This window comes from Rhineura floridana, chromosome 10 (assembly GCF_030035675.1).
Source record: "Rhineura floridana isolate rRhiFlo1 chromosome 10, rRhiFlo1.hap2, whole genome shotgun sequence".
Lineage (NCBI taxonomy): Eukaryota > Metazoa > Chordata > Lepidosauria > Squamata > Rhineuridae > Rhineura > Rhineura floridana.
Genome location: NC_084489.1, coordinates 70,537,768 through 70,681,946, shown reverse-complemented (window position 1 = coordinate 70,681,946; position 144,179 = coordinate 70,537,768). Strand labels below are relative to the sequence as shown.

Sequence of the window (144,179 nt, the reverse complement as noted above, 5' to 3'; positions counted from 1 at the left end):
ATTAGAAGTGATCACCAAGTCAAGATTTTTTTAAAAAAACCCTTCCCTTTTGTCTGCTCCATCTTCCTGAAATCCTCTAATCTTCCAGGTGCAATGCAAAATGTTGGTTCTAACTATGGATGCTCCCAAAAGTCTCTGCATTGGACAGCACAAGCCTGTGTGTCTTCACAGGTGTAAGTCCAGCTGCATTCAATGAGACTTTTTTTCCATATAAGCATGCCTTAGATTACAGCTTGAATTCCCAATTTTGAAATGCTTAATCACTGGATCTTCTTTCCCTAGTGAAACTGATGCATTAGGAATCTCCCATTGTCTCATTTTGTGCTTCCAGATTCTGCTCAGAGTTCATATTAGGTCCCTTCATGAATCAACTGCATGAAGCAGCTCCACGGAAGTGGGGCTACGTCTTCTGATCTTTCTCCCTATGTTGTACTCTGGGGCTGCCGAAACATCCTTACATAACATTGCTCATGATCACAATCTTGTATGTGGAGCTGACATGTAGCTGGCCTTTTGTTCAGCACTGGTGGCTGGGTCAGCCCAGCATAAAATGTCAAGGGCAGAGCCAGGAGGTGTGGCCCCAGTTCCCTTTATTCACTTGTAGCTCCTTTGCATGATTAATTCATGAAGAGGGCTAGTATGATAAAAAATCTGAACAAAGGGAATGGAGGAGATGATCAGGGCAGAGATCAAGAAGGAGGTTACTGGTCAGAGACATGCAGTTTCCAGTTATCTGTGAACTCAGCTGGGCATCAGCCAAATGGCTAGTATTCTTTGGTTGGTTCTTGATCATTGCTATGGAATTAACTGTTGCCATTGTTTTCCCAAAAGTTCATACTCTACAGTAGCTTCATGGGATAGCTTGCAATCCATCTAAAAGAGAACAGCTTCACACTGTATCCAACCTGGATTTGGGGAAGGGTTAATCTTGAAAAGGCCCACAAATTACACTAGTATATAGAGAAGACATGGTCTAACACAGCCTTTCCCAACCAGTGTGCCTCCAGATGTTGCTGGACTACAATTCCCATCTTTCCTGACCATTGGCAATGATGGCTGAGGCTGATGGGAGTTGTGGTCCAACAACATCTGGAGGCACACTGGTTGGGAAAGGCTGGTCTAACCAGTAAGGGTTGCAGGTGGCTTCAGTGGGGAACCTATTTCACACCTACCTCTCCTTGCAAAGAAGATGGGTTAACCCATCATGTCTAGCCCCACGGTGAGCTGAACTGCACTAGAGTGACATCTTGGCTGACTCGCCATGCCATCGTCTTGAACATTGCAAGTGGAAGGGCTGTAACCACTCCTCCACACTGCCTTCTGAACTATCACTATACCTGATTTCCTTTAATAAAATCATGATATGTTAATACCTTCTAATGGTATCTTTCTCTTAATGTTCTTTCCCCTGCAACTTGCAATCTGCTGATTTACTCTAAACGATGAATTGTGTGCATTTAAAATAAATGACCCTTGACAAAAGAGGGCTGGATCAGCATGCTGCTCTGTCAGACGTGGTGTGAGTTACAGTGTTCTAGAGATAATGGTTAAATCTAGAGTGGGAAGAAAAAAATATTAATCCAGAGGCACAAATGTTGTAAACTCAGAAACCTTTCAAACTTGCCCTTAACAGCACATTTTAGTTCACAATTTGGGAATAGCAACATGCTCTGTCTGCTTCATTTCCATTGTAAATTTGATTGACGGATGGTTAGTATTTAAAAATTCTGAAAAGGTGTTTGGAGCATCTGTGCTTTCTTGAACAGCAGCCAAAGCATTATCATATAGCCTTGCATCCACAGTCTCTGCCTTGGCTCAGATTCCAGTACAGATTTGTACTGTGAGTCCCCCCACCTCCCAGAAGATATGTTTAGTTAAAAAAGAAAAAGAAAGAAAAGGCAGCCTTAAATTCCATTTTACAGTTGTAATATCATGGGATAATAATGAGGGCAACTAAAATCCCACACTGCCTCATTAGGAATTAACACACATGTTTTTGAACAATTTAGGCGAGTACAGGAGCAGATTCCAGTTTTAGAAGGACCACACCATCACTAGACTATGTTCAGTTGCAACACCTTTTAATGGCTCAACTCAGTTGCTTTATTTATTTATTTGATACTCTGATATCGTTATAATCCACCTTTCAAGGCGGATAACAAGAATAAATGAATGAAACAGGACAAGAAAAACTGCAAAATAAAATCAAAGAAAATAACACAGCAAGACAAGTGGCAAATTAAGACAGCATTACAACAACATCAAAACATTACCAATGGCAATCAAAGCAGCAGGCAGATAAAAGGCAACATAATTCTGAATAAAAGGGCTTAGTAAATTCTTTCTCAGGCAGAAACTTTTGGCAGAATTTCTGTTGAATTTCACCTCCTAAAGTGATACTTTAATATTAATTTGGAGATGCCTGATCAAGCAAAGCACCAAAAGAATTTTAGAGGGAAAAAACAATTTTAAAAATGTTTGGCTAATGTTTTAAGGTGTATGGTGGCATTTAGCTCATCCCTGTGTTGCCAGCATGTTTTGCCTTGCCATTATGATGATGATGATGATGATGATTACTTACCTGCCTTTCACCATAAGGTCCCAGGGTGGATTTCAGCAATTTAAAATTCAATATTAAAACAGTTTAAAACAAGTGATGTGTGAATGTGGAAGCTACCATTCAGGAGAAACATCCATATAACCAGAGCTTGGAAAAGTTACTTTTTAAAACTACAACTCCCATCAGCCCCAGCCAGCATGGCCACTGGATTGGGCTGATGGGAGTTGTAGTTCAAAAAAGTAACTTTTCCAAGCTCTGCATATAACTTTGCCAAGTAAAATAGGGGTGTAGCCAACTAAATTCTACTCAGAGTAGACCCACTGTAATCTATAGTCCTAAATTATTCATATCCATTCCTTTAAAAGGGTCTGTTCAGAGTATGATTGACATTGGACACCACCCATGATTTTTGATAAGGTTAGCAGAGGATGGAGGATTCCATACGTTCATAATGTATAGAGAGAAAACACAATAAGATGTATCAGCTTTCTTACATTTTCAGGCTTTCTTACCTTTTTAGTCTGCCAGCTGATTGCTCCAGAAACAAAAGGTGGATATGCATAGAAATTGTAGTGCTGTTTACATGATCAGTTATCCTATGGATAACAACCTTTGCTTGCGACTCCTCAACTCATATGTAATGGCTCCTTATGCATCATGTATGTATTTTCAGCAATAGCAAAACTGTTATCTCTGGAATGCAGAAATAATTGTAGTATAGAGTTAAGCCCTTGGTGGATTCATTTCAACATTTCCCACACACGTACACGCACACCATACATTGAATTTTGCAGTTGACACAAACTTTAAATAAGACTGAAGGGATCCAATCCACAGTGAACATCTGTCTTATCCAATTAGCATCATCCAACACTTTGACCATAGTACATTGAACTTCTGAAGACAAAGTATTGCAGCTTGATTCCCAGTGCATGGTTACTACTAAAATCAACCTTAGGTGTGGACAGATCAGCCAAAGTCTGGTTTGTGACCCTTTCAATTATTTATTTATTTATTTATTTGGAAATTTAGGAAAGGCATGAAGTGTACCTCAGGCCCAACACCAAGATAAAAAACTCAAATCCAAATTACAGAGTAAATCAACTCCCTGGTGACGATGATGAAACTCCTATGAATGACTTTGTCATACACACACTGGCGCCCCCATTTCAGCTGGTGCAGGACTATGTATCCTGAGGAGCAAAGCTAGACCACCCTGTTCATCCATATAAGAACACAAGAAGACTCCTGCTGGATCAGGCCAATGGCCCATCTAATCCAGCATCATCTTCTCACAGTGGCCAACCAGATGCCCAAGGGAAGCGTGCAAGCAAAATCTGAGAACAACAGCACTCTCCCCACTTGTGATTTCCAGCATCTGGTATTCAGAGACATACTGCCTAACCTAGCCATTATGGTGTAACCTAGTCAATCATGGTTAGCATCTTTATAGCCATCTCAGTAATAAATCAAGCGTTCACAATTAAGTCCACTTTGTCCCATTTTCACATTTAACGTGCAGATTGTCCACACCCCTGAAAAAAATCTGCACAAAATTATTTTTGAAAAAGTTTGTAGAAATTATGAGATAGTTCAAGGGCTGATTTTTAGCCATTTTCTTCTTTCTTTCTTTTTTACTGTGTAGTAATTGCCTAGAGTGGCTGGAAAGTGCAACTCTTGCTATGTGTGGTGGAAATGGGGCTAGCAAAAAGGATGTGATGATGTGACATCCCACCCAGGGGATAGGTGCAAAAACCATGGCTGCCTTGATACACCCATGGAGATAGAAATTTTTTTCCCATTAAAATCCAATCCAACTTCAAAACCACAGTGAACTGGCATCTTCCATCTTTGCTTTTGCTGATTGTAAGAGAGCCTCTTACCTGGTTTTGTCTAGGGATCATAAGACTTTTCAGGTCACTATTCCAAAGGCGAGCCCTACCGTTAGGTAAAGAGGCAGAGGGAGAGAAGCTAGGCATGGTTGTATGTGACATGTGACCTGCCCTGTGCACCCTAAGCTGTTGACCTATTGCCAGTTTGGTTCAACCGTCAGCCTGGTTCATTTCTGTAGATGGAATGGGTTGGGCGGTGGAAATTATTATGAACTAAAAGAACATTTGGATGAACTATTTTGTTCCTTTTTAAAATGAATTTTCCAAGCAATGCTGATTACTAACACAATCCAACTCATCTTATGCAGAAATAAATCCTACTGTATTTTGTGGAACTAGTGCCTACTAAATGTGAGTTTCCAGCAACTCACTCACTTCGTCTGTGCAATGAGCACAGATGTAGTTTTCTGTTCACTTAGGAGGTAAGACAACTGTGTGTACATTCATGAGAGCAAGCATAGGACTACAGGTCTATTAGGTGCTAAGTATTACTAAAACTGCAATATTCACATGTCCACTATTTCTTTGCAAAGGAGGAGTATAGGGAAAGATCCAGAACAGGTGGAGGACACACAACTTTTCTACCATCAGAGAAGCAACTGTGCAAGCAACCGGAATCCCTTCTGTTCCAAAGTAAAACACTTTACAGTTTAGTTAGGTGTAGGGTTGCCAGGTCCATGGCCTGATCCTGATCTTGTAGGTTTAGGAGAAGAGAAGGTCAGCCAAGTGCAGGTGTTCTTGCAACACTGTAATGGGAAAAACCACAAGGTGGAATTCTCCCTCCCCCTTCCACAACTTCTAAAGTTACAGAAGACCTCTTGGGGGCCGGGCCTGGCAACCAAGAGGTCTTCTGTATCTTTAAAAGTTGTGCAGGATGAAGGGAGAATTCCACCTTGTGGTTTTTCTCATTACAGAGTTGCAAGAACACCTGCACTTGGCTGACCTTCTCTTCTCCTAAAGATACAGGATCAGGATCAGGCCATGGACCTGGCAACCTTAGTTAAGTGCTATGTGCAAAACTGGAATATTTAAGTATTCACAGTATGTTTGCAAGGGGGGAGGATGGGAGAAAGCCAAATCTTGGCCACTCCTCTGTGACCTCATTGGCCACACCCTCATAGCAGCCCTACCAAGTATAGTGGGCACCAGCTGCCACTGGAGAAAGTTGGGTAATAAATTGAATAAATAGTAGTATTTATTTATTTATTTATTATTTGATTTATATCCCGCCCTTCCAGCAGGAGCCCAGGGTGGCTAGTAGCAGCAGTGGTAGTAACTTGCCCTTACCATGCAAACACTGAAACAGTCACTGTGTAGTGACTTCTACACTTCAGAAATAGTTGACTAATGCAGATTTTCATAAAATATAAGTTCTCATAATATATAAAATATAAGTTTTCATAAAATATAAGTTTGGCTTGAATACCAGCCATATTGGAACAATGGCAACATGACTCTAACCCTTGTGAGCTGGAACAACAATATCACTCTAAATGTATTCTGAAATATATTTTTTCTATATAGAGCCTTCCTTTAAAAAAAAAAAATGGAGTTCACAATCTATCAAGAGCAATTTACACCCAAGCTTCATTACATGAGAACAAACCTGTTGGAGTGTGTCTTAAATTGCCCATTGACAATCATCCTTCTTTTCAAAAGAGTTCAATTGTTTGGGTATTGTTGCTGCTGTTTGCTTCTGCATGTCCTGTAAGTCTCTTTTATATATATATATATATATATATATATTTGCTGATGTTATGATAGCTTAGTTTTATGGCAGAATAGATCCTTGTTAAAATAAAATCCCCATTAACATTTAATTGGCAACATGCTCACCAGGAAGAAAGTTCTTGCTAGTCTCATCCTTCCATGAACACAGCCGACTGCCATAATAGGATTAGTTATGAGAGACCAATAGTCCTGAATAAAGCACTGGCTAAAATTTAATATGGGGCCTCAATTCCAATTGAATTCCACATTAAGGGACATTAACCCTTATTATTTTCTCATTTGATACAAACGCCTTCAAGATGTGTGTTTGAATGTGACTGGTCTCTAGCTAGAGCAGAAGAAAATCCCAACAGCTTTCATGCCTATGAGTTATTTTCTCTGAGCCTGAATAAAAAGGCATTGCCTAACGTTCCTTTCATTTTGCCAGGTTAATTAAAGACACATGTTTTCACCCATTCTGTCTTTATTGCTGCTCAATATGTTTTGATAGAATTCCTCTTGTCAGCACATTGCAATATTTTTTTTCTCACTCTTTGGGGACTAGTCTGTAAATTACGTCTGAACACTTGATGAGGGATGCCTAGTGGAGGCCTTTTTATTTGCACATAATCCTTGGTTTCATGCGACGAACCTGAACACTAAAATAACACACCAGGCAACTGAGCATCAGGAAAAAAGGGGGGGATGTGAGGGCAGAGGGAGGTAGGGGAACTGGGAGGGGTGGGTGGAGAGGGAAGAAGGGATTGTACACTTTTATTGTAATAATGTGAAAACCCCAATAAATTATTAAAAATGCTTGCCATTGTGAGGGGTGCTGTGTATGTGCATTCATGGAAAGAGGTGGGGAGAGCTTGTATTGTACATCAGAGAATGAAGGATCTCTGAGAGATCTGTGCTGATATGTGGCCATTAAAAATAAAACTATTTTTTGTTTCATATTATTTGTAATACATTAAGAATAATTAATAAAGATATATATTTTTTTAAAGAAAAAGAAAGACTTTACTGCCTCTTGAAGAAGCTCAGAGATTCTTCAAAGAGATTATTTCATGATATTTGACAATTTCTTACTTATAATTTACACAGGAAAATTGTTCTGAACTGACATCAGACCAAGCACTGTAAGCGTGTCTCTCCTGATTCTGAAGCTGAACTTCAGTTGACTCTTAGAATGGGGGGGGGGAGTTGGTCCACACAGCTGGATTATGTGCACAAACTTCTGGTAAGATCACCATTAATTCCTTCTGTATTTTTTCAAGTCAAGTAAACTGGTGGGGGGGAAGGATTTTGGATCCTGCTCCCCCAGCCTGAAGAGATTATTGGTGTTATTATTGGTGATCATGGAGCTCTACTGTGGGGCTGCCTTAGGGATGATTGGATTAGATCTTTGCTCTGTTGAAAATGACCTGATCTGAATCTCTCAGAGTGATATGTGGATCGAAATGTAACTCTCCGCTAGATTTCCCCCCCACTTCCCTGAATGTTGGCAATGCAATTCCCAACAGATCATTATACAGCCACGAGAGGGATGAGCGCATAGCACGCATGCACGCCATCAGCCAAGATGGTGGCAGAGGCTTCAGCTCCTTAGGGAAAATCAGCTGCCATCTTGGTTAAGGGCAGTGCTGCTCGCACAACCGCACAACAGCTGAGAAAGGTAGGTTGAAGCAAGGGAATGGTAGGGGCTCTGGAGCTCACATTGTGCGATCCACGGCAGCGATCCTGCAGCAAATCACAGAAGGGGAGCAGAGGGGCACCTCAGGGGCCCCTGTAGCCCCAGGGGCCCTCAGCCAGGGCCCCACCTGGCTGCCCTTTGGAGCCAGCCCTGGTACCAATAAGGCAGCACCCAATGGCAGGACTACCAACAGGCCCTCCTCTGCCAGTTACAGGGCCCAAGATGGTTGATACTGTATTGTCCAAGGAGCTGCACACAAGTTCCCACCTGTGTCTCCACTGTTCCTCATCCAACTACAGATACAGAATTGTAGCCAACTAAGTTCTACTCAGAGTAGACCCATTGGCATTAATGGACCTACATTACTAATGCCCATTCATTTCAGTGGGTTTACTGTGAGTGTAGTTCATGTTGGAGACAACCCACAGAGCCCCATGAACCCAGCTAGATCAGGACAAATGTATTCAAGATCAAGTTATTAATGGCTCCTCTTAATTTGTTAAAATCTATGTCTTTTCTGATTTATTCATTGCTCCTAGCATAAGCAAAGATGAACTGCAAGTGACACTGCTGATTATGGATGTGATAAAAAGCAAGTTGCAGGGAAGGTGCATTTCTGTCACATTGTGAGCAGAAAATGCTAGTAGTTTCAATAATATATCTGTGTCGACATATCAAAGAATAGAAATGAAGACATGTCACCTGAATATACACTTTGTTCTTTGGCTGTGTGTGTATGGATTCTGAAAAAGCATGCCTGTCTACTGTCAACGTTAAATCAATGGTGTCTATTGGCAATTTTATTTCACTGAAGTAGTCTCTATAGTCAGGGCCGGATTATCCATTAGGCTTAGTAGGCTGAAGCCTAGGGGCCCATGATCTGTGGAAGCAGGACAGGAGCCGTGAATCGCAGGACAAGAGCTTCCGAACCCCCACCATCCCCCGCTTCACTTACCTTTTTCTCCACTGTTTTTTGCGGTTTGCCATCAATCCAGATGGTGACCGAGGTTTCCCTAAGAGGCTGAAGCCTCTGCCGCCATCTTGGTTGATGGCACGCATGTGTGCTATACGCGCGCATTGCTGCCACAACCAAGATGGCAGCAGAGGCTTCAGCCCCTTAGGGAAACCTCGGCCGCCATCTTGATTGATGGCAAACCTGCACACACAGTGCACACAGCTGCAAAAAAAGCAGAAAGGTAGGTGAAGCTGGGAGGATGGGATGGGACAGCAGGTGGCTCAGAATCAGCCTAGGGGCCCTCCTCAGCTTAATCCGGCCCTGTCTATAGTGCTTTATCATTTCAAATGGAATCCTGGAAAAAAAACCAGAAACAAGGGACATATGGAGGTTTTATGGGGTAGTCCTGACTTACTTTTTTTTCTGTCAAGGGCCTTATTCCCTCAGGGATAATCTGTGGGACTTCACTGCACATGAATGGGTAGGTGAGGTCAGAACCTCAACTGGTCAGGACCATCCCCTTTTCTCTTTCTACCATTCTTCCTAAGAAATATTACTTGAACAGTCATGTTCCTTCACTTCAGGACCATTCAGCAAAGTATATGTGGCTTCACCTGACCCCTCAGACTCAGACAACATCCCCCATGCCAAAGGAGCCCGCGCTTACAGAATTGGGCAATAAGCCTTTAAAACATAGTCAGTTTTTGAGGGGACAGGGTTAACAGCAGGACCTGACCAGGCAGCCTTCAGAAGGCCTCAGTGTGCTGCTGAGACAACAGCTGACATTAGCTGATTTCCAGTTAGCACCTGCCACAATGACCTATCCAGGGTCCTGACAGACTGTGTTTGATGTAATATGGAAGAGCCTACATTAACTTCACTATTGGACATGGCTCTGCTCTTCTGGATGTTGCCCTGTGCTTCCAGGAACTGCCACTGCTTCAGTCTGACCTCCCCGGGATCTTTGAGCCAAACTTGGACAAGACACTCTGTCCTTTTCCCCTGATGCACACCCGATATGAGATCTTTCCCCACTTTCTGACCTGAACAGATGTACTCTCTGGAACTATCTGGTGAAACAGATGCAGGATACAATCCACAACTCACGTGTTTCCCTGCTGAGATCTGGCTGGTGGTAACCAGGGAATGGTCCTTCTCTGTGGTGGCACCCCATTTGTGGAACACCTTCTCTAGTTCTGGACACCTGGTGTCTACACTTATGACCTTCCAGCATGAGAGGGGGGAAATCCCAGACCTTTAATACAGAAAGTTGGCATGTTCCTGTTTTACTGCTGCAATTCTTTTGCTTGAGATTTTATGTACTTTTATATCCAGTTTTCTGTTTCTATTGCTTGACTGCACTAGGCTTGCATGTGTTTTTATTTTATTTTATATTTTAATTCCTTTTGCATGCCTCTCAAGATACTCTTTTTGGAGAGGCGGGATAGGAATAGATTCTGTTAAATAAATAATATTCATGGTAAAGTGAACCTGTGGAAGGGTTGGTTCACATTCACTTTACTTATTTCATCTCTATCATCGCTCAAGGCTTAAGAATGCACAGCTGAGCTGCCCACATTGAAAAAAAATAGTCTGTGGGTGATGAAAAACAATGCAGACTTTTTTTTCCAGTGGGTAGAAGTAGGCTGTGGATCATTTTGAACTTGCTAGGACATTTTGGTGGGGGTTTTGTTGTTGTTGTAAACATGTAAACAAAACACATATAAAACAAGCTCCTAATAGAGGAAAACGCATATGAATGAACATGAAATGAAATATGGTGGAACATTAATATGATTTATAGCAGAACTGCAATGACCCCCTTGTGATGTCCCTGTATTTTAATATCTGTAAATATGGTAAGTGCGGGTTTATTAAGTGATATATGGTAAGTGACTGAGTAAGTGGGAGGAGTACATGGGCTAGAATGTTGGAGAATGTTGGATGATGATTGGCTAAGTGTTTGAATGGCTGACGGTATAAATGAGAGGATGACAGTTGAGTCAGGGAGAGTTGTTGTTGGGGGAGTGGTTGGGGAGTTGTTGGGGGAGTTGTTGAGAGGAGTGATTGGCAGAGTTCTGAGGGAGGTTTGAATTATATTTGGCTGGTATTTAGGCAGAATATATAAGACTGGAAACATAAAGAGTGACACTAAATGAAACCATACGCTTGTTGAACATTCCTAAAGTAATCTTGTTGTTACCTGGTGTTATCAAATAAATACTTTTATTGGTTTACCTAAAGCCTGATCCTTGGCTGGGGGTACGCAGACCAGAAGGGAGGGCAGGGTAATTACCAAGGCTGGAGGGAAACAGTATCAAAGAAATGGTGGCAGTGGTGAAGGGAGATACTGTAACATCGTCAAGCATCCAGAGCAACTCAGGATTGTATGCTTTATAGACAAAGACAGCAAGGGCACCCAGACACAAAGTAACAAGCCATAGGGAGACGAAGGCGAAGTCTCAGGCAGTATTGTTTACAGGGAGTGACTGGTGGTGCTGCCTAGCAGTGGGATCTTGTGAGATCTGTGCTAGAGTGTGTGAGAGAACAAATAAAAACTGAGATCCTGACAGGTGGTGGCCCTGGTGGGAGTATCACAGGTAGAACCAGTTGGTGGGATCGTCACACCCCTCCCCCCTTGATGAAATTAGCACACTTCCATCATAACAGTGGACACAGTAACTGTTTTTGTTCACAAGGCACTTTAAAAACTGGCATGTATCCTATAACACAATTTCATCTCAGAGCTACCTTTTCTCTCTCTCTTTTGTATTTGAGCCAAGAACAATAAACATGCTAATGAATTAGTCTGCAAATGGCCCATTTCAAATGGCTGCTTCTCCTCAAAACAAGGCCAGTTGAAGCAGGCGTTTAATGCCTCACAAAATACCCAACAGCATTCAGCAGGGTGGGGATTTTCTTCACTGCCGTGAACAGGGGTTGGACTACTTTTAGGGACTACTTTTTAAAGTCCACATTAGCTGACAGACTTTAAGCTACCAGTAGAGTCCTCTTCAGTTGTTCTGCCCTACACATGTTGATGGGAAGATCGTGGATGTGTCTGCCAGCTCTCCCTCCCCCCAGCTGCACTCTCATCACCTCCATGCCCACTTTCTCGACTCATGTAGACACTCCCTGATTATGCAGAGCTCTAAATAATTGAGGGGGGGAGACTATGCAAGTACAGCAGATTCCCAAGTGCAGACATTAGGAGGGTGATGGAGATACAGTAGGGCCCCGTTTACCGGCGCTCTGCTTCCCAGCATTCCGCTAATGTGGCAGCTTTCCTCCCCTCTTTTAAAGCCGCTTTTGTGGCATTTTGCAGCATTTTCACAGCATTTTCGTACGACGTGCCCCATTAAAGTCAATGGGGTTCCGCTTTATGGCGATTTCTGCTTTACGGCAATTTCTGCTTTATGGCGGGGGTCCGGAATGGAATCCGCCCCATAGGCGGGGCCCTACTGTAGATGACAAGGGATTGACAAGGAGGTGAGGCCAATGGGTTTGTCCTGGGTCTCCCCCTAGCTCAATTCTAATTGGTGCAGAAGGTGGGTGACAAATAGATTGTCAGTCCTTTAGTGTGCTCTCATTTGGCACTATGGGCACACCACTGGAACATTTTTATTATGTTTGTTGTTCTTGTTAAGTGCCTTCAAGTCGATTTTGACTTATGGCGACCCTATGAATCAGTGATCTCCAAGAGCATCTGTCATGAACCACCCTGTTCAGATCTTGTAAGTTCAGGTCTGTGGCTTCCTTCATGGAATCAATCCATCTCTTGTTTGTGGAATGATGTGTTTGGTTTTCACCAGACATAACAGCTAGACATGTCACCCAAAAAGTTCCATCTTTGACTCATCTGTCCATAGAACATTGTTCCAGAACTCTTGAGGATCATCCAGGTGCTTTTTGGCAAACTCTAAATGAGCATTCATGTTCTTCTTAGTGAGCAGTGGTTTCCGCCTTGCTACACTGCCATGAATCCCATGTTTGCATAGTGTCTTTCTGATGGTGGAGTCATGAACGCTGACCTTGGCTGAGACGAGAGAGGCCTGCAGATCCCTGGATGTTGTTCTGGGGTCCTTTGTTACTTCCTGGATGATTTTACGCCTTGCTCTTGAGGGATTTTGGCAGGACAGCCACTCCTACTATCCCCAGTCTTTTCCATTAGGTCAATATGGCTCTGACTGTGGTTCAGTGGAATCCCAGAGCCTTAGAAATGGCTTTGTAACCCTTTCCAGACTGATATGCATTGATAACTATTTTCTGGAGGTGTTCAGGAATTTCTTTTGATTGTGGCTTGATGTGGCTTTGGAACCTGTGTGCTGGCAACTTCAATCTGATGGCAAGGGCCAAAGTTAGTCAGATTTATATTGGGCAGGGCTGGCCCAAATCAGGCCTGATTGTTTACCAAGATATTCAAACACCTGGCCCTAATAATCCCTTTCATTGGGTTGAGTTCATAGGGGGGCAATTACTTTTTCACACAGGGGCATTGGGTGTTGCCTAACTTCCTTTAATAAATAAATAAGTATCAAAATGTTGTATTTGTTCACTCATCTTCCCTTTTCTCTACTATTATATTTTGGATCAAGATCTAGTAACATTCAGTGCCAAAAATATGCAACAATGCAGAAAATCAGACAGGGGGCAAATACTTTTTCACTGCACTGTGTGTGCGTGCATGTATGTGTATAAACTCAGTAAAAATGTAAAATACAATTAGCCTAACAACAACAACAATGAATTTATCCCAACCTTCCTTAGGGTAGCACACATGTGACCCTCCTCCATTTTTCTTTACAACAATCCCAAAAGGTATGGCAACTTCCACATCTTGCCTAGTTTGGCCCTTACAGGCCTCAGGCTGTAATGTTAACTATATGTTGGGTGTCTGGACATTTCACTTTTTCTACTGGAGCAGAAAAGAGTGCAAAACAGCTTACAACTGATCCCGACTGCCTCACCGCAAAGATAATACGAGTGAGAAGTAGTTTTCGTTGACAGTCGGTAGAAGGAAACTACATTCTATATTCATAGATACAGTTAAGTGAAAATAAAGCTTAGATCATTTGGGTGTGAACTTGCTGCTTTTAGCAGTGGCTTTTCCAGCTGTTTTTGTTTCTTCTTCTTCTTCCTCATTACCAACTTCCCCCCCACACACACAAAATTGTTTGAAAAACTTCCAGCTTTTGTTCGATACTGAAAAGGGAGAGACAGGAATTTTCAGTACTCTTTCAGTTCAAGTTATTCAATTCATACGTCACTTCACATTGCTGAAAGGGAGTCCCAAAGTGATTTACAGAAACAACAACATACAAAAAGCCAAGATACAAACAATGTCCATTAATACAAAACAAAGATACTTAAAGGTTTCGTCCACAAAAATCACCCAACGATATACAATAATCACTCACCTCAAAATGATAATCAAAAACAAACAACCACAAAAGCCATACCATTCATGCTAACCAAATGCCTGGGAGAATAAACACATATTTACCTAGGCCCAGGAGGATGGCAAAGTTAGGCCCAGGTGAACTTCCTTGGGGAGAACATTCCATAATTGGGAGGCTGACACCTCATTGTTCTCTCATTGCCACCCTCCCATCTTCTATTGGTGGTGGTGGTGGGCACACAGAGATATGCCTCATGTTGATCTCAGGAATCAGGCCACCCATTGTTTAATTCATCTTCCTGGTGCCAGGATGTGAAAAAAGGGATAAGGAGTTTTAATTCACTTGATCCTCTGTTTGGCCAGAACTGTCAATGATGACACACAGCAAATGGTAGAAGAGTAATTTAATTAACCTACAGCAATGATATGTTTTTACTGACTAAATGTCCACTTTGTGCCCATTCTTTTTCCAATACAAAACTCTTCTCAAAGTTTGAGAACAGGTTCCCCCAGGAAAGTGTTTCCCCATAATCTTATATGTTCATATATATACAGCGCAATGCTTGGAATGAACTAGTTCAGTTGAACAAAGTTCAGTGAACTACTTCAAACATCTCTGAACTATACCTGAAAGTAGTTCACACAATTACCAGATGAACTTAAGTTCATTTTGGGGTAGAACCTTTCTATTTTGGCTTCATGTTCATTCCCTCCCCCAGCAGGAGGCCTGAGCTGAGATTTCATTTAAAAAAGAAAAAGAAAGTTAATCTGACATCTGTAAAGCTAGAGTGCAAAACACGGAGGCAACATTCTAAAGCTTATTAGGCACATCTGCCTAAGGCACTCGAGGCACTGCTGAATTCCCGACAGCTGAATCACTGCTGCTTACCAGGAAAAGTGAGGCAGTGGAGAGGTGAGTGTGGTGCAAATGCACCAATAGGAATACTGGATTAGTTATGGCATCCAGAGGGCCACAGGTTCCCCATCCTTGATTTACAGAGCAATCCAAGTCATGGGAAGCTGGTAGGAGGGGTGGCTGGCAGAGGAGGAGCCGGCAGGAAGCTTCGTGGCATCCACTTGGTTTTTGGGAGCTGTCAGGCTGGCTGAATACCAGCTCAGTCAGGAGCTGCACACAGGGACTGGGAAGTAAAGCTGGCTCTGATGAATACTCCTGTTGGGGAGTAAGCACTCTCCATTGACCGCCATTGTAATAATTTGCCTATGCCAACCTTTTTGCTGGCAGAAATTTTGGGCAGATCGGGACCCACGGAAGCACTCCAACGAGGAGTTGGATATAGCAGAAATCTTCTCCCCTTGGCTGTACCTCTGCCACATCTCTGAAATGCCCCATGTTGGGGCCGTCCATCAGCTTCCACTGGCTCCATGTCTGCCAGGTTGGGCTTCCCTGGCGGACCCCCAGCTGAGCCGGCAGGATCCAAGAGGTGCCGCAGTTCTGCTGGGATGAGGGGTTTCTACCTGATGGTGTTGGGCACCTGCTGGCTCAGGTGGAGGTCCACCACATCCAACTCCACCCAGCCCGGTGCAAATACAAGTTGGACTGTGACCTTAGTGTGTTTTACAGGAAATTAATGATACTTGAGGAAGCTGATCCTTGTTGACTCCAATGCAAATTGACCCAATTGGAACTTTCCAAACAAATGTTTTCCAAACACCAGCTTTCACACTTTCTGAGCATGCCATTGTAGTTCTTAGTTTATTATACGTATATATATAAATGAACAGCCACTCTAGGCGGCGTACATAATTAAAATTTAAAATACACATATAAATACAATTATAACATATTCAATTTACCCACATCTGTACACTGTAGAATTAAAATTAACCAGGAATTCTGTATGCCCGCTGAAACAGCCATGTTTTTAGTCCTTGGTGGAAACCTACCAAGGAGGAGACATGGCGTAGGTCATATGGCAGACAGTTCCAGAGGGTGGGGGCCACAACCGAAAATGCCCTCTCTCTGGTCCGCACCAGTCTAGCTGTTTTAACTGGTGGGACCGAGAGAAGGTTTTGAGAGGCTGATCTCGTCAGGCGGCATACTTGGTGATGCTGGAGGTGCTCCTTTAGATACACTGGACCGAAACCGTGTAGGGCTTTAAAGGTTAACACCAACACCTTGAATTGGGCTCGGTAAACAACTGGTAACCAGTGCAGATCTTCAAGCACTGGGGTGATGTGATCCCGCCGGCGGCTATTCTTAATCAACCGTGCTGCCGCATTCTGTACCAGCTGTAATTTCCGGACCATCTTCAAGGGTAGTCCAACATAGAGCGCATTACAGTAGTCTAAGCGAGAGGAGACCATGTTTTAAAATGTTTTAAATGCATATTTTGAAAGAAAACATGTTTTGAAATGTGTATTTTGAGAGAAGATACATTTTAAAACACATTTAAATGTTAATTTCTCTATTTGTGTGGGGTGTTGTTTTTTTGAAAGCCTGAAAATGGAGCTTTCCAGGGATGTGGCGGAGATGGAGCCAAGGGGAGAGGACTTCTGCTATATCCAACTCCCCTTTGGGGTGCTGCCATGGGTCCTGATGTGGAAACAGGATGGAATGGTTTTGAGGATGAATGCATGTGAAAGTAACACCATCCAAAATAAAACTGAACTGCTACAGTTCATTGCTACAGGCAATCATGGTGAAAGGAATTTCAGTAATTAATCCAATTTCGTACTACACCACCACCACCACCATACTCCCAGAAAAAAAGAATTTAGATCAAGTATTTGATACAGGCAAGTACTATGTTGTTCCTGCAACTGATGTGATAACTCTGAAATGGCAAAATCATTTATGTTTACCAGCCTTCCCCATTCACAGTTCAGTTCACAAGAAGTAGAGAGCCAGCGTAGTGTGGTGGTTAGTGTCAGGCCACATTTGCACCATAAATTTGAAGCATGATTTTATCACTTTGAACAGTCATGGCTTGCCCCAAAGAATCCTGAGAACTGTAGTTTGTAAAGGGTGCTAAAAGTTGTTAGGAGGCCCCTATTCCCCTCACTGAGCTATAATTCACAGAGTTCCCTGGGAGAGAGATTGCTTGTTATACCACTCTGAGAACTGTAGCTCTGTGAGAGGAATAGGGATCACCTAACAACTCCCAGAACCCTTCACAAACTACAGTTTCTAGGATTCTTTGAGAGAAGCTATGACTGATATGATACTGCTTTAAATGCATGGTGCAGATGTGGCCTCAGATTAGGGCTTGGGTGAGCAGGGTTCGAAACTCCACTCAGCCATGAAGTGCACTGAATGACCTTGGGCCACTGTCTTTCAGCCTAACCTACCTCCCAGGGTTGTTGTGAGGACAAAATGGGGAGGATCATGTACATAATCTTGAGCTCCTTGGAGGAAAGGTGGGATCTAAATGTATCACTAAAGAAATAAATAAAATGGGTAAAAATACAAAAATGGGTTAAAATAACAAAATTGCTGTAAAACAATAAAAATAGCAGTGAACTCACATACTAGCAAAAACACCAAATAAATAACAACTTAAACCTAACAACAAGCCCTCTATAAAAATAGAAATGGTTCTGTCTCCCCTCCCCCCAAATAAAATCGATATGGGAAGAAATGTTGACACCTGGCCTACAGTAATCACCTCATGACTTTACAGAACATTACTGACTGAACAAAGGGAGGGAGAGGAAATAAGCCAATAAGCTAACTCTTCACATCCATGCTGCTACTTTGGAGAGAATGTGAGGAAAACATTTTTGGCGGGATTATTTTGTTCAATAACACCAACATGTGATATTCCAGAGAGTCACTGCCATCAAAAGCATTAAAGAAAACAGTGCTTAAGATGAAAGATCTTCAGAAGGACCCATTGTCTGTGAATAATTTCCATGCAAGAGTGGAGAGGTTTGCATTTATCAAGTGTCACAAGACAAGGGAAGTGGGAAGTTATGGTATACAGTAAAACATCTGTCCACAAAGTAGATGCATTCCTGGACATTACTTCTTTAACAGAAACTTTGGTACCGAGGTAGGAATAACATGGAAAGAATAGGGATAGGTCCCTACACCTGCTCATAGATGGTGGGGGCAGCTTCAACAGAAGCTTTAAGAGGTGCCTACCTGCCACCCACCTACTCCCCCTTCTTCCCTGTCCCCTCCTCCTCCTCCCCTGAATGTATTGGATCCTTCCCTCCCTAGCTCTGGGAGAAAGCAAGAGATCTCTTTAATCCAAAGCAAAGACATGGTCTAGTCAGTTTCCCCTTAAAGCAAAGGCAAAGGCTTGCAAGTTTATCCTTGGCAAAGCAAAGACACAGACTGGTCAGTTTCATCTTAAAGCAAAGACACAGGCTTGTCAGTTTCACCTTAAAGCAAATGCTCAGGCTTGAAAGTTTATCCATAGCAAAACAATGCTTGTCAGTTTCACCTTAAAAAAGCCTTTGCTAAAAGGAACTTTGTTCCTGGAGGATTCCTTAACTGAGATATTACTGTATATTTTCCTGCTTTTTTTGAGAGGTGATGTTGGAGATTTGCAATTCCATCATAAAGTTTAGATAGACCCAGTTGTTGTTTCTTCCAATTATACACATTCTTGTTGGGTAATGTACCTGAGGGGAGGCAAGAGATGCAATAAAGGTTTAAAGTATGCAGGGAACTTAATATCTACTCATAATTCGAAAGAGTCTATGAAATTTTATAGAGTGATTCTGAATGGCTACACTAGAAGTGGGCAGGCAAGGCACTGTTGATTTTAACTTCTGTACAGCACCTGGGTCAGTGTGATAGGAGATAGACAGAGAGATATGGTCTGTTTTTATTACACAGAACACTTGGATAGTTAGAGCAGATGACTAGCATGTAACTGAATCAATCATATATTGGTCCCAGGGTATGGTTCCAAGGTGCATACTGATTCTAAGCAGGTCTAGGTCTCATCAATACCTGGATGGGCGACTGTCTGGGAACAACATGCACATGCACATGACCTTGGGGTCCACAACAGAAAAAAGATGTCATATAAATGTAAGAAAATAAATAAAATATTTCCCTATTTAGCCTGCTTTCACTTCACTTTATCTCCCTGTGTCAAATTTTGGATTATAAACTCCTTGGTGCACCTATCCTCTTAGGCTCTGTAAACTGTCATGCAAAATGATGTCACTAGGTATAATAATAATAACAGGAACAAAAGGGAACAAGCACCAAACTGGAGACAAAAGAGAGAGGCAAGCTCTGGTGCCGAGTAAAATTTATTGTATTGCTCTATGCGTTTCGGAAATACTTGCTTTCCTCAGGAACTAAAAACATTCAAACAAACTCAAATTAATGTCGTGGAGACAACACCATGGTCTTAAACATCAGAGAAGTACTTTCAGAGACCACATTCTGTATAAATCACTTAAAAACATTTAAAACATTTTTCATTATGATATATCCCTGATCATTAACATCAGACTAGCATCTTGTAAAACCATGCTGTATGGCTCAAATTAAACAGAATCTTGTAATAGCCATTACAAAGCAGCTTAGACATAAAACTCTCTCATCCCCCCAGAAAAACACAAAGTCATTGCCCTGTACTGACCTGTGGAACTATATTTCCTTATTATTATTATGTAACAACAACAACAACAACAACAACAATAATAATAATACCTCTCAATGTCAAGTTCTGTGAAAATGCACTAGGTTGAAGAAAATGATATTGTTGATACTTTTAAATTGTTGTTTTTAATTTTTACATGTTTTGCTCCATATATTCAGCCCAAGATAGCTCAAAAGCAGCTTGCCATAAATCACAATAAAACAGAAATAGCTAAGCTGGCACCCTCTAAATCTTGTTGGACTCCAACTCCCATCAGCCCCAGCCAGCATAGCCAGTGGCCCTTGATGATGGGAGTTAGAGCCCAACAATATCTGCATGGCACCATGTTGGCTACCTCTGCAACAAAAGCACAATATGATGAAATAAAAAACTGATCCACAGCATAGGATAGAAGGATCCATCACTTTCACTTCTCTAAATTTCACATTTTTCCAATCTTAAATTCAGTTGTCCACATTTCTGCAGCAATTTGCAATTTTTTAAAAAACAAATTGTTTTGAAAATTCTTCAGCATTTTAGAGTGAATTTCCTCTAACACACACATTTTTGTATGCAGTTTTTACTAATGCACACATTTTTTGCCAACAATTTCTTCTAATATCATGCATTTTAATATTATTTTCACTAATACATTCATTTTTATGCACACTTTCTCCTAATATATGCATGTTTGTAAACATTCTTTGGTTGGAGTACTGAATCTACAATAAGCAAATACATGCAAGTTTTGAATGGTGGCTGTGTTTCGGTTCTCATATTGTTTCAGAAAGTGCAAATTTGATAGATTTGGCTTTAAATGGGAACTGAAACAAATTTCTCATCCCCCACCTATCCACATCATTCATTTAAAGCACAGTTAGCACACATTTAAATTGCATGGCTTCCAGGAAAGAATCCTGGGAATTGTAGTTTGTTAAAGGTGCAGGGAATTGTAGCTTGGTGAATGATAAACTGCAGTTTCCAGGATTCTTTAGGAGAAGTCATATTCTTTAAATATGCATTAAATGTCAGCAAACCCCACTAGACCAATTAACAATAATCTCGTCCACAAAAACATCAAAGTCAAGGCGCACTCACCAGTGACATGAATGTCTTTCTATATGAAAAAGTCTTGATTAATCTCATAGACATCTGAAGACATCCATGAAATGTCAAAATCTCTTTATATATATAGCCAGGTGGGTTTTTCTGGGAAGAGAATTCCACAGAACAGGTATTGTTGTGCCAGTGCGGAAAAGCTCTTAAGATCTAGCAGCCCTCACCTATATATCCATGGATGAAGAGATACAAAGAACCATGTTGTGTTCCCAATTATATCCTATGCCTAGAAGCAGGGCTCCCCACAATAGAATCCCGTATTTGGCTTTGTAGAATTAATCTTTGGTTAAAAATGATATTTGCTCCAGTCGGTTTGGCTCCCTATACATTAACTGACATCTTCCACTCCAAATGGCAGGAATCATTAAATGCCAAAATATTAAGTCTGGGGTTTTCTATTCCCATTATCCTCAATTTGGGCTATGCTAAGGCAAAAGAGAGTATTTCTAAATGAATCCTCAACAATGATTTTCAGAACCAGCAGTCGATGGCAACAAAATATAGATTAAATACAAGGTCATTCCTACCTGCCCATTATTTAACAAACTTGACTGTTCCAAAACTTAGAATAGCTTTTACGCTGGCCAGGTTTAATATCTTACCTTCGGCCCTCCTGGAGGGAAGATTTAGTAATATTCCTTATAAGGAGAGGGTCTGTCCTTATGGCGAGGGCGCAGTGGAAACAGTGGAAACAGTGGGCCATGTGTTATTATCCTGCCCTTTTTACCGTGACCTTCGAACCGAGCTACTAATCCCAATTATACGAAACATTCCTGGTAGGGATGAGGCCTCTTATGTTGAATTTCTTTTATCGGACCAATTCCCACAGATTTCCCTCAAGGTAGCTAATTATTGTGCAGCTGCTATTCGCTGTGGAAGAACACTGTTAAGTTGATTGTTAATCTGAATGAATTTTAATGAGATTTTAACTGTCCATTGTGGTTTTGTATTGCTCATTCTATCTTTTTAATGATATTTATCTTATTTTATTTTGGTCTGTGACTGTAATAAACTTATTGATTGATTGTACCAGTTTTTTGGGGAAAATAAGAAGGGATAGACCTTTCCATCATACCCTGCTTGTGCTCTTCCTGAGAGCATCTGCCTCCACTCAGCTAATTAAGTGCTGAACTAAATGGGTCTTTGGGATGAATTAATCCATCAATTCTTTTTTTGGGGGGGGGATCCCCAAAACAGCATTGAGTAGGAAGTAGGAAACCCTTTAAGCAGGAGAGAAGCATGAAAGACTGTGAATTATGAAGTCTTTGGGTAAAAAGATATTTCTATTTTTTTTCTAATCACGTAACTGTAGAAGCGTATGCAACATTCCGTCAGACTTTGGGATGGATCAGTTATACATTGTAATACAGAAATGAAGGTTCTGAGCATTGTTTTCTTAAAAAATGAAATAAGGCATTGGCTCCAAAAATACAATCTGCAAGAAAGTGTTCTTTGGCAAATAACATTCTGGGGACTTTCAAATTAATTGAAAAAGAAACAAGCATGCATTTACAAAGGTATTTCATTTACAGAGACCACTAGCCTGTACATTCAAGCTGGCTTCCAAAAATAGAACTTACTTGATTCTGCTTGCTATAATTACCAAGAGCGAAACTATGATGTCAGGCCCACAGGTATGCCTGTCCTAAGCTTTGCCGGGAAATACTGTTTGCACTCAAATTTCAGCTCCTTTCTCCCTTCAGGACTGTCTGTTCTCGGCTATTGAAGTACAACATAACTCATTCTTCTGTCTCTCCACCCTTCTTCCCTTGTTTTTTATTATGCATACAAGAGACAGTGTTCGCTTTAGCAGAATGATTAGACAAGATTAAAAGTTCCCAGAGCAACAAGAGGACAACTGTAGAACAGTCATAAACCCTGTTACAGGCAGAAACTCTTATGCATTCATTCATTTATTCTGAGCCCAGCGCAAAAGTCTTCATTCAAGTAAAGGTCAAAGTGAGATTATTCTGTGGGAATTTGGGGCTATATAAATGTTACAAAAATGCCTTATAAAAAAAGTAAAAGATAAAAATAAAGTTCTTATCTGACATCTAGCTTTACTTTCATCATTCACAACAGGCCTGTTTCAGATGGTCAAGATGACCAAGCACATAGAGTAAGCATGTACAGGGCAGGAAGTGGAATCCCAATGGCAGTCTTCCCTGCTGACGACCTATAAGCTTTTACTAGACTTGCAATCCTATTGTGCAGGAGTGGGGAACATTTTTCAGCCTGAGGGCCACAATCCCTCATGGCCAATCTTCTGGGGGCCATATGCCAGGGGCAGGGTTGGCAAAAGTGGGTTTGGCCAGACACACCACTCTACATCCTCCCCCCAGGCAAGCAAGAGGCATTATCACAGTTAAAGGACACATTCCAGCCAGATAAAATCATAAAAGGATGGTGCAGAGCAGGTACAATGAGGGTTATGGCTATGAGAGTGTGGTTTGGACAAAGTCCTGACGGTTAGATAGAGAGGATCCCTACTCAGTCATGAAGCTCATTGGGTTACCTTGGGCCAGTCACCAACTCTTTGAGCCTGAAGTTCCCCACTCCTGTGATAGCGCATACAAAACGTAGATACAGTTGGGAAACATGAGAAGAAACAGGTAACCAATTGTGTGTATGGACTATACACATGGTCCACTGAACATCTATAAGTCAGGGTTGGGGCCTACCACACTGATCCTGTACTCCACCCTACACCCTACATGCCTAGACCATTTGAAAAGGATTGTAAATGATCTAGGCCCTGGAGGTAATGTAGTTGCACCGCCTGTACTCCAAGTGGGATACACCTATCACAATGCAGCTATGGTAGGGTTCCCATATTGCAGTTGCAGAGAACTGTGAAGGCTAATTTGCATATTATGCAAATAATTTGCTAATTATGCAAATAAATCATATAAAACATTGCAGTTGTTTTGTTTTTGTGCCTAGTAATTACCACCAAAAACTGGGGGAGGATGTGAGGATTTTGTTTTTTTAAAAATGACATTTTCAGCCTTAAATGCCTAAACTCTAGTTTCCAATACTATGGAATATTTATTTATTAAGAGGATTTATATCCTGTCCTCCCACTGCCAAAAACAGAGTTCAGGGCAGCTTACAAACATAATAAAAACAATAAAAACATAATCAATGTAAAACCATTATAAAAACACAAAATAGAAACAAGCATAAAAAAAGTCAATGCAGCAGCATAAAACAAAAAGCCAGCAAAGCAATTAAAAGCAATATTGTGACTGAGAGGTTGACAGTACCAACTAGGAAGTGTGTAATGAACACACCACTACAAATTGTAACACAGATAGAAATCAAGATTTCAATATTATCAGTTCAGTCAGTCATCTGTTCTAAACAGAGTACTATCTGAGCATATGAGAAGTGTCTTCAGTACACTGATTCTCACATATCAGATCAGGGAGAGGGGAAACATGATAAAGGCTGAAACTTGATGGAGACTTGAGTGCTGGCACCTCTTTATTATTTTCTTTAATGCAGTGAACTCTAGAGACCTAGCAAGCTGTGCTAGCATTAGACAGGGCAGCTGTTCCATTCCTATTGATCTTGAGGAGGAAAAAGGTTATACCCCCACTGCATTGACTATATATCTACATACATACATGCATACATGCATACATGTATGTATGTATGTATGTATGTATATGGTGAGCGCAATTTTACAAATTTCCAATGTAATTTTACTTGGAAGTAAGCACCAATTAAAAGGTGGGGACAAAAATTGCAAATACTCATACCTTTTCTAGAGAGAGGTTTACTTTTATATCTTGTATTTGTTCAGGGTAGGGAGTGGATTCAACCCCCTTTATGCCATCCTCCATGACAGCAGGCATGAATGACCCTCCCATTGCATTCACCACTTAAGACGCATACCCTAAGATGCAGAGGCAATTGAGATGAAAGCTGCTTCTCCTTGCTGACTCAACCAGAAAGTCTGTGGATAAGTGATGGAGCTGCACATGTTGATCAAGTGAGCATGTGCAGTTTTCTAAACTGCCTAGATTTTGCATATGCAGCAGGCAGGCAGACTAAAATTCTTGATTTTCCCAGAACACCTGTGATGTCCCTCATTGTCTAAGGGCAATGAAAGGCTGGAGTAGGCCAATTTCTCACAAAATGGGCAGAAAACTGTCTCCACATTTTGCCTTGTATCTCTGGATCCACAAGAGCTCGAGACATGCTTAAGAAAGAAAGAAAGAAAGAAAGAAAGAAAGAAAGAAAGAAAGAAAGAAAGAAAGAAAGAAAGAAAGAAAGCTGGGAATCCAGGCCACCTAATGGGCTAAGTAGACACCAGGTAACACAGCTAGAATCTGAGTAAAACCTGGCTAACCGGGCAATACGCCAACCCTAGGCTATGGATTCACATGCACATCTGCATCAGGTGCACACACAAGGTTCAGAATCTAACAAGGGCATGTGTGTGTGTATAATCTGATTCTGTGCACAAATCTCATTTGTTGAATTGGGGCACAAACCAACATCTAGCAAAATTAACAGTTGATGTCATGGGTGAAGACAAAATGTCTATAAAATGTCTATATTCAGTTGAGGTGAGCTTTGTGGTTATTACATGGTCACTTCCCATCAATGAAATATTGTGGACCATAGTCACAGGCATTGTCTTCACAGGAATACCTAGACACTAGTTTTCCATTCTGAGAGTTCTGCATATTTGGCATATGCATAATCAGTGTTTTTTATGGTAAAAAAATGAAGTGTCAGTGCCCAGATCTTTATAAAAATGCCATGGGTGCCAAACACAAAATGGCTAGTATTGTCACACATACACAAAATCCCTGTACATAACTATTCTTTATAGTAACTGTAAAGCGATTGGGTTTCATTTTAGTTTGTCACATGAATTTAAAAAAAACTCCCTTCAGCATCAGCATGGACAAGGCATGGACTTCTAATGGCATTTAATCTTTATTGATATTTTAAAAATTGGCTTCCTCTGTTCCCTGTCAAGAAGAACCCAACCATTGGCTGAGCCGCTATAATATCATACAATGTTCATAAAACATGGAACTGCTTTAGGGGAATGGATCAGTCATATAAGAGGAGCATACCAACCAGTTGCTGCAAAGAAAATAAAAGGTCAGCTTGAGTGTTGGAAACATTCCACAGTGCCTGGGGGTGGTGGGGGAACTTGCTCTAGCTGAAGGAGAGAGAAAAACAAGAGTGCGGGGTAGGCAAAGAAAGCAGTTGGGAAGCTGAGTGAAATAAAAATACCCAGGAGGCAGAACTGTGTGTCAGAGGACCAAAAAGGCAGGGAGCTGAAATAAGAGGATGGATGGATGGGATGAAATGGATGGATGGGATGGGATGGGATGGATGGATGGGGACATAACCTGCCCATTAGTCAGCATTCATAGTTAGTAGCAATGTCACAACTGAGTAATAAGGTAGTGCCTGCAAGGGAAGAGGACCATCACTGCCCAGGGAGGGAGAGCCATCTGCCTGCTTTGCTGCTGCTGCTTGGCTGGCGTTTCTGCTCTCTCCTTCTTGGGCTCCTGCTCAGCATGTGGGCACCTTGCAGGACCAGGCTCCAGGTACTCAGCCAGCTGTGCCTGATACTGTTCCACCTGTCCCTTCTCTGGAGGGGATATATAAGCCGGCTGGCTGAGGGGGCTTGGGAGATCCAGTGCCTGCAAGGGAAGAGGACCATCACCGCCCAGGGAGGGAGAGCCATCTGCCTGCTTTGCTGCTGCTGCTTGGCTGGCGTCTCTGCTCTCTCCTTCTTGGGCTCCTGCTCTGCACGTGGGCACTTTGCAGGACCAGGCCCCAGGTGACTTTTTACGTGGGAAGAAGAACGGTCTTAGAGCTGGCGTTTGGGCGCACAGAATACGGGACTGTGTCTTCTGTGTGGGTTTGAAGTGGATGAATGGGTGTTATATGAGTGTATGTTGTGAGTGAATGTGTATTTTTATGTATATGAGTTTTTTGTATTTATAGTTTAGCATGTGCCTCGGGAAGAGATTTTATCATCAAGAGGGGAGACCTGAGGGGGCCCAATTGCCGTAGTGACAGGTAGAGGGAGGTATGGTGATATGAGAGGGACGTGCCAGGTAAGGAGAACGCGGCCCAGATGTAGTGGCTGTGCCGCGTTCTGGTCCTTCTCATACCTGCAGGGTTGTTGGTTGTCCTATCAGCCAACTCTCAGATCTCCAGTTGCTGCTCTTTAATGCCAGATCGGTACATAATAAAACCTCCCTCGTCCATGATTTGATTGTGGACGAGGTGGCCGATCTGGCATGTATAACCGAGACCTGGGTGGGCGAACAGGGAGGAGTTAGTCTGTCCCAGCTCTGCCCACTGGGGTATCTGGTTCAGCATCATGGTAGATCTGAGGGTCGGGGAGGGGGGGTCGCTGTGGTCTATAAGAGTTCCATCTCACTCACCAAGCACCATGTCCATGCAATCACTGGTCTGGAGTGTTTGCACCTTGTGCTGGGCCAGAGGGACAGACTGGGAATCCTTTTGGTGTACCGCCCACCTTGCTGCCCAATGGCTTCCCTAACTGAGCTGACGGAAGTGGTCTCGGAGGTACTGTTGAGATCCCCCAGACTATTAGTACTGGGAGATCTCAACATTCATGCTGAGGCTACTTTGTCTGGGGCAGCTCAGGACTTCATGGCCGCCATGACAACCATGGGGCTGTCTCAATATGTTAGTGGCCCAACACATACATCGGGGCATACTCTTGACCTGGTCTTTGCTACCGGACATGGGGATAGTGATCTGGATGTGGGGAGTTTTACATCTCTCCCGTTGTCATGGACAGATCATTGCTTGCTGAAGTTTAGACTTTCAGTAGCCTTTTCCCTCTGCAAGGGTGGGGGACCTATTAAATTGGTCCGCCCCCGGAGACTAATGAATTCTGAAGGTTTTCAAAAGGCTCTGGGGGTTTTTCCGGCTGATAAGACTGGCGCTCCTGTCGAAGCCCTGGTTGATCTGTGGAATACAGAGATGACCCGGGCTGTTGACACGATCGCTCCTGCGCGCCCTCTCCTATGTAGAGCTCATACAGCTCCTTGGTATACTCCGGAGCTGAGAGCGATGAAACAAGACAGGAGGCGGCTTGAGCGGAGATGGAGACGAACTCCCGACGAATGCAATTATGAGCTGGTTCGTGCTTCTACTAAGCTCTATGTAGGAGCGGTGAGGGCGGCAAAAAAACAACATTTCGCCGCCACTATTCGGTCATCTCTCTCACGCCCACGGGAGCTTTTTAAAGTGGTTCATGGCCTACTCCATCCAGGCCTACAAGATACGGCAGATACATAGGTAGCTCGATGTAATAAATTTGCTGAACACTTCCAGCATAAGATCTCATGCATTCACCGGGACTTAGACTCCTATTTAATAGCAGTTAACTCTACTGAGGTGTCCGGAGCACAGTCTTGTCATGTTTTGTTGGATGAGTTTCAGTTGGTTCAGTTCGAGGACGTGGACAAGGTGCTTGGACAGGTTCGTGCGACCACTTCGGTACTGGATCCTTGCCCCTCTTGGCTAATTAAAACTAGCAAGGAAGGAACAGTTGGCTGGGCCAAGGAAGTGATTAATGCCTCTTTACGAGAGGGAGTGGTCCCTGGCTGTCTGAAAGAGGCGGCAGTGAGACCACTCCTGAAAAAACCTTCCTTGGACCCAGAGGATTTCAGCAGCTACAGTCCAGTAGCCAATGTTCCGTTCCTGGGCAAGATCCTGGAACGTGTGGTTGCTGACCAGCTCCAGGCGCTATTGGATGAAACCAATTATCTAGATCCATTTCAATCGGGGTTCAGGCCTGGTTTTGGCACTGAGACTGCCTTGGTCACCCTGTTTGATGACCTATGTCGGGAGAGAGACAGAGGGAGTGTAACTCTGTTGATTCTCCTTGACCTCTCAGCGGCTTTTGATACCATCGACCATGGTATCCTTCTGGAGAGGCTTGCGGAGTTGGGAGTTGGAGGCACTGCTTGGCAGTGATTCCACTCCTGCTTAGCGGGTCGTCTCCAGAAGATAGTGCTTGGGGAACATTACTCGACACCGTGGGTTCTCCAATGTGGGGCCCTGCAGGGTTCGGTTCTGTCTCCCATGCTTTTTAACATTTATATGAAGCCGCTGGGGGCGGTCATCAGGAGTTTTGGAGCGCATTGTCATCAGTATGCTGATGACACGCAGCTCTACTTCTCCTTTACATCTTCTTCAGGTGAGGCAGTCGACGTGCTGAACCGTTGCCTGGCTGCGACAATGGACTGGATGAGAACTAACAAACTGAGACTCAATCCTGACAAGACTGAGATGCTGTTGGTGGATGGTTTCTCTGATCGGATGGTGGATATATACCCTGTCCTGGATGGGGTTACACTCCCCCTAAAGGAACAGGTGCGTAGTCTGGGAGTCATCTTAGACTCTTCCCTCACACTTGAGGCTCATGTAGCCTCGGTGGCCTGGAATGCGTTCTACCAACTTCGGTTGGTAGCCCAGCTACGTTCCTATCTGAGTAACGAGGACCTCACATCAGTGGTACATGCTATGGTAACCTCGCGTCTGGACTACTGCAATGCGCTTTACGTAGGGCTACCTTTGAAGACGATTCGGAAGCTACAGCTAGTGCAAAATGCGGCGGCCAGACTGCTAACAAGAACTAAGCGGTCTGAGCATATAACACCTGTGCTAGCCCGTTTGCACTGGCTTCCAATATGCTTCCGGGCCAGATTCAAAGTGTTGGTACTTACCTATAAAGCCTTATAAGGCGCGGGACCATGATATCTGTTGGAACGCCTCTCCCGATATGAACCGGCCCGTACACTACGGTCTACTACGAAGGCCCTCCTCCGGGTTCCGACTCATAGGGAAGCCCGGAGAGTGGTGACAAGATCTAGGGCCTTCTCAGTGGTGGCCCCCGAACTATGGAATGGTCTCCCCGAGGAGGTGCGCCTGGCGCCGACACTATCATCTTTTCGGCGCCAGGTTAAAACCTTTCTCTTCTCTGAGGCATTTTAATTCCTGTTAATTCTAAATTATTATATTTTGATTTTAGACTGTACAGTTTTTTGTACAGTTTTGTATTGTGATATATTGTATTGTTATTTTTATTGTATTTTTAATGTTCACCGCCCAGAGAGCTGTTGCTAGTCGGGCGGTATATAAGCTTAATAAAATAAATAAATAAAATAAATAAATAACAATGGAACTTGTAACTGTAAGTCAATATAATGTAATATTATGAAAATGACTAAAAACCAAAGCAATTCTCATCATCTCTAAATCTGGATCCAAAACACTGAACAGTGTCAGCTCTTCACTGAGACAGCAGTGTCGGTGGGGGTGCAGGCAGGGCTGGAGATTCCTTGGTAATTGCCAGGCCGTAAATCCTCAGCCGGCAGCTTGGCTATAAATCTGCCAGGCTAGCAAGGAGGAAGCAAGATAAGGGCAGAGACCGTTCAAAGCTTACGTGCCAAGCCAGAAATCCAGAAGAGATGTCAGTGAAGGTCCGGGTCTAGTTTGCCGAGAGATCAGTCCAAGTCAAGGTTCAGGGGATAGGAAGACACACAGTGGTCATGCCTGACGTTGTAGTCAGCAACAAGCTGAAGCCAAGGTTTGACTTTTAAGGAGCAGGTTTGTCAGCAGGTGTGAGCCCTCAGCGTTTTGGCCTTAAGTGGACAGACCTGCCCCTCTTCTGCCTGACCTTCTGTTGTCTACATTCTGCAGGTGAGGGGGGGTATCCTGTTCACTGTCTGCGTCTGGCTGAAGGGCTTCAGCTGTGTCTGGGGTGCTCTGCAGCTGATGGGGAGAAGGAGCTGGGTTCTCAGGAGTTTCCTCCATTTCTCCTTCTGGGTCTGCTGCTTCTGGGTCTGCTGCTGTTACTCCCGAGTCATCCTCGTCTGATGAGTCCTCTGACGGGGCCATGACAAACAGGGTTGGGCATAAGAAAGTCAGTGTAGTGTAGGGGTTAGGGTGTCAGACTAAGACTGGGGAGAATCAGGTTCAAATCTCTACTAAGCTGTCAAGCTTATTAGGCGACCTTGTGTCAGTCACCAACTCTTAGCCAAACCTACATTACAAGGTTATTTTGAGGATAAGGTTGATGAGGAAGGGACCACATAAACTTCCTTGAGCTCTTTGAAAGAAGACTTGACTAAGAATATAGTAAATAAATGTGAAATTGGGATTCATCTTGATCTGAGCTGAGATTTCTTAGAAATTATGAGACCTTTTGTAAGAGTTTTCTTTTTCTCACTCCCCTACAAAAAGGCCAATTTGCAGATTTTCTCCAAATATTCCCCCCCCCCATTTTTTTCATAATGGCTGCCATTTTCCCCTCACAATGCCCCAAAGTGATCATGTGGAGCATTGTAGAAGAGGCAAAATGGTGGCCAAACTACAATCCCCAGAGTGGATTAACAGTTAATCCCTCTTCCCAGGGAACTCTGGGAATTGTAGCTCTGTGAAGGAGAATTGGGGTCTCCTAACAACTCTCAGCATCCTTAAGAAATTACAGTTCCCAGGATTCTTTGGAGAAGCTATGACTGAAGTGGTACAATTCTGTTTTAAATGTATAGTGCAGATGGGACCACAGTATTTATCTACTTATTAAATTTCTATCCCACCCCTCTTTCAGGAAGGACCCCTCAGTGGCATTTGCTGCTGTTGCCACTTGCAGCAGCAGAAAAAAAAGTAAAAGCCACTTCAGAAAAAGAAAGAGGCTGTGCTATTGCCATTGCCCCATCCTGCGAAATGGTTGAAGAACCTCTCCTTCCCCTGGTGAAAGTTGTTGAAACGGTTTCCTGGATTTCTATGACCCCAAAGAGAATGGAGAATTTCAAGAGGCCATTTGTGCAAAACATAGCCACAAACTGCTATTCCTTTTTGGTAACTCAAACAGGGTCACAGGTCCATCACAGGTATCATTGTGGGCTGCAGAATTTTCCAGCCCGTTATCTGCATTTCCCGTGACATTTTCCAATAGGCAGTTCTTGTTACTGAACATAAGTGACATTAATATACCAGCTGTCATGTAATGCATTTAAACTTGCCTCCCACTGTACAACACAAATGCATTTTCCCTCTAAATACAGGAACTCAGAGTGCAGCTTAATGGGAAGGCAGGAAATGAGATAATTGGTTAAAGAGATTCACAGTGCATTATTATTGTTTCTTAGTTCTACTGTAATTTTATGGAGCTCTTTGATTTATGAAGCAAACAAAAGAGTGAAAAGATAACTTGTTCCTTCCAAGTTATGCTCTGCTGCTTGGCCTCCAGAAATTAAAGTGCTGAAGTGGAAGGGGGGGCTATGATGGGAGACCTCAGATATTATCTTTATTTGCCAGCATTTGGGGTTGGCAAAGAAAAGAACGACTTTCAGGTATGCTTGAGATCTCACCAGAAGAACTGAAACCGGAAAAGGTACAAAACAGCAAGTAATCGCATAGCCAGCTCACAGCTCAGTGCATCTGCAATTGATGGACATTTTTCAGTCTTGTCTCACTCAGGAGAAAGGATCAACCTAAACTCTGCATTTGACATCCTTCTGCATGCAGAAAGTATTTGATTGGTAGGCCCATTGTACTATAATTATATAATATAATTAATCCCGGTTCCACTCAAGGGTATTATAAGTAGTATATTCCAGTATTAATTGTATTAATTGTATTAATTATCCTCAGATTAATTTTCTGTGCATCTCAAATGTGGCATCAAAGGTCGGCACAGCCAGGCCGTTGCAGATGGCCAAACTGTCTCATCTCTCTTCTTTTTATTTTCCCCACAATTTTCTTTTCCTTTTAATTTCCCCACATCTCTCTAGAATGGAACATAAGGTTATATTCAACTAAGTCGTATTCAGAGTAGGCCCACTGAAAGTAATAAACCTAAGTTAATCATGTATCTTAATTTTAATGGGTTGTATTCAGCAAAGTCTTGTGCAGTGTAGACTAGGGATGGAAATACCTGTCAATTTTGGTTCTCTCAGTTTCTAATTTTTCCAAACTTAAATTCAGATCTCCATATTTCTGCAGCAATTTGCATTGGGTTTTTTTTTTAAAAAAATATTCCATGGAAATTCTCCAGCATTTTAGCACTAATTTCTCCTAATAAACACATTTTGTAGGCGGTTTTGACTAATTTCACATTTTTGCAAGCAGTTTCTCATCATATAATGCATTTGTATGTTATTTTCACTCATATAGTCATTTTTTGCACATTTTCCCGTAACATATGCATTTTTGTAAACACTGGTTGGTTGGCGAACTGCATCACAAAATTTGATTAAGTGTGAATTTCAAAGGATGACTGTATTTCAGTTCTCATATTGTTTCAGAAAGCGTGAATTTTATAGATTCATCTTGAAATGCAAACTGAATCAAATTTCTTGACCGTCCCTACTGTAGACCTATTCAAATTAATGAACCTAAGATAGTCATGCCTATTAACTTCTAGGGGTCTGCTCTGAGTAGGGCTACTGTTGCATACCACCCAAAGGAAACTGATGTATATTGAGTCAAATGATTAGAACATAAGAACATAAGAAGAGCCTGCTGGATCAGGCCAGTGGCCCATCTAGTCCAGCATCCTGTTCTCACAGTGGCCTACCAGGTGCCTGGGGGAAGCCCGCAAGCAGGACCCGAGTGCAAGAACACTCTCCCCTCCTGAGGCTTCCGGCAACTGGTTTTCAGAAGCATGCTGCCTCTGACTAGGGTGGCACAGCACAGCCATCATGGCTAGTAGCCATTGATAGCCCTGTCCTCCATGAATTTGTCTAATCTTCTTTTAAAGCCATCCAAGCTGGTGGCCATTACTGCATCTTGTGGGAGCAAATTCCATAGTTTAACTATGCGCTGAGTAAAGAAGTACTTCCTTTTGTCTGTCCTGAATCTTCCAACATTCAGCTTCTTTGAATGTCCACGAGTTCTAGTATTATGAGAGAGGGAGAAGAACTTTTCTCTATCCACTTTCTCAATGCCATGCATAATTTTATACACTTCTATCATGTCTCCTCTGACCCGCCTTTTCTCTAAACTAAAAAGCCCCAAATGCTGCAACCTTTCCTCATAAGGGAGTCGCTCCATCCCCTTGATCATTCTGGTTGCCCTCTTCTGAACCTTTTCCAACTCTAGAATATCCTTTTTGAGATGAGGCGACCAGAACTGTACACAGTATTCCAAATGCGGCCGCACCACAGATTTATACAACGGCATTATGATATCGGCTGTTTTATTTTCAATACCTTTCCTAATTATTGCTAGCATGGAATTTGCCTTTTTCACAGCTGCCGCACACTGGGTCGACATTTTCATCGTGCTGTCCACTACAACCCCGAGGTCTCTCTCCTGGTCGGTCACCACCAGTTCAGACCCCATGAGCGTATATGTGAAATTCAGATTTTTTGCTCCAATATGCATAATTTTACACTTGTTTATATTGAATTGCATTTGCCATTTTTCCGCCCATTCACTCAGTTTGGAGAGGTCTTTTTGGAGCTCTTCGCAATCCCTTTTTGTTTTAACAACCCTGAACAATTTAGTGTCGTCAGCAAACTTGGCCACTTCACTGCTCACTCCTAATTCTAGGTCATTAATGAACAAGTTGAAAAGTACAGGTCCCAATACCGATCCTTGAGGGACTCCACTTTCTACAGCCCTCCATTGGGAGAACTGTCCGTTTATTCCTACTCTCTGCTTTCTGCTTCTTAACCAATTCCTTATCCACAAGAGGACCTCTCCTCTTATTCCATGACTGCTAAGCTTCCTCAGAAGCCTTTGGTGAGGTACCTTGTCAAACGCTTTTTGAAAGTCTAAGTACACTGTGTCCACTGGATCACCTCTATCTATATGCTGGTTGACACTCTCAAAGAATTCTAATAGGTTACTGAGACAGGACTTTCCCTTGCAGAAGCCATGCTGGCTCTGCTTCAGCAAGGCTTGTTCTTCTATGTGCTTAGTTAATCTAGCTTTAATAATACTTTCTACCAGTTTTCCAGGGACAGAAGTTAAGCTAACTGGCCTGTAATTTCCGGGATCCCCTCTGGATCCCTTTTTGAAGATTGGCGTTACATTTGCCACTTTCCAGTCCTCAGGCACGGAGGAGGACCCAAGGGACAAGTTACATATTTTAGTTAGCAGATCAGCAATTTCACCGTTGAGTTCTTTGAGAACTCTCGGGTGGATGCCATCCGGGCCCGGTGATTTGTCAGTTTTTATATTGTCCATTAAGCCTAGAACTTCCTCTCTCGTTACCACTATTTGTCTCAGTTCCTCAGAGTCCCTTCCTGCAAATGTTAGTTCAGGTTCAGGGATCTGCCCTATATCTTCCACTGTGAAGACAGATGCAAAGAATTCATTTAGCTTCTCTGCATTCTCCTTATCGTTCTTTAGTACACCTTTGACTCCCTTATCATCCAAGTGTCCAATTGTCTCCCTAGATGGTCTCCTGCTTTGAATGTATTTATAGAATTTTTTGTTGTTGGTTTTTATGTTCTTAGCAATGTGCTCCTCAAATTCTTTTTTAGCATCCCTTATTGTCTTCTTGCATTTCTTTTGCCAGAGTTTGTGTTCTTTCTTATTTTCTTCATTCAGACAAGACTTCCATTTTCTGAAGGAAGACTTTTTGCCTCTAAGAGCTTCCTTGACTTTGCTCGTTAACCATGCTGGCATCTTCTTGGCCCTGGCAGTACCTTTTCTGATCTGCGGTATGCACTCCAGTTGAGCTTCTCATATAGTGTTTTTAAACAACTTCCAAGCATTTTCGAGTGATGTGACCCTCTAGACTTTTTTTTTCAGCATTCTTTTTACCAATCCCCTCATTTTTGTGAAGTTTCCTCTTTTGAAGTCAAATGTGACCGTGTTGGATTTTCGTGGCAATTGGCCAGTTACATGTATGTTTAATTTAATAGCACTGTGGTCACTGCTCCCAATCGGTTCAACAACACTTACATCTCGCACCAGGTCCCGGTCCCCACTGAGGATTAAGTCCAGGGTTGCCGTCCCTCTGGTCGGTTCCATGACCAACTAGTCTAGGGAATAGTCATTTAGAATATCTAGAAACTTTGCTTCTTTGTCATAACTGGAACACATATGCAGCCAGTCTATGTCCGGGTAGTTGAAGTCACCCATTACTACCACATTTCCTAGTTTGGATGCTTCCTCAATTTCATATCTCATCTCAAGGTCTCCCTGAGCATTTTGATCAGGGGGACGATAGATCGTTCCCAGTATTAAGTCCCTCCTGGGGCATGGTATCACCACCCACAACGATTCTGTGGAGGAGTCTGCCTCTTTTGGGGTTTCGAGCTTGCTGGATTCAATGCCTTCTTTCACGTATAGAGCGACTCCGCCACCAATACGTCCTTCCCTGTCCTTCCGATATAGTTTATATCCAGGGATAACCATATCCCACTGGTTTTCTCCATTCCACCAGGTCTCGGTTATGCTCACTATATCAATGCTCTTCTCTAAGACCAAGCACTCCAGTTCTCCCATCTTGGTTCGGAGGCTCCTAGCATTAGCGTACAGGCACTTGTAAGCAGTGTCTCTCTTCAAGTGTCTTTGGCACTTGTGGTTAGGCCTGTGGTAATTTTGCTCTTCTGAATTTATATCCTGTGCCCCTGCTCTCACAATGCCTACTTCTAGGCCTACCCCTTTTAAAATTTCATCATTTCTTTGGTTTTTATCCCAGGGGGGAGGTTTATTCCGAACCGGACCTTTCTCAGCTCCTGTCGGGTTTCCCCCCTCAGTCAGTTTAAAAGCTGCTCTGCTACCTTTTTAATTTTAAGTGCCAGCAGTCTGGTTCCATTCTGGTTCAAGTGGAGCCCGTCCCTTTTGTACAGGCCCGGCTTGTCCCAAAATGTTCCCCAGTGCCTAACAAATCCGAACCCTTCCACCCGACACCATCGTCTCATCCACGCATTGAGACTGCGAAGCTGGGCCTGTCTGTCTGGTCCTGCGTGTGGAACTGGTAGCATTTCAGAGAAAGCCACCTTGGAGGTCCTGGCTTTCAGCATCCTACCTAGCAACCTAAATTTTGCTTCCAGGACCTCACGGCTGCATTTCCCCATGTCGTTGGTGCCAACGTGCACCACGACCACTGACTCCTTCCCAGCACTGTCTACCAAACTATCTAAACGACGGGCGATATCCGCAACCTTCGCACCAGGCAGGCAAAACACCTTGCGGTCTACACGCCCATCACACACCCCACTGTCTATGTTCCTAATGATCGAATCACCCACTACAAGGATCCCTCCACGCCCTGGAGATATATCCTCGGCCCGAGAGGATAGCTGCTCATCCCCCAAGGAATGGGTCCCTTCTAAGGGATCGTTTCCCTCTTCCTCAGCTGGATGCTCTCCTTCCCCGAGACCATCGTTCTCCATGATAGCAGGAGAGCTATCATCGTTGGAGTAGGACACAGCTATAACGTCCCTGAAGGCCTCCTCCACACACCTCTCTGCCTCTCTCAGCTTTTCCAGGTCCGCCACCTTGGCCTCAAGGAAATGAAGTCGTTCCCGGAGAGCCAGGAGCTCATTGTACCGAGAGCACACCCACGACTTCTGTCCAACAGGCAGATAGTCGTACATGCTGCAGGCGGTGCAAAACACTGGAAAGCCCCCACACCCCTGCTGGCTTCTTACCTGCATAGTTTTGTTTAAGGTTTATTACATCAATGGGTTGGAGACTGGGGTTTAGTTGAGGTCAGGGAACAGACGGGCAGAGTGGGGGGCCCTGGCCTCCTCGCCCTGCTGCCGAACTCGCTCTGCTGCTTAACTCGCCTTGATGCTTTGTCAGCTGGGGCCTTGAAGCTTCGTCAGCTGGAGCCTTGACGCTTCGTCAGCTGGGGCCTTGACGCTTCGTCAGCTGGGGCTCCCTCTAGCTCGTGGAGCTAGATTCGTGGATTCCTCTCGTGGAGAGGATTGGTACATCTGGTTCAGTACTGACTACACTGACTGGCAGGATCAGCATGGGAAGGTCACAAATAGCAGCATTGGGTGGGAGAAATGTTTCCATCAAATGGAATCCGCTTCCCCCTCCTCAGCTGATGGGCAGTTGGGAACACACCTTTTTTTTCCAGCAAAGGAGCAATTGGGAGCCCACTTTAAGTTCTCCGCCTTCACTCACCCCTACACCTGTATGACCTCAGGGGTAGGGCGGATGGATGTGGCTTCCCCAAATGGCCTGGTGAGCCAAATGGGGAGGCCTGGCTGGCCAAGTTAAGCTTATGGGCCAGAGGTCCTTCACCCCTGCCTTAAACAGCCATGAATTGACTGCTTTTCTTTCTCCCTATCCCTACCTGAGCACCTCACCATGTTCCATCACTAGAGGAATCTGCCAGGCTACTTGGCTGCTTGGTCACTTTCTGTTTCTCTGTTCCCGGGGCTAAATCTGCTTTCTCATATGGGCAGGGTAAGGTGCCTGCCCACCTCAGGTAGCAGATTTAGGAATACAGTTAAAGGGCAGTCCTTTGTGCTATTAGATGCAGAGGTGGAGGACCTCAGGCCTAGGGGCCCAACGAGGCTGTCCAGGCCTCACTATCTGGCCTGCAGGACTCTCCCCGGGCAATGCCATTCCTCAGGCCACACCCCTCCTTCCCCAGCCCCAGCCCTCACTGTCCCTGCTCTGGGCTCTCCTTGAGTGCTTTTTGCATGGCTGGAATGTGACCTTGAACTGTGATCATGACTTTACTTGCCAGGATGAAGAGAGGCACCTGTAGAACCTCTGACTGGCATGTAGTAGCTACTGTACAACGTTTGCTCTTCTTGTTTTCCCTCTTGCATGTGCCCCTTGGAAGTTGCCCGTGTGGCACTCAGGCTGACAAATGTTCCCCACCCATCTATTGGATCACAATGGGGTGTTCACGTTACATTCACTGAGTAGACAATCGGTGTACCTGGGTAAACAAGTAGTTGAGCTGGAGACACCTACACAGGGTGATTTTTAAAACCACATGTACACTCCTTCTCAGGAGCAGCTGAACCCAGGTGCAGACAACTTCTATCCAGGTGCAAGGTGACGTGTGAATGCTCCTCATATTTTTACCAATGATGAATGAGTCCCAGCATAATTAATTTGGGTGAGAGCTCTCAAGGTTTAAATAATGGTTTGTTTTTCTGAGCTTTTCCCAAGAAAACTTGGGGGCAAAACAACCCTCTGGGAGGTTGGGACAGAGTCACTGTGCTAGCTTCCCAGAAGAGGGGTTGCTGTTGCTCACCAGAAGGGAGAAGAGGAAGAACAAGATGGTGGGGAGGTCGGTAAGATGCAAACTCTACAGCAGGAGCCCCAGATTGGCTCCGTCAGTGCACCAACCTCCCTGCTATCTCATCCCTCCTGCTCCTAGTGAGCAACAGCGACCCATCTACTGGAAAGCTGTGTCTGGGGACTGAGCACCATCTGTCCAAACCTGTCATTCAAGCACTGTCCATTGAGAAGAGCAGGGGAGTTGGCTGTGTAGAAGAGGATGGGCTGGCGGCTCAACCTAGGCGAGCAGAGCAGGAGACAGGCGACCAGCCCCTGCAATCTTATTTGCAATCCTGTTTTACACTATAAAACCATCTCATATTTTTGCTTTGCTTTGCTTTTGGTTCTTTTCCTCCACTTTTCCCCACTTCCAATCCCAATTCCACTCAAGGGTATTATGCCCTGGATAATAGCAACAATAATAAAAGGTTCATTCGTCAAGCATACAGTGAACCATTCAGGGACCGATTTGTCCTAGACTCCAGAGGCAGAGAATGAAAAGCTCATGTGAATGATGATGGGTGAGAAGGTCACCATTTCCTTCTTATATAAAATAGATTTGGGTCCCTGTTTTATTTTCCACTTTCTCTCCTCCCCCCCCCTCCACTTTCCTGGAAGGGATTGTCTTAAGTCTCCCTCTTTTCCCTTTTTTTTCTCCTTTCCATCTCTCTCCTTCCCACCCCCCCTCTGTTCCCTTTCCATGATTTATGGTGTGTTTCACACTTTGTTACCTTTCTCTGCATTGTAAATGTCAGGGTGCCACATCTGAGTGATGGGAAGTTAACATGCCATGGGCTTTTATTGACGAGTCTTAGGTTGGTGAGGGGGAAAAAATGTTTTCCATGGGTAAAGCACTGCATTTATTACCCAGATCTTCTGACAATTGCAATGATAACATATGAATGAGAAGAAACACTGTCAGGTCATTCTCCACACATTGAATTAGAGGGTGAGTTTCACAGTTGCTATGTCAAGCTCATTACCAGGAATAGCCAGACCTCTGCCAGTCAGGAGATCATCTAGAGCAGGGAAGAATGACCATTGGTCATTCTTGCTGAGCTGATGGGAGTTATAGTCCAGCAACACCCACAAGGCAGCAAATTGTCTACCTCTGGTCCACAATGCCTAGCAGCGGCTCTCCAGCGTTTCAGAAAGGAGTCTATCCTTACCCTGAGGAGTCTTTCCCAGCCCTAGCTAGACATGCCAAGTTGCAGGAAGCCAGATTTCGACTGAACATCAGGAAAAACCTCCTGTTAGAGCCATACGACAATGGAACCAATTACCTAGAGAGGTAGTGGGCTCGCCAACACTGCAGGCATTCAAGAGGCAGCTGGACAGCCATCTGTCAGGAATGCTTTGACTTGGATTCCTGCATTGAGCAGGGGGTTGGCTTTATAGGCCCCTTCCAACTCTACTATGATTCTATGACTAAACCCAGGATTCCATGCTCAGCCATACACTTCCTGAGTGACCTTGAGTCAGTCGCTTGCTATCTCTCACATAGGCTGGTTGTAAGGAGGCAGGGGTACATTTTGATAGAGTCCTCCTGAGCTCTTTATAGGAAGGATAGTTAAAAGATAGGAAGTGCAACTAAGAATATTTTATTTATTTGATTATTTGATTTATATCCCACCCTTCCTCCCAGCAGTCATAACTTAATGGAAGAGGGCATGTTTTGCTAGCAGAAGGTCCCAGTTTCAATCCCTGTTGTCTGAGAGGCAGGGCAAAATGGTCCCAGTTCTAAGCTCCCGTCCCTCAGCCAAAGGAAGTACTGGCCATTCATAATGCTTTTATGGAGACAGGTCGTGGTATATTCAAATAGTCACCCAATCAGTCCCATTTTAGTTTTGTTTAGTTTCTTATATTCCAATCTTAAATTCGCTTTGCCACATTTCCACATCAGCTTGTGATTTAAAAAAAATCCTCCTGAAAAATTGCAAGCCTTTTAGTATGCATTTCCCTAATATACACAATTTATATGCAAGTTTGCCTAATTTACATGTCTCTGCTAGCAATTTCCTCAAATTAACATGCATTTTGTCAGTCATTTTCACTAATATATGCACTTTTATGCACACTTTCCCCTAATGTACACATTTTTGTAGGCATATTTTGGTTGGAGAACAGCATGACAAAATTGTGAGAAGTACAAATTTAGAGGGATATGCTGTGTTTTTACTTTGCTTATGGTTTCAAACAGTGTGAATTAGGTTGGTTTGCATTAAAATGCAAGCTGAACCCTACTTTCTCTGCCTAAGACATAGTTGTGTGTCTTTAATGGCACATAACACCATTATTCAAACACAACCAATGTAGTTCCTACTGATGCAGGAGGCTCTGTCAACAGACAAGTTAATAATCCTAATCAAAATCTCAAAACATTTCCTCTTTTCTACATAGATATTTTTGTAAATTTCTTTGAAAAAATTAAATCTGGTTTTTTTAAAAAAAAAAAACCATGAACATACAAAGCTGCCTTTTACCAAATCAGACCACGGGCCCATCTAGCTCAGTGCTGTCGACACTAATAGGCAGTGGCTTTCCAAGGTTTCAGGAAGGAGCTTATTGCAGCCCTATCTGGAGACATCAGGGGTTGAACCTCAGAACTTTGCATGCAAAGCATGTGCTATACTGCTGGCCTATTGTTATTCCCCATTGGCCAATAGGGCTCTGAGCTCTTTATCCCATTTGCACAATAAGCCTGTTAGCTGCCAGACCAATTCAGGGTGCTGGTTTTGGTGTACAAAGCCCTATACAGTTTGGGACCAGGAATCCTGAAAGATTGTCTTACCTCTCATATACCCAGTCGATCAGATGAGGGCCTCCCACAGATACCATCTTATCAGGAGGATATTTCTGCACATCATGCACCTTTAGTATGGCGGCACCTACCCTGTGGAATTCCCTCCCCTTCAATATTAAACAGGCGTCATCTCTGTTATCTTTTCGGTACCTACTGAAGACTTTCCTGTTTCAACAAGCTTTTGAAGTAGAGACCTTCTCCCAGTCTGCGTCTGTGTTGGACGGCTTTTTAAGATGTTTTAAAATCTTTTTTTAAAAGATGTTGTTAACATATTTTATTTTTGATGTTTGTTTTTGAGATGTTTTAAAATGTTTTTAGGGTTTGTCCCTTGTTTGCCATCCTGGGTTCCTTCTGGGAGGAAGGATGGGATAGAAATAACAACAACAACAACAACAACAACAACAACAACAACAACAACAACAACAACAACAACAACAACAACAACAACAACAACAACAACAACAACAACAACAACAACAACAACAACAACAACAACAACAAGAAGAAGAAGAAGAAGAAGAAGAAGAAGAAGAAGAAGAAGAAGAAGAAGAAGAAGAAGAAGAAGGAGAAGAAGACTTTGCTAAAGCCCCAATTGAACAGAAATGATGCATAGGGCTTAGAACACATCTTGAGAGAATACTCATTGCCCCTTAACACATTTCAACACGCATTATGTTTCAAGTCAGTAAACATGCTACAAGATTTCCTAATTAATTTAATGCTAGCTGATTTACTGGGCATATGCTGAGATTCTGGGACTGTTTCCCTTCCAACCACGTGTTTTGTTGTATAGTAGGCATTTAGTATTATAGGCACATCCCTTGTTTGTGTTGTGCTTGCTCTTAAATCAATAAAGCATTCGTTTGTCCTTTGCAGGATGTGCCTGCCCTTGAGTGGACAAAATGTTGTTCATGTCATTGTGAAAACATGACACTCTTGACATTTGTAGAAATATCAATTACCCAAAATAATAAAGGGGAAGGGGAAATAACACAGAAAGATTATACTGTAAGTGATGTATCTGGTTCCTGTGTTCACAAGGCACATTCAAACAAATGATTTTTAAATCATTGTCATCATCATCCTGTCAAAACGTGAAACTTTTGTGAACTGAATAACAATAAAAATATCATTCTGGAGACATTTTGAATGAGTGGATTACACATACTCTCTTTTACAACAAATTCTGGTATTGTGCCTTGAGGGAACTTCTGTTTCCATGATAGCAAAGATAAAGATCATGTGCCGTTTTTAAAAATATTATCATCAACCTCAAAACCAAATTATACCCCAGGTGAGTAGCATCTTAAATGCCCCCTTCCATTTATTTCACTTTTGAAAACCCTGCTTAATTGCATTTGTAACCAATTTCTTCACTTTGATGAACAATTTGTCAGGGTGGTGGGTGTTCAGGGAAAGGAGAAGGAGGGGATGTTTTACTGCGCTCCCAGAAGTCAGATATGCAAATAGCCTCCTGACAGTTGTCAATTGGCCCTCTAATACCTAGCCAAGAAGCAAACCAGGTGTGAAGGATGTCAACCCTGTGCCAACAAGATTTGCTGGCAGATGACTTTTTATAAATTGAGTTAAATTGGGGTTTGGGTTAAATTGCTGCCCTGATTTACTTCTCAGAGTAGCCCTCCACAGAAATGAGACTCTGACCAGGACTGTACAAACAAAAGCTCAATGACTAAATTTCTCAACCCAAAATTTGCATTTTGATCTAACTAATTTAGGATTTCAACCCACAGTTATCACCTGCAGCCAAACTGTTTCTAAATATGAAATCTATTTGTTCCAAGTTCCTCTTTGAAATGCGTCAGTTGGGCATTGTTTCAAATTTATGCACAGAGCACAGTTAGTTGCAATGATCTCAACCCACCTTTGATATATAACCCAATGTAATTTTTGCAGAACCATTTTTTCAATGCAAATATATAGGAGAATGGTGTCAGAATTTGGAGATGAACACTGGGGTGGGTGGGGGAAGGAATCTTTCCATGAAATGTGAAGAATAAACTAAATTTAAAGGGAACTTGGAATGAAATCAGGAATGCAACGATTTAAACCAAGACTGAGCAGGTTCAGTGTACAGCATCAAGCCACTCATGAGTTCAGTGCTGCATCTGGTAGTGTTTTTCTGACAGGTTGTCCAGCAGGTCTGCTCTGAATATAGCATAGGAATGCAACATACAGACATCTGTGTCAACTGTGTCAGGGAGAGAAACAGAGCTTGCAGATTCAAAGAGGGAGAGCAGTTCTATACTTTTAAATCTCCTAATTAGAGATGTCAGAGAATTCCAACAAAATCAGCAACAGGAATGGAAATTGCCAGTGTTTAATTATTTGTCCTATGTCCAGAATGGAAATCAATCCAGCAAATATGATCTATTTTCACTGTTGTTGTTTTCAATCATTATTATTTTTATTATTATTATTATTATTATTATTATTATTATTATTATTATTATTTATTTTTATTTATTTATTTATTTATTTCATTTTTAAACCGCCCATAGCGAATAGCTCTCTGGGCGGTGAACAAAACAAGATTAAAATACAATATTACAATAAAATTACAATAAAATCAGCAACAAGTTAAACAAAAAAAATTAAATATTATTATTATTATTATTATTATTATTATTATTCCACTTTTTCTCCAATGACCCCAAGGTGGCATACATGGTTCTCCCCATTTAATTTAATCCCCACAACAACCCTGTGAGGTAGGTTAGCCTGAGAGGCAGTGACTGGCCCAAGGTCATCCAGTGAGTTTCATGGTTGTGACCTTGTATGTTTTATTGTAACTTCGTATTTTAACTCTGCTGTTCACCGCCCAGAGAGCTATTCGCTATGGAAGGTCTATAAATAAAATAAAATAAATAAATAAATAAATAAGTGGGGATTCAAACCCTGGTCTCCCAGGTCAGAGTCCAACACTCTAACCACTGCATCACACTGGCTCTAACTAGTGTAACTGAGGGAGAAATTTGGTTCAGTTCATATTTAAAGCTAAATCTATCAAATTCACACTTTCTGAAACAATATGGGAACAGAAATACAGCCGTTCTTCAAAATTCACACTTATATGAATGTAGCGATGCCGTTCTCCAACCAACCACTGTTTACAAAAATGCAGATATTCGGGGAAAGTGTGTATGAACACAAATATCTTAGTGAAAATAACATATAAAATGCATTACATTAGGAGAACTTGCTTGCAAAAATGTGGACATTACTCACAACTGCATACAAAAATGAGTGCATTGAAAGATATGCACTCAAATGATGAAGAATTTTTGTGATTTTTTTCAAAAGAAAACCACACACATTGCTGCAGAAATAATGAGAACTGAATTTAAGATCAGAAAAATGAGAAACCAAGAGAACAGAAATTGATACACCTTTCCATCCCTATTATGTGCCCCCCCAATTTGCATCAGTCCAGCACTGGGCTACCAGAGTGCCTACGGGAATCCACAAGCAGAGTGAATGTGCTTGTACTCTCCCCACTCATGTTCTCCAGCAATGGTTATTCAGAGACATAATGCCTCTGATGTGGAGGTAATATAATCATTACTACTACTGGTCATACCTGTAGGGCTGGAAACAAAGTCCTATGAGGAGAGACTGAAAGAACTGGGCATGTTTAGCCTGGAGAAGAGAAGACTGAGGGGAGATATGATAGCACTCTTCAAGTACATGAAAAGTTGTCACACAGAGGAGGGCCGGGATCTCTTCTCGATCGTCCCAGAGTGCAGGACACAGAATAATGGGCTCAAATTGCAGGAAGACAGATTTCAACTGGACATCAGGAAAAACTTCCTAACTGTTAGAGCCATACGACAGTGGAACCAATTACCTAGAGAGGTAGTGGACTCTCCAACACTGGAGGCATTCAAGAAGCAGCTGGACAACCATCTGTCAGGAATGCTTTGATTTGGATTCCTGCATTGTGCAGGGGGTTGGACTTGATGGCCTTACAGGCCCCTTCCAACTTTACTATTCTGTGATTCTATGATTCTATACTTGCGTAAGCTCCTAATATGCCAGATTGCAAACAGGGGTGGATGGTAAGTAAAAGTGCTGCTTTGGCAGAGTTAAAGGTATATAACTGTTCTCTGACCACCTTAGACAAACATATCTGCAGCCTCCATATGCAGCATTCTAGAAGGATTTTGAGTTGAGTAATGCTGCAGAAGTCCAGCAAAACACTAGGCCAGTCTTGTGATCCAAAACAAGGCATCCTTTGCAATAAATAAGGAGCTCTCTCTTGTTTCCTTTGACAACAAGAATTCGTGGCAGAAACTGTAGCACATGTTTGTGCCTAAGTCTCACAGTGGTGCCCACAAAGACATTCTGTGCCACTCCCCCTACCATTTTACAATTGATGTAGAATAAGGCTATTAGCCACGATAGCTATAGTATTGTGTATAGTATATCTTGAGGCCTCCAAGAGGTCTTGTGTATCTTTAAAAGTTGTGCAGGGGGAAGGGAGAATTCCACCTTGTGGTTTTTCCCATTACAGGGTTGCAAGAACACCTGCACTTGGCTGACTATCTCTTTTCCTAAAGATACAGGATCAGTCTCAGACCCTGAACCTGGCAACCCTAATCTGATCCCTGCTGAAAGCAGTGCAATAGGGTAATGAGCCACATTAAAATAGAGGTGTTCCTTCGCAACCATGGCTTACATTTGCCGCCGTTTGAAGCTGCAGCTTTACCTGACATCACGTGATGTCAAGCGATGAACATGTGGGTGTGGCTTGGTCCAGATGGCCAAGCAGGCCACATGTGGAGGCCTGATAGGCCTAATGAGGCCTATAGGGTGGAAGTTCCCAATCACTGGGCTAGAAAAAGCCACAGTTGTCAAGTTTAGATCCATACAGAGAAAGGGGGTGTGGAATATCTGGAGCGAGGAACACTCAATTTGCCATTTACAAGATTGACCTACATTGTTCCCATAAAAACTTACTTGGATCAGCAAGTGTGTAAGGCAGGATGGGTATCCCTCAGGGGCAATACTTTCAGGCTGCATGGCAGAGCCACCCCACACTCTTTCTCTTTTAAAATCATCACTAACTCACTCTCTTGAGAGGGAGGGGAATGTGGGCTGTTGATTATCTTAATTTTCTCTCACCCAGAGAGGATAGTATTCAAACAAGTTAGAGTAGACCCATAGAAATCAATAGATTTGTCTAAATTGTCAATTGATCTCAGTGGATCTACTCTGATTATGTCTTAGTTGATACAACAAAGAGCCATGGTCACCTTGCACAAAGTCTATCTTATACACCTCTCACTCCCATCCATTCACACACACACCCATGATTTAATAACCTTCGAGAGGTGTTTGATATTTGGCTAGGATGGTGACAATATGCTGCCCCCAATCACACAAAGAACTTACTATGTGATAACAGGCTATTTTAAGTGGTCTACATTAGGGGTGTGCACCAACCACAGGATTCGGTCTGGACATTGATTCAGCTCTTTGAGAAACAGTTTGTTTCATAGGATGCCTGATTTGGCTTCCATCCAAGTCCACACATATTTATATTTAATGTTTACCACACCCATTTACTATTGGGAAATAAAAGAATGGCTATAACATTTTTCCTTTTGACAGAAGTGACTGAAATGAGCATGCATAGTAGACCATCCAGAGTGGATAAATCCTGCCAAATTACAGGCAAATGGGTGCAGCGGCTTTTGTGCGGGGTATTTTTAAAGAATGACTTTTTTAAAGAAGGAAATTCTATAACTTTTTACAGTTTAGGCAGAATTTGATAACATTTGATGGCAAGGTAGCTCTTGCTGGGGGTATTACTCCTGCCAAATTTCAGGAGGATACCTGCATTGGTTTTCCTGCAAGAGCAGCTGTTATAGTTTGGGTTGGGTAAAAAAAAAGAATCACTATCTCCCTGGGAGTTCTGTGGGCTACTACTCCTACTCCTACTATTAAACATATATTCTGCACTTCCTCCCAAAGGAGCCCAGGGCAGCAATCAAACAAAATAATTTAACAAAAAGAAAAATATTCTAAGAACAGTTTAAAATATTGTAAAATACATTTTTTAAAAAAAATCTAAAACACATTATAAATATAGGGAAAAAACAGTTATAATTTTCTAAAACACAACTTAAAAACATCCTTTCATCAGTGATCATCGGGTTTCCAGAAACAGTCCTCTTCAGCCATCAAATGCCTGGGTAAATAGGAATGTTTTCACATTTCTCCTGAAAGTTAATAGTGATGGAGACAGACACACCTCACTGAGGAGGGCATTCCACAAATGGGAAGCCATCACTGAAAAGGCCCTCTCACATATCAGTGTCAACTGGGCAGTGCTCAGTGGTAGCACTACCTACTGTTCATAAAGTGTGAGATGGCTGATGCTGGGGAAGGCACTCTTTTAGATACTTGGGTCCCAAGCTATTAAGACTTTATATTCTAGTACTAATAACTTGAATTGGGCCTGGTAACTCACTGGCAGCCAGTGCAGTGCTTTCAGAACCAGTGACACAGGCTCATATTGGGTTGCCCCACTTACCAGCCTAGTAGCCATATTCTGCACTAGCTGCAGCCTCTGGACCATCTTCAAGGGCAGCCCCACATACAGCGCATTACAATAGTACAGATGGGAAGTCACCAGAGCATGGTAACTGAGGCCAGGCTATCCTAGTTCAGGACCATCTGTAGCTGGCGAATCAGCCTCAGGTAGATATAAGCATTCCTTACCACTTGGGACTCTAATGACAAGTTAGAATCCAGGAGTACTATCAATTAGCTTGAAGGTGTCCCTGGGTAAGAAACCTGACAAAATGCAGACAAATGGATCCATGGGTTTTGTGCTAGTCACCTTTACAGTTGATTTGGGAAGGGGGGATAAGTAAAAGAGATTTGCTTTCCAGGCAAAATTGTTCCTTTTGATTACAAGCTTTACCTGTCAATCACAACAGAGCACTCCTTCCTGTATCACCAACTCAGGTGTTTGCTCTCCATTACCCCGTCACTCCACCCCGGCATTGCCTCTTATATGGTAAGTTTAAAGACATTACTGTCACTTTTAGTAGATGCTTACCTGCAGCATTATTTAAAAAATGACTGGATCACCAAGGCATCAGAAAGCGCTTCAGGCATCACTGCTTTGATCATGCCATCTTGGACAGTTCTTGCTTCACCTGTGACCCAAATCCCTCCAAGGCACCCCACTTAAACTCAGAATTTAGAATCCAACTGCATTTGATGCACACCCCTAATCTCCATATTGTGGCTGTAATACATAAACTAATCCTATGGGTCCTATTTTTGAGCATGTTACTCTAGTTGCTAAAGACTAGTCTAGTTACTAGAGAACAGTCAACTTCCACAGAGCAGATCCACAATAACAGTAAATGGCTTAATGCCTGAATTCTGAAATTGAATAGAGATGCTAACTTTTCTTCTTTTTTGCCCTGAAAGAAAAATCTTATTTTTCCCTAAATTACCTTTTAGGATTTAGTCTGAATCACAATGGAAAGTGGAGCCTTTACAGATCACATAATTAAATACTCTTTTCTGTCAGGCATTGTAATTTCACTTAATCCTGAAAAAAATCGTAAGTCGATTTAGGAATTTTAGCTTTATATGTGTTTATATACAAAGGTTTCTTTTCACACAGGCAACACAAAGAGGCAAGCCAAGCAATTAGCATATTAAGCCAAAATGTTGAAAGCGTTTAATCCTTTTTTCCATATTAAATATTTGCTGAATAGAAATGTTTGATCCCCTCTTACACTGAAAAAGAGCAGCATAGCAAGCTGTAGGTATCCACATCCTCCTCCCAACAAAGATAGAGGAAATAATAGTAATAATAAAAGATTGCTTACTTACTTTCTATTTGATCTCCACAGTAAGGACCAACAGCACACCGCTGACTTCAGATGGTAACCATGAGGACATTTGCGGTGGAAGCAGCAATGACTGTACTCTTACATACATTTATTTACATATATTTATTTAATTTAATATACATGCAAACACCCATTCTTATTCTTGGGACTTTTTCTTGTCCTCATGGTCCAATTCAAGTGGATGATTTTGGCCCTGAAGGGGAAGGAGCAGAGCTTGGAAGATTACTTTTAAAAAGTAATAAATTACAGTTACAGTTACATGGCCAAAAAAGGTAGTAATTACTGTTACAATTACAATTGCTCTGATAGTAACTGATTACTTTACTTTTCCTGCAAAGTAATCACTACAATTACATTTCAGTTACTTTAAAAAAAACTGCCTACAAGGTGCTGGCCTTGGCTGCTGCACATCTAAGTAGCCTAAAACAATATTAAAAATAAACACATACAGAGGTAGTAGAATAATTAGTTTTATTCATGAGATAGCAATGGTAGTCTCTCCACTGGTAAATGAGGGGGGGAGGGAGGCTGAGACCACTACTCAGATCTTTGCATGTCAAACCAAGTGCAACCCCCCCACTCAGCCAGCCAGCATAATCTCTCTCACTTAAACACCTCCCAGACCCTGCCCCGCCACCAACTAAGGGACACTCACTCAAGCAAACATTTCCCCTGAGATGCAAAAAAGTTAAAATACTGCAAATGCAGCACAGTAGCCAGAGAGGGTGGTGGAGGCCACTTTGTGTGCCAAGTGCAAACACAGTATTCACACACACACACACATATGGCAGGTTATGTTCCAGACCCTCGCTGTAAAGCGGAAGTCATTGAATAGAATGGCACGCGATGTCCGAAAACCGCTGTAAAAGCGGAACAAGAGCCGTATGAGTGGGGCTTTAGTCTAATTGCATCTAACTGAGACGCTGTATTAATGAAGCACTGTAAAGCGAAGCACTGTAAAGTGGGGCCCTACTGTATTCACACACACACACACACACACACGTCATCTTTCACCTCCACAGTTCTTTATCTCCATTCTGCTGCTGCCTGCTTCTCCTCCTTTATCCATGTTTTTGATCTCCGGATCCTTTCCCCCTCCACTCCATTCTTCACCACCACTATCTGTTTTTTTAAATAATTGTTTTCTCCACTCCACCCCATCTCACTCTCCGCCTCCTCCCTCATCGCCTCCTATCCATCCACAGAGCATGAGGAAAGAGCGACACTGCACAGAAGCCCAGTTTGAGGCACATGGTTGCCATCCACAAATCAGAGGTGCAGAAGACTTCCCCTGCTCCCCCCCCAAGTAATGCCCAAAAGTAATTCTGGAAACGTTACAATTACTCGACAAAAGTAGTAAAATTACTCCTAGATCTATTACAATCAAAATGTAAAGGAATTACCCACTCGTTACTCAAAAAAGTAATGAATTAGAAGTAATTCGTTACTTGTAACTAGTTACTTCCAAGCTCTGGGAAGGAGGAACAGCCCCTTATTGCAAAACATTTCCATTTACACAGGGACGTTTTTACAATTCTTTCTCTGAATTTCTCCCTGGATTTTGGAGTTCAGAATTACTTGCCCTTTTTTCCAAAGTAATGTATGGGGAACTGTCCTTTGCTCCATTTCCAAATTTTGTACAGTTTCCCATGGCTTTCAGTTCTTTATTCATGCAGAGCCAGTGTGGCGTAAGGATTAGAGTGTTGGATTAGGGCCTGGCAGACCGGGGTTCAAATCCTGACTCAGCCATCAAGCTTGCTGGGTGACCTTGGACCAGTCACAATCTCTTCAGCCTAACCCAACCTCACAGAGTTGTTGTGAGGATAACATGGAGATGGAGGAGAACCATGTACGCCACCTTGAGCTCCTCAGAGGAAAAGCAGGATATACACATAATAAATAAATACAATCTTTATTTATTTATTTTAAAAACATATACGCCGCCTTCTAGAGCGGGGTCACCCATCTTTTTGGACTAGTAGGCACATTTTAAATTTTTAAGAAAGTTTTGTGGGCACCAGTCACAAAATGGATGCCATGGAGGAGTGGCATAAAACAAATTGGCTGCTGTGGGGGCATGACATAACACAAAATGAAAGACAGTACAGTCATTGCTCTTCCACTCCAGACTTCATGCTTACCAAGTGAAGTCAGCTATGTTTTGATGGTCCTAATTGTGGAGATCATATAAGATTGATTTTCTCTACATATAATGATGTAGTTGTGTCTGATAACAACAGGGAACATTCCTCAATACCAGGAAAAATACACAAGTTAAGATGGCCACACCACACTTACGTATTCATGTAGGCACAGAGGCATCTTTCTCACACATACTTATACACACATACTTCACATACACACAACCACCTCTCTCTCTCTCTCTCTCTCTCACACACACACACACACATTCATGCACAGAACCCACATATACACACAGTCCACAGATCTCTCTCCCTCTCTCTCTCTCTGCCTAAGTACATCTCTCCATCTCTCACACAGATGACACATGCACATAAGATCACACATTTATACACACTTCCCTTCTCTCTTTCTCTCTCCCTCTCTCTCCCCCCCACACCATGCATACATCTTTCTTCCCTTGCTGCCCAAGTACATCTCTCACAATCATACACACAGAGCATTCTTGAGTAACCGCTATTCAGAAAAGCCCCGCCACAGAAGTGCCTGCTGCCAGCTCCACATGTTGTCAGGCAACGCCTAGATGAGAAAATGGGATGATGAGCATAATTTGTAATTTATTCATTTATTTTTATTTTATTTTATTGTATAGTAATTTTTGTATAGCAATAGTTCACAGGTCAGAAGCATGCTATTTTTCTTTTTCTTTGCGTATAGCTGCAGTCAATTTGCGATCAATGTAATTGGATTTATTGTGAAATTTTGTTCGGAAAATATATGTATTTATTTTTTCACCAAAATGTCACAGTAAATCCTATTGCATTGATTACCAAATCAAGGGACACAAACCCAGCACCTGCAGGTACAAAGAAAAGCCTTTGCAGTTGTCAGATTAAATAATCTCCCAAGGCAGCTTTACATTATCATTATTATCATTATTATCATTATTATCATTATTATCATTATTATCATTATTATTATTATTTGATTTATATCCCACCCTTCTTCCCAGCAGGAGCCCAGGGTGGCAAACAAAAGCACTAAAAACATTAAAAACATTTTAAAAAAGAAAGAATATAAGAATATATTAAAAAGCAATTCCAACACAGATGCAGACTGGGATAGGTCTCAATTTAAAAGGCTTGTTGAAAGAGGAAAGTCTTCAATAGGTGACGAAAAGATAACAGAGATGGTGCCTGTCTAATATTTAAGGGGAGGGAATTCCACAGGGTAGGTGCGGCCACAGTAGAGTTCTGTTTCCTCTGTTGTGCAGAACAGACCTCCTGATAAGATGGTATCTGCAGGAGGCCCTCACCTGCAGAGTGCAGTGATCAATTGGATATATAAGGGTTAAGATGGTCTTTCAGGTATCCTGGTCCCAAGCTGTATAGGGCTTTGTACACCAAAAAGAGAACCTTGAACTTGGCCTGGTAGCAAATGGGCAGCCAGTGCAATTCTTTCAGCAGTGGGGTGACATGTTGATACCCTGCTCCAATGAGCAGTGTCGCCGCCTCATTTTGCACCACCTGCAACTTCCGTACCAACATCAATGGCAGCCCCACATAGTGCACATTACAGTAATCCAGCCTGGAGGTTACCAGTGCATGGACAACAGTGGTCAGGCTATCGCGGTCTAGAAACGGCTGCAGCTGACTTACCAGCCAAAGCTGGTAAAAGGTACTCCTAGCCACTCAGGTCACCTGGGCCTCTAGCGACAAAGATGGATCCAGGAGCACCCCCAAACTATGGACCTGCTCTTTCAGAGGGAGTACAACCCCATCCAAAGCAGACAAGTGACCAATTATCCAAACTCAGTAACCACCAACCCACAGTGCCCCCATCTTGCTAGTATTCAGACTCAGTTTATTGGCCCTCACCCAGCCCATCACCGCATCCAGGCAGCAGTCAAAGGCTTGCACTGCCTCTCCTGATTTAGATGTTACAGAGAAATAGAGCTGGGTATTGTCAGCGTACTGCTGACCCCTGACCCCAAATCTCCTGATGACCGCTCCCAAGGGCTTCATATAGATGTTAAACAGCATGTGGGACCAGATGGTACCCTGCGGCACCCCACAGCACAACTGCCAGGGGGCCGAAAGGCAGTCACCCAATGCTATTCTCTGAGAGCGACCTTGGAGATAGGATCGAAACCACTGTAAAACAGTGCCTCCAATACCCATCTCACCAAGTCAGCCTAGGAGGATACCATGGTCAATGGTATCAAAAGCCACTGAGAGATAAAGTAAGAATAACAGGGTCGCACTCCCCCTGTCCTTCTCCCGATAAAGGTCATCTATGAGGGCAACCAAGGTCGATTCAGTCCCATAACCAGGCCTGAACCCAGACTGAGATGGGTCAAGATAATCTGTTATTTCCAAGAGTACTTGCAATTGCTGCGCCACAACCCTCTCAATCACCTTCCCTAAAAAGGGGGTATTTGTCGGTAGTTGTCACAAACCAATGGGTCCAGGGTGAGCTTATTCAGGAGTTGTCGGATCACTGCCTCCTTTGAGGTGGCTGAAACCACTCCCTCCCACAATGATGCATTGACCACACCCTAGATCCACTCGGTCAACCCGCCTCTGCAAGCTTTAATAAGCCAAGAAGGGCAAGGGTCAAGAGGACACGTTGCTGGCCACATTAACGCAAGCACCTTGTCTATGTCATCAGGCCACATCAACTGAAAATGTTCCCAAGAAGTTGCCCCAGACCTTGCACTGGACACCTCACTGAGGACTACAGTAGATGTGGATGGGGCATCAAGACTACTATGGAGGTGAGCAACTTTACCCTCAAAGTGCCTTGTAAATAATTCACAGTGGGCCTCTGAAGGGTCTAAAACTCCATTTCCTGGAGCTGATGTCAACAGACCCCTGACAATACAGAAAAGCTCCACTGGATGGCTACTTGAGGATGCAATGGAGGCAGAGAAGTGGGCCTTCCTTGCCGCCCTCACCACCACACAGTAGGCATGGTTATGATGTTTTACTCATGCCCAATCAGCCTCATAGCACATCTTTCGCCACTTGCACTCTAGCCATCGTCCAGCCTGTTTCATTGCCCTTAGCTCACTGGTGTACCAAGGTGCAAACTGGGCTCCACAAAGCCAGAGAGGGCACCTGGGGGCAAGTGTGCCAAGAGCCTGACATGCCTTGCTGTTCCACAGCATGACAAGGGCTTCAACAGGGTCACCTGCTCTATCTACTGGGAACTCCCCTAGGGCATTCAGGAATCCAGTAGATTCCATTTGTCTCTGGGGGTGGACCATCTTAATCTGTCCACCCCACCCCACCCCGCAGGGAAGGATTGGAGCCATAATTCTAAACTTCACCAGGAAGTGGTCTGACCATGACAATGGGGTGACATCCACCACCCCCATCTCCAGACCACCCCTACCTCCATCTGGAGCAAAAACCAAGTCGAGGGTGTGTCCTGCCCTATGTGTCGGGCCAGTGACAACTTGAGACAGCCCCATTGTCATGGAGGCCATGAAGCCCCGAGCCGGAATACTAGAGGCAGCCTCAGCATGGACGTTGAAATCACCCAGCACTATCGTTCTGGGCTCCTCCAGCACCACAGCTGAAATGGCCTCTGCCAGCTCAGTCAGAGAAGCTGCTGGGCAGCAGGGTGGACAGTACACCAGCAGCAACCCTCGTTTACTATCTCCTCGGCCTGACACCAAGTGCAGGCCCTCACAGCCATCTCCAAGACAGAGTGGTTTCCTGGTGACAGAGATGGAAGTTCTGTAGACCACAGCAATTCCTCCCCCCCCCCATCCTTGCAGCCTGTGCTGGTGTTGCAGCAAGTATCCAGGTGGGCAAAGCTGGGTCAGATCAATTCCTCCCAGGTCACCCACCCAGGTCTCGGTAATGCACACCTAATCTACAATTCATCTACAATCAAATCACTGATGAAATTGGTCTTTTTGTGTACCAATCTGGCATTAAACAACAACACACACAGGCCAGAGGGCACAGCAGATGAGCACTGAGGAACCCATCCATTTGAGGAGTGGCAGCAAGGAACAAGGAGTAGATAGTCTTGCCCTCGTCTTCTATGGTAATTTACCACATCCCCATGGCTATATTCCCTCTACCCATGATCACTGAAATTGGGGTGGCATCACCCATGTTCCTATGTACTAAGACTCCTCCTAAACACCTGATATGGACCCAACACGAGCTCACATCAAGACGATAATATCAACAAAGCCACAATATGAAACTAAAATATTAAAATATTGTGACATTGAAACTGCAGTGATTTAAATGATCCAGAGCACCACACAGTAAAAAAAAAAATTGATTGATTGATTGATTGATTGATTGATTTAAAATGTCCATGTAAATGCCAGTAGAGTAGGGGCCACACATATATCCTTAGAGAATGGATTCCACAAGCATGGGGCCACCACTAAAAAGCAAGGGGCCACCACTATCTTTTGGGCTTGCCAATCTAACAGACCCCCCAGATATTGCTGGAGCACAGCTGCAATAACCTCTGACCATTATAGATGGGTTTGATGAAGTCCAATATCAGAGGGCACCATTTTGGCTACCCCTGAGTTAGCATGTGCATATTTTATGCAAATCTGTGCCCTCTTTTGTCCTCTTTTATTGGCTGCCCTAAGGGAGGATCTGCAGTGAGGCTTTGAAGGCCTTGTACCTCAGCAGCTGGCTGCTGTAGAGCAAAAGCAATGTGAGAAGAGACCATCGTTTACTGGATTTCTGACATGCACTATGTGAGGGATGACAGCTACCCAGGTGCTAATTTATAAGCTTCTTGCTTGCTGAGATACAGGGTGGGGAAATATATTTGTGTATGTAGAAATCTCGGACTTTTGCATGGCTGGAACGTAGCCTACTGGGCAAAGGTAAGGTTTGCTCATGTTGCTCCATCCACTTTAGTCTCTGGCCCCACCCACCAGTGGCATGCAGCCCCCAGAGGGCCGCCTGTGAGGGACTGTGGCCCCAGGCTGAAAAAAGTTCCACACCCCTGGTATAGATGCAAATTGAGAAATAATTGCAATAATTTACACAGAAATACAATACTTCTCACCATGGTGAGAGAAGTCTGCAACTTGTGTCTTCTGCCCAGGTTGATGGGCAACTTCAGGGCCCTTGTTGTCCTTTCTGATTGTTAATTATTTTAAACTGGACTTGAACTGGACAGACCTTCAGGTAGGGGGCTATCCTCTCTAATGCAGGACACATGGCCACCCTTTTCTCCCTACCCCACCTTTGCTGTAGTTTATAGGTAGGGGGATGCTGCTGGATCTTATATATCTTCTATATCTATATATGCAAAAACAAACAAATATGACCCTGTGCTTTGGCTGATACCTTCACTGTGCAGGAAGCAGCCATATGTCAGTATCTCCCTTGCCACAAAGATACAGTGAGAAAGGGCCTAAAGGGGGCCTACATTGGTTCATGTGAATATAAAAGCTGAACAGAAACCATAGATACAATATCAGTTCAATACAGGTTGAGAGACACCGGTTCTTTCATTCCATAACAACAGGAAGTTCTCATCAAGAAAAAAACACATTGTCTGAACTCAACATCTCCAATAAGTCGTTTTTTAATTGTTATAATGTTGGGTTTTGATGTGAGCCATTGTCAGGATGCCTTTTTAATGACTCCTCTGACAGGAACGAGCAAGGTCATTGAGCACGATTGTGGAGACAAAGAATTATTCTCCTCTGCCATTTATTATGAAGAAGAACCATTACAGTAATCCTCACTTAAGGAACATGATTAATGGTGTGATTAGCAACTAGCTCACATTTGAAAAGGATGGAAGCAAAACCACCTCATCATCGAAAATGATTGTTTTCCAAATTGTTTGAAGCAGTGCACACGCTGTACAAAAGTGCCATCGAGTGACTCACTCCCTGACTCTCTTATCTCTTACCATTTGGATTTTTTTCCCTTTGTTTTTGTCTCTATAACTATAATCAATTTTAATTACAGGAAAGTTAAGCACTTAGCTTGCTGTATGGGAGATTTTTATATAAATGAAAGAACATTCTGCTAACCTGATTCCACTAGGTTTCCAAATGTCATGAATTATTGAACTGAACTGAAACAAGACCTGGGCTTCTGGTTAACTCATTTCTATGTTTTTAAAATTATTATTAGTAGTAGTATTTTTATTATTAATGATGATGAGGCACCTAAAATTCATTAAGTGCTATACACAGATTAAAAACAAAACAGTCATCCCACCCCTCCATGTCACAATGGGACATCAGCAGAATTTGCCCAAATATAGTCCTATATTGATTGATTGATATCCCGCCCTTCCTCCCAGTAGAAGCCCAGAGGCTATAAAGTGTGTGTGTAGATAGAGAGGGGATGTGTCATTTTTTGTCCCAAAATATAGGACACTACTTTGCTTCAATACTCCTCTCTCAGCTATATTGGAGGGCAGAATTGTTTGTTGACATATGCACGTTCCACAAGGCCTGTGGAATTGTGCATAATACTTAGAAAAATGTATAAAATGCAGTTGAGATATGCTCATTCCACAAGGACCATTGGGATTATGCACATTGCCTGGAAAATCTATAGTAATACCTCAGTTAACAAAGTAGATGCGTTCCTGGATATTAATAACAGTAACTCTGGTACCAGAGATAGGAATAACATGGAAAGAACAGGGATAAGTTCCTACACCACAAAAATGAAGAGCAGTTCAACATATTTCAGCAACACTTTTTATTCAGAATTAACAATATGCATGTTTGAAATGAAACAACCAGGTCAGGTAAGCCTTGCATACAGATGACTTGAAGGCTTCTTCCAAAATGCATCCAGGGATGCCTGCCTTGCCTTTTTTCTCTTATCATGTAGCATCTTGCTATAGCAGTCTAAGCTTTGAACACAGTTCTCTCCATACACTCAAGCAGGCAGGCAAGGGGTGGCCACCACCCCTGTGGTTGGTCTCTCTCTCTCTCTCTCTCTCTCTCTCTCTCTCTCTGCCATCCTCCCCTAGACTTGAGTAGACACATCTGCAATAAACAGTGCTTTCAGGGCACCCAAAGCCCTGTTTACTGTGGAGGTGCCACCTGGAAAGGAGCACCATTACAACCACACATGAGACAGCTGCCTGCAACAGCCACAATCCAGTAGACAAGGAGCCACATTCTGACTATATCACAGTATGCACTCCCCCCTCCATCCACACCCAAAAGAGACTTTGTTCAAAGAAACTTCTTTCCTGGAGGATTTGTTAACTAAGGTATTACTCTATACAATTCTGTCAAGCCTGTTGGAGAGTATGTATATTGACTGGATAATGTGCCCAATTCTCTCTTGATAGACAGATTATGTGCACATTCTCACAAGGCATAGTGAATGTGCAGAGTAGCCAGTTCTTATTCACATTTAGCCATTCAGCTGAAATTACTCCTAATTCCCTCTCCCTTTTTTTACATACATATACTCAAACATGTACTGAGGAACTGAAATCAGAGGATCACCTTTGTGCAAACTTAAAACAAAATGTTTTCACCAGCATGATTGCCTCTTGAGGATGACAAGATACATAACTATTGCGACAACATCTCAGGACCAGTGGGGACCCCTGCAGTGCTAGTTCCATTGTTATACAGCTACGAGAGTGGCTTTATACTATAGCCAGCGTGGATTTTTCACGTTCCGCAATGTTAAATTGAAAATACCCCCATGCCATTCTGATGTTTCCCATAAGCTCATTGCAAAACAAAACCTTATAAGACTTATAGTCCTGAACTTAGAAATGCTTGCTTAACAATCCTCTAAATTTTCATGGCGATACACAAAACAGTCGGAGAGAATCAAGAGTTCAAAGTGTAAAAAGAGAGGGGGGAAAACCAGATCCCCTTTGGACTTTTTCCTGTCAGAGTTCTCGTAATCTGTTGAAATTCATTAAAAATCAGCCATGTTCACAGAGTACCTGAAATCCTATTACTGACCTTGCCCCATACTCTGACCTTCATCGTCTGCAATTTAAAAGTAAAAAAAATGCCTGGCTGATTTTTAATTAATTTAAGAAATTTAGTATTGAACTTGATGATAAAGCCTGGCATGCTCAGTAAGAACCAACTGTCAGTGTTCTAAAAACCAGACTCACAGCTGCTTGGCTTGGCTAATCAGGGGGCCACACCCACATCAGACCTTTATTTCACTTTCGACAGTCATGGCCAGAGCTTGGAAAGTTACTTTTTTGAACTACAACTCCCATCAGCCCAATCCAGTGGCCATGCTGGCTGGGGTTGATGGGAGTTGTAGTTCAAAAAAGTAACTTTTCCAAGCTCTGGTCATGGCTTCCCCCAAAGAATCCCAGGAAGTGTAGTTTGTGAAGGGTGCTGAGAGGAGACTCTTATTCCCTGGACAGAGCTCCAGTGGCCAGAGTGGTTAAATAGTCAGTTTGAAACACAAAAGGCTGTCTTCACCATCATATGACATTGACCAATATAAAGGCTTTGAAATTAATAAAAATAAATTTGACACAAATTTCTAGGATGAATAATGAGCTAAATATAATTTTCTAGGTTAGATTCTCTGTAGAAACAGTAGTAACCCAGAAAAGAAGCAAAGTAAGAATACCAACAAACATACAAAAATGTAATTCTCCATCTTTGGAGATGCAGTCCTGATTGCAGGTGTCACGACCACTCACCATATGGTCAAAGGCACGTTACCAAATTCTTCCAAGCTACACAGGAAGTGGAAATTATGTATATTGACAGGGAAATGTGCACAGTTCCCTCTTCATGGAAGGTTAATGTGTACATTCTCCATGATGCCTGGTAAATGTGCACAATGGTCAGTTATGCGCATTAACCACTCAACTTACATTTCCCTTATCATACCCATGCTTGCAAAGCCATTTTCTCTAATATAATGCATTTTTGTAATATATGCATTTTAATGCTTTGTGGCCATAATTTCAGAGGAAGGACAGTAGCTCAGTGCTAGAGCATCTCCCTTGCATGCCAAAGGCCCAGGGTCAATCTGTGGCATCTCCACATACAATTGGGAGAGTCTTCTGCTGGAACATGAGAGAGCCACTGCCAGTCAGTGCAGACAATACTGAGCTAGCTGGACCAAGGGTCTGACTCAGTGTAAGGCAGCTTCCTGTGTTCTAGCCACTTCAGATGGTGGGAAAAGGTCAGAGAACCTCATTGCAACATTCAGATAAGCACAGATTTCAAAGGATGAAAGTTTATTATTTTGTGCAGTGTTTCAGAAAATGTGAATTCAGAAAAGGTGAATGTGAATTCACCTTTAAATGTGAACTGAACAAATTTATCCCCCCTTCTCTAACCGACAGATCATGTACCATATAACTTTCTACAAGGATGGGTGGGGATTCGGGAAAGCAGATTTGCCAACTTCACAGATTTCCAGTTGGACACCCTACACTAAAATCAAAACAAATAGCTAACCAAAGCATGCTTTGCTCCTTGCTTGCACCCTGTATCAGTGGCAGTTCTTCTCTACTGTACAGCAACAATTCATTTATAAATCTGCCTTAGTTCACTAATTAACAAGACAATCCAGTGGCTGTTGCATCAATGTAAATTCCAACTGTGACACTTAAACCAGTACAAGGGCTATTAGATCATCCTGAAAGTTATCTATCTGTTCTTGCTGCCTCATCAAACTTGTGCTGCCAAAATTGGTACCTCTCAAACACTGGGCTTCTCTTGTTTTTACCTAGATTTCCTGAGAAGTGTAACTCAGTTGATGGCTTAAAACTAGCCAGTTTTACACTGCAGACTATAGGGCCTGCAGTACAGACTTTTCAGTACTGACTTCCATTCTTAAAAGGAACAAGACAATTCCTGCCACCATGAGGTATTCCTGTTGTGGGTATTTGTAAGTTCAAGGGTGAGGGAGCATACATATGGCTGATGGGAGTTGTAGTTCAAAAAAGTAACTTTTCCGAGCTCTGTTTGTACTTTGAAAAATCAAAGGAGGGTGGCAGCAAGAGATTATTTTCTTTTCTTATCACAAAGAAAAATCTGAAAGTTGTGGCTTTTCTGACAGTTGACGTGTGTGTTCAGCAGGTACCAAAACCTAATGCCACCACCATCTTGGACATGCTGAGGATGAGTGATAGTCAGGCCTAAAATCAAGACTCTCACAGAGAAATCTCTTGTTGATGGATGGGTGGAGGCTCTACATGAGAGCACTGAAATGGGTAATAATGAGATTAAGCAACTGAAAGGAGTGGTCTTAATTACAAAGAGGTCATGGAGGCATAAGGAGCACCACTGGTTTATGACATACCCGAGAAGTGGAGGCTATTTGCATTTAAGTGTGTGAGTAACTCGGCAACTTCCTTGAAGCAAAGCTCAGCATAGACAACCACCTCATCAGTGTTGCCAAACCATTCTCTCCCCACTCCCTAGATGCACATCTCAGAAAGGTGTGCAGTGCATTGGGTAACAACTTGAATCTTGCAAATCTGGGAATGGAGTATAAAAGAAAAAAATGGGGATTGAGGGTGTTGAGAATGTGTGCTCCATGGCTTTGAGGGACAAGGTCAAATTCTTCTCAGGGTCAGGGTCACCAAATTAAAAGGACACTATGAACCTTGCCTGCATACTTGCTGCCAAACCCCATAGTTCCGACATCGAGAAGCAAAACATTTCTATCTTTACATCCATATGCCACCATTGGCTGAGTGGGACCCCAGACCAGCTGTTTTGCATTGGCTGCAAAAGAAGGAACACGGGGTGTGAGACAGGCCTAAGACATAAAAACAAGAGTACTTTAAGAGTATTTACAAGAATGTGGCGAAATGTTATGTGCCCAAAGGGGAAGGTAAAGAGGAGGAGGTTCTGGCCAAAAAGAAGAATGTATTTGGGCAGTTTGTTTTATTACATATGGAAACTGAGTGCATTCTACCCTTATATAATTTGTGTACATGCTGTCCCTTTCATTGCCTGTCATTTAAGTGCTTAATATACCTAATATATGTATATCTAATGTGTGCAGCTTCCTCCCCATTTTTTCAACCTTCACATTATCAGTTTTCCACAGCACTCTTTTTTTTCCAATTGCACATTTTGTGTCCAACTGCACACTAACCCCTCCCATCCGCATTTCTGACCTCAATTAGAGGAGAATGGTTCTGGGCCTTTTTTGCTATTGTTATCCACACTGAGGGTTGAGATGTAGCACCAAGTATTATTATTATTATTATTTATTAGATTTATATCCCACCCTTTCTCCCAGTAGGAGCCCAGGGTGGCAAACAAAAGCACTAAAAACACTTTATCACATCATAAAAACAGACTTTAAAATATATTAAAGCAAAACAACCATTAAAACATATCAACACAAAACATATTTAAAAACATCTATTTTTTTAAAAAAAGAAGGTTTAAAAACATAGTAAAAAGCAATTCTGCAGAGAAGGATTGGAGCTATAAGTCTAAACTTCATCAGAAAGTGACCTTAGTTAACTGTTGCAGATCCTGATGATAAGTAAATAACGTTATGGTCTCCTTATACCTGGTTCTGGGATCAAATAAGAACTGAAGAAGAGCCTGCCATCATACCCATGCATGCCGCATCTAGGCCAGCATCCTGCTCTCACAATAGCGAGCCTGATGCCTATAGTAAGCCCAAAAGCAGGACCTGAGTGCAACAACACTCACCCCACTTACAATTCCCAGCAACTGGCATTCAGCGGCACTGCCTCCAACAGTGGAGGCAGAACATAGCCATCATGGCTAGTAGCCATTGGTAGCCTTATCCTCCATGACATTTTTGAATCCTCTTTTAAAGCAATCCAAGTTGGTGGCCCTCACTGCCTTCTGTGGGAGTGAATTCCATAGTTTAATTATGTGCTGGGTGAAGAAATTTTTTTTTTACTTAGTTCTGAATCTTCCAACATTCAGCTTCATTGGATGGTCTTGAGGTCTAGTGTACAACCGACAACACTTTGATCTAGAATTAAGCCTCTATTTTTGGCTCTCTATCATCTACAAAGTAATTTTTTCTCCTTGGTCAATTTCATAGGTTGGGCCATGTTACTAAACAGGAAACCTCAAACAAGGGTTGGGGAAGCATGACAGGAGATATTTTCAGTTATTTCTACCTTTCCACAGAGTAGTATATTCATCACTTCCATGAACATCCTGAGCATAGCTGAACAAATCATTTTGATGTCATCCTTCATCCCAAGTACTAATGATCCAAGTGAAACTATTTTTCTAATGGGTGCAATTTAGCAGGGTTATTAGTTTGGTGTCATTGGCATCAATGTGAAACAGCACATAACTAATGAAACAAATGACACCAAACTAATGAAAGAGCAAGAGAAATTAATAAGAAGCCCTTTCGATCTCTATAAGCATTTTTGAAAGGGGAAAGTCCTAATGGCTTTCCATTATCTACAGACTGGATTTTTGAAGCAAATGTTGATCATGCAAGGGGGGAGGTCACACACACACACAAGAAACCAGTTTGCTAGGGTGTCCCACCCCCACCTCTGTATCAGCTCTATTTGGGCTATGACAAATTAACTACATCAGCTGTCAATTATCCCAATTTTGAGAGTCAATCATGTCTGCATAGTATAAAATATCCTGTTTCCTTTTATTAATCTACTCTCTCAGCTGGTAGAAGAGTAATATATTATGGCTCTTCATTGCAGAGTACTTTATTTCCAGGGACATGGGATGGAATTATAAACTAGAGTAGAACCCAAACTACTTGTGTGCTTTTTTGTGAACATTTTTTGTAGCCCTGAACAACTGCCACTCTTCAGCAGGGTTGCACCCCTATGTTATGAAACAAGTATTTGTGTATTTGTTTTCATTGCCCTCACTTATGACATCATGTAACACATTATGTATCAATGTTGGCTTCATAGCATTGTGATGTCATCTCATTAACTTTTTATTCCCTGATTGATGGAGATCAACATGTGGCAAATTTAGGAAGAAGGAAAAAGGAGTGGCCAGGGAAGGAGGAGCAACCGAAGCAGCAGAAGCTGGGGGAAAGAGTGGCACTTATGGGAGCTGACAGAAAAGGTGAATATTCATACAGCCAGTGCTCTTTGGGTGGGAGGATGAATCTATCCCTCTGAAATTGTTGCTTCCTGAAAATTAAAATAGTATTCATTCCAACTCTGATATAAACACTCTGCTTCTATGTCCCTATGAAGATTTATACAAAGGGACACATACTTGAGGATTAACTTCCTGATAAGTTCTGAGATTTGTTAATGCTTGCCTTTCTGCTAAAATGATACAGTATCGTCACTTGTTTGATATGATGCACAAGATGTCTAACTAGGGTTGCGAGGCTCAGGGCCTGAGACTGATCCTGTATCTTTAGGAGAAGAGAAAGTCAGCCAAGTGCAGGTGTCCTTGCAACACTGTAATGGGAAAAACCACAAGGTGGAATTGTCCCTTCCCCCTGCACAACTTTTAAAGATGCAGAAGACCTCTTGGAGGCTGGGGCTGGCAACCAAGAGGTCTTCTGCATCTTTAAAAGGTGTGCAGGGGGAAGGGAGAATTCCACCTTTTATTATTATTATTTATTATTTATTAAATTTATATACCGCCCGACTAGCAATAGCTCTCTGGGCGGTGAACATAGAAATACAATAACATAGGAAATACCATAAATGACACAATATAATACAAAATAATACAGTCTAAAATCAATACAATAACATTTTTAAAATTAAATCAATTTAAATTAAAATGCTTTAGAGAATAGGAAGGTTTTAACCTGGCGCCGAAAAGAAAGCAGAGTCGGCGCCAGGTGCACTTCCTCAGGGAGACTGTTCCATAGTTCAGGGGCCACCACTGAGAAGGCCCTAGATCTTGTCACCACCCTCCAGGCCTCCCTATGAGTTGGAACCCGGAGGAGGGCCTTCGTAGTAGAACGTAGTGTACGGGCCGGTTCATATTGGAAGAGGCGTTCCGCAAGGTATCGTGGTCCCGCACCATATAAGGCTTTATAGGTTAATACCAACACTTTGAATCTGGCCCGGAAACATATTGGCAGCCAGTGCAAGCGGGCCAGAACAGGTGTTATATGCTCGGTCCGCTTGGTCCTTGTTAGCAGTCTGGCTGCCGCGGTTTGCACTAGCTGTAGCTTCCGAACTGTCTTCAGAGGTAGCCCTACGTAGAGCGCATTGCAGTAATCCAAATGTGAGGTTACCAGAGCATGTACCACTGATGTAAGGTCCTCTTTACTCAAATAGGGACGTAGCTGGGCTACCAACCGAAGTTGGTAAAATGCATTCCTCGCCACCAAGGCTACTTGAGCCTCAAGTGAGAGGGAAGAGTCTAAAAAGACTCCCAGACTACGAACCCGGTCCTTTAGGGGGAGTGTAACCCCGTCCAGGACAGGGTATATATCCACCATCCGATCAGAGAACCCGTCCACCAACAGCATCTCAGTCTTGTCTGGATTGAGCTTCAGTTTGTTAACTCTCATCCAGTCCATTGTCGCGGCCAGGCAACGGTTCAGCACATTGACAGCCTCACCTGAGGAAGATGAGAAGGAGAAGTAAACCTTGTGGGTTTTCCCATTACAGTGTTGCAAGAACACCTGCACTTGGCTGACTCTCTCTTCTCCTAAAGGTACAGCAACAGTCTCAGGCCCTGATGCTAGCAACCATATGTCTAACTGTAGATTAACATATTCATTCATTCATTCATTCATTAACACATTCATTCATTCATAACTCTTATGTGAATGGCTTCTACACACAGACTTCTACCGATGGGAACCACTTTGTAATGGAATTTAAAGTAGTCATCAGATAGAGGAGAGGGTGTCCAAGTTAACTTCCTTGGCTTATCTGTAAAATGGGATCAATAATGACCTACTTTATAGGAAAATTTGGAAGACAACACTGTAAAATGAAGATTGTACTTTTTGCGCTGCAGGAGGTATATAATTGATACCCAACAGCTCCTTTAAATATAAAATGGCTTCATAGGGCAATAGCAGTATAACACATTTTTTACCATCCCAGAATTATTTAACAGTTGGTCAGGTATCATCAGGCAAGAAATATGGTCTTTCTTGGCAGATTCAGTTATGAATTTCCTTGATGCAATCAATTCCCTTGGTGCTTTGGGAACTGTTGTTTATACATTCACTAATTTGAGTTTATAGGATACCTTTATTAAAATTAGCAGCATTTTGTGCTCAGAGCAATGACTTTAGTGTGAAATGCTAACATCTGTCAGGATAATCCAAATAACCTCATAATGGCATTCGATGCTGTTAATCGCCAACCACTGTAAAGGGAATTTTGAAGATGTTGCGTGTGACGACGTACAAACACCATTAACAGAGCTGCATCTGTGTTCTTTAATCTTTAATCAAACACTGTCTTTGGCAGTGTTTACTCATGTCACGTCTAGAAGTTGAGGACGTCCAGAAAATGAAACCAATAGAAAAAAATCCAATGGAGGGGGGGACATTTTGGAGAGAAACCCTCAGCTTTACTAAGGGTATACTGTTGAAAAGGAATAATAGGAAAGATGGCAGTTGGCCATATATCTGACCCCCCTCCACTTCTTTTCTGCTCCCCCCCCGCCACCCTGTCAATTTTCATGCATGGAATGTTGTTCCACTTTAAGGCGAACGCAATTACATGCCAAAATCCATTGGTTCCTGCAGCCATATTGTTTTCAATAAACAAGAAACTCAGCTGTGACACGGTTTTGCAAATGGACCTTTGTTGTAACACGGCAATGCATTCAGAAACCTTCACCCAGATAAATTCATGGGGGATAATGGTATCAAAGGCTACCATCCATGATGGGTTTGCCTCCACAGTTGGGGCAGTATGCTTCTGAACTCCAGTAGCTGGAAACCTCAGGGGGGAAGTGCTCTTATGTTCAGGTCCTGCTTGCGGGCTTCCCATGGGCATCTGGTTGGCCAGTGTGAGAACAGGATGCTGAACTAGATTAGCCACTGGCTTGATCCAGCAGGCTCTTCTTATGTAGAGTATATTTTATGTCAGATAATTTCTTAAGTGCTTCCTGCTTTCAGCTGAGTTGACAACTTAACAGTAAAAAAAATTATCTACAATGATCTATTTCTCCTACAGAATTTCCTCTTATTATATTTTACTGAAGGAAGCCAGCAATGAGGAAGAGCAACCCACACTGTTTATTAAACTTATTAAATAAGTAGACTCATTGAAATTAATAAACACCTTTTTGTATGCAATTTTGACTAATGTACACATTTCTGTAAGCAATTTAATATAATGCATTTTTGTATGTTATCTGTAGCTAATATATTCATTTTAATGCACACTTTCCCCTAATGTCTGCATTTTTGTAAACGTTGGTTGGAGAAATGCATTGCAAAATTCAAGCAAGTGTGTGTTTCAAAGGATAGCTATGTTTTGGTTCTCATTGTTTTGGAAATGGATTATTTAATAGATTCTAATTTTAATGCCAACTGAATCAAATTTTCCCCCATCCCTAGCTGGGAAAGACCCTGCCTGAAATCCTGGTGAGCCACTGCATAGTCAGGCAATACTGAGCTAGATGAATGAATGTTCTGCCTCAGTAAAAAGCAGATTTCTATGTTTCTGATTTTGCCCCCCCCTTCATATAAGGATAAACACAAAATTGCACATTGTGCAACTGTGGTGGTTTGAAAAAGGGCCTGCCGTGATTTCATAAACTGCAGTGGGCAGTCCCTACAATCAGCACTGCTGCATACAATAACCATTTCCATGACAACCCTTAGTTGTAAGCCCACTAACAGCCCATCACACCCCAACAGATGATACCATGGTGGTTGTTCAACATTGGAAGCTTTGCCAGTTCTCCCCACCCCAGATATACGTGGTGACCACTGCCAGTAGGGCAAACAGAAGATGGGTCCTCTCTTATATACCAGGAGTATTATCAAATCTTTCTTCTTCTTTTAATGGCTTGAGTAAAAGTGTCCATATCTGAGGAGATCAGCACTTCTCTAATCAAAAAGATTCTGCCTTAGGGACTGCGGCTTGAATGATGGTTGTTTATGGACAGAATGCTAGGCACTGAGAAAAGATGAATGGGAGAAAGATGGTAGGGAAAATGGCAAGAATATTTAACACCAGTCAGCAAAGGTTATCTTGCGCAGCTTAGATGAGCAGAAGAATAGACTGGAATGCCAATGAGCCTTATAAAATGAAACCCAAATACAAAGTCATTAATTTTATTTTTAAGCTTCTGTAGCCCATGGCTATTTCTGAACACAGCACCAAAAACAGACTAGCCACAGCAGTGCATTCAAGAAATATGGTATGTCAGGAGGTAGGCAGAAAACAGCTGTCTAGCCATAACGGCTGTATTCCTGCTCCACTGATAGAGGTAGTATGCCTTTGAATGCCAGTTGCTGCGGATCACACGTGGGGAGAATGCAGTTGCATTCATTCCTGTTTGTAGGCTTCCCATAGGTTGGCCACTGAGAACAGGATGAATCGGAAGATTCAGGACAGACAAAAGAAAGCACGTCTCTACACAGCGCATAGTTAAAGTATGGAATTCGCTCTCACAAGAATTAGTGATGGCCACCAGGCTGGATGGCTTTTAAAAGAGGATTAGACAAATCCATGGAGGATGAGGCTATCAGTATTCTATGTTCTACCTCCACTGTCAGAGGCAGCCCTACCTGGAGGTGTCAGGGACTGAACCTGAGACCGTGTGCTCTACCCTCTGAGCTACAGCCCCTCCTCTAATAAAAAATTCCTATAAACCCACTGCAATCAAGCTGAACTTCCTGAAGCTCTGGAAAGCAGAGAATGCTAGGCTTTACCGTGAAGCAACAGTTGTGCTTTGACATCTTTGCAACACTGGAGGCCTTGAAGAGGCAGCTGGACAGCCACCTGCCGGGTTTGCTTTAATTTGGATTCCTGCAGGGGGTTGGACTTGATGGCCTTATAGGCCTCTCCCAACTCTACAATTCTATGATTCTGTGTTTCTAGGTCTCCCAAAAGGGAAATAAATGAAAAGGCAGTTTTAGGCAAGCACATTATTTTGTTTTGATGATGAATATATAATAGAGAGGGTGGTTATGGAACAGAACAGGTATGAGTCAGTAATCCAGAACTCATGGTAGGGCAGGCGTGAATCAGAAACAGCACATACTTATTCAGAAGCAGGAAGAATGCCTAGTATTCTAGCATGGTGGTTGAACGAGAAAGCAGAGGAAGAAACCAGTTGCCCCAAACATGTAGGCTGACCAGGAGACTGCAGAGACATTAACAGCTAAACTTTGGAATGGAAGTGGACTGCCTTCAAGTCGATCCCGACTTATGGCTACCCTATGAATAGGGATTTCATGGTAAGTGGCATTCAGAGGGGGTTTACCATTGCCTCCCTCTCAGGCTAGTCCTCCCCAGCTGGATAGGGCCTGCTCAGCTTGCCACAGCTGCACAAACCAGCCCCTTTCTTGTCCGCAACTGCCAGCTGGGGGGCAACTGGGCTCCTTGGGTCTATGCAGCTTGCCCACGGCTGCACAGGTGGCAGGGCACGTAACCCCTGAGCCACTCACTGCGGGGGTGATCTTTAGCTGGCCCTTGACACCCAGCAGTCACAAGCAGGGATTTGAACTCACAGACTCTGGACTCCCAGCCAGGCTCTCCTCCCCACTGTGCTGTACCAGCTGTCCAGCTAAACTTTACATAGTGGATTAACAAGAAAGCAGAGTTTTTGTTTTTGTTTATTTTGATGATGATGTTATTAAATTTTTATGGTGATGATATTATTATTATTATCATCATCATCATCCACTCTTCTTCTTAGAGCAGTTTACATCAAAAGGAGTACAACACAATTAAAAAAGAAAAGAAGCTCACATCTATTACAAAAAACACCAACTTAACAGTACAATCTAAAAGTAGCAATCAGTTAAACTTCAGATTAAAATAGGTACCTACATATTAAAAGCCCATCAAAACAAAATAATGAAATATTTGTCTTACCAGCTGTCCCTAACAAGGTGACTAAATAGGAGAACACAGAAATCTTAACAAGTGCCTTCAACATCCTGACTGTGGGGGAAGGGATGGAGCTCAGGGATAGAGCTTTGCTTCCTGACTGAAATCCTAGAGAACTGCTGCCAGTCAGTGTAGACAATACTGAGCTAGAGTTAACAATGGTTTGATTCCGTATAAGGCAGCTTCCTGAGTTGGGGAAGGGCCATAGCTTAGTGGCAGAGCATCTGCTTTGCATGCAGAAGGTTCAGTCTCTGGCATCTCCAGGCAGAGGTGGAAAGACTTCTCCCTCACACCTGGGACTCAGTGTAAAACAATACTGAACTAGATGTACAATAAGGTAGTTTCCTATGTTCCTATATTCCTATGGGGAAACAGAGACGTTCACAGCTGTGCTTAATATGATGGCTAAACAGGAAGCCACAGAATCAGGACTAAGGCAGCCAGACCGGGAACTCCACTGGTTACTCAGGAACACACTGTTTCTGTGAGGACTGTGGCTTCTGACTTTTATAAGACTAATTTTACAGAAGCCAAGAGGAGTAAAACCTGCAGTGGAAGGCAAGCAAGCTACATCCACTAGGCTTCTTCTCCCTCCTCTTCCTCCTCCTCATCTTCCTGTAGAACCTTTTACTTGAACTTGACATCCATCTAATCCCATCACTCTACCTACCCAGATATTTCGGCACCAGTTAGTGTCTAGATTGTCTTACCATTGTTTCCTCGGCTTCAGCCTTTATGGACTAGCGGTACAAATGTTTTAATTCCTGCAGTGCTCAAGAAGCAATCAATCCCAGGAGAATCAATTTCATCTATATGGTATGTATGTATTCCTCGCTTCCCCATTTGATAACTTAGAGCAAGTACAGATTTATTAGCAGCTGGGTCCCTTTTAAGCAGAATTTTAAATAGCTGAATTGTAGTTTGGGAAATGAAATACTTTCTCCTGCCTCTAATAATAATTACATTGGAAAGTTGCTGCAATAAAGCAACACTGTTAGGGTGATTAGATATGTAGTAGGTTTCCAGTTCTTTGCGGAAGGAGTCCTGCGTAAAAGGGCACCTCCAAAGTGAGTGTTTGATTTACGGGCCTTGTGAAATGTTTCACATTCAAAAAGGGTTTTGAATGTGACAGTTCGGAGCACTTGCATCCTATTAAGTTGTTTCATGTTGGGCGGCGATCTGGTGCAGGGAGGGATGCTGAATGTCAAGCAGGGAACCTGGCCTTCTGTTTATATGCTTACAGCCCAGTTCCCCATCTGTAGTCAAAGTCCTAGCTAGATTGCCTCTAGGAATAGCCTTGTGATGGCCTTCTGGGTCACCCATTTTTTAAACTGTTCTTATCTTGCACCCAGAATCAAGGATAGTCATTTCTTGGTAAAGCAGGTGTGGGGAAGTAAATCTGGCCAGTGGCCTGGTTTATTATCTCCACCCCCACTCCCCATGGTCCAAGTTTGAGAGATGGGCAGGACCGCCCACCTGTCAATCATCTATCTTCACATTGATGTCAGGTGACTAATTTTTGCCCACGTGATTTGAAATCAAACTGTGTGAGCAAAGCCATAGCCCACAAGGCTGATTGTCAGAGCTTGTAAAACCAGTTGTACAGGGCTGTGCAGGGATCACTGATCAGCAGTGCCTGCAGGCCTCTTTTCGGCCTAGTGATGTCTTTGCTGCTCCAAACCTGTTATATATGATGTTAGGTGTAGGGCAGGTGGGCGTGACATGGCCAAAACAGCCTTGTGGGCCAAATGGGAAGGCCTCACAGGCCTAATTTGGCCCTTGGGCTGGAGGGTTCCCATCTCTGTGCTACACAAAAACAGGAAGAGTTTGCCCCTCACACACAGGGCTGGCTGAAGACATTTTGGCAAAGGTTGCCACATCCGCACTATACATTTAAAGCATTCTTATATCATTTTGACAGTTATGGCTCCCACCCCCCAAGAATCCTGGGAACTGTAGTTTGTTAAGGGTGCTATGAGTTGTCAGTAGACCCCTCACAGAGCTATAGTTTCCAGAATGGTTTAACAATCAATTCCTCTTCCTTTCAGAGAACTCTGGGAATTGTAGCTCTGTATGGGGAATAAAGGTTTCCTAACAACTCTCAGCATCCTTAACAAGCTACAGTCCCTGGGAGTTTTTAGGGGGAGCTACGACTGTTCAATGTGGTATAAGAGTGCTTTAAATATCTGGTGCAGATGTGGCCCAAGATGGCATCCTCTCTCATTCCCTGTACAAAGCAGGCTTGAGTGGCAACTAAATCTTCCTTGGTGATGGGACAGTGTCTTTCATGGAACGTGAAGTCAATAGGCTGACTTAAGAGGCTCAGGGCACACCATGTGTCATACCCACAACTACCTCCAACATCTTGCCCCTGCTCTCTGCCTCTCAGCAACTATGGCCTGAAGCAGCCACATCACTCTGCTTAAGGATAGGGCTGGCCCCGCTCATACTTTTCTGCTCCTTCTCTCTGAATGGAGGCCTGTCTGTACAATCAGCTGAAGCAAGTGGTTCAGCATTCCCTGGAGTGAATGATTGGGAAGGTTGCATTTGTTGCCCATGTGCAGTTAATGGTAGTGAAACAGGGGGTAATTAAGTATAGCAATCCTATATAACCTTTCCTAGAAGTAAGCCCTATTGAAAATGGGGCTTACCTCTGAGCAGGCATGTATAGGCTTGCACTGCAACCCACATGAACACAGATCTTACGGATGGACAACATAAGCCGATTTTATCAAGATTATTTGCACAGATGCCATATTCAGTGCAGTTGGCAAGTCATCCAAAGCTTTATCTTGTCACCTAGGGATCCCCTGAAGCAGGAGAAACCTGAAGTCTGGGGGCAGGATACATTCTTCCAGCCCTTCCTCTGTATCCAGACCTCAGGACACTCCCCTCTCCCCAGACAACACACCTCACCAGCACTCCTCCATACCCTTCTTGAGCGCTTGTGCCTGGCTGGAATGAGTCCTTGTCTGAAAAGAGGATGGAGAGGTGAGGGTGGAAGGAGGGGGAAGACCAGTGGCAGCTGCTGGCTCTATGTCAGTGGGGCAGCGGAATCCACTCTGAGTTTTAGTCTGAAAGTTTGGACTAAAATCCAGAACTACCCCACTGATATGGAGCCACCAGCTACATGGAGCCATGTAGAAACGTCTGACTTTTGCTCAGCTGGAATGTTGAAACATAAGAATCACATTCACTTTTGTACCCACTGTTGCCTCTAGGGTTGCCAGGTTCATGGCCTGAGACTGATCCTGTATCTTTAGGAGAAGAGAAAGTCAGCCAAGTGCAGGTGTTTTTGCAACACTGTAATGGGAAAAACCACAAGGTGGAATTCTCCCTTCCCCTTGCAGCACTTTTAAAGATACAGAAGACCTCTTGGTTGCCAAGCCCAGCCTCCAAGAGGTCTTCTGTATCCATAAAAGTTGTGCAGGGGGAAGGGAGAATTCCACCTTGTGGTTTTTCCCATTACAGGGTTGCAAGAACACCTGCACTTGGCTGACTCTCTCTTCTCCTAAAGATACAGGATCAGTCTCAGGCCATGAACTTGGCAACCCTAGTTGCCTCTGGCCACAGCCACCACTGGTATGCGGCCCCTAGAAGATGGCCTAGATAGCACTGTAGCCCTCATGATGAAAAATCTCCCCATCCCTGCTCTGGGGTATTTATTGACTCTCATGGTGGCTCCTGGGGATGTTCTCCTTTGTGGGTATGGCTTCCCAGCATTATTTTCCTGCTAAGCATAGTGGGACATGTTTTTCCTCTCATATAATGCAATGTTTAATTGGATCACCTGTTATTATTGTTATTTTTTATGATGATAGTAAGTTTATAAAGATCCTTTGTTTCTCATGTGTACTGACCTATCTGCTCCTATCCCAAGAATGTGGTGTGCTTTCTGTCATCACAGAGCCGTGCCAAATTCCATGCTTGAAGAAGATTTTGTTTTGGTAAAGCTGATTGCTACACTTTGACTTCTCTCTTTCATCCACCCCTTCTTTTGCTCTGTAGCTACTATCACATAAAGCTATTTTGTTTCGAGAGCCTTAGAAAAGTGATGTTATACTTAAGCCAGGTTCTGAGCACAAGGTGCTTATTGTTCATAGGACAGATAAAAGAATTGGTGCAATGCTCCTACTATCAATGCTGTAATCCTGACTCCAAATCCATTAGAAATAAGTTTGCATGGAGGAGGTGCAGCTTAAATGCTCTTCACTGGTTTAACAGTGCAAACAGAAACATTTAAAGAGGGTGATCTTTTAATCCTTAAGATACACAAATCTTTTAAGGTTTATATCACTCCTAACAGAAAAGTTAGTTGGCAATGAGTGCCGCCAGGAATATAACCAAAACAGTGTCACTGAGAAACAATAGCGTCATTCCTATGGGACATGCTGTTCTGGGCTGAAGTGACCACAAGGCTTAAACAAGGGAGGGGAAAGTAAAAAGACTGGGAAAGGCACTCAGCTACTTCATATTTTATTTATTTTTTTAGGATATAAATCTTTTTTTAAAAAAATCAAGAATAAAACTAAGCGGGTTTTTTTTTAAAGAAAGAAAAGTTTTTAAATCGTTATTGCTATTATGTATTTATTTATTATGTTTATATCCCACCCTTCCTCCTAACGGAGCCCAGGGTGGCAAACAAAAACACCAAAAACACTCTAAAACAAAAGACTTTATTGCTTTTAATAGGTTCCAATACTTTGTTATCTGACTATGCAAGCTGGCTTTTGAAGATTGTCATTACTGTTTTTCTGGATATATATGCTGGCTGAGAAGGTGGCAAGCAATGTGGAAAACTTGGTATTTGCAAAAATGCAGAAAATGACATGATTTTCTAGCAAAACATTAAAAAAAATGAAACCTGAAAAACCAGCTCCTACTACTTTCGAATGTCAGAGGCAAAAGGGGAAATGATCTGAAAAACACAATGAACTTTGAACAATTTCTGTAAGTAGATGGAGATCAATACCCTAGTAGATATGAAATGTTAACATATTCCAGCAGAATCCAGGATATGATTGTATGATGGATTTGCCAGGTTGCATGTACACTCAGAAATGAAAAGCAAGATCAAACCAAGATATATCATCTCTCAGCTATTCCACGGACTACTCAAAGCTTCTAAGCTATGTGTCAAAAAAGCTAATCCACTCAGCAATATCCATCAAGTGGTGAGCTACAAAAGACCACATCTCAAATCACAAGGACAGCATATGGAAGTTGATCACACTTGATCTCACTCACCCATAAATGAGAAGAAAGGGAGAAAGATTGAAGTGAACACAGCCATTAATATGATACTTGGAAAATATTAAGAGACAGTAGAAAACTGACTTTCTGATTTTAAAGATGTAACAACATGGCCAAAAAACATACCAAAGGAAGGTATTGACATATCCCTCTTACTGGGTAGCATCACACTCTTCATACTCTGCAAGATGGGGAGGGTCAAAGAGCTTGCATGGCCCCAGGGGATCTGAAGCCCATTGCAGGGATGAACAGATGAGCCTATCCTCCTAGCCAGCAGAGAACCAGATATCTACTAGGGGTGTGCATTAGCTGCAGAAATGAATGGGATTTATTTGTTTTCTTACACTTACACCCCACCTTTAGTCTATCATGGAACCCAAGGCATCAGATGTATGGTTTCCAAGAGGTCACCCATCCAGGCACTGTCCAGACCCAGACTTGCTTAGCTTCAGCAAAATGGTGGTCACTCTCTGGTGCCTTTAGCCTACAGCCTAAGATGGAAGAAAACAGGATAGCGCAGAGCTTGGAAAAGTTACTTTTTTGAACTACAACTCCCATCAGCCCCAGCCAGCACTGTGCTGGCTGGGGCTGATGGGAGTTGTAGTTCAAAAAAGTAACTTTTCCAAGCTCTGATATAGGTTTACACTGAAATCAATGTAAAAACTGAAACAAAAGTGAGCTAAGATGACCCTGACTGCTGTGAAACTAAACTAATGCAAATGAATCGAAACTGAACCAGGGTGGCCTTTAGAAACTAAGCAGAAACTAATACTAAATGGAAAACTAAATGCTCCCCTCCCACACACAAATACACTCCCCTACTACCAGCAGTGCAGTCCACCCAAACAGAGAGCCTGAGACTTTAAGGGAGCCCCTCCATTAATTGTCCAAGAGTATCCCCTCCCACTCCCATTTACCTATCCCCCTTCCTAGAGGCACCAAAAACCCTTTAAAAGAAAGGGAGAGGTACAGCCAAGGTCAGATGGAAATCCTGTAAAGAGATTTACCCCAAAGTGACTTTGGAAGCCTGCGACTGCCTACACCTGTGTTGAAGGGGAGGTGTCCATACCTCTGCCTACAAAGAGACCGTGCTTCTGCTGAGGCCTTGCCTCAGTCCTGCCAAAACAAGCCTCCACTCAGAATAATAACGTTTTGTAGGAGATGCAGTAGGAGATATAGTAGATTGTTTTCCTCAGGTGCTTGCGGGTGGTGGTCAGTGGTTATTTCTTGTTCATTTGTTTTTAAAGATTATTTTTATTATATTTTCCCTTTTACTGTAGAATTATACCTCTTTTAAGTTTTTATTTTGTACTGTTCTACCGTGGTAATTGTAAGCGTATCCGTGAGGATGTCCCTTTATCTGATTATTTTTATCTACTTTGGCATGTAAGATGACTCCTCAGTTTATGCTGTACTGCATTTGAACTGTATTGTATATTGTGTTGTGATTTATTTATTCATGTATTGTATTTTTTTTAGTTTTGCTTGATATATTGTTTTGTTTTTTCTTTTTGTACTGTGATCTTTATTCTGTATACGTTTTTGAGATTTTTTTCTGTAAGTCGCTTTGAGCTTCATTCTGAAAAAAGCAACTAATAATGATAATGATAAATTAGATTTATTAGTCACGTGATACCCAAAGGTCCCCAAGTGACTTACACAATGTTAAAACAAAAACAAATAAAACACACTATAAAAACATAACAATAAACAACAACAAAACAAGAGCAATAGCACCCCATGTAGCCACAGGAAGGTTTGGCAGCATATTAAAAGAAAACATCTCAATCAAATGCCTGGGAGAAAAGGTATGTCTTTACGTGGCGCTGAAAAGATGACAATGAAAGTGCCAGATGGTCCTCACTGGGGAGCATATTCCATAGATGGAGAGCCACAATTGAAAAGGCCCTCTCCCTTGTCATCACCCTCAGCCTCCCTCAGAGGACCTGGAGAAGAGTCTCAGAGGAAGATCTAAGGGTCCAAGTAGGTTCATATCGGGAGAGGCGTTCCAGAAGACTGACCATTCCTGAGCTGTACAGAGCTTTATAGGTCAAAACCAGCACTTTGAATTGGGCTTGGAAGTGTACAGGCAGCCAGTGCAACTGGAACAGGTGTTATATGCTGCGTTCTCCTGAAATCCGTCAACAATCAGGCAGCTGCATTCTGCACTAACTGAAGCTTCAGAACCATTTTCAAAGGCAGCCCCACGTAAAGTGCATTGCAATGATACAACCTTGACGTTACCAGGTCATAGACTACTGTAGCTAGATTATCCCTGTCCAGATAGGGTTGCAGATGGAAGGCACTCCGCACCACTGAGGCCATCTGTGACTCAAGCAACAGCGGTGGATCTAGGAGAACCTCCACACTACGAACCTGCTCCTTCAGAGGGAGTGTGGTCCCATTATAGCAGGCAATCAGAGGAACCACCAACCAACAGCATCTCAGTCTTGTCTGGATTAAGCTTCAGTCCATTATCACAACCAAGCACTGATTCAGCACATCCATGAAGCCTTGTCTGCCTGGTCATTATCTTCTTGTCCCTATTCATACAGAACTTGTATCCAGCTAACTCTCTGCCTCACCTCTTGCTTTCCCTGACACACCTTCCCCAGCAGTAACATTTATTCTGGGTCACCATCAATGCTGGCTACACCCAATTTGCTTTTGCATGTCTCCGTCCAGAGCTTCACCTTCATCCACTAGCCAAGGCAGGACAGATACATGGTCAATTCCTTTTCATGGGGTTTTTTGGCCACCCAAACCTTGTTCAGGCATTCCAGTCCTCACACAATTAGAATCATATGAGGGGGTTTGCTCACTGGCCCCTCCCCCTACTGGCATCCCCGTCACCTGGCCCCACCACCCTCCACATATTTTGAGAATAAAACAGGACAGTCCCATGTATGCTGTGCCAAGCAACTCGGAGGAAGGGAGAACTACAAATATGAAAAAGCCATCTAAGTCTCTTAATTAGTATGTGGCCTGATATATCATCATGCTGCCAGTGTAAACCTTTATAGAACATTTCTCCATTTCTCCAAACCTGATTGCCTCAATAATTTGATTACTCCAAAACCATTTAGAGAAATCAGGCAGCGCTGTAATGATGTCAAATATTTAAACTGCTATTAACACTGGAGATTTAAGTCAGAGTTTTCATTCACTTTGATTTAAATCAATCCCCTTTCAGTCTTTGTTGATTTCTGTTGGGACTAATAGGGAACACCGTGCAGAAATTGCAGTATGCGCTTTGCCATTAGTCAGATCACTGGAGTCATTTCATACCTGGTGGAATATATCAAACAAATAGCTATCGGTTTCATTTTTCTAAGAATGTGGCCGATCTACATTATTCATATCTCTCAGAGTGTCTGGCATATTTAAATTGAAGTCTTACTGTAAAAATGATGTGCAGTAGGATATAAAATATCTTTGTTGTATTAGTCATCGTGAAACAATATCTTTGCCGGAATAGTAACTCAAACAAGGCTTCCCATTGTCACTATGGTAAACACCGTGATTGTTTTATGGCTTCTTCTCTTCTGATGGTTGTAGATTTGCTCTTTTGAACAAGCTAATCCTGTTGCAAAACTAACAGAAAACAAGATAAAACACAGCTTTAAAAACCAATTGAAGACTCTGGACTCAATATTAGAAAATTGAACCATGTTGATTTTCTGCTAGGACATCAAAACGTAGAACATATTGACAACTCTAGACGTATGTAGGCTAATCAGTTCTATAAATACTTGACTAGGGCTGAGCCAGAATGGACCCTCAGTTTCACTACTCTGCAGGCTGTCCATTAGGGATGGGAGAGAAATTCAATTCAGTTCACATTTAAAGCTGAATCTATCAAATTTGCTCTTTCCCAAAGAAAGAAAAACAGCCATCCTCCAAAATTTGCACTTACCCAAATTTTGCAGTGCTGTTCTCCAACCAATCAAAGTTTACAAAAGTGAATAAATTTTGGGAAAGTGTGCATTAAAATGAATATATTAGTGACAATAACATGCAAAAAATACATTATATGATGAGAAATTGCTTGCAAAAATGTGTACATTCATCAAAACTGCATACAAAAATGTGTTTATTAGGAGAAATCCGCACTGAAACACTGAAGAATTTTCATGAGGATATTTTTTAAAAAAATAAAAATTGCAAGTTGTTGCAGAAATGTGGAGAACTGAATTTAAGATGGAAAAATGAGAAACTGAAAGAACTAAAAGTGACAGATTCTTCCATCTCTACAGTCTGTATTCATTTTTAAAAACTATCATTCCTTCTAATGAGCATACAGGCTTCAGATGGTTCTTTATTATTATTATTATTGCTAAAATAATCCTGAATTTAGATAGTTGCTTCTAATGTGCATGCACGTGCCCATAAACACACACTGAAAAACATGCATGTGCATGTAGAGTGTGCAGAAAAGAATGCCTGTGATGAGCTGGTACATGTAAAAGGAATAGTGCATGAATACAGACCATGCATACATATGAAGGGATAGAGGTTAGGAATGAGGACAGTGCATGCAACTCTCCCTCTCCCCTCAATGTCTTCAGTGAACATGTAAAAAGAGCTATTGTGATTTGAAATCCCCCCTCCTGAGCTGGATACTGTATACCTGAGTGGGAATGGGAGGAGAAATTCAATTTTGTTTGCATTTTTGCAATAAATTTTCTAATTTGCGCTTCTCAAACCAATCTGTGAATCTAAACACAAATCCTTTGAAATTCGCACATCTCTGCATTTTGCAGTGCAGTTCTCCAATGACACAACGTATACCATAACGCATATATTCTTGAAAATACAAAATGTATTATATTGGGGGGGGATTGCTTGCAAAAATGTGTATATCAGTTAAAACTGCATATATAAATGTGTATATTAGGATAAATTTGCACTGAACTGCATCTATTTTCACAAGGAGTGTGTGTGTGTGTGTGTGAGAGAGAGAGAGAGAGAGAGAGAGAAAGAGAACACATTGAAACTTGCTGCAGAAATCTGAAGAATTGAATTTAAAATTGGAAAAATGAGAAACTGAAATTGACGGACTTGTCCATTTGTACACATGGCTGCCTTAAAAAAAGAGGTGATGACTATCACAACATATTTCAGCTCTCTGCCATTATGCTTTCTACTCAAAACTCTTGTCTTACTGCACCACGTTCCTTACTATGTATTTGCTATGTATTTATAACAATCTTGGCCCACCAGGCCTTCCCATTTTGCCCACAAGTTTGGGGCCAGACGAAGATGTGCCCCCCCCCCAAAACCAAAAAGGTTCCTCACCCTTGGTTCATAAAGTACTTATCTATCAAGGGAGACAAAGCAATGCAATACTACTACTAATATACAGCTGCTGTAAGATCAAATATTTAAAAGGTCATAGTAAACATTTTTTAAGCAAACCAACAAAACACCATCAAGGAAGGCAACACAACCTGAGGCTGATGTTCGCAAAGGCCAGCCAGTGTCAGTAAAATGCTTTCCACTTGCCATGTAGAACCAAAAAGGGAGGTAACTTGACAAGCTTCTCTGAGATCATGTTCTGCAAGTGCGGCAGAAGTATATTCTTTGCCATCCCTCCATGCTTGTTCCCAAGCACCCAAGCAGACCCTTCACATTTGCATAGTACTGTCATCAATCCAATACATGGCTTGGGACGACAATACCTGATGGAACGCCTCTCCCGACACGAACCCACTCATACACTACGCTCAACATCTAAGGGAAGCTCGGAGGATGGCAACAAGGGAGAGGGCCTTCTCAGTGGTGGCCCCCATATTATGGAATGATCTCCCTGATGAGGTACACCTGGCGCCAACACTGTTGTCTTTTCAGTGCCAGATCAAGACTTTCCTCTTCTCCCAGGCATTTTAGCATGTGTTTTTAAATTGGGTTTTTAAAAAATCTGTTTTTAAATTTGTATATTTGTTTTTATTGTTTTTAATTGTTGTAAACCACCCAGCGAGCTTTGGCTATGGGGCGGTATACAAATGTAATAAATAATAATAATAATAATAATAATAGTGAATGGAAAACAGATCAAGTGTCTCATCAGTTATTGAAGGCCAAGTGGCCAAGTATGTCTCCACCAGACATTGAAAAGATGTTAGCATGGGGGACAAACATATCTCTAATGGGAGGGAGGTCCACAACTGGGGGTCAGTGGCCAATAAGATCTTTTTTTTTTCCTCATTAATTTTTTTATTCAAAGTTTCTTTTTTTTTTACAATAATTTTTATTCAAATTTTCATAAAACATACAAAACAAAATCATAAAACATTCAAAAACAAAAAACAAAACAAAACAAAAATGATTAAACAAAAAAATAAAATGTTGACTTCCCATTTGTCGCAGATCAAATCAGTTATAGGTCTACAATATATAACAATCCTGTCTCTTAAATTATATTATAAAATCACTTTCCTCCAGTAGTTATCTTAATTAATCATCAAATCTCATAAACATTACTTTATTCTTTCCACAAAAAGTCAAAGAGAGGTTTCAATTCTTTAAGAAATATATCTATCAATTTTTCTCCAAATAAACATGTCGATTAATCCATCTCGTTAATAATAATAATAATCTTATTGTCATAACCATAGTCCAAATAAACATATCGATTAATCCATCTCATCAAAATCTGTTAGGTCCAATAATTTCAATAGCCATTATTCCATTATCCCTATTAATTCCATCTTCCATCTTCAATAGTCCTGTTAAGTCCAGTAATTTCAGTGTCCAATCTTCCATTATCAGTATTCCATAATAATCTTGCTGTCATAGCCATAGTCATATAATAAGAGTCTGATGGGAATTTCCTCTATCCCAAATATTTTCTTGCCATCAATTCTGAATAAGTTGCTGAAATATTGTTGTAAAGTCATATCTCTGTTCTTCTTTTTTACAGAATGCACTGGCTCATCTCTTGAGAGTTTTTCCATTGTCACATGGCTGCAGTTAATTCCATAGATTTTCTCTATATCAAGCTCCATCACGTCATTCCAGTCCAGAAGATTATCCAAGCCATTGATAACTTTATCTCTAATATCTTCATTAATTTCTTCAGAGATAACGTTAAATTCCAAACAGTAGATTCCGGGAAGGGTGACTTTGCTTGTGCCTGCTTTTGAGACGGGCTCCCGCCTCAGAAGAAGCTTATCCAGATTTAAATCAGTCAGAACATTTTTTTTTTGACTGATGAAATTTCTCCCGGGCAGGGAGAAATGTAGAGATCATCCTCAAAAGCCTGTTTTTGTTGGGAGGACTGGATTTCATTAATTTATGAGAAAAGGTCCAGCCAGCAATGCCGGACGGACTTCTGAACAAGCTCTATCTGATTAATGCGATACGTTTATCTTTTCTTCAAAGAGAAAACGGACTAACAGGCAAGCACCCTTCTTTCTATTATTTTTTTTACTTGGTTTAAATTGTTGCAGCAAAAAGAGATTTGTCAAATGAATCAGCTTTAAAGAACTTCTGGGTGAGCTATAACTCTTCTCTGTTATTCACGAAATTAACAGCTTATCTCTGTTTCTATTGCAAAAAGCTGTCCTGGAAGTGCATTCTAAAGATATAAACAGAAGAGGGATTTCTATTCCGAGGAGAAAAAAATAAAAAATATGAACTTTGGAACATTATATTGTCTGGGACTATTCTCTTTTTGGTCTATTTTATTTTGACGAATCTGCTTCTTCACGACGCCACTAACTGTTTTGATGCTGGGAACTAAATTTGTTTTGTATTCTTGAACATAGAGAGATAAGGCAGGCTGCTCTGTTTATACTGTGATGTCATCAAGCCTGGAATATTAACCCAATTGTTGCTGAAATAAGAAGTGGTTCTTCTTTATTTTTGTTTTGTTTTGTTTTCGTGGTTTTAAAAATGGCAATCAAGAAAGTGGCTGAGAATCTGGAAGTAATTATGTTTCAGAAAATAATGGATGAGATTGAGATAACGAAACAAACCCTGTGACAGGGCGGTAAGGAGCTGAAAATTGAACTGAGCAAAATGACGCAGGAGCTTAAAGAAATAGGGGATCCTGTGAGAGAGGAGAATGAGATCAGAGATGAGAAAAGAAAAAATAAAGGGAAGATACAAGCCTTGGAGATTGGAACAAATGTGGAATTGGAAAAAGATCTGGAGTTTATGGATATTAGAAATAAAATCTACTGTTTATTCAAAGTTTCAAAAAACAAAACAAAACAAAACAAAAACAAATTAATAACTAATACAATAAAATAAAATGTTGACTTCCGATTTGTCGCAGATCAGTTATAGGTCTATAATATATAACAAACCTGTCTCTTAATATATTACAAAATCACTTTCCTCCAGTAGTTATCTTAATTAATCATCAAATCTCATTAACATCACCTTATTCTTTCCGCAAAAAGTCAAAGAGTGGTTTCCAGTCCTTGAGAAATATATCCATCGATTTTTCTCCAAATAAACATGTCGATTAATCCATCTCATCAAGTCTGCTAGGTCCAGTAATTTCAATAGCCATTCTTCCATTATCAGTGTTAATTCCATCTTCCATCTTCCATCCTTGCATCCATAATAATCTTGCTGTCATAGTCATAGTCATATAATAAGAGTCTGATGGGAATTTCCTTCATCACAAATATTTCCTTGCCATCAATTCTGAATGTGTTACTGAAATGTTGTTGTAAAGTCATATCTCTGCTCCTCTTTTTTACGAAATACACTAGCACATCTCTTGAGAGTTTTTCCATTGTCACATATCTGTAATTAATTCTATAATTTTTCTCTATTTCAAGCTCCATCACATCATTCCAGTCCAGAAATTTTTTCGAAACATTGATAGCTTTATCTCTGATATCTTCATCAATTTCTTCAGGGACAACGCTGAATTCCAAACAGTAATCTTTATCTCTAAGGTCCATAAACTCCAAATCTTTTTCCAGTTCCACATTTGATATATCTGTTCCAATCTCCAGGACTTGCACCTTCCCTTTAATTTTTCTTGCTTTTTCTATTGCTTGTCTAGTTATATCTCTGATCTCATCAACCTCCTCTCTCATAAAATCCCTTATTTCTTTCAGCTCCTGCTTCATTTTGCCAAATTCAATTTTCATCTCTTGTTTGCCATGTCTAAGTTCTTGTTTCATTATCTCAATCTCATCCATTATTTTCTGGAACATATTTACTTCCAGGGTCTCAGCCACTTTCTTAATTGTCATTTTTAAAACCAAGAAGAAAAAAAAAACCCTTCAATTTCCAATATAGCACTATTCCCAAGCAAAGAGCAATTTATTTCTTTTTCCAGCAACAAAGGAGTTAATATTCCAAACCTGATGACATCATAATGTAGACAGCACAAACTGCCTTATCTCTTATGTGTCCAAGAATGCAAAACAAGTTTAGTTCACAGCTTCCAAATAGTGGCATAAAGAACAAGCAGATTCGTCAAAATGAAGTAGACCAGAAAAAATAGTCCCAGACATATAATACTCAAAAGTTCATATAAATCAAAATTTTTCTCCTCAGATTAGATATCTCTCATCCGTTTGTATCTTTATAATTCTCAATTCCAGGCCAGCTTTTTGCAATAAAAACAAAGATAAGCTATTTCTATTTCCTTCCGCCTTAATTCCGTGTATAAAAGAGAAAAGTTATATCTCACCCAGGGATTCTTTACTGCTGATTCTTTTAACAAATCTCTTTACTGCAACAATTTAAGCCAAAGGATAGAAAGAAGAATGCTTGCCTGTTAGAATCTGTTTTTCTTTGAAGAAAAGAAAAACGTCTCGCTTAATCAGTTTGAGCTTGCTTGAAATTCCTTGGCTCCGTCCAATGTTGCTGGCTGGTCCTTCGTTCATAGGCAATCCTAATGAATTCAAGTCCCCCAACAAACACAACGAAGCTTGTGGATGATCTCTTCGTTTCTCCCTTGCCTGGGAGAAAGTTTTTACCAGTCAAAAAAAAAACTTTTGGCTGGTTTTAAAACTGAAAAAGCTTCCTCTGAGATGAGAGCTCGTCTCAGAGGCAGGCACAAGCAAAGCAATCCTTCCCAGAAGTCAGTGGCCAATAAGATCCTGACTCTAGGTGAAATGACTGTAGGGACTCTCCAGTAGATCTTCAGGTATGGGTTGGCAAGATACAGAAGAGGCACTCCTTCAAATATCTGGGTCAGTAAGTCAATATATTATCCTCCATATACAGATGGTGGTGAGGCTGAGAGAGATGGTAGTTTGAGTTAATAGCAGAGGCAACTTCTCAGCCAGGCCATTCCTGATTTGTAACTCTCTTAGCCATTACGCGAAACAAGTTTTCTTTCTTGCATAGGATCATAGGAAGTTAGCTCGTGCCGAGTCAGACCACTGGTCCATCTAGCTCAGTATGGTCTACAGTGGTCTGCAGTAGCTCTTCAAGGTTTCAGACAGGGGTTTAAGAACACAAGAAGAACCTGCTGGATCAGGCCAGTGGCCCATCTAGTCCAGCATCTTGTTCTCACCATGGCCAACCAGATGGCTATAGGAAGCCCAAAGCAGGAACTGAATGCAAGAGCACTCTCCCTTCCTGCAGTTTCCAGCAACTGGAGTTCAGAAGCACCTGCCTTTCTTCCAGTCCTACCTGGAAATGCCAGGGATTGAACTTGGAACCTTCTGCATGCAAAGCAGGTGCTCTGCCACTGAGTTATGGCCCTTCCCCAGCCTCTCTTTCCTTGGCCTGTGCCAATGGTAGGGATAGGCAGGGATGCTTCATTTCATAGCTGCCCTGGGTTGGTGGGAGATAAGAAAAAGAGAGCCAGCAGGATTAACTGTACCATCCTAGAAGGTTTTGCTGGCTTAGGAAGACTTTGCAAGGTAAGAACGAAATCACATGCAGTGGTACTTACCACTTTCAGAAGCTCAGCATCCTATAGGTATCTTTAGATGACATCATATACAAGCTTGTGAGTTTTCTAATGCGCTGGAGGCTGGAGGCTGGAGCCATAGCTATCCTGTCCAAATATCCCGCTGAGCAAAGTGAAGAAAGTATGATGCTCTCTCTTGCAATCTGATATTATTTTCAAACACTTGGGCACTTTCACTTTATCCAGCAAGCTGATTTCCCAGACACCAGTTCCAGAAGGTAATGAACCACATATGTCTCCCTTGCTACTGGAAAAAGTGGAGAGATATTAAAGGACAAAGAGTTATATCAGTCCAAACTCCTCAGGATTTCCCACTCAATTAGAGAGATTCTAATCTGAACTCCCTAAAGTACATTCAGGCTGCAATCCTATTCTAAGCACACTTCTCTGCCTAACTTCCATTGAACATAGCGATATTTAATTCTGAATAAAGATGCATAGGATTGTGCTGTCAAGATCTCTTAACAGAAAGCCAAAACCAGATTTAGATGTTTGGAGGAACTCCTCCATGAGTAAAGGCTACAACACTTGGGCATTTTTAGTTTAGAGAAAAGGCAACTGCAGGGGGCAGGGTAAATGTGTATAAAATTATGCATGGTGTGGAAAAAGTGGGAAGGAAGAAGGTTTTTTTCTTTTTCTCATAATTCTTTTCATTCTCTTAGGGTAGGGATGGGCAAATATGCACATTTTGGTTTCTCTTTATTTCTCAGTTTTCAGTCTTAAATTCAGTTCTCCACATCAGTTGGTGATTTTTTTAAAGTCCTCCTGAAATTCAACAACATTTTAGTGTGATTTTTCTCCTCATATACACATTTCTGTATGCAATTTGGCCTAATAAACATATGTTTGCAAAGTACAGTTCCAAAATATAATGTATTTTGTATGTTATTTTCATTAATATATTCATTTCTACGCACACTTTATTCTAGTATGTGCATAGTGGTTAAGGTGTTGGACTACGACCTGGGAGACCAGGGTTTGAATCCCCACACAGCCATGAAACTCACTGGGTGACCTTGGGCCAGTCACTGCCTCTCAGCCTCATGACAACCCTATTCATAGGGTCGCCATAAGTCGGAATCGACTTGAAGGCAGTACATTTTACATTTGGAGAAGTGCAGATTTGAAAGGATGGCTGTGTTTCAGTTTGTGCATTGTTTCAGAAAGGGTGGATTAGATAAGTTTGCATTGAAATGCAAACTAAATGGGATTTCTCCCATATCCCTACCTCAAGGACATCCAAAGAAGCTGAATGTTAGAAGATTCAGGACAGACAAAAGAAAGCATCCAGTCCATAGTTAAGCAATGGAATTCACTCCCACAAGAGGCCACCAATTTGAATGGCTTTTGAGAGAGCCAGTGTGGTGTAGTGGTTAAGATGTTGGACTACGACCTGGGAGACTAGGGTTTGAATCCCCACATAGCCATGAAGCTCACTGGGTGACCTTGGGCCAGTCACTGCCTCTCAGCCTCATGAAAACCCTATTCATAGCATCGCCATAAGTCAGAATCGGCTTGAAGGCAGTACATTTACGTTTAGAAGATGATGGGGCAAATTCATGAAGGGAATCAATGTCTATTAGCCAGAAACAGGGGCTGATTTCCCTCTGCTATGTTTCTGAACACCAGTTGCTGGAAACGACAGGAGAGGAGAGTGCTGTTGCATTCAAGTCAAGCTTGCAGGCTTCCAATAGGCATCTTGATGGCTGCTGTGAGAACAAGATGCTGGACCAGATGGGGCCTCTAGACTAATCCAGCAGGCTCTTCCTATGTTCCTGTGTTCTTACTGGATGTTTTCCTCTGCAAGGCAAATAATAGCTTTAAACTGGAAACTGGCTTAATCTTTCCTCGCATAGGAGTGCCTCTGCAAATACATAGGAAGCTCAATATTGACTACACTGACTCGCAGCAACCCTCTGGAAGCTCAGGCAGGAGTCTTTCCCAGCCCTAAATCCTGCTCCCCTTCCTGGGAGGAGGGGTTGACTGTTAAATTGTAGCTCTGTGAGGGGAATGGGGTCTCCTATCAGCACCTTTAACAAACTACAGTTCCCAAGATTTTTGCAGGGAAACCATGGCTGTTTAAGGTGGCATGATACCTCTTTAATGCAATGTTGCAGAAGAGGCCAGAAGGTGTTACAACAGTCCAGCCTTCAGGTTACCAATAACGTCAGCTGCCCACCTTCTCCAGCTGTGCACCCATTTCAAAGCTACTCTTGCTGCCTCTCCAGCTCTGCTGCCACCAGGCAAAATCCACCAGTAAGCACATGCCCCTCCATTTGTAGGAGCAGCTCACTACTGCCACAACGCTGCAGAAAAATCCCACCAGAAGGAAAACAGGAGCTGCATGCTTAGCAGAGCACACCACAGCACACCTATATAGCGCATGGATTTCATTGTTTCCTTTCGCTCTCCCACATCCTGGGCAATTTCTTTTAAAAAATGTGTGAAGCAACAAGAACAAATTTAAGAGACTGGGTCAAAACCAAGAGAAATAGCTTATTGCCCTTTTGCTGACATTGTGCGGTTCACAGACTCAGCATGATCAAAAAACGCACAGAATTTCTTCTATTCTCGCTGGTGTTTTCATTACCGTGCAGCACTTTCCTAACAATGCTTTCTATCTCTACCTTCATAGACACCAACTGCCCTATTTTCAGCTAGACAAATCCCATTTTTCTTATCGCTTACTGGCCGCCACATATTTGATCAGGTCTTGTCTGTCTACTTTGATTGCTTGTTCGTCCTAATGTTTCATTAAACGTTAGGAGGTAGCTGAAACGGATTCAGATATGGAATTCTACCAAGATTCTGTTTTGCACAACTTCACTACTTCACTGGCTAGATTTCTGCATGCTAAGCAGGCCATTAAAAGCACAAGAGTCTTTAGCCTGCCATTTTATGAACTACCCTAATAACCCCTTATTTGCAAATAATGATGGAAGCATCTGTCAGTTCAAGTTCTCTCAAGTTCTCATTTTTCCAATTTTAAATTCAGTTCTCCACATTTCTGCAACAGTATGTGAATAAAAGTCCTCCTGAAAATTCTTCAGCATTTTAGGGTGAGTTTCTCCTAAAAAAAAACACACCCACATTTTTGTCTGCAGTTTTGACTAAGGTACACATTGAATTAGTCCAGGATTGGATGTAAGCTAGTCTTTTCCCACAAACAGGCCAGCCAACAGGATTTTCTAGGCCCTACACACTTTATGGAGATTGGTCCCTCTGCCCCATCAAAATAATTAGGCAATACACCATTTCACAGAAGGCAAAACTTACCCAGTAACCTGAACACAAGGCTCTAGAGGTATGGTCTGAGCCCAAAAATCAGTCCTTTGATGCTACAGTTTTCTGCTGCAAACTGACTTTGAGCACCCATTGCTCAGAAAGCAAGCCAATTAATTTCTCTATTTCACCTCTGAATTAATTCTGCTAACATTAATTGGTTCCCCCAAATTCAGTGGCTGCTGGTGGCTCCATGTCAGTGGGGCAGTGGAATCTGGTCCAGGTTTTAGTTCAAGGTGTGAGTTCAGACTAAAACCCAGGGTGGATTCCACTGCCCCATTAACATGGAGCCAGCAGCCACTGCCCAAATTAAGAAGATCACCCCCAAATCAAGTTCCCATTTCCAAATCAGTTCCTGTTCAATTAACTCTCAATACACTCATTTCTCCTTTGCCAGCCAAGTTGCCCTTCCAGTCTTTCTCTTTCTCAAAGGGTGATCACCAATATATGAACATTCTCTCCAGAGGTACACACACACACACACACACACAGAGAGAGAGAGAGAGAGAGAGAGAGAGAGTTGATTCACACACACACACACACACACACAGAGAGAGAGAGAGAGAGAGAGAGAGAGAGAGTTGATTCTAACAGCTGGAGCAACCAGATGTTGTTGGACCACAATTCCCATCTTTCCTGACCATTGGCAATGCTGGCTGAGGCTGATGGGAGTTGTGGTCCAACAGCATCTGGAGGCACACTGGTTGGGAAAGGCTGAGTTAGAGTAACAGAATAACAACAAAACAGTTGGGTTATCCTGCTAAAATATATAATGTTAAAACAATGTGTGTTTTAAAAAAGAGCATCTGTAATTATCAATTTCTGTTCAATTTATTACCCCCATTCATTAATCATCACATCATTCATTACGCCATTCATCACATCATCATCCACCCATATATTAAATACAATTAAAAATAAATATGGTGCACCCACAATCCCCTGTAGGCAGTGGGGGGAGGGCTTAATGCGAGATGAAGTGGTCATCTTTTTCCTTGTTCGTTCTTCTGTAACTAATAAGATAAGCAAAGAGCCCAAGACAGTCAAAAGCAACCTGCAAGTCAGCAGCTGCTCACCGCTCTCCCCCTGCACTTTGTGAATTCAAAACTCTAACACCCCTGGGAAGGCTGGGAAACAATGTTGTTTCCATGTCCTGCCATAAGAATGGAAGAAGAGCCCTGATGAATCAGACCAAAGGCCCATCTAATAATAATAATAATAAATTTAATTTTTGTGTCGCCTATCTGGCCGAAGCCACTCTAGGCGACGTACATATTTAAAAAATTCAATAAAATACAATATAGTTACAGAATAAAATACAATGCAGTCAACACTAATGTAGCCATAAAACTATGTAGGGCAATCAGTAAACAATTTTAACAATCACAGAAAAAATTAGCCCACCCCAGAGATCCCAAAGGCCTGTCCAAAGAGCCAAGTTTTTAAGGCTCGGCGGAATGTATCCAGGGAAGGGGCATGGCGAAGATCATACGGGAGGGAGTTCCAGAGAGTGGGGGCCGCCACTGAAAATGCCCTCTCTCTAGTCCCCACCAACCTAGCTGTTTTCGTTGGTGGGACCGAGAGAAGGCCCTGCGTGGCTGATCTAGTCGGGCGGCTCAATTGGTGGTACTGGAGGTGCTCCTTCAGGTAAGCATCTAGCCCAGCATCCAGTTCTCGGAGTGGCCAACCAGATGCCTATGGAAGCAGGACTTGAGCACAACAATGGGGGTTCGTGGCAACTCAGCTACATGCATTTTTTTCTAAAATTATAAGCATGGGTGAGGCAGCTTGTTCTTCTGATGACAGTGCATGGGAAGTGGAGGCTTGTTCTTCCACCATGACGCCATTGTGGGGAGAGGAATCATGCCCCCTGGAATAGCTGCAAATCTTAGAAGGAAAGTCTCTATTGGCACCTAGAGGAACTTGTATCCGTAAGCATGGTAGGCTTATGTTTGTGTGTGTGTGTAATATATTTTTTTGTTCTGATCATGGCGGTGAAAGGGGAATAAACCTCCCCTCTCCATGTGCAGTTATCAAAAGAGCATTCAGCCATTTTAGAAAACACACATGTAGCTCCATGACACTCTATAGGAATCATTGGCTCAGAGGCTGGGTGGGTGGGTGGCAGAACTGGGCATCTCTGGCCTCTGGGCCCAGGACACCTAGGCCACATTCACATTGCATTTTATTCCATTTGCCTGATTATTCCTTACCTCATAATCTCCACATTTTATTTGATCTTTCCCATCATGTAAAAGCCAGTTCCAGAAATCTAGTACAATGTAGTGGATGTTTAGCATTCATTTCCATGATAAATGATTCCAGAAATAATCTGTTTGCAAGCTTTGAAATTTAAAAAAGTCACTGGAGTTTTGTGTTGGCTGCAGCCGCTCACGTGACAGGCTGTGATGCGGTATTCCAGCATGCAATGCGTTCCTACCCTTTAGGCTTGCATCAGTTCACCTGACAAAAATGGTGCCAGTATTTCGGCATACAGGGAACTGCATTGTGCAAGTGCATAATGGGTGGGCAATGGCAATAAGCCCCTTGTTCATTATTGCGGTGTGAATGACATTTAGTGCAACATGGCACTATATTGGTCAAAAAGCCACAGTTCCATAATGGTTCAGGTACTGCAGTGTGAAAGGTATATTAGAAATCAGGACAGAAGCACTACCATTATAATCAGTTAAACTAATGCAATAAATCCCATGTCTGAACGTAGCCCTATACAGCCCTCTAAGTCCCTGTTGGAGGCCCTGTCCATAAATTCAGATTAATAGCAATGTAATATGGCCCTATTTGGCAAGTTCCAGGATGGAATAGTTTTGGAGGCAGGAAATGGTTAATTCATCCATTTCTAAGATTTTCAGTGCAGTACCAAAGACAGCTTCAAAGAATAGAGAAACATCATTTGGTAATACAAGAGTTGGCATAAAAGACATATTGAATATATTCACAGGATGGCATTTCCTTGTTGTATAAAACATCAGAGGTCTTTATCATTTCCACTGTTCTGACTACTTGTCAGATTTTTTCAAACTTCTTCCTTTTAGGGATTTCTTTTTTTCACGGATTTGCCTTCTGAGGAATGCGTGCATGTCTGCTAAAGAACACTTGCACACTGCAAGGTATTCTAGGAGCGCCTTCTAGAACTCCCTCTCAGCTCACACAGGGTGCCAGAGAAGACCACAACTTTATTTAATGCATCTTGTACGACTCCACCCAATCTTCAACTGCTGTTGTGTAACGCCAGGTCTGTGGTGCAAAAAACATCGCTCATCCATGACATGATCATGGATGAGCATGCAGACCTGGTGTGCATTACGGAGACCTGGCTGGATGCAGCGGCAGCGCCTGTGCTTGAGGCCATGTGTCCAGCGGGTTTCCGATATGCACAGCAGCCAAGGATTGGTAGGCGGGGAGGGGGAGTGGCAGTCATTTATCGGGAGTCCTTGAGTTTTGCCAGACTCCCTCTCCACGAGACCAAGTTTGTTGACTGCATGTACTGGAGGTTGGGCCCTAAGGGCAGTTTAGGGATTCTTCTTGTGTACCGCCCACCCCGCTACACAAATGACTCCCTGACCGAGGTGCTCGAGGTCGTCTAGAGCGTGCGGGTTCTCTCCCCTGACCTCTTAGTCTTGGGGGATTTTAACCTGCATGCCGAGGCTGCTCTCATAGGAGCTCCTCGGGATTTCATGGAAACCATGACTTCTTGGGAACTGCACCTTTGTAATTTTGGACCCACCCATGTAGCCGGTCATGCTCTCGACCTTGTGTTTGTCTCGGGAGGGGAAGGAAGTGCTCTGAAAATGGGGGCTGTTTCTTTGAACTCCATGTCATGGTCAGATCACTATCTGGTGAACATGGACTTCTCACTGCCACATACCCTCCGCAGGGGTAAGGGACCCATTAAGATGGTCCGCCCCAGATGCCTGATGGAGCCAAAAGGAATCCTGAATGTGCTGGGAGATGTGGAGCCGTCAGAAAGTTGCCCAGTCGAAACCCTGGTGACGGAGTGGAATAGGGACATCACCAGGGCAATAGACTGGGTGGCTCCAAAACGTCCTCTCCCACTGAATAGAACTCAGATTGCACCCTGGTATACACCATGCTTACGGGGCCTGAGGCAGGAGGTGAGATGACTAGAGCACCGGTGGCGGAAATCTCGTTCTGACGGCGATCGGACACTTGTTAGAGCAGCAATAGCTGCCTATCAAGTGGCAACGAAGGCAACGAAGAGAGAATTCTTTGCTGCCTCCATTGCGTCTGCAGAGTGTTGTCCCAGGAGGTTGTTCCAAGTGGTCCGAAGCCTGGTCAGTCCGGTTGCACAGGAACCCTTGGAACATTCTAAAGCCTCCTGTGACAAATTTGCCAAGCACTTTGCTGATAAAATCGAGCGCCTGAAGAGCACGATTCTGTACGCTGTGGACACAGGTAGTGGGCCAGAGCTGGCCAATTGCATTCCGGTCCGGTGGGATCGGTTTCAGCCCCTTCCCTCTGAGGAAGTGGACAAGGTGCTCTCTAATGTGAGGCCAACCACGTGCTTGCTTGACCCTTGCCCTACATGGCTCATTGTGAGCTGTAAAGAGAAATTGAGCGAAGGGATCAAGGCAGTGGTGAATGCTTCCTTGGAAGAGGGTGCAATGCCATTAGCCCTCAAGGAGGCAATAATAAAGCCCATTCTGAAAAAGTCCTCCTTGGATCCCCAAGAGTTGAACAACTTTCGTCCCATTTCCAATTTACCACTCTTGGGCAAGGTGATCGAGCGAGTGGTGGCTACTCAGTTACAGACACACTTGGATGAAGCGAATTATTTGGATCCATTCCAGTCGGGCTTCAGGACTGGACATGGAACTGAAACAGCCTTGGTCGCTCTGGTGGATGATTTGAGGAGGGCGTTGGACAGAGGTGAACACACATTCCTCATCCTCCTGGACCTCTCAGCGGCTTTTGATACCGTTGACCACGGTATCCTCCTGGATCGCCTGAGGGGAATGGGAATAGGAGGCACTGTTTTACAGTGGTTCCATTCCTATCTCTCTGATAGGCACCAGCGGGTGGCATTGGGAGATGAGGCTTCAGACCCTTGGCCTCTCAATTGTGGTGTGCCACAGGGTTCTATCCTCTCTCCCGTGCTATTCAACATCTATATAAAGCCGCTGGGGGGCATCATCAGGAGATTTGGGCTGCAGTGCCACCAATATGCAGATGACAGCTCTATCTCTCATTTAAGTCCTCACCAGAGATGGCTGTGGTTACCATTTCCAAGTGCCTGGAGGCCGTAAGTGAATGGATGGGAGGAAACAGGCTGAAGCTGAACCCCAACAAGACCGAGGTACTGCTTGTGGGAGATAGGAGGAAGTTGGGTGATTCTGACCTGGTGTTGAATGGGGTAAGATTGCCCCTGAAGGACCAGGTTCGCAGCCTCGGTGTTGTTCTTGATTCCCAGCTGTCCATGGAGGCTCAGGTCATGGCGGTGAGCCGGGCAGCTTGGTATCAATTACATTGGATACAAAGGGTGCGACCCTACCTCCCTGTCCATCTGCTCCCACGGGTGGTACATGCCCTGGTCTACTCTCGCTTAGACTATTGTAATGCGCTCTACGTGGGGCTACCCTTGAAGACGGTCCGGAAATTACAGCTGGTACAGAACGCGGCGGCACGTCTGATCAAGAACAGCCACCGCCGAGACCATATCACTCCAGTACTTAAAGATCTGCACTGGCTACCAGTTGTTTACCGGGCCCAATTCAAGGTGTTGGTTTTAACCTTTAAAGCCCTACACGGTTTTGGTCCAGTTTATCTAAAGGAACGCCTTCAGCATCACCAGATAGGCCGCCAAACGAGATCAGCCTCCCAAGACCTTCTCTGGTCTGGTGCGGACCAGAGAGAGGGCATTTTCAATTGTGGCCCCCGCCCTCTGGAACTCTCTGCCTTATGATCTCCGCCATGCCCCCTCCCTGACAGGCTTCCGCCGAGAACTGAAAACATGGTTTTTTAGGCAGGCATTCGAGACCTCTGTCTAATTTAGTTTAAATTTTTGTATGATGGGGGTAGGTTTGGATTGAGTATACTTATTGTTGTTTTGTATTATATGTTATATTTTACTCTATGTTATATTTTAGTCTATGTACGCCGCCTAGAGTGGCCGTTAATTTGGCCAGATAGGCGGCCTAGAAATAAAATTTTATTATTATTATTTATTATTCATCTTAAAGTCCTTCAATGGGTTATTGATAGTTCAAAGTATTCCTCAGCATCTGCAGTGTGCAGAGTGGAAAATGTAGTGTTCAGGCACATGGATTTATGTGTGTGAGCACTGCAGATAAGATTCATTCCCTTTCCCCAAAAATTTAATTTCTTGAAACTGGGGAGGAGCTGAACCTTGAAGGATGGCAACTCTAAAGTAGGAACAATATAATCAGTTATTCAAAATGTCTTCTTTTCTCAGAATCAGCAGCATGTTTAAACAAGAATCCACTGGCATTTCTAGATTGTAATCCCCATATAACGTATGGCACAGTTGTGACCTCCACTGATTTACAGAAGCAAGGAGTAAACCTGGAATGCATTTTCCATTGTGATTTTGGTTTTGCTCTGTGCATGCCTTTCCTTTAAAGATAAACAAAAAGAGACCATAGTGAGCTGTATAAGTAACTTGACAGGTATGCATGAGCCACTAACTGACAGAGGTGGACGGACAGCTCACCCCCAAGACTGCATATAAATATCTTTCCAGTGTCACTGAAAGAACTGGAAGGCAAATTGTAGCTGATTTGGGGTGGCCATATGGAGATGTCTGAAGGAGTAGTGCATTATAGGTGAGGGTGTTTGTGTAGCTTCAGTCACAGCTGGCCCAAGAGTCCAGCTTAAGCTCCAGAGATAATGAGTTTAAGTATCTTGAACTGGGTTCAGACCTCAAAGATTGTGAGGTGGCTGTGCGCAAAACATAGTCCCTGATCATGTAACTTGGGTGGTCACTTACGCATTGTCAAAAGAAAATAAACGGTTATCACCAAACAGAAGGACAAAAGAGGACACAGATTTGCATAACATTTGCATATACTGATTGATATGCATAGGTGCAAATTTAGGACCTGTGTGTCTTCTCAGACTGCTGTCCAGGTGCAAACTGTTGACGGGCAACTTCAAGCTGCTCTCCCTTCTTGTGGTTCTTTATCTTTAAACCAGATTTGGACTGGGCAGCCCTTCAAATAGTGTCCTCTATAAAATAGGACACATGGCCACCCTCTTCACTGCTGCATGCAAGGATCAGCCTCCTTGCTGCTGAATAAATTATTTCCGCAGATCCTATTTGCCACAAAGATCAGGATGCTTGTCATGCATACACACATTTCTGGGACCAATTCAAGGTGTTTACTTTGGGGTTTAAAGACCTAAATGATTTAGGTCCGAACTAACTGAAAGACCGTCTCCTTCCCTACAGAGCCTCCCAGGTGTTAAAATCAGCAGCAAGGACCCTCATGGTTGTTCCACTGCCCTCATGAGTTCAGAGATGGCAGCCCAAGAGAGGGCATTCTCTGTGGCAGACCCTCAGCTGTGGATTTCCCTCCCCACAGAGGTGTGTCTGGCACCTTCATTCTGTAGTTTCAGTTGTATGATGAAAACACACCTCTTTAACTTGGCCTTTGACACACAAGATAAAAATTTTAGGATCCATCCTATGCTCTTGATTGTAATCTGTTTTAATTGTTTTGAATATTGTCTTTTTAAATGGTTGCAAACTGACCTGGGACCACATAATGGACCGCAGCTAAGAAATCTCAATGATAATGATGATGATGATGATAATAAAATATCCATTACAAATTTTGCATGTCAGTGAGGGTTCTCATGCAACAGCCTTTCCACCCACCCCAAAATTGGTAGCATTAGGACTCTGTTTGAATCCCAGATCCCAAAGCGAATCAGGCCGATTTGGGTTGATTCAGGATTCAGTTGGAGCAGGTTGAGGCAGTGCAAGATCCCTCGATCAGATCAGGTCAACCAAGAGTGAACAGGGGCAGTCAAAAGGGGAGGTGATCAGGTAGCACCACCAACATCATATGTGTAAGTAAGATTTTAAACCCTAATTAAAGACTGTGCAAGGCATCCGCTTTGCTTCAGGGCATTTGTTTCATCCTGGGTCAGATCTGGGCCACTCAGAAGCACTGGATCGGGCCCTGAATAAGACTGGGGGGGGCATGCACAGCCTTAGTAGTAATCATGGGAGTCTGGGGAATTTACTCTGTGATGACTCAAATTCATACAGTAAGGTATACAGGCAAGTATCTGCGAGTACTTCCCCATAGTGAACATAATGTCTGAGTCAGCTAAAGGCAAAGTAAGGGGAAGTGGGTTATTTGCATCACTTCTTCAAATAGGCAGGCCTTTCCCAACCTTTGGGTCCCCAGATGTTGCTGGACTACAGTTACCATCATTCCCGACCATTAGCCATGCTGGCTGGGGTGATGGGAGTTGTAGTCCAGCAACATCTGAGGACCCAAAGGTTGGGAAATGCTGAAATAGGCAATCATTATTTTCAAACTGAACAAGGTGTGGAGTGCTGCTTTCTCTCCCCACACCCACCTCTTTAATGCATTTGGATCCAGATCTTGAAGAGAGCGCCATACAGATAATTAGCATTTGAGCCTGTGTTCCCATCTGTAAAATGGAAACAATGTTGGCCTCCTTCAATGGGCTAGTGTTATAATAATAATAATGAGAATGAACGAACTACTATTACTCATGTAGAAATGAGGCAGGCTATGAAATCCAGAAACATAATAAAATAAATACATGATACTGAGTTTTCTTACTTCCTATACTGGGAAGAAACACCTAATTTGAAAATCAACTGGGGAAATTTAGATGCACACTCTTGAACCAACCATCCATCTCATACTTGTATCTCAATGCAGAACCCACTACACAACCCATATGCTAACCTTTACAATCCAAGTCACCAAAAAAGTGCATGTTCCTTTGTCTTAAGGCTGTGATACACAGTCTATTCATTCCACAGTAGCTACTCACAAAAAAGAAGACTCCAGGATTAAGAATTACAGGATCCGAGATCACATGGCAAAAGTTGCTGTTGGAAATGGAACTATTTGGTCTTACAAAGCCTAACTCTCCTCAAAAGGCCATAGGGCTTAAGAGCAACTGGACACTGGATTTCTCTTTGATAATTTTATTAAGTTTCGCCTAGAGCTTTGACTATAAATGTATCTGTTAACAAAGGGATTTAGCATTGTTGTTTCATGCATCAGCACCATATGTTCACGGCTGTGTGTTTGTCTATTTTCCACACATTCTATAAATAAGAAAACATCTGTCAGTGTTCTGTGAAGTCAATTGAAGATGTGTGGGCTATCGTGATTCCATATAAATTATAAATTGCAAAGGAGAATGGAAGATGAACCAGGAGAGGTGCTAAATACCTTCTCTGATAAGAGTTTGCAACTAAAGCCAGAAGCTTCCCTCAACCGCTTTGAAGCGTGACTTCAAAGTAATATTGCGCTAAAGTGTGAGCAGGAAGACTGTTTACCATATTAATAGGAGACAAGGGCAATACTTGCTTATTTCTTTTAAAAAATTGTCAGTTTTTTTTGTCTTTTGAAGTCAGTGGTTGATTTTATATCAAGTTCTTAATTTATTTTGAATGTCGCATTTTGGATATATGTGGGTCACTGTGCTTCTGTTAAGTGACAGAAAGTGAAAGCTACTTCAGCACAAAGACCTTTCATGTAGTAATTTCAAATTAGATTCTGCTCTATTACTCCTTTCCCCCCCATTTCTCTGAAGGTTGTTGACATATGAAACTGGCGCTGCCGAAAATGTGCATAAGGATGCTTCGAAGCCACCTCTGAGGAATATTGCATGGGGCTCACTGCCTTCACCTTAGGGAGATGCTTGGAAAGGCTGAGCAAATGCTAAAAACAACAAAGGACTCCTATTAATATATTCTTGAAAAAACAGGGAGGAAGCAGGATGCTATAAAGTATTGACCTGGAGGTTCCATAGTAGTCGTCTTCCATTGAGACCTGACATTAGGGATGGACAGGCCAGCTTGTGTAAATTTTGCATGTGTTCACACTAGGGATGGGCAAATCTGTATGTTTAAGTTTCTTTCAGTTTCTCATTTTTAGAATCTTAAGTTTAGTTCTCTGCATTTCCACAAGTTTATTTTAAAAAAAAATCTCCTCAAAAATTCACCTGCATTTTAGCATAAATTTCTCCTAATATACACATTTTGTATACAATTTTTCCTAACATACATACTTTTACAAAGCCATTTCCCCTAACATAATACATTTTTGCATGTTATTTTCACTAATATTTGCATTTCTATGCACACATTAGCCCAGAATATGCATTTTGTATGCATTACTGAACTGGAGAACTACATTGCAAAATTCAGAGAAGTGTGAATTTTGAAAGACAACTGTGTTTCAGTTTATGTATTGTTTCGGAAAGTGCAAATTATGTAGGTCCGCCTTTAAATGCAAACAATCGAATTTCTCTCCCATTCCTTATGCACACTCATAAGTCTGTTCCATACCATTTCTGCGTTAATCTGTGATGTCCTTTAATAAAAACTGACATACATATTTTTATCACCAAATAGATATTTAAAGACTTATTTTATCCTAAAGCATGCATTTCTAATATTTTATACTAAAATATGCCATTTTGTCTGCACCTTGGCACATTTTTCAAGCTGGGAAACTGCACCTCAAAATGAGAAGAGTGAAATGCAAAGGATAATGATGTTCGATGCTTATATTAGCCTGCAAGATACAAATTAGGTCAGTTCACTTAAAAATACAGACCGAACAAAAGTCAAGTGATGGCAGTAGGACTGGCTCTAGATCCAGTGGATTTTTTACTGTGATGGTGGTGGTGTCAATGGCCACACTCTTCTCCCTCTCCCTCCTCTTCCTCCTTGGCTGGCTATCTGGGTGGTGGGCGGGAATGCAAAGAGCCAAGCAAGGGCAAGGCTGCTGGCTAGTATGCCCTGAAAAGTGAAATGCTGCCCACCATTTTAATTTTAAAAATGGCTAACCCCAAGGTAAGAGTGACAGTGAGCACTGCCAATCAGATGTCATCTTTGGGGTTGTGAGGCCAATGAGAGCACTGGGGTAGCAAGGGGCAGCATCTGATTGGCAGGGCTCGTTTCCACCCTCTCCCAGGTTAGAAATGTTTTGGGCTACAATGTCAGGCAGCTGCAGCTGCTAAGGCAGCTGTCAATTCCTCTTGTGCCATGCCACTAACGGCCCTGTCACTGCTGGGGTAACTTTGAGGTCATTTAGAGCCCCCTGGCCTATGACGGGCCCCAGACATTAGCCTATTAATATGTCCCTAGCAGAGCCACAGACTGGAATATATGCTGGACAGGCACCCTCTTCCAGTTTTACACAACCTTCTCATCAATATGAGGGCTGCTGACATATACAAAAAATGCCAATTCTCCTTTATCCTTCCAGCTGTGCTCCAGCTGTTTTTCAAGCTAGTGTCCATCTGGCAGTGAGGAAGTGGATGATTATGTATTTTCCTTATTTTTCCCCCAGTTGCTGATCTGCATGAAATGCTTGAAACAATATATAACATGTAGAAGAAACTCATTGAAATCAAACACATTTTTTAAAAAATAAAATAAAATAAACCAATCATGACTAAAAGCAGGAACAGCAGATTGAAAACAGCAATAGCCACCAAGTCTCTCACTTAAGCACTGCAAAAGGCCTAGCAGAGCAGGTAGGTTGATACAATCTGGTAGGTAACAGATCTGGTGGGTAACAGAATTACAGGCCATAGGAGATCACAGTTTTCATATGCATTTATGGCTTCAGGATAAATCCACGGTAATCAATACGCTTCAGGTTAAGGCTGTAGCGTTGCCTTTGCAAGGCCTTTGCGAGCATAATTGTTTCTGACAAAAGAGAGCTGGGGGGGAAGGAACCCTTGCAAGAAAGCTGCAGTCATGCAGGCAGTGCCCCTCCTTTAGTCAGGGCTGGGCTATAGACAGACGTGGGAAGGAAGCCAGGAGTTCTGCCAGGGAGTCAAAGAGCTGAGCCAGGAGGCCATTTCCACATCACCTCCCAAAAGAGTAAATGCAGCACACACACCCTGAAAAAAGAGGATACCAATCAATTTGCATAGAATTTGCATAAGCTCATTTAGTTTTTAGATGTATATTTAGAAGTAAATATTATGATTGCAGTAGAAATGCTACACTTCTTACGATAGTGAAGAAGACTAAGGCTAGGCGCCTGATGTGCCTGCTCTGTCTGTTGCCCAGGTGCTAATTGTGCACTGGCAACTTCAAGCCCCCTGCTTTCCTTTCTTACACTTCTTTATCTTGGATCAGATAACCCTTCAAATAGGGGATTATCCTCTGTAATGTAGGATTCATGCTCACTCTGTGGGAATCAGAGCCAAAGAACACACCAGAGCTGAGAGCAGTGTTGTTGCTAAGGTAAAGCCCAGTCCAAAGAGGAACTATATAGCCCTTCCCGTCTAGGATGGTCCAATGGCCAGCCATGGCAGGCAGAACCAGTCAGAGCCTGAGAACACTACCCAGGAAGATTGGCCAGTCTGTAGTTCTGGTGGCTCAACACAATATTTATTTATTTATTTATTTATTTATTTATTTATATCCCGCCCTTCCTCGCAGCAGGAGCCCAGGGCGGCAAACAAAAGCATCAAAAACACTCCAAAACATTACAAAAGCAGACTTTAAAATACATTAAAACAAGACATCTTTAAAAACATTTTTAAAAAGCTTTGAAGACATCTTTTTTTTAAAAAAAAAGGTTAAAAACATATTGTTTAAAAAACAAAGGTTTAAAAACATTAAAAAGCAATTCCAACATAGACACAGACTGGGATAAGGTCTCAAATTAAAAGGCTTGTTGAAAGAGGAAGGTCTTCAATAGGCACCGAAAAGATAACAGAGATGGCGCCTGGTGTAATATTTAAGGGGAGGGAATTCCAAAGGGTAGGTGCTGCCACACTAAAGGTCCCTTTCCTATGTTGTGCAGAATGGACCTCCTGATAAGATGGTATCTGCAGGAGGCCCTCGCCTGCAGAGCGCAGTGATCGACTGGGTATATAAGGGATAAGACGGTCTTTCAGGTATCCTGGTCCCAAGCTGTGTAGGGCTTTGTACACCAAAACTAGGATCTTGAACATAGCCCGGTAGTAAATGGGCAGCCAGTGCAATTCTTTCAGCAGTGGGGTGACATGTTGGCAATACCCTACCCCAGTGAGCAGTCTGGCCACCTCATTTTGCACCAACCACATTTTGCACCAGCTCCAGCTTCTGGACCAACCTCAAGGGTAGCCCCACATAGACTGCATTACAGTAATGCAGCCTAGAGGTTACCAGTGAATGGATGACAGTGTCAGGCTATCCTGATCCAGAAATGGCTGCAGTTAACTTACCAGCCAAAGCTGGTAAAAGGCACTCCTAGTCACTGAGGTCACCTGGGCCTCTAGCAACAAGATTACGGACCTGCTCTTTCAGAGGGAGTACAACCCCATCCAAAGCAGGCAACTGACTAATTATTTGAACTTGGGAGCCACCAATCCATAGTGTCTCCGTCTTGCTAGGATTGAATTTATTGGCCGTCATCCAGCCCACCACTGAGTCCAGGCAGCAGTCAAGGGCTTACACGGATTCTCCTGATTCAGATGTTATGGAGAAATAGAGCTGGGTATCATCAGCGTACTGCTGACACCTTGCCCCAAATCTCCTGATGACCACTCCCAAGGGCTTCATATAGATGTTAAACAGCATGGGGGACAAGATGGTACCCTGCGGCACCCCACAGCACAACTGCCAGGGGGCCAAAAGACAATCATCCAATGCTATTCTCTGAAAACGACATTGGAGGTAGGATCAGAACCACTGTAAAACAGTGCCTCCAATACCCATCTCATCAAGTCAGCCAAGAAGGATACCATGGTCAATGGTATCAATAGGCACTGAGAGATAAAGGAAGAGTAACAGGATCTCACTCCCCCATCCTAACAATAACAATAACAATAGCAACAACAACAACAACAATAATAATAATCACCCTTCACCCTAAGATCCCAGGGCAAATCACAACAATTTAAAATATAAAAGTGAAAACTGTTTAGAACAGATTACAATCCCAAAAATAGATTGGCCCCTAAAACTATACATCTCCGGTGGCAAAGGCCAGGGTAAAGAGGTGCATCTTCAGCATTCACGAAAAACTGTATAGTGAAGTTGTCAGACATATGTCTGTGCGGAGGGAGTTCCACAACTTAGGGACTGCCACAGAGAATGCCCTCTCCTGGGCCACAACCCCCTGAGCTTCTGAGGGCATAGGAACTACCAAGAGCCCCCTCTGCTGATCTTAACACCTGAGAAGGTCTGTGGAGAAAGAAGCAGTATTTTGGATATTTGGGGCCTAAGTCATTTAGGACCACAGTGAGAACAGGATGCTGGATAATGATGGGCCTTTGGCCTGATCTGGCAGTGCTCTTATGTTTACTCAGAACTGATTCCTATGGAGATCAATGGTCCTAATAAGTGATCTTGGGATCACAGCCTTCATTTTTACAGGGATGCCTGACATAAATGTACACAGAAGGAGCCTTCCATGTTGTCAGCATCATACCACACTGACAGTTCGAACACCTTCCCAATGGCTGAAGCTGCAGAATTTTAAATGGAATTTGCTTTAATCCATTTTGTCGATTTGCTTTTGAGGCTTTGCAAATTCCAAGCCTTGTTCACTGACATGCATTCTGCAGAGAGGCTGCTGTCCATTTCTCACCCTGCTCATAAATACGTCAACTGAACCTATTTTAAATGCCAGCTTTAGAATTTGTCATGTCTGTTTTGCATTCCTGGGAGTGAGCGGCATAAATCATTATCGGCCAACAAGCAGCTGCCGCCAGCCACATAAGAGCCCAGTTAACTTAAATGCAGGCTTTAACAACTCAGTGGATTTTTGTTCCCTTCACTCAAAGGCTATTGGAGAGGAAAAACCCTGCTGTAATATTCTGGGGCTTGTCAGAGTTTGCTGGATCCTTACAAATTGCTGAGCTCGCTCGCTTTCATAATGCCGCATGCTGAGCTGTTTTAGCAAAAGGTAGAAATGATGTATTTATTTCCACTCATTATTGTTGAACAAGCCCTTGTAATAAGGTACAAGGCATTCAAAAGAGAGCCCAACATCTTTGCTTATCCTTAGAATCACAGTCCCATCCCCGAATTGTAGAATATGGAGTTCATTTGTTCAATCACTGTTATTGTCACAAGTTTAACTGCACCAAATAGCAGTTGGAAGAAAGGTCCAAAGCCATTGTGTTGCCTGAAGGACGTCTTTCCATCACATTTGTTCCTGGCTATTTGGATATGAGTTTTCTTCCATTTGTGTACAGTGCAACTATTGGGTGCAACACAGAAGGTACAAGCTTTGAATGCACGGTGTGAACACCCAAATAGCTGAGCAGTGAGTGAACATTGTGTTCCATGCCATAGATGAGCTGTGCCTCTGGCTTTGTCCACTACTGGAATGTGGCCCCCAGAAGATTTCCTTGATGGGGTTGCATCCCTCAGGCTGAGAGAGGTTCTCTGTGCCTGCCCTAAAGTAGAGACATTTTCTGGCATGGCTGTGAATAGCAAGTGGATCCCTCTGTAAATCCCGATGAGAGTCCATGTGGTGTAGTGGTTAGAGTGTTGAACTAGTACCTGCGAGGCCAGGCTTCGAATCCCCACTCAGCCATGAAGCTCACTGGGTGACCTTCAGCCAGTCACAGCCTCTCAGCCTAACCTACCTCACAGGGTTGTTGTGGGCATTAAATGGGGAGGGGGGAAAGCATGAATGTCACCTTGAGCTCCTTGGAGAAAAGGTGGGATATAAATACAATAAATAAATAGATAAATAAATACCCCTGCTACCTCAATATATTTACTGGTTCTGTCTTTCTTTCTGTCTATGTGGAGGTGCAGGGCAGCAGAATGGTCACATAACAGTCAAGACCAAGACACCGCTATATCTAGGCTAAACCTGTGTTTGGGGCATTTGACTACTACTGTTAAAATGCCTGGATAGGCACAGCCAACCAACTGTATGATATCACACTCAGTGATAACTCTTCCACCACACATCTGCAGCTGCAGACTGCTGAAGAACTTAATGAACTGGGAACAAATACTGAGCTGACCAAGGCTGACCAAGTCTTCTGTTGAAGAGCCTGGATGTGAGTCAAGGATTTTGTTGAAATGAATTCCCATTACAGCATTCAAAATCTTATTACCAAAAAAAAAAAAAAAACATGCTGTGCTAAGATATAGGGTTGCAAGTTATACACATGGGAATCCTCAGTCACTGGAGACATGCATGAATGTATTTGCAGAACGGTGATATGCACCATTTGGTTGAAATAGCATATTTGAGTATTTCATAAAGAGGACCGACTTCTTTTGGTATAGAATAGGATTCAAGTCTGGCCTTAGACCATGGGTTTATCCACATGAAAGCAAAACATCGTATTAAAGACCCTGCTTTTAACTCCATTTTCTGTTTGCACAGTCCACATAAAAAGGTAAAGGTGTCCCCGCACTTGTAGTACGAGTTGTTTCTGACTCTTAGGGTGACGCCTTGCGACGTTTACTAGGCAGACCGTATAGATGGGGTGGGATTGCCAGTTCCTTCCCTGGCCTTTCTTTAGCCCCCAGCATGTGCCGGGTACTCATTTTACCGACCACGGATGGATGGAAGGCTGAATGGACCTCGACCCCTTTTACCGGAGATTCGACTTCCTCCTTTTGTTGGAATTGAACTCCGTCCGTGAGCAGAGCTTCAGCTGCGTTACTGCCGCTTACCAAACCAGCTGCAAACATGGTGTTTTTCATTCACACTGAAGGGAAAGGATCGATCATGCAGCTTCCTAATGATCACACCCTCTTAAGGTCAAAATCCCACTTCTGGTTACCTTGGCAACCGAGCATGCTCAGTTTGTTCCAGAGTTTCATTAAAAAACACAACAACCCTGAAGTGCAATTATTTGTATTTTCATTGCTACAGTCCAGCTAGAATGCAAATATTTGCTTGAACAGTGTTATGCTTTTGTGTACAAATTAGGGGAGAAAGAAAAATAGCACTGTTTACAGCAGGCTTGCAGAATGGGAGCCAGCAGCCAAACAGGAAATGAAATGAAAGAAGGGAGGAGGAGGGAGTGGGTGTGGAAAGGGGAATGATTGACACACCCACCTAAAGCATCAGAGTAAAGCCTCTGCAAGCACTAGAGATAAGAAGCGGAGACGTTTTTTCCTTCCCTTTTTGGATTTTACAAGGATTGGGTTAATACGGACTGACAGGGGGGAAACTGGGTGATACCTTCTGTTTGCCAGTAACGTCATGTGAACCATACACATTAAAAGGGTCTGTGAGTAGCACCATACCCGCACTGAACCTGTGTGTGAACCAGTGATCTACAGTAGGGATTGGGGACCTTTTCAAGCCTTGGGGGCCACATTCCATCATGGGCAACCTCCCATGGCCACATACCACTGGTGGGAGGGGCCAGATGCAAAAGTGGGCAGAGCAATGGATGCGACTCTTACCTTTGTAGAGTAGGTTACATTCCTGCTATGCAAAAGGCTTCTTCACGCACCTCTTTTCATTCTCCAGCCAGGCAAACAGGAGACACAATTATAATTCAAAGACATATTCTAGCCAGGCAAAAGCTCTCAAGGAGGGTGTGATCTCTGGGAGGGGTGCTTTAGAGAGGCTTGGAGGGCTGCATTTGGGCCCCCGGCCCTGAGGTTTCTCCTCTGTGGTCAAAGTTAACATATTAAGATCCAAGCAATGGTACTTAGAATTGCAATTTAGCTATCATGAAGTGCAACCATTTCAGCTAAACTATACGATCATGAGAAGACGCTTAGTACATGGTGAAACCATTGCCCCATCTGTCAATGCAGTTGTTCCAGTATATCCAGCCACCAGTTTTGCAGTTCCAGTTTTGTTTTGATTTTTAAATGCAGGTTTGTATGCCAAGATGTTTTATAACCAAAGTCTTAAGTTGCTGAAAAAAGTGTTCTTTAGGAATGGCTCAGCAGGTATAAACACAAAAGTGTCAATCATCTTTTTATTTTTACCCTGTGAAAATCTTTGTCTATAGAAAAATCTCCAGTTAGTGGGTTTTCAAATGCACCATAGTTTGACCTGCAAAAAATACACATCTAGGTGTCCTACCGATTTTTTTTTTAAAATGGCATTTCCATTAAGTGAAACAATAGCAGCTATGTAAAAGTATTTATGCACCCAGAGCTATTCTGTTTTGGATCACCTCAGGGCAAGTGCTGCAGTTGTGAAAAGCAGAGAGACCAAGGTGTTTATAGACACCATTAGGGCTGTCAGAATCCCATAACAGTGGAAATCATCAAAGCAAGGAAGAGAGCTGGATGCTGAGCTCTTTGCTGACATCTTATGAGCTGTGATTAAAATCACAGAGTTGCAAGCTATTTCAGAGATGCTGGGGGGGGAGAAGGATTGTAATGCTGTGGTTGAAAATGCAGCAAATAGAAGTAAACATCCCCATTCAGCTAAAAAAGACTATTCATTCAGACAAAGCCAATTGGTTTGTGATATAGTACAGATTAACAGTGAGAAGAAAAGGGGGGGAAGGAGCACTGGGGTGCCATTTATGGGTCAAGTACTCACTGATAAACATTCAAAGTTCACAGCATTTTGATTGAATTGCCATGATAGACAGAGTCCATTTCCAACTTTACACAATAAGATAATGTTGCCAATAATCCGGTTAAAGAACAACCATGTTTACTGTTGAGAGGAATGTTCTCAGAGAACAGGCTGTTGTGCATCCAGTCCAGCATTCTTTGTTTATCTGAATTCTGAGCATAGAACAAATTTGTATGGGGAAATGTCACCATGAGGTGAGGTCTTCTTGCCATTTTCCAGGCATTACTAATTTGGAAATATGTGCTGCATTTCAAGCCACAACAAGGCTGCATTCAGACAGCATTTTATTCCATTTTCTCAACATTTTCTTACAAATTAATTTTTGTGTTTTATGTGATCTTTCACACAACATAAAAGCCACTTCTGAAAATCTAGCATAATCAGGTTGAAGTCTAGCACTCATTCTCATGATAATTGCTTCCAGGAAACATCTGATTGCATCCCCATTAACCTAGAAAATCATGGGAGTCTGGCATTTTATTTTTCGCATGGTTTTCTTGGGATCACACCACCGCCATTCACATAACGAGATTTGGGGTGGTATTCCAACATATAGAAGTACGCATGTGCACAAAGGAGGGACAACATGTCTGATGATGTCCACCATTGTTGTGTCACACCACATTCACTGGTGTGAATGAAATTTAGCATGATGTGGTAGTATATTGATGAAAAAAACACAGTTCCATAATGTAACAGGTACTGCAGTATGAAAGTAACATTAGAAATTGGGACAGAAGCGCTAGCATTATAATCAGGAAAACAATGCAGTAAACCCCACATCTGAATGCACCCTTCCTCTCAGCAAGGAACAAAAGATGGAATATAAAGGCAAAGAAAATGAATGCATCAAATTCATACATTGTGTGAAAGATCACATAAAACATAAACAAACATCCACACACAGTTTTCAGTGCTTGAATCTAACGGGGTAAATGTATACCTAATCTGGGCATCTCTTTCTTCCAAGCAGCAGGAGATCCCAAGAAATATTGCATAAAAGCACTCTTCAACCCTCTACCACAGCCAGGGCTATCAGTACCCTGCGCACATGCTCATAGCTCTGACATTTACTTGTTAGTGAAACCATAGAACAGAATGGGAGTGACTACAGCCACTGAATTTTTCTCAATCTGAACACATTCCGCCGTTGTTGTGGATAGAAGGCTGTAGATGCAAAAAAAGAAAAAAGAAAAAAGAGCTTTTTGGGGGAATGAAATTGAAGCAGACTGTCCACACCACCAGTTGCATGTCACTTTTTTGGTGGGTAACGTGGACAGTCTAGTACAACTGCAAGCCAAAAAAGTTGGAACAAATGGTATGTCTGGAAGGCCCCTAGAAAGGCCCAAGTGTTGGAACCTTTCCACAAAGAGAAATGCTCCATCCCCATGATCATTTGGGTTGCCCTTTTTGCATCTTTCCCAGTTCTACAATAGCCAAGTCCATGAGTTTGACCTACGCCAGCAATCCAAACATTTTGTTTAGGTGAGGCCTAAACCATGAGATTGTAATTTTCAGGAGATACACAACATCTACAGTACACATTTGGCAGAAAGTGCTTCAAAAGTGAAGTCAGGGTATATTGACTCCAGGTGTGTCAATGTCAGTTTTTACTTGTTTAAGAAGTAATGGGAAAATATTGATTGTAAATTTACAGGAGATTTATGGCAGTTAAGATCAGGGGTGTAATATTATCGATCATCTCCTTAATAAACTGGATGGCTGCATTTATCTCTGTTAAAAAGGCATACTAGGATTTATGTATTTATTTAATTAAAAGATTTCTGTGCCACCCTATAGTTTAACAAAGCAACAATACCTCCAGGGCAGCCCACAATAATAATACCACATACAAGGGGAGGGAAAAAAGCAATACAAAGTCATACAAAATTAACTCAACGGAAATGATAAAAACATATCAGAGCAAAAGAACCAGATCAGCACAGGTGCTACGGTGGAAGGCCTGGGCAGTTAAAGTGGTCTTCTCACCTGTGCCCAAAATGCATCAAGTTCAGCACTGTGCAAGCCTTCCTGGGGAGGGTGGTTGACACATAAAGAAGGCATCCCACTGAAAAGGCCGTCCCTCCAGTTACACCCACTTACCTAACTTCAGAAAGTGGATGGGACTCAGAGCCAAAGGAGGGCCCCTGAAGCTGATAATGGCATTTGGAGGAAGCAATCCTTTGGGGTTGTAGCTCAGTAATACAGCACCTGCTTTGCATGCAGAAGGTCCCAGGTTCAATCCTTGGTATCTCCAAGTAGGGCTGAGAAAGAGTCCCTGATCAAAACCCCAGAGACCCACTGCCAGTCAGTGTAGACAACAGTGACCAATAGTCTGATTGGGTATAAGGTAGCTTCCTATGTTCAGAATAAGAAGTAACTTACAATTTCATTTCACATATGGCTGATATCCCACTTCCTTCTCAATGGAAATGCAAGGCAGCTAACAAGAAACAGCTCAAGTAACACAAAATATCAAAAGTCAATATAGCAAAATGCAGCATGTAATCAAACTTTAAAACAAGTCAAAGCCCCATTCAAGTCAAATAACACCATAAATCTATTATTAGTAATTCAACAAAAGAAATAATTATGACCTTGGTGTCCTTGCCTTATGTCCTCCATACTTAGATTGATTTGATCAGTGATACTGTTGAGACCCATCCATGGGGTTAGATCTGAAACCTTTCCACTAAATCCCAAATCATATCTTGTGTCAAGTAACCCATTTCCTGGAGTCTGGGGTCAGTCTGTGGGGAACTCCTAACCTTGCATTAAACTATTTAAACTATAAAAGCCTAACAAAGATGGAATTTATTTTCTTATTATTTCCTATATTTATATTCTGCTAGATACTAAAACAGTCTCTAAGTGGTCTTCAGCAGACCAGATCGTTCAAAACTGCACGCATTTGGACACCTCTTTAGATATCCTGAGCAAATTTAGCATGATGGTTCCTGAGATTGAGGAGTGGTTTTTTGTCTATGTTTGGACACCGTTGGATTGCATGTTGAAACAAGATGTTGGACTGAATCTTTCAAAACTGCATTGATTTATCCATATTTGGCAGGATCATATATTATAGCTTACCAAAAGCATTAGTATCAAAATGCGTAATTGTTTTTCATTAAGAAAATAACTCACTAAATAAATAGTCCATTTATACATCGGGGGGGGTTGTTTCTTAGAATTCTCAAGAAATGCTGGGTACTGTCATTTAATATATTTAAAACAAACAAGCAGTGAAACTGGAAAACTACAATGCAATAGAATGCAAAGCTATAATCCAATGTAATTTCTTTTAAAAATCCCCCCAAAAGCAAAACATAGCAGCACATTTTGAAAATACCCTCAGAGTCAGAGATATCTTCCCTCTTGACCAGGTGTGGGGAACCTTTGGTCCTCCAGATGTTGCTGAACTACAATGCCCATCAGCCCTAACAATCATGGCCAGGGATGATGGGATTTGTAGTTCAGCAACAACTGGAGGGCCAAAGGCTCCCCAGGCCTGCTCTTCCCTCTTCATCTTGCGAAGGCACATCCTGACTTGCACCTTCTGTCATCTTGCCATCCTGCACATCTAGCCAAGGCACAATCCAGTTTGCCACCATTCCAAACAGGCATATAATTCACTCACTCACCCACCCATCCACCCATATATATGTCCTTCCAGCATTTGGAAGTATCTCAGTTTCTCTCAGAAAACTAACAGTATTGTATCATCTGTGAACAAAACACATATAGGAAGTAAAGATGTGATAAGACACTCTTTCCCCCCACTAATCTGTAACATCCTTTTTTCCATATGTGAGCCCACTCAATATGTATTATTGCTTGTAGTTACTTTCTATGTTAAGATCTTGCTTATGTGCATCTGAACAGCATACTTTAAAAAAAGAAGAGCATTTTAGTGCACAAAAGGCTCAAATCCAGAAGCAGTACAATTGAGTAAAACTTCTTAAGTAATTAAGTCACTTCAAATTCATATAATAAAATTAAAGTATCTGTGTCTACATCTAGTCAAAACAGACTTCTGTTGACCATATTGGGAGGAGTCCACAGTGCTAAAAACAATCAGAAGCTACTCACCAGGTGGGACAGAGCCATTACTTGAGCTTTCTGGCAGGTGGGTCACAGTTGCTTACTGGGGGGAGGTGGCAGAGCCAATCTAGTGCTCCTGCTGATGCATTTGCACCATGCTGATCTCCCCACTGTCTTGCCCCTCCCCCCCAGAAAGCAATAGCGATCCACCTGCCAGGAAGCTGCAAACAATAAACTTACTTCCACTTCTTACTCCAGCACCTGTGAAGAACACACAATGGAATTCTGCACCTCAACATCTGTGTTTTATGCAGACATCTGCATGAGTTTCAACTGAACTGAAGTCATGTGGTGGTGGTGTTTTTTTGTTTAAAAAAGTCTTCTGAACATTGCAAATATTTAATGAAACTTGCACAAGAGATTCTGTTTGGCTGGCCAGCAAGCTCTGCATCTCACAATTATGCCCAAACTTTTATTCCTTCAAGCCAAATTATATTTCATCAAACATCAAAGCCTTCGCAGTTCTCTTTAATGAAATTCTATCCATGGAACAAACTCCTTAAGCAAATTATATGTTTGCCTTATTGTATCTGCATTAGCCATGCATCACATGTGGGGAGGGGAAGTGTTTGTCCTCTCTGTCCATAGCTACAAGAAACAGAGCTATCAATCTTTGTGTATCTTCCATTCCTTCTAAATCCATTTACTTCTGTTATATGAAATAATATTTTTATAATATGCTGGTGTAATTCATTTTGTTGCAGGCTTGCTGAATACCATTAAAAAAAGGATTGGGAATGCAAAGTCATTGTAAGATAGCCCTTTGACCTGCTCAGCTTTTCCTGCTCATGAAAATCATTGTAGACATCATGGATTTGATGTCAACTGCATTATTGCTTTCCAGAAACAAAGACCCCCCATCTACTCTATACATTGAAAGCAGTATTATGACACTTTAAATAGCCATGGCTTCCCCCCCCCCAAGCATCCTAGATAGTGGAGACTGCTGGCTCCAATGTCAATGGGGCAGCGAATCAGCTCCAGGGTTTAATCCACACTTGCAAGGAGCTGTCCAAGGTGCTGAAATCTACCCCCAAAATAGGTTCAGTACCTTGGACAGCTCCTTGAAAGTTCAGACTAAAACTCAGAGCAGATTCAATGCTGCACGGACATCAGAGCCATCAGCCTCCGCTGATCTGGGTGGTGAGAGTTCTTAGGAGACCCCTTTGTGACAGCCCTTTCCCAAGCCCCAAGTGAGTACAACCAGGTCCACTCCCCCAGTTATATTCTCCCCTCACTGGAGCTGGCTTTCCCACCCCTCCTGCCTTTAGTAACCCTTTCTTAAGTTACTGACAGCCCATGAGGTGACTGCCCTAAAATAGGAACAGTAAAATAAATGTGACCTAACGTTTCCCTAAATGCGTGACCAGTACTAGATGGGTTCTAGGAATAATATACTTTGTATACCCACAGCTTTCAAGAAATCCAGGCAGTAATGTGAAACAAACAGGAAAACCTTTATTTTAAAGCTAGAACCTATTTAGGACAAGAGTGTATTGCTGGCTCATAAGCATAATGGTTACAATGTTGTAGTTCTTCACCTTTCCCTGAACTCTCCTTCTCAAAGCTTCTATATTAATCCAGTCTCAACCAGCCCCAACAGTCTCCCTCTCTCTTCTAAAACCCCAACTCATCTCCTCTTAACTCTCATCAAACTTCATTACAACTCCAATCTCAGCTCCCCTGCTTAACTGACAAAAGTCTTTTTACACTCTCTGCCTTCTCAACATTCCTATTTCAGATTGGCCAATGACAGAAAAGGGTGAAACTTAGCCCTGTCCATCACACCCTTGTCCCCCTCACAGAGCTACAATCCTCAGAATTCCCTGGGAAGAAGAATTGACTGTTAAATCACTCTGAGAATTTTAGCTATGTGAGGGAAATAGGGATCTCTTAACAACTCTGAAACCCCTTAGCAAACTTCAGTTCCACAAAAGCTGTGGAAGAAGCCGTGACTGTTCAAACTAGTATGAGACTCCTTTAAATGTATAGTGCAGATGAGGCCACAGTGTGAAGAATTAAAGAGCCATATGGCAAAACAATACTATTATTATAGGAGTTTGGGTTTTGTTTTACAGGAAAAAATATATGCTTTTTTAAAGAACTGCAAATATGTATGTGGATATATTGTGTATTTATATATCTGTCTCACATTAATGCAGCAGCATGTTTGGGGTCATTATTATAGTATTGTTATAGGACTGAGGGGTAAAGCTGGATGTCATCTGTGGGTCCCATCCAAGCCTGTGGTCTTCTATCTGTAAGATGCTATTCTTTAGCAGAAAGAACTTCTGAAGTTGTCAGACCAGTCTCTTTGTTAAGTTAATGGCCCTAGCCAAGCCTGTGAAGAATTATTTTTACATGACTAAAGAGCTGGCCAAGTACAGATGTGTTGCCATAGAAACAACTAGCTAGTGATGCATCCAGAATAAGAGGACAGGGCCTTTCCCTGCACTTGCCTAGATGCCATCCTAGGTGTAGGAGAACAGTAGGCCATGGGCCACTCTTGTCTGCTCTCCTTTGGAACTGGGAAGACACAGATGCTTTACTTGCTCTCTGTGCTGAGTCCAGGGATCTGTCCATTTTGGTTCTGTCTGTTTCTCATTTTTGCAATCTTAAATTCAGCTCTCCACATTTGTGTAGCATTTTGCTATAAAAAACTCATGAAAATTCTTCAGCATTTTAGTGCAGATTACTTCATATATACACATTTCTGTATGTAGTTTTGACCAATGTATAGATTTATGAAAGCAATTTCTCCTATCTATCTATCTATCTATCTATCTATCTATCTATCTATCTATCTATCTATCTATCTATCTATCTATCTATCTATCTATCTATCTATCTATCTATCTATCTATCTATCTATCTATCTATCTATCTATCTGTCTGTCTGTCTGTCTGTCTGTCTGTCTGTCTGTCTGTCTAAGCTCCCACCATTCCTCCCAGTAGGAGCCCAGGGTGGCAAACAAAAACAGTGAAAACACTCTAAAATATCATAAAAACAGACTTCAAAATATATTAAAAGAAAACATCTTTAAAACATGTTAAAACATCTTTAAAAACATATTTTTTTTAAAAAGCTTTAAAAACATCTTAAAAAGCAATTCCAATAGACACAGACTGGGATAAGGTCTCTACTTAAAAGGCTTGTTGAAAGAGGAAGGTCTTCAGTAGGCTCCAGAAAGATAACAGGGATGGCACCTGTCTAATATCTGAAAATGGAAATGGACTACCTTCAAGTTGATCCCAACTTATGGTGACCCTATGAATAGGGTTTTCTTGGTAAGCGGTAGTCAGAGGGGGTTTATCATTGCCTCCCTCTGAGGCTAGTCCTCCCCAGCTGGATAGGGCCTGCTCAGCTTGCCGCAGCTGCACAAGCCAGCCCCTTCCTTGTCTGCAACTGCCAGCTGGCGGGCAACGGGGCTCCTTGGGACTATGCAGCTTGCCCACGGACATGTAACCCCTGAGTCACTCACTGTGTGGGTAATCTTTAGCTGGCCTTTGACACCCAGGAGACATGAGCGAGGATTTGAACTCACAGACTCTGGACTCCCAGCCAGGCTCTTCTCCTACATGCGCTATTAAGGGGAGGGAATTCCAAAGGGTAGGTACCATTACACTAAAGGTCCGCTTTCTATGTTATATGGAACAATCTCCTCATAAGATGGTATCTGCAGGAGGCTCTCACCTGTAGAGAGTAGTGATTGACTGGCTATATAAGAGGCAAGATCATTTTTCCGGTATCCTGGTCCCAAGCTGTACAAAGCTTTGTACACCAAACCCAGAACCTTGAACAGCCCGATAGTAATGGGCAGCCAGTGTAATTCTTTCAGCAGCGGGGTAACATGTTGGCGATATCATGCTGCAGTGAGCAGTCATGCCACCACATTCTGCACCAGCTGCAGCTTCCAGACCAACCTCAAGGGCATTTCCACATAGAGTACATTACAGTAATCCAGCCTAGAGGTTACCAGTGCATGGACAACAGTGGTCAGGCTATCCCAGTCCAGAAATGGCCGCTGCTGTCTTACCAACTGTAGCTGGTAAAAGGCACTCCTAGCCATTGAGGTCACCTTGCTCTTTCAGAGGCAGTACGACCCCATCCAAAGTAGGCAACTGACCAATTATCTAAACTGAGAAAGCACCAACCCACAGCACCTCCCTCTTGCTAGGATTCATTGGTCCTCATCTAGCTCATGACCAAGTCCAGGCATCAGTCCAGGGTGTGCACAGCCTCTCCTGATTCATATGTTACAGAGCAATAGAACTGGGTGTCATCGGTGTACTGCTGACACCTCACCCCAAATCTTCTGATGACCGCTCCCAAGGGCTTCATATATTTTATTTATTTTTATTTATTTATTATTTGATTTATATCCTGCCCTTCCTCCCAGCAGGAGCCCAGGGTGGCATATAGATGTTAAACAGAATTGAGGAAAAGATGGTAGCCTGCGGCACCCCACAGCACAACTGCCAGAGGGCCAAAAGACAATCAACCAATTCTATTCCCTGAAAACAACTCTGGAGATAGGATTGGAACCACTGTAAAACAGTGCCACCAATACCCATCTCACCAAGTTGGTTCAGAATGATACCATGGTCAATAGTATCAAAAGCCACCAAGAGATTAAGTAAGAATAACAGGATTGCACTCTCCTGATAACGACCATCCATCAGGACAATCAAGGCCGATTTGGTCCCATAACCAGGCCTGAACCCAGATTGAAATGGGTCAAGATAATCTGTTTCATCCAAGAGTACTTGCAATTGCTGCGCCACAACCCTCTCGATCACCTTCTCTAAAACAGGGGTATTTGCGACTTACAAGCCGATGGACTTTTTCAGGAGTGGTTGGATCACTGCTTCTTTCAGGGTGGCTGCAACCACTCCCTCCTGCAATGTTGCATTGACCACACCCTGGATCCATTCAGTCAAACCCCCTCAGCAAGCTTTAATAAGCCAAGAATGGCAAGAGTCAAGAGTGCATTTTATGTTATTTTCACTAATAATTATGCACGCTTATTGAATAGAATATGTTTACTGATCCAGCGACCATTACAAGCAATTGAACAAGCATTAAAACCAGTTGCTCTATAAACTGCTAATCAGCAAGCAGTTTAGCCCTAGTGTCAATATCAATGCGTAAATATTTGGCAACATTTAAAATGGCATAGGGACTCACATCTTTATAAAAATTACAGCACAAAAGCATGTGTACTGTAGACTCCACAGCAGCAGAACCAGATGGACACAGTCTCTGATCGTAAGATACTATATGCCTTGGAAGCATCCTTCCATCATCAGAGAGGGCATAGCATTAACCATAGCCAGAAAAAAATGCTCTCCTATATTTTGGCACAGATAATTTGCTGAAATAAAGGGCACATTCTTTGCTAGGGGGAACATTTAGCCCTAGGGCTGCTGGGGAGCAGGAAAGGTTTGACAGGCCTATCATACTCTGTCTGTCAATATTCAGAATACTCTACTTGACCAAAAATTTAGTGTGCAAGTTACTAAACCTACACAGCTCTGTAATAGAAAGGCCAAGAGAGGAGATCTTTTGTGACACAGCTTTTTTCCATAGAAAGATATATGAGGTCTTCATAGAGAGAGATGAGTCCTTCTGTATCTGATGTGGGACTCTTGAAATCAGTGAGTTCTGAAGATGTGAAATGACTGCTTTGCCACATATAAAGGTTCAATACAGATCAACTTAACCCACATGCACAAGGGAGGGATATCTTTCTATCCATCTGTCTAGCTATTTAACATTAGGGATGCTTGAGGTATTTGACTTTTGTGAATTCTGATATGAACAGACTGTATCCATACCTCCTGGACTAATGTGTAGATGTATCCTTCTGTTTCACACTTCTCTGAATTTTGTAATGCTGTTCTTGGCACAAAACTGTTACCAAAATGAGTGGTAAAATGTATTTTGTGATAAAAAATATGTTTATCTCAAATGATGTGAATATTGAGAGATAATACATTAAAATACATATCTAAATATATATGTATATGTAATTTTGGGGCAGATTTATATATATAACAACTCAATTTTCAATTAACATTTTGGGCAGTAGTAAAAAATGCCTCTCCATAATGGCATTTTTTCCTTGTATTTACATTGCACTCATTTGCTTTGAGCTCACTTGCCATCAGTGGCATCATCACAGAGTCAAATCTGGATAAAGATCCTCCGTGGCGCAGAGTGGTAAGCGGCGGTAACGCAGCCGAAGCTCTGCTCACAGCCGGAGTTCGATTCCAACGGAAGGAGGAAGTCAAATCTCTGGTAAAAGGGGTCGAGGTCCACTCAGCCTTCCATCCATCCGTGGTCGGTAAAGTGAGTACCCGGCATATGCTGGGGGGTAAAGAAAGGCCGGGGAAGGAACTGGCAATCCCACCCCATATATACGGTCTGCCTAGTAAACGTCATAAGACGTCACCCTAAGAGTCGGAAATGACTCACACTATAAGTGCAGGGACACCTTTACCTTTTTATGTGATGACATCTAATATGTTGCATGATTCCTGAGAGAATGGCATCACCCATGTGGTTAAAGCTGCCTACATGGCATTGTGATCCCATGCCCATGCAGTGTGTGATCCCTGATAAGACAGGATCAGTGATGTGACTAATCCATGTAGCATTAAAATCAGCAGCCAGAGAAAACAATAGCAATAAGCATGATCTTTAAAATGCAGATATTCACTTGAGGGGCATTTATCCCATGGAAATTGCTAACTGAAAGTTAAAGCTAGAAAAAAATTGGTACACTCTTGACTCTAAATCAAAGCAAGTAATATTCACTTGAGATATAGTACTATAAATATGCCATGTATTGAGAATTCACTTACAACTTATCATTTCAGGAACATTTCTATTTTCCTTCAACAACTGAAGAGGAGAAAAACTTCCCCAAATCTCATGAGTGTGTGCCCCAGGTCAAATTCTAAGTCTCCATCTGTAGAACGGCAATGATTCTCAGAGTATGTAAACATCCACGTGCCCTGGCAACACTGGGAATAAATGGGCTCCAGTCAAACTTGCCATTCTAGGGTCACAACGAAGTAATGCATACAATTCCGATTCAAACCCAACATAAATAAGCCTTATAGGCTGCCTTTATAGATCTTCTTCCTATTTATCTACTTTCTTTCTTTCTGGTTGAAGGGAAGTGTAAAATAACTTAAATGCATATAAGCACCTTGGGCGTTTTAGTGGCAACTTGATTTTATCTCCCCCAGGTATAAGTGGTTGTGATTTCTCTCTGGTTCTTTTCCTCCTTGATCTGTTTCAAAAGCTCTTAACCCTTTAGCTAATCTAGCATTAACACATCTCAATACGTTACTGTTCTTATCTTTGCTGTCCAAGCCTTATCATTTCATTGCCTCTTCCCCTCCACCTTTTTCTGTCTTTATCTTCCCTCGCAGAACAACTCCATCTTCTGTATGCTAGCTGCAGCATCCCACAATATCTGCGTTAAATGAAACCTCTTCTCCCCACACCTCCCCCAATACTTCTTTCTTTCTCCTTTTTAAAAGATGTCTCTCAGCAGCATCCTGTTCCTATGCATTTGAGCTGGAATAGTTCTCAGCTGTAAGGTTTCTGCTTCCCAGGGACAATGTCATATGCTGTGATCTTGCACGAAGCCACTTGCTAATTATGGTCCCACACTTATACTGGAGCTCTAGCACCCTAACCTGGAAATCAGTTTCATTGCAATCAATGGGTACTTCCAAGTAAATATATACAATGTGCCTGGTATTTACTGCCTCTCATAATTCAAGGAACATGAAAGAGTAAAAATGTTTTGGGGATCATGAATGGCCAGTGGGGACCCTTCTGTTGTTGCAATGGGTACTGTGGCTAGGGCTGCACAGAATGTTCTTCATTTTCAGGTCAAATATAGTGGCTTTTGTTGTGCTAAAATATTCCAGTACCATTACCCTTTGGAGAGAAATTCCTCCTGTTTTTGAGCATCACTTTTCCTGTGATTTAGGAATGTAGGAAGGTGCAGTATCAGTCACACCACTGGCCCATCTAGCTCAGGACTGTCGACACTGACTGACAGTGGCTGTCCAGGTTTTCAGACAGGGGATATCCCTAGCTCTGCCTGGCCGGAGATTAAACCTGGGACCTTTTGCATGCAAGGCAGATATTCTACCACTGCGCCATAGGCCCACAACCCCCATCACATGTATGCCTCCCACATATACCTGGTGAAGAAAATCAGTCAGCAGCCAATCTTGTACATGCTTACTTGGAAGGAAGTCCCAGTGGGTTCAAAGGGGCTTACTCCCAGATAAGTGTGCCTAGGATTAGACTGTAATCCTTATTGTCTGTTGGGGACAGGGATGATTCCAATATGTAGCAAGGGGCAGTGGACATTGGCCCCAAACATTTCCTTCTCCGCTGATTCCTCTCTGAGCTCTCAGTCACAGTATAATAAGTTCCAATAGATCATGGGTAGGGAACCTTTTCCAAGGGCTGTATTCCCTTCTATGTAAGCTTTCGGGGGCCATATGCCTGTGGTGGGCAGGGCCAGAAAAAAAACTGGACAGAACAACAAATGTTCATGTAACCTTTGCATCTGGGTGTAGCTGTCCAGGGTCTCAGGGGGACTTAGACCCCTTAGTTTTTTGGGAGCAGGGTCCCTATGTCTCCAGCATTCTACAAGCCAAGCAACATGAACTGGGGAGTGTTTAGCCATTGAGAAGAGCCTTCTAATATGCTTCCTTATCCTTTCCTGCTGATTGGAGCTAATCAGAGTGAAAGGAGGTGAGTCAGACACAGAGAAGACTCTTCTCAGTAGCTAACACTCTCCTCTTTCATAACGAGTTTATTGGCTCCTAGAGATGGCTGTTGTTGTGGGAGGAGGCATTAACAAGGATCTCATTCTGAACCCCGCATTCTCAACCCCAGAGGGCGTGGCTGTGACTAACATGAAGAGACCCTGCACTTCTGAATTTGCCATTACATGACTGTTTTGCACAGTAGGCTTGTTTCTACACACACCTCTCTTTATCCTCCATCCAGGCAAGCAAGAAGCATGATCAGACTTCAAGGTGTCAGAAGTGAATGTAGTGTACATCACCAACCCCATTTGCCTAAGCATGGCCCATCCCGCATGACCATGAGATAACCTTTAATTGGATTGAACATTAAACCTAATGTCTCTCTCCTAGGGACTGAATGAAAAGGTGAGTCCCCTTTCTCTTAATGGCAGAACTGATATTTCTCTATTACATACCATGGAAGCTGTCAGCTATTCCCCTGGCAATAAAGTGCTGTCCCTCGTCATTTGTAAATACACTGAAGGGCCTGCCAGACTGCCAAGTGTACAGCAAGATAGATACACCATTTCGGTTATTTTGCATTGGCTTGCATTGTCCTATGTTGGATCCATCCTCTGCCACCATCAGCCACACCTAATCAAAAATGGAAGAAAGGAAAGGAAATATTTTTTTGTTGTTTATTAAATACTGGGTTTCTCCTGCTGATCTGGCCAGCACAGGCACTCCTGCCTGGAGTTTAAACTACCATAAAGTACCCAGTGGCCATTTGTGACTCCATGTCACTCAAGCATTGGAATCTGCTCCGGGTTTTAATCTGAAAGCACCTTGGACATCTCCTTGAAAGTTGAGACTAAAACCTGGAGCAGATTCCACTGCTCCACTGTCATGGAGCCACAAGCTGCCACTGAAGGTACCTTCATCATTTCCTGTCTTTTACATTCAGTTGTTTATGATCCTTGGATCAAAATAATGTAGCTCAGCAGTAGAGTATCTGCTTCACATGCAGAAGGTCCCCGTCCAGTCCCCGGCATCTCCAGGTAGGGCTAGGAATGTCTCCTGTCTGAAATCCTGAAGAGGCACTGCCAGCCTATGTAGGCAATACTGTGTTAGATGGATCAATGATCAATGGATCAATGATCAGCAGTATAAGAAAGGTGCTCCATATTTTCCACGGTGCTCCTGATTCACCATGCACCCCCAATTGCAAATATTCAGCTTTTTCAAACTTGTTCAGTGCCATTATTTCCCCTTGCTTCTGCCTTCTCCCTAGATTAATCGCAAGAGTAACCCTACTCAGGGCAGGGCTCAGGTTGACATCGCAACATTGCATAGCCAATCTGATTTGGCTCTGTGTCAGTATCACCAAGGGCATGTGGTGCAAGCAAGCAGGGCAATATAAAGAGTCAGGAAGGGGGCATGGTCCAAAAGCTTACTCTTGACAGATTCGAAATGAAATTCTTCAAAAGCAGGTCATTATAAGATAATTCACTGTGATCATTTTCTCTTTTAGACTCATAAGAACTATAGCAAATGAATGCCATCAACACAGGTCAAACCACCGCTATTTTTAAAGCAACATGATGTCTGCTTCAGGAACTGCTGACCACTTCCCTGTGTGGTGAGCCACATCACTGCAGCTTCTCAGTCAAGTGTGAGAAACTGCTGGCCACTTCCCCATGTGGTGAGCTATGGCACTACAAGTTTTCAGTGAAGAACCTTCTGAACTGATTTCATCCAGGCTGGCAATTTGCATCTCCTGGACAGGAAGGAGTATAAGAGAGCTTCCTGTCTCAGTGGAACTTTGCTGAGTAGCAAGGTCTACCTGGGCTCTGGTGTGTCTTCTGTTTCTGGTCCTGACTTTTCAGTCCTGATCTATGGCTTGATCTCTAGTCTTGCCTTCTGGATACATAGGAAGCTGCCTTGTGCAAAAATCGAACCATTGGTACATCTAGCTCAGTATTTTCAACACTGGCATCATCTCACCACATAGGAGTCTTCACCCAGCCCTACCCAGATATATTGGGAACTGAACCTGGAACTTTTTGTGTGTAAAGCATGTGTTCTACCCCCAGACTGCAGTCTATCCCTAAAAAGGTTGTCCCCTGTTCCTGCCTGTTTTTGTTCTGGCTTATTCTCATTTCCTGTTTCTGGTTTGCCCATTGATTCTGATTGCCCTTTGGCTCCCAGCTCCTGCCATGCTCCAGACTGATGCTCATGCCCATCCCTAATAGTCTGGTGCATAGGTCCATTCAATTGGCTACCCATTAGCTACCAGGCGAAGTTTAAAAGACTGGCTTTGGTGTATAAAGCCCTATACAGCTTGGGACCAAAAGTTCATATTACACCTTTGATCACTGTGCTCTACAGGTGAGAGCCTTCTCCAGATACCATCTTATCAGGACGTCCATTCCGCACAACATAGGAAGTGGACCTTTAGTGTTGTGGAATCTATCCTTTGGAATTCCTCCCTTTAAAAATTAGACAGGCACTATCTCTGTTGTCTTTTCAGCACCTGCTGAAGACCTTCCTCTTTCAACAACCCTTTTAAGTAGAGAGCTCTGTGTTGGAATTGTTTTCTTTAAGTTGTTTTAAAAGGTTGTTTTAAAGAAGTTTTAAAGATATTTTGTTTTTAAGATATTCTATAGATATTTTTTTAGAGAGCCAGTGTGGCATAGTGGTTAGTGTGTTGGACTACGACCTGGGAGACCAGGGTTCAAATCCCCACACAGCCATGAAGGTCCCTGCATGACCTTGGGCCAGTCACTGCCTCTCAGCCTCATTAAAACCCTATTCATAGGGTTGCCATAAGTCGGAATCGACTTGAAGGCAGTACATTTACATTTTTATAGATGTTTTTAGCATTTTATTGTCTGTTTGCCACCGATATATAAATAAAATAAATAAATAAGCAATATCTATGGGCCTTGTATCACTACACAGCACCCTCAGGCAACTACAGGATGCTGGTGCCCTGGAAAGGCTTAACTGCTGACACCAGATGCTACCTCTCCCTTTTAGGAAGGGTCTGTATCTGGGGGATGCCATTTTAAGCTTCCACAATGCCCTGAGGTGATGCTACCTTGGGGACATTGTTGGAAATTAAAATGGTGTCTGTTTCTAGGGCTGACTGAAGTGCTGCAGCCTACCACTGCCCCGGTTGGCTGTTTTCACCTAATAAAGCACAATGCAGGAGGCCACCAGAGGGCATTTTTTCTAGGTCCCATTCAAACCTGGACTCGACCCTGAACATTCACGCAGTGCGTAAGAACACTGAATTGGCCATAGCTCCTGAAGGATTATCACATGTGATCTGAAACATGAGGAAGAGAGAAGGGAAGGAAACATGTCTTCCCCCACCCTTCCTAAAAGGCACCTTGCCATATTGTGGCTTATAACACCCATATGATTCTCCAGATAAATATAAACTATATTGTCTACGTTCCATTAAGAATTTTCTATAAGGGTGTCAGCACTGGTTTGGTTTCTAAAGTACGTGTATGTTTAATATATCTCTTTCAAATTGTTTTAAAATCAGATTAGCCAAACAAGTGAAACTCCTGTGTAGTAGGCATGCTTAACATGATTTGACCTTTGATATAAGATTAACTTCAGCCTTGTTAAAAGCTGACAAATGATAAACCACTTGATATGTGCTAAGCCCCTTCAGGGGCATATCTGAACCAACTGAAGTTGGCTTGAAGTAACCATCAAGCTTGCGCACGATTCTAGCGCTAAGAAAGAAAGGCCACAGGAGCCATGTTAACATGTCAGTTTATCTAAGAACAGCTGTAATATAATTGATGCATTCATCTTTAGTTTGTTAGGCAGAGTTTGAAGACGGTTCTGAAAGAGACGGTGCAGAATTTCAAGGTGTTTCCATGAGAATTTAGGACTTGTTCCCACAATCAGGAGATGAAGGGGTAAAAATGTTCCTGGACTATACCCCCCCACCCTCTGGAACTCCCTCCCTTTTGATCTCAGACATGCTCCCTCCTTGTCCAGCTATCGCCGAGCCCTAAAGACCTGGCTATTCAGGCAGGCCTACAAGATTGGGACAGATTAATTCTATGTTATAATGAACTAAAGGATGGTTTTTTAGCTTAAAATTTGATTATGTTGATCTATATGTATTGTTTTTATTCTTGTTGTACGTCGCCTAGAGTGTCCCTAACCCGGACAGATAGGCGACTGAAAGATAAAATTCATTTATTTTATTTATTTATTTATACCACTTTAAATTGTGTGTGTGTGTCAGATCTGTCAATTTCAGTTCTCAGGTTCTCATTTTTCCAATCTTAAATTCAGTTCTCCACATTTCTGCAGTAATTAATGGATTTTTAAAAAAAATTCTCCAGCAATTTTAGTGCAAATTTCTCCTAATAAACACATTTTTTGGCAGTTTTGACTGACGCATTTTTTCAAGCAATTTCTCCCCATAATAATGCCTTTTTTATGTTATTTTCATTTATATATTCATTTTTATGCACATTTCCCCCTAACATATGTGTTTTTGTAAGCATTGTTAGTTTGGCAAACGGCATTGCAAAATTCGAATAAATGTGAATTTTGTTTTTTTTTTCAATAATTTTTATTCAGATTTTCATAAAACATACAAAACAAAATCATAAAACATTCAAAGACAAAAAACAAAATCAAGAATAGTTAAACAAAAAGAAAAAAAGAAAAAAAAAACAAAAATAAAAAATAAAGAGTAAAATATTGACTTCCCATTTGTCAAAGATCAAATCAGTTATAAGTCTATAATATATAACAATCCTGTCTCTTAAGTCATATTATAAAATCACTTTCCTCCAATAGTTATCTTACTTAATCATCAAATCTCATAAACATTACTTTATTCTTTCCACAAAAAGTCAAAGAGAGGTTTCAATTCTTTAAGAAATATATCTATCAATTTTTTTTCCAGAAAAGCATATCGATTAATCCATCTCATTACTAATTATGATAATCTTATTGTCATAACCATAGTCAAAATAAACATTTCAATTAATCCAACACATCAGAATCTGTTAGGTTCAGTAATTTCAGTAGCCATTGTTCTATTATCTCTGTTAGTTCCATTTTCCATCTTCCATCTTCAGTAGTCTTGTTAAGTCCAGTAATTTCAATATCCAATCTTCCATTATCAGTATTCCATAATAATCTTGCTGTCAAAGCCATAGTCATATAGTAAGAGTCTGATGGGAATTACCTCTATCCCAAATATTTTCTTGCCATCCATTCTGAATAGGTTGCTGAAATACTGCTGTAAAATCATATCTCTGTTCTTTTTTTCAAAATACACTGGGTCATCTCTTAAAAGTTTTTCCATTGTCACATGGCTGCAGTTAATTCCATAGATTTTCTCTATATTGGGCTCCATCACATCATTCCAGTCCAGAAGATAATCCATGCCATTGATAACTTTATCTCTAGAATCTTCATTAATTTCTTCAGAGATAACATTGAGTTCCAAACAATAGATTTTATTTCTAAAGTCCATAGACTCCAAATCTTGTTCCTGTTCCACGTTTGTTCCAATCTCCGGGATCTCCTCTCTCACAGGGACCCCTATTCCAGTCTCCAGGGTCTCCTCTCTCACAGGGACCCCTGTTCCAATCTCCGGGGTCTCCTCTCTCACAGGGACCCCTTCCAGGGTCACCTCTCTCACAGGGACCCTTATATCTTTAATCTCCTGCTTCATTTTACTCAATTCAATTTTCGTTATCTCAATCTCATCCATTATTTTCTGAAACATAGTTATTTCCAGATTCTCAGCCACTTTCTTAATTGCCATTTTAAAAGAAAAATATAGGAAAACCACTTCTTATTTCAGCAACAATTGGGTTAATACTCCAAACTTGGTGACATCACAGTATAAACAGAGCAGACAGCCTTATCTCTCCAATAGTTAAGTAAACAAAATACAGTTCCCAGGATCGAAACAATTAATGGCAATCGTCAAGAAACAGATTCGTCAAAATAAAATAGACCAAAAAGAGAGTAGTCTCAAAACAGTATAATATTTTTCAAAATAAAAATCTGGAATAGAAATCCCTCTTCTGTGTATATCTTTAGAATGCAAATCCAGGACAGCTTTTTGCAACAAAAACAGAGATAAGCTATTAATTAGTGCGTAGCAGAGAGAAGTTACGGCTCCCCAGTGAGATGTCAAAAACCGATCAATCTGGCAAATCTCTTTTAAACAGCAACAATTTAAGTCAAGTAAAAGAAAAATATAGAGAGAAGGGTGCTTGCCTGTTAGTGCGTTCTCTCTTAGAAGATAAGATGAACGTTCGCTTTAACAGATAGAGCTTGCTGTTGAAAATCCGTCCCACCTTCGTCGGCTGGACCTCGTCCCATAAATTAATGAGATCTGGTCGTCCCAACAAAAATAGGCTTTGAGGTTAATCTCTTCGTTTCTCCCTACCCGGGAGAAGTTTAATCAGTCAAATAAAAAAGAAAAAACTGACTGATATATCTGAATAAGCTTCTTTTGAGGCAGGAGCCCGTCTCAAAAGCAGGCACAGGCTAAGTCACCCTTCCCGGAAGTCGAATAAATGTGAATTTTGAAGGACGGCTGTGTCTTGGTTCTCATATCTTTTTGGAAAGTGTGGATTTGACAGATTTGGCTTGAAATGCGATCTGAATTTCATTTCTCACCCATCCCTAATTCAGTGGGAAGAATGTGGACATAAAGTATATAGAGGGAGGAGGCACATGCTTGCTGGTCCCACCCCCAACATTCTCCCATATGCTAGACATGCCCCCTCCATCCGAACCTTCCTGCATTGAGTGGGAAGAACCAATGAGGACTTTAACTGTGTTCAGCTGAACAAACTTAGGCCCACCTGTACTAGACATTTAAAGCAGTGTCATTTAGACAGTCATGGCTTCCCGCAAAGAATCCTGGGGACTGTAGTTTTCTAAGGGTGCTGTGAGTTGTTAGGAGAACCCTATGCCCCTCAGAGAGTTGCAATTCCCAGAGTTTCCTGGGAAGAAGGACTGATTGTTAAACCACTCTGAGAACTGTAGCTGTCTGAGGGGAATAGGGGTCTTCCCTTAGGATCCTTAAGGAACTACAGTTTCTAGGATTCTTTGGGAGAAGTCATGACTGTTTAAAGTGGCATGACACTGCTTTAAGTGTCTAGTGCATACGGGCTTTAGAAGCTTCATTATCATCAAGAACCTTGATAAGGGTTCCCAGTTGTGGGGAGACTCTGCAGGTGTTCTTCGAACCCTATAATGGGAAAAACCACAAGGTGGAATTCTCCCTCCCCCCTGCACAACTTTTAAAGATACAAAAGACCTCTTGGAGGCTGGGCCTGGCAACCAAAAGGTCTTCTCTATCTTTAAAAGTTGTGCAGGGGGAAGGGAGAATTCCCCCTTGTGGTTTTTCCCATTACAGGGTTGCAAGAACACCTGCACTTGGCTGACTTTCTCTTCTCCTAAAGATACAGGATCAATCTCAGGGATTGAACCTGGCAACCCTACTTCTAAGTGCACTCAAACTTAGTTGGTTAGGGATGATTAGAGCTGTAGTCCACATTTTGTTCCACATTTGTGAGGAGTCATTCATTTAGTGTGGCAGCACCTGTGCTCAGGAACTCCCTGCCTATTGAAATTAGGCAGGCATCATCACTGTACTCTTTTAGACACCTGCTGAAAACCTTTCTGTTTCAACAGGCCTATCCAAACACAGTTTGATTACAGCTTTTTTTGTATTTGTTTTGAATGTGTTGCTGTGTTTACTTCTTTTAACTTAGGTGAGGGAATGTTTGGCCCTCCAGATGTTGTTGAACTACAACTCCCATCAACCCTGGCCATTGGCCATGATGGCTGGGGCTGATGGGAGTTATAGTTCAGCAACATCTGGAGGGCCACAGGTTCCCCTCACCTGTTTTAAATGCTAGATGCTTTCAATTATTTTAAACAATTTTTAAATGCTTTAATTTTATTTTTAATCTTATTTGTTTATTGCAGATGGGTTTGCCAGCCTGGCCTCTTCTGGGAGGAAGAGTGGGACAGAAATTGAATAGTAAATAAAACATTGAGAGGGCCAAAGGCTCTCCATCCCTGCTGTAAACATAATGGAAAAATGGGCCTTTAACCATCATTCAGAGCATACATTAGGATTTGAAACTGGACTAGTCTCGAGTGACTCTCTCATTTTAGATTTTCAAGGGAAATGAAATTAGCCCAGACTTATAGGGCTACTTGCCATTGGCTCATCTGCCACTGTCTCCCTTCCCCTTTTGCTGGTATATTGCATGGTACATTGTTACCTTTTATCCAGATGGCCTTTTTAATCTCATGAGCTATTGTGGACTACTATTTTCCACCCTGTAGAAATTCAATACACCTTCTGATTCTTCCTCTGGAAAGGTCTCTGATCATCCATCTAAGTCAATAATGATTTAAAAAGAAAAAAGAAAAAGAAAAGATGTGTGCTGCATCTGAATAAGATGTCATTTTCTTAATGTTGCCTAAATAATTCTGAATAGAGCAAGTCAGATGGTGAGAAAGTGTAATATGGAATATGCTTGGGAAAGCTGATTTGCAATTACAGATTGTTTCCCATTTTCACCGTCTCTATCTGGTTGATGGTGTGCTCCAGACAGAGAAAGACAGTTCAGTCTTCTCATCTGTGTCAATTTCACACAAATCAAATCCATTCTGACCTGTATTAATCTGGGATTTGGGATCAGTGGAACTGATAAAGGGTGAGATATAAATTGAGATATAAATATTTTTTTTAAAAAAAATACACATGCAAATTCATATTTAATCACAAAGTATATAAATACACATTTTAGCCACATTCACACTATACATTTAAAGCACTAGGATACTGCCCTGTTGTACACCACCCTGATGTTTGATGAGAGGGTGGTATATACATTTATAAAATAAATAAATAAATAAATACCACTTTAACAGCCACGACTTCTCCAAAGCATCCTAGGAACTGTAGCTTGTTAAGGGTGCTGAGAATTGTTTGTTGTTATATGCTTTCAAGTCAACTTATGGCGACCCTGTGAATCTTTTTTTGGATATATTCATAAGGTTTTAATTATAAGAGGTATTCAGAGGTGGTTTTACCGTTGCCTATCTCTAAGCCTATGGCACCAGGTATTCCCAGGTGGTCTCCCATCCAAGTACTAACCAGGCCTGGCCCTGCTCAGCTTCCAAGATCAGATGAGATCAGGCAGGGTAGTATGGTCGTAGCCCCTGAGAATTGTTAGGAGACCTCTATTTCCCTCATGTAGGTGCAGTTCCCTGAGAAGGGATTATTAAACCACTACAGTTCCCAGGATTCTTTGGAGGAAGCCATAACTCTTAAGGTAGTATAAGAGTGCTTTTAATGCATTCTGCACATGTGGCCTTTATCTCAATGTGCACATTTCTAAATGGCTTTTATCTGAAAATATACATTTTGATGCATTTTGGGTCACTTTTTTGAGCTGAGAGCTACAAAATTTGGAGAATGGTTTATAGAATGAAACAAAGGACACTCACAACCCCCCCCAGACTAATTCAAAAGTAAAGTAGCTTGATGGAAACCCCTGCACCCCATGTAGGAGAATTTCACTGAAATTGTATCTCCCATTTTTAATTTTTTGAATGCAATTTATTTTCTCATTAATTGCTGGAGAATTGTTAAAGAAGAAGAAAAAATGCAAAATACAATTTTGGCACAGGACTAGAAAAAGCTATTTAAAGAACGAAGGCTAAAGAAAGAGAAATAACCTTTCAAAAGGGAGAATGGACAGGCACTCGTTATAAATATTGATGCAAACAAATTGGACATTGAGCCCCTTCAATGGCGGCATACAACATTTTTCATTTTAGAGGTCACTGAGGGCAAAGAGAGCTCAATTTGAAGGGGGAGGTAAAATGCATAGCACGGTGCAACAATATGCTCTTGCATATATTACAGAAAAGCAATGCATGATAAGAGCATTTCCTGTGGCACTCAGGGCAGGACTTTGGGGCAGATGTCCAAGTTCCTACTTAGCAGAATGAGTAGGAGGGTTCCCAACTGCAGCATGGGTGCCTTACCACATTGTAACAAAAGTGAAGGAATACATATGACATAAGAACATTAGAAGAGTCCTGCTGATCAAGTCAAAAGCCCGTCTAGTTCAGCATTCTGTTCTTACACTCACCAACCAGATGCCTATGGGAAGCGTAGAAGCAAAACCTGAGTGCAGCAACACTTTCCCCACCTGTGATTTCCAGCAATTAGTATTCAGGGGCTTACTACCATCAAGAGTGGAGATAGAATTTATACATTGTGGCTAGTAGCCATGGATAGCTTTGTCTTCCATGAATTTGAAATAATAATAATTAAATAATTTTTTTTAGACATCCAAGTTGGTGGCCATCACTACTTCTTGTGTGAGCAAATTCCATAATTTAACTATGAGCTATGTGAAGAAGTATTTTCTTCGGTCTGTTCAGAATCTTCCGATTCATCCTGTTCTCACAGTGGCTGACCAGAGGCCTAGGGGAAGCCTGCAAGCAGGAACTGAGTGCAAGGGCAAACACAATTTGGGTTGGTCTTTCATTGTCCAATCCACTTTCTGTGTAGCTTGGAAGAATTTGGTAACATGTACCTCTGACCATATGGTGAGTGGTTGCAACACCTGCCATCTCCAAAGATGGAAAATTACATTTTTGTATGTTTCTTGGTGTTCTTATCACTTTGCTTCTTTCCTGTGTTACTACTGTTTCTACAGGGAATCTAACCTAAAAAAATATATTTCTGTCATTATTCATCCTAGAAATCTGTGTCAAACATATTTTTATTAATTTCAAAGCCTTTTTATTGGTCAGTGTCATATGATGGTAAAGACAGCCTTTTGTGTTTCAAACTGGAAGTTATGTTCTATTTCTATTTTGGGTGCATTAACAGTTGAATCTGAAACTGCGGTTTGATGTAAAATCAGACTGATTACAATATGTTGCTACTTAAACAATGAATCTAGCTGCTAGAAAAAACAAACTTAGCCTGCCCAAGATGCATGTTTTCAGCCTGATATGTTTAAACTACTCCACTTAAGGAAATGTGGGCATGGTCAATTAAAAACATAGAGCACACCAAGAATTTTGCTAGAATATATTTTACCTCCCACTATTTTATCTTGAGCAAACTGAAACACTCCTCATGTCCATTGGAAACTATTCTGCAAAATAGTCAGTGCCGTTATTCCACAATTGTTGGAGTTTCTTTAGTGTTGCAAAGTATTTCTGTACTTCACATATTCACAGAAACAGAACCAAAAGAAAATGATTTCCTAAAGGAAAGTTCACTAAAATTGCAAAGTAAATCAAACATATTTAAAGTGACTATCTGTACTATACCAACTGTCTTAATATTGTTGCTTCCTCCCTGCTAAAACAAGAGCTTGTCTTGTTTCTGGTATTTGGGCTGATTGCAGGTGCCGCCACCATTCACCATATGCTCAAAGGCACATGTTACCAAATTCTTCCAAGCTACATAGGAAGTGGATTGGACTGTGAAAGACCAACACAAATTTGTTTGCATTTTGACAAATTTGTAGGGCAGTACAATATCTCAGAGAGGAGTTCAGGTCTCCTGCTCTCCTGGTACATTCACTACAGCTGCCCAATTTCCCTGCTTTTAAATGTTTGATAGAAATATCTGTTGGCTATAGGTACATTCTTAAACAGCAAGGGTTTTTTTGCCTATTAGTGAATTTCTCTGCTTTTTAATCTGGGAGGTAAGAAATGGGATCCTGTGCAAGTTTGCTGAGAATGGATTGATCATTTGCATGCTTATTGAGTTCAGTGGGATTTACTCCCCTGCAATCATGCTTAGGAAAGGTGAAACTGCTCAGATGGGATGGGGAGGGGAGGAGGAGGAAGGCCAAGGGTAGAGGACGAGGAGGAATCAGAGGAAGGACAGAGGGGAGGAGGATGGGAACAGGCAGGAGGGGCAGGGGAAGAGGAGGGCATGTTTGATAATTTGCATGCTTATTGAGTTCAGTGGGATTTACTCCCATGCAATCATGCTTAGGATAGGTAAAACTGACTATGGGGGAGGCGTAGGGGGAGGGAAGAGGAGAGAGAAGGAAAGGAGAGGGGAGCAGAAGGAGGGGGAGGGGAAGGACAGGATTGGAAGGGGAGCAGGGAGGTGTGAAGGAAGGGGGAGGGAAGAGGCAAAAGGGAGGTGGTGGGAGGGAGAAGGAGGGGAGGGGAGGGCAGGTCTGATCATTTGTATGATTTTTCTAGTTCAGTGGGATTTAGTCCTGTGCAATCATGCTTAGGATAGGTAAAACTCACCTGGGGAATGGGCAGGGAGGAGAGGAGGGCAAGAAAGGGAGGGGGAGAGGAAGGGGGAGTGGAGGAGATTGGGAGGATGGGCACTGGGCAGAGAGGAAGCCCTTTTGCTTTCCAAAAGGAAAACATTGTGAACAGTATCACTGTTTTTCAGGGATTCCCCCACCTCTTTATTCTACAGCAGGCACATGTAGTCTCCCACCCAAATTTAAACTAAAGCTGTCACTGGCCAGATCCACACCAGACCTTTATTCCACTTTAGACAGCCATGGCTTCTTCCAAAGAATCCTGGGAAGTGTAGTTAGTGAAGGGTGCTGAGAGTTGCTAGGAGATGCCCTGTTCCCCTCACAGAGCAGCTGACTGTTAAACCATTCTGGCCACTGGAGCTCTGCCAGGGGAAAAGGAGTCTCCTCTCAGCACCCTTCACAAACTACACTTCCCAGGATTCTTTGGGGGAAGCCATGACTGTCTAAAGTGAAATAAATGTCTGGTGTGGGTGTGCCCCCAATTAGCCAGGCCAAGCAGCTGTGAGTCTGGCTTTTAGAACACTAACAGTTGGTTCTTACTGAACATGCCCAGTCCAATGCTAAATTTCTTAAATTAATTAAAAATCAGCCAGACCTTTTTAACTTTTAAACTGAAGACGATTAATGTCAGAGTATAGGGCAAGGTCAGTAATAGGATTACATGTAGTCGGTGAATGTGGCTGATTTTTAATTAATTTCAACAAATTATGAGAACTCAGACAGAAAAAAGTCCAAAAGGGGTCTGGTTTTTCTCCCTCTCTTTGTACACTTTGAACTCTCAATTCTTTCTGACTGTTTTGTGTATCACCATGAAAATTTACAGGGTTGTTAAGCAAGTGTTTCTGAGTTCAGGACTATAAGTTTTGTAAGGTTTTGTTTTGAAGTGAGGTTATGGGAAGCATCAGAATTGCATGGGGGTATTTTCAATTTAACATTGCGGAATGCAAAAAAACCATGCTGGCTATAGTATACAGCCACTCTCATGGCTGTATAATTAGGATGGTAGTGTTACAACAGAACTGTTACTCCAGCCTCTCTAAGTGCAGGTCTTTTTAACAGGGATGACTCCAGATCAACAGAGCGTGGTCTGGCTGGCCCTCAGAGGCTACAGTTGGGGCTGCTATCTTGGGTTTTCCAAAATGCAGAATCTCAAAATTCCATCATTTGATCATATTGTGAGGGGGGTGGGGCAGGGGAATGGTGGCTGCCATGTCTTTCTTAGCCACAATACTACAGAACAAGAGCTGTGAGCCCTGGCAGCTGCCCAAGTATGCCAACTGGTGATGCCAGGCCTGCTTTTCATGTTTCCTATCTCACTCTCCTTGGATCAGTCACATGCAGAGTAGTTTAAGTGTATGTGGTGATTTTGAGTTTGCAGTATCACAAACATCTAGAGCACTTAAATCGAGGAAGGTGTTTAAATGATGATAGAGAGATGAAAGCATCAAGGAAAAATAATCAACCACACTGTGCCTTAGCCAGATTGGTAATTGTAAATCAGCCCTACAGTTTTAAACTGCTACTAAGCTAAGGAGCAAAGCAAACAATAAAGCCATCTCATTGTTGTGGACAGAGGTTCCCCAGATGGAATAGTCCTGACCTCATCCTTTTTCTAAATGGATGTTAGGAAGGAGGAGTTTACCTTTTGAGAGGGCCTGACATGCTCAGTGTCACATGTCAATTTGTGATCAGCCAATATGAACAAGATCCCCATGGGTAGTCAATGCTCAAAGCTCATGGAGCTAAAATCCAGTTAACATGTAGATGGGGGTAAACAGAATTTTGCCCCACTTTAATTTCTTTCAAATATTTAGCAGAGTTGGTTGGCACGTCTAAGAAATGAGTGGACTCTTCAGATAAATGGAAGGCAATTGCTTTGACAAACAGTGATATCCCAGACAAAAGGAAGGTTGATGTTTATTTTGAAATCCATATCCCCAAGGCCCTCTAAGATATCAGTGGACAGCTGTTTGCATGACATCTCAGTTTGCTCCATCAGCAACCTTGGTGTCAGTTTGGATTTATAGAAATTCCAGGCATCAAAAAAAGATCTGTCACAGACAGGCTATCAGTATCTGTTTAGTTTCCAGTAGACTTCGATACTGTGACTGAGTTGCATCCTTTCTAGTGGATATCTGGATACCATAATCAGATTTTAGCTGCTTTTTGCACACATGATTCACTCCCAGTTGCACTGCATCTGGGTGTTGTAGTGTACAACAGACTACAGTACCCATGGGATCAAGTTCCTTTGAGTGTATTGCACGTGCACAGAGCATTTGTCCTTGCTGAGAACATCTCTGCAAACAGTAGATTTTAGGTATATCAGAAGAGCCCTACTGGATCAGACCAAAAGTCTATCTAATCCAGAATCCTGTTTCCCACAGTGGACAATTGGATGACTCTAGGAAGCCCACAAGCCAGACATGAGGGCTATAGTCCACTCTCACTGTTAGAATTTGGTGCAATCAGTATGAGAAGCCAGAATAAATTGATACAAAAGAGATTACAAAACACATGGAAAACAGAACAGTCATAAGACTGAAAGCATTTCAGGCTATACATTCCTTTGTCAGAAGCGTATTTGCTTCTTAAAAAACAGCACAGGTAGATACTACTGCTGTGTAATTTGTTCCTATGCATCAGCATTTACTTGGAAGTAAGTCCCACTGTGTTCATTTGGACTTATCCAAGTTGTAATTACATTCTGAAAGATCCACGCTGACTCGTGTGCTTAAAAAATAATTGAAATACTTGACCTGCCAAATGTCAACACATGCAACAGAGACAGCTAAGTGCCTGGCAAGCCAACATGAAAACAGAAGACAGCACCTTCCACCCAAGAGCGGATTAATGGTTTGAACTTCTTCTCTCTATTTGAGTTGGCTACTTATCAATGTGAACATAAGGAGGATGAATGTGAAGGTATTTGGTCAGTTTTTCCTGAGACTTACGGTCAATAATTGTTGGTTTAGTGGACATTGTTTCTTCCATTTCATGTGCCTGAAACACCACAGTACACTTTCCCAATTTCCTTGTGTTGTCCCCCGCCTGCTTTTAATAAATATTATTATTTGTATAGAGTTCCCCCCTCCTTTTTCCTTATTTATGATTAACTGAAAAACTGCAGTAAAAATCTGCTTTAAAAACCCACCCAGATGAATACAACATTCCATTCCATTCATTCATTTTCAAGACAACTCTTGGGAGGAGACAATTGTTTCTTAACAGGAAACATACCATTGTTTTGTCAGAAAGTCCATTAGAAAAATAATTTTATAAGTATTTTCTCAATGTTGCTTTCCCTCTCTATTTTTTTTTTTTTGGCAGTTCTACTTTCTAATTTATTTTTAGATGGATTTTGCTTTGAAAGAAAAGCAGACACCTGTTCAGGGAAAGAAAGAAAAAAGGCATTGCAGGATTCTAGAGCTGAGGAACAGAACAGCTGTGGTGATTGTGTCAAAATAAGTAGGGCATCCAAGGAAATTGCACATCGCTCCATATTCCCCAGCTGATTTACTTTTGGATGAAAATTCAAATCCAGGCTTTCTTTGAGAGAGAGAGAGAGAGAGAGAGAGAGAGAGAGGTTCACATATGTTTTGTGGTGTTCTATTTACATTTTGTTGACTACTGCAACCCTTGTGACAGCTAGCAAGAAGACAGGGATGATATACTGTTCTTAACATGCATAAGGGGGAAGGAGATAGATGGTGTCAAATGGGTTGTAAATGAGATTGTCACTATCTAATTGCTAGTCAGAGGTCATGGTCTTTGGCAAATAAGTAGCAGGTGCAGGCTTATACATGTGGAGGTCTGATAGTTTCACGCCCGGTTGCACATGTTGATTTGTAATCGATAAGCAAAGCAGAGCTGGAACAAGATGTAACAGCCAGTTTCCAAGCACCCCTCTCTTGATCACAGTCTTAAAAGTTCAGGATTCCGCTGTACTTTAACAACACAGAATGGGAGTGGGCATATGCTGGCAGAATGTGACTGATGGAGACTATCTCAGTTAAGGGTAAACAAAATACCCTTTCCCCAAATTCATTGCTTAGGCATCAAATTGGGGAGGGATTTGGGAGGCAAATTCTTGAAGGGTTCATGAGGGGGAGGTTTGCTTACCATTAACAATGAGCCAATAGTAGGCTTGCTCCTGCTTTCTGTAATAATGAGAACAACAGAGCGCCTATCAGCTTTGTTCTCCATTTTCAGTGGCTCCCATTGAATTCTAGGGGACTAAGGAAATGAACCTGAGACATAACTGAGAGAGAGCAAAGTCTTCTTGTTGGCCTTGACACTGGGTACATTGGACAAATGTATCAGCAAGGGTCAGATTCTGGGGCTAAAAGTAGCTGGCTCTCTGTTCTAATGGGCTAGCAAAAAGGGAATGGTTCCAAACAGGTAGAGAGAGGTGGAGGGTAGAGGCAGAGGGCACTTCAGCATTGTGCTGAGGTTCCCACTGGTGCACTGTCACAACACCAGTGTCTCCACTGCCTCACCCCTTTTTCCTCTCCCTCTTGGTAAGTGGCAACAACTCCATTGCCAGGAGGCCAGGTGATCAGCACCTCCCCTCCCCACCAGCCACTAATGGCCCCAACCTTTTGACTGTCTTCAGTATCAGTGAACATAGGAACATAGGAAGTTGCCTTATACTGAGTCAGAGCATTGGTCCATCCACCTCAGTATTGTCTACACGGACTGGCAGCAGTTGTCCAAGATTCCAGACTGGGTACATTCCCAGCCCTACCTGGACAGGCCAGCAGGGATTGAACCTGGAGCCTTCTGCATGCAAACAAAGCAGACACAGTCCCACTGACATATGGCCCTAGCCCCTGAGGAAGAGCTGCCATTCACTCTTGTATCACTTGGGGACAAGATATTTCCATCTTGAGGTTTCTGCAATGTTCAGTCTCTTGCTCCACATACACATCACCTGTTTATATAATGGCGGCATTTTTGCTATATCAGCAATAGGAAAGATCCTTGACTCATTCTTGCTCACAGCCAGGATGCTAGGGATGGGGTTCGCTACCTGATTCTGTTCCATTTTTCAGTTCATCAAATGGGCTGCCAGTTCTTATTCGCTATCAGTTGTGTTCCGCTAGTCATCACAATTCCGTTCTCCCTCTTTTTCCTGTTATTTTTTCTGAAACATCACAAAATTTTCTCCGTTATTCCTTATGTTGCTGTATATTTATATAATGCATACAGCAGCAGCAGATTACAAAAATAATTATGTAAATAATTATGTAATTCTCGCCATGGATTTTTTTTAAAAAAAATACGGTGTTGCTAACAGATGTGAAAGCATGCAAAGAGTGGGAGCATGTTCGACGATGAGACGAACTTGCGGATTATCCCAGAATTCGATACCAAATCCAATTCTGTGAATATTCTACACTGTCCCTACAAGATGTAACATAGAAAGGGCATAGTCTGTTCTTGTGGACCTCTGAAGCTTCATTGGATGGCAATGACAACCTAGCCATATAGAAATTGTAGCTGTCACAGCTGCCTTTTAGATCCTCGTCATCTGCTCCTACCCATTTTTCATGCCCCGCAGTGCAATGTTGCATTAATAATTCTCTTTGTCTTATACAGTCATTCTTTTCCATTAGTGCTCATGCTGATGCTAGACCAAGTTCATGTTGGGCTACCTCTCAAGCAGACATCATAGCTTTCACTTGTGTGGTCTCCTCTCAGGCTGTCACAATGAGTGAAGAAATCTATGTCATTAGAACAAAATCCCTCCTCTGTATTTTTTTAAAGTAAATAAATTCAGTAATACAAATTATGTATATCAGATACAAAGTTCCACTGGGGTCACCTTATAATTCTCCTGAGAATAACTTTGCAGTTGAAATCATCAAGCCAGTTGCACCTAACAAAGAAAATAGGTTGTAAGCTGCACTTTCAATTGCTCTGTACCAGGATTCTTCCTTCACCTACGTCTTCTAATGAATTTAAGTGTATCAGGTCCAGGATGAACTTTGGATGGCCTTACCCAAATTTCAGACTTGCGGTAAATATTGACCAGGTCTTCTGGGCTAGGCATGGGGAACCTTTGGCCCTCCAGATATTGTTGAACTACGGCTCCCATCAGCCCCAGTAAGCATGGCCAATGGCCATGGATGATGGGAGCTATAGTTCAGCAACATCTAGAGGGCCAAAGATTCCCTACACCTATTCTACACCACAATGGGATGAACACAGGTTCAAAATTAATATCATGCAGACACAGGAAGGCCAACACTTCTCAGCTAAGGAGAATAATGGATCAAGATCAAGAGGGTAAAACTGCCAGTTTATCACCACATTCACACCACACATTTTAGTCAAAAATTATTCCACTTTAAACAGTCATGGCTTCCCCCAAAGGACCCTGGGAAGTGTAGTTTGTGAAGGGTGCTGAGAGTTGTTAGGAAACTCCTATTCTCACAAAGCTACAATTCCCCAAGTGGTTCAACAGCCAGTCCCTCTTCCCAGAGAACTCTGGGAGTTGTTGACTACTCTGATACTATGCTCAGCAGCCCACTTCAAATTCAGCTCAGAGGAAGATGTCATGAGGTAACTTCTCTCATGGGACTTTTTTTCCAGATTGGGTACTGCTGACAGTTGTGAAGGCTGCAAGAATGCTGGAGAAATGTTTAACGGGAACAAACACATATACCACCCAAACAATAAGCCTAACTGCACACCCACCCAAATTCTTAAGGAATTCTAAAGAGTCCCAAGAAAGAGGCAGAAAAATGGAAGTCTCTTTTGCAGGGTAGAAAACTTTCAAGAAATTGGGGGACAGATTGTTGTCCTGAAATCTCTCTCCCTCTCTCTCTCTCAGTGCATGCACACACACACACACACACACACACACACTGCATATAGTCAATCTATACCCAACCTGAAATACTTTAGAAAGATCCTTAAATGCGGGAAAAGGAAAACAATGTTTACTGAACACAGTTCAGAAATCATAGTTAGACAGCTCTCATACACAGTCATATGGATTCACACATGCTCAGCAGGAATATTTACCAGGGATGGGTGTTCTGACAGCCACATGGTCAGCCTGGCAGGCAGAGTGATGGACGGGTGGAGCCAGGCATGGTGGAGGTTTCCATTGCATCTAGGGAGCAGAGGTCTTGATCAAAAATGGCTCTTACCCCTCTAGTTATTAAGAAATCAGTGATCTGAGCCTCTTCCTCTGTGCCCTTTGCACTTCCCAAGGTTCTCCAGTGCATGACAAGCTGATAATTGCAGGCAACTTCAGCATTATCACAATGTTGTTTGTTCTTTCTGGGGGAGATTATCCCCGGAATGCTTTTCCCTCCGTCATGCTTCTGGATTTTCTGTTCGGCCTATGCCTTCCGAGGACTATTGCTCTTATCACTGGTAGCTTTATGATGGCACTGAAGAGGCAGAGTTTGAATGTCCTGGTCACTCAGCAGTTTAGCTCAGCTCCCTCCCTGCTTTCTTTAGTAGGTTTTGGGCAGAGTCACCATCAATTGAAGCCATTCTTTCACAGGGTTAACTGGGAAATTAAAGACACCAGTAACAATAGGAACGATGGCAGGTATATTGGTGTATAAATTTATTCAGCTATAGAGACATAAAAATACTTAGCTCCATATATTCTGCTTGTGTAAGATGTGTGTGTAGGTATTTGTTTGTGTGTATGTATTTGTGTGTGTGTGTGTGTGTGTGTGTGTAGGCTGTTTCCCATTCATAGGCTATCAAAATGGCTAGCAAATTTAAAATCAAGAAATATAAATGTAAAATAAATACCAAAATGATAACATGAAAATGACCGTCATAGTACAGCAAGAATCCAATCCATTATTTTTTTTAAAAAAGAGCAGGAACTAAATAAAATCAATCATCCGTTTCATAGCTTCCAGTGTGCTAGCTAATATGTTGAAATGCCCTAACAAGTGAGTCAGAAACTTTGGTAAGTAGCAAAATAGGGTCAAATACAGGCACCTCTGTCTGGCCCTTGATACTCTCCCCACCCCATGCTTACTCCTCCAGGCCACATCCACTCTTCCCAGGCCATTTCTTCTTTCAGGCCCAACCTATGCTCTCCTTGAGTGGTTTTGCCTGGCTGGATTGTGTCTCTGAACTGTGATAATGCTTCTTGCTTAGCTGGATGGAGAGATGCGTGCAAGGAGGTGTGTGTAGAAACCTCTGGTTTTGGGTAGAGCTGAATGTAGTAGGTTGTACAAAGGAAAAAGTCACATCCATAGCTCCACCTCCTTTTTGTCTCTGGTCATGCCCACCAGTAGCAGGCAGCCTCCAGAAGGTTGTCCACAAGGGAATGCAACCCTTGGACTAGAAAAGGTTCCCACACCTGGGATATATGATAATGTATGGTGTTGCCAGGCCCCAATAAACTCCCAAAAGCTTGACTTGCAGTTATTCCACAGAGAACCAGCCATGCTAAGTGGATAATCTCTGCTCTCCTCATCAAATTCTTCAGTCATTTTTTTGAGTTATTTTGGAACATTCCATATGTTGGGAGATAGTTGTTGTTTCAAAAAGCAAACACCAAAACCCTTTGCAGACCGAATAAATAAATGCTGAAACAATCCCAATATAGCCTCAGAAAGTTCTAAATTCAATATGCAATGTATTATTGGGCACATTGCTTCCAAAAATTAGCCAAAAGGATTGAACTAAGATAGTACCTTCAAACATTACCACTAAAAAATTCAATTTGCCAAACTCCACTTAAAGTTATGCATTCTTTAAAAAGAATGATCTTACTCTTCTCAATGCAGAGAAACAGAACCAGGATTTCCTCTTTGATAATTCAAGAAACTATATAATATAGCAAATAATAAAACTTCAGCTTCAGGGCCAACTGCAGCTTTGAGCTTATCTGCAGTACTTCTGGTTCACTCCCTCCTGTGCCAATGGACCCTGGTGTCAGGGCCAATTTTCATAAGTGAAATGGGGGGCAGCTCCAAGACCCACCAACCCACCATAGTAGTTCAAGGGCTGCACTGGCTGGCCATTTGCTATCAGGCCAAGTTCAAGGTTCTGATTTTGGTGTACAAAGCCCTATGCAGCATACCTGAAAGATCATCTTACCCCTTATCTACATAGTTGATCATTGCGCTCTGCAGGTGAGGGCCTCCCGCAGTTACCATCTTATCAGGAGGTCCATTCCACACAACATAGTGGACCTTCAGTGTTGTGGCATCGACACTTTGGAATTCCCTACCCTTAAATATTAGACAGGACACCATCACTGTTCTCTTTTTGGTGCCTACTGAAGATCTTCCTCTTTCAACAAGCCTTTAAAATAGAGACCTTATCCCAGTCTGCATCTGTGTTGGAATTGCTTTGGAAGATGTTTTTAAAATATGTTTTAAGATGTTTTGTTTTAACATGTTTTAAATACATTTTGTTTTAAGTTGTTCTAAAGTATTGTTTTTAAGATATTTTAAAGTGCTTTTAGTGTTTTTGTTTGCTGCTCTGGGCTCCTTCTGGAAGGAATGGTGGGATATAAATTTAATAATGCAATAAATAAATTAGTTGTGGGCCCTCTCAGGGCACTAAGGCCCCATCAGATGCCCAAGGACAGGGGCGTCACAACCAGGGTGCGGAGGGTGCAGACTGCACCCGGGTGACACCCTGAGGGGGGTGACACCCAGAGCCGCCCCGCCCCGCGCCGTTGGCCGGCAAAGGAGCTGAGAAGCGCTCCGGGTCGGTGCAGCCAACTCCTCCTCGGGGGCGGGCGGGCAAGACTGACAGCAGGTGCCCGCTCGTTGGCGGTGAAGCCAGGACGGGC

The 144,179-nt window shown here is 42.3% G+C and overlaps 1 pseudogene; it reads right to left on the bottom strand.

The window, feature by feature from the left end:
* Nucleotides 1-131,174: 131,174 nt before the first annotated feature.
* Nucleotides 131,175-131,287, bottom strand: LOC133365686 (5S ribosomal RNA; annotated as a pseudogene).
* Nucleotides 131,288-144,179: the final 12,892 nt, after the last annotated feature.